The sequence below is a fragment of the Myodes glareolus genome, chromosome 1 (genome assembly GCF_982192425.1).
Source record: "Myodes glareolus chromosome 1, mMyoGla1.1, whole genome shotgun sequence".
NCBI lineage: Eukaryota > Metazoa > Chordata > Mammalia > Rodentia > Cricetidae > Myodes > Myodes glareolus.
Window position 1 is genome coordinate 27,488,231 of NC_142026.1, and position 144,179 is coordinate 27,632,409.

The window sequence follows — 144,179 nt, forward strand, 5'->3', positions numbered from 1 at the left end:
GACAACAACATCCTAGGTTCAACAGGAAGTAATCACAGAAGAGAATACATAGTCCCTTGACACCTGTTGGAACTTTAGACAAAAAGAGAATTTCTTATTATAGGGTACCTGAGATATACTTTTCCCCATTCCAATTTCCTTCTAGATAAGAAATTCTGTCAGCCATCACAGGGCTGTTGGCCCTTCTGCTTCTGCTGATTACTATTGGCTTTTGCATCATTGAAGTCTTAAATAAATGATATTTCCTGTCTGGGTACCCCTAAGCTGATGATACTAAAATCCCAGTATCAGATCCTGAAGAGGGATGCTAGAAAGAAATCCCACACTAGCTCAGAATTGAGTATAATAGAAGGTTATTTTTTTAGTGATAGACTCACAGATTACAGTCCTCTGCTTGAGCAGGGAATCCAGCAGCCAAAAGAGAAAGGGAGCACATACTTTACATCAGCATTTATAGTATACAAGTTACCAAGTGGACAGGTAACTAAAAGACTACTGAATGAAGGATTTTCCTACAGCACCTCCCCTTTTGTTTAAATAAGAGAGTTCTAAGCCTAATACAAAACTATATACAATAAGAACAAATATCAAGTATAAAAATTAGAATTACAACTAGCATAAACAATATTAAGCAAGAAACATGATAAATGTTTCAATAATTATCCTATCCTAAGGAATATAAGTCTTTATTATAAATAATTTGGTCAAGTCATGAGAAGAAAGTAATTATGACTATTTAGTCTTCAACCCTATTAAAGGCCTGAGAGGAAAAATAATATTACTTTAGTAAACAGGAAGTGCAATCAAACAACTTCCAAAATGTACAACAAATGACAGAGACAACTGGCTACCTGGACAATCACCCAAAGTCTCATTTGCAACATTGGACCAACCAACTTTGGTTAAGGCCTAGAGTAACTTACAGACCATTTTCAGAGGCAGGAAATTTTTCAAAACTGTCTTACTCTGTCTGGGAAGGATTTGACAGTCTGGTGTGGGATAATTGTCTGTATTCTGTCAATCATGTTTTAAATAAACGCTGATTGGCCAGGCGGGAGGTGTAGGAGGAAAAACCAGACAGGAAGTGGAAATGATGCAAGGAGAGCAGGAGAATTCTGGGAAGGAAGAAGTTGATCCTTCCCACTCCTGCCCAGATCACCGAAGCATCAGGATGTGAGCTGTCCCACTGAAAAAGGTACTGAGCCACATGGCTAACATAGATCAGAAAAATGGGTTAATCAAGATGTGAGAGTTAGCCAGTAAAAAGCCTGACATAACGGGCCAATCAGCTTTATAACTTAAAGAGATCTGTGTGTGATTTTTCTCTGGGACTAAATAGCTGGGGGGCCGGACGGGACAGAAAACCTCCAACAAGCAGGCCCTTCATGTTACAACAGTCTTTTATCTTCTATCCTACTTGTCATGTCCAAACATGCATTTTGTCAGTGGTCGATGCATGGGCAGTTCCTTGCCCAAAGGCCAGTTTTGCCAAGAAGAAAAGAAGCTCCAAGTGGAGTGTCTTCAGTGCCTAGCATTCTCTCAGGAAACAGATCAGTGCTGCCAGGAGAAATTGTGTCACATGTCAACAGAACCCTGAGTTATTTAAATGCCATATTCTACAGCTCTTTGAAGTGGTTGAAGATTACCTATCTATGCAAATACAATTTCTATGTATCTAAAGAACTTGATTAGTCTAACTATAAGTATGACAAATATTGATGACTATTGACCTATAATTCATAATACCTATATAACTTAAAGACTAAGACTTCACATTAGAATATTAAATAATCTTTAAACAACTGTGCAACAAATGAGGACAATGACCTCAAATGTAAACAATGTATAAGTACCTTGATCAGAGGTAGAAATGTATTTTTCAATATGATAAATATATCCTAAAATTGTATCAATATACAAAATGTCTTAAGCAGAGATAGAAGCATGCATGCATACGATATGACAAAATAACTTTGCCTAGGTATACAAGCATTGTGGACTAAAATTGGAACATATTCAATATAATTTAAGTTTGTATCAATATACAAGAATCTATACCAATGAAAATTGCCTATAAATAATAGTTCACAAGTATTCAATTTATTACTCACTATTATTATTACTGTGATTAAGCTCACACTAATCTATTATCCCATTCAGTTTCCCTTTTTTTCCAAAAGCCTACATAATTTCCCCCAACCCCTAACCCTATACCAATTATAATCAACCCCTAATTAATGTCCCTAACCCTGAGGACAAACTTTGTTGGGAGAGGGGGCATTGTCTTCTAGAATTACTTGGAGCTGTCATGGGGGGTGATGCTCTTTCTCCATAGAAAGATCCTGTGAAAGAAAAATGATGGTTGAGTTTTAAGATTACTGTCTGGTATAATTGCAAATAGTCTCTGAGTATTCGGTAGGGTTACTCTGAGGTTCCTATTTAGAACTCTGGCCAGAAAGTTGTAAAAAGGTGCACCATTTCAGCTAACCAAGTTGGAACCATCTTGAACACCTGGTACTCAAAACAGGTCTTATACTAGTGCTATCAGCATCATGACATTATGTCAAGCATGTCTGCTTCAGTGGTTAAATTCTCTGCGACTATTCAAATCATGTCACCTTCTAATGTTTGGTTTAAATGAACTATTAGATCAGGTATTATCCCAACACCTCATCTTAGACTGAAAATGTCTCCTAACAATATTTGAAAGTCATTTAGAGTCACAATTTGTCTCTCCTAATTTGTACCTTTGTGTTCTAATTTTCTGTAAACATATTTTACAACCTAGGTAACTGTCAGAATCTCCTCTCTATATTTTCTCAGAGGCAATTTATAATCCTTATTTTGACAAAACTTTCTTTACTTCTTCAAACATTCTTCCTAAAGTATCTACATTTGAATCAGATAGTAAAATGTCATTCATGTAATGGTAAATTATAAGATTTAGAAAATTTTTTACATTTTATTTCCAATGGCTGGCTTACAAAGTATTGGCATAGGTTGGGGCTATTGAGTATTCCCTGTGGGAGGATGGTCCACTGGTACCTCCTAGTAGGCTGAGAATTATTATAAGTAAGAACTGTGAAGGCAAATTTTTCTCTGTCTTTTTCTGGCAAGTATATAGTGAAGAAACAATCTTTTAAATCAATAACCATAAGAGGCCATCCTTTTGGTAATAGAGAAGTAAGAGGAATTCCAGATTGTAGAGGGCCCATAGGTTGAATAATCTTGTTGACAGCGCTTAGATCTGTCACCATTCTCCATTTACCAGATTTCTTTTTAACAACAATACAAGAGAATTCTAAGGGCTAGTTGATTCTTCAATGTGGTGAGCATCTAGTTGTTCCTGTACAGCTATTCTAAAGCCTGCAGTTTGTCTTCTGTTAAAGGCAACTGTTTAATCCGTATTGGTTTCTCAGTTAATCATTTTAAAGGTAGGGCCATTGGTACCTCTAAAGGTTTGCTAGTTGCTTTGTATTCTTGTACAGCCTGAAAGGCTGGTGACCTTTGTGTATAGTACCTTATACTATTCTTCCAAGAAGTATGAGTTTCTGGGACTGCAGGAACGTTGTTCTTGGTATTCCATTGCTGCAGCAGGGCATGACCCCATAAATTCACTGCAATATTAGCCACAAACGGCCTTAGCCTTCCTCTCTATCCTTCTGGCCCTATGTATTCAACCCACACATGCTTTTTTCCATAGGTTCCAATTTCTAGGACTTGAACATCTGCCTCTTGAAGAGGTCAATTTGGATGCCAAAATTCTGTAGTAATGATACTCACATCTGCACCATTGTCTATCAAATCCACAATTACAACACCATTTATATGCACTCTTAGTTTTGGTCTTTGATAATTTATAGAAGTCTGCCAGAATATACATTTCCTATTTCTTATTGGAATTTTTGATTTATCCTCCATGTTTATTTCACCATCCAGAACAGTATGGTTTTTTACAGAAAACTCTGGACTTTTTTAATTTTCCTGGTGAGACTTGTCCTCCACAGTGACTGGGAATGACAGGACCACTTTTGACTTGGGAGCCTGTGAGAGGCCCCCCCAGGGAGTTTCCCAATGGTATCGGATTACCTGTCTGCCATTTGTTGATCTGCATTTATTGGTCCAATGTGTCAGCCTTTGCCATACCTTCTATGTAATCCAGAAAGTTAATTCCATTTATTTTTGCCATTCTGAGAGGAGACATTATTTCTAGGAATTCCTTGTCTTAAATTCCTTCTCAGATGTTCTATTGTACCACAATTAAAATATTTGGCATTTTGACCTCTCCTCAGGTTGCAAGGAGGGAGGCTTGTTTGTTCCTGGCCCGCCTGGCTATCTTATACACGAAATAACCACACAAAAATTGTATTAATCAAATCACTGCTTGGCCTATTAGCTCTAGTTTCTTATTGGCTAACTTATATTAATTTAACCCATCTCATTTAATTTGTATTTTATCACATGGCAGTGACTTACTGGATAAAATTCCCAGCGTCTGTCTCTGGTGGATGCATGGTGTCTCTCTGACTCTGCTTTCTTTCTTCCAGAATTCAGTTCTGTCTTCTCTGCCTACCTAAGTTCTGTCCTATCAGGCCAAGGCAGTTTTTCTATTCATTAATCAATACAAGCAACACACAAAGATGACTCCCACATCATCCTCATACCTTTGCAAATTACTTTTCCTACACAAGAATCAGTATTATAGTCAAATATCTCAGTGTTCATTGTATGCAGGATTCATTCATCCATTGGTGCTGATCTAACCTTTAAAGGCCCAAGTACCTTTTTGCATTCTACATTGGCATTTTCAAAATCCAGAGGTTCTATAAGTACTCATTTAGCATTTGGAACTGTTACTCCTCTTTGCACAACCTTAGTTAATCTTTGTAAAAAGTCACTAAAGGGTTCTCTCTAGCCCTGTTTAACCCTGGTATATAATTCAATTTGTTCTCTTAGTTCTTGAATCCTGTCCCATGAATTTACAGTTGCTTTGTGGCATAGGGACAAGATTTGTTCATCAGTTCATCATAAAGAACTTGAGCCTGTGGGTCAGCATAGTGCCCTCACCTAGAATTTAATCTTGGGAAGTCTCAAGTTCTTTTGCTTTTCCCTGTTGTTCTAAAATTTTTGTCTCTTCTCTTAAATAACATTTCCACAGTAATTGTGGCCCAACATTCAGGACTGCTAAAACTAACTGAAGCTAGTTATGCAAGGTAGCCTTCTTGCTAGAAGCCCATGTCTTTACCATCTCCCTAACAAATACTGAATGCAAGCTGTAAGTTACCATTGCTTGTTTAATTTCTTTCAGATCAATCATTCCCATAGGTATCCATCTACCTTCTTTGCATCCTTTTGGGCGTTTAGAACTTGATGCTTTTTCAGAGTAGATTACAGGGTAGGAATCTATCCTGGGTAAGTCATCTCTGATGGGTACTTGCCATGTTAAATCCTGTACTGGTACTTTCTTTCCCTGCTCATCAGCTCCAATCATTTCCTCAATCATTTCAAATCTTTTTATTACTGTCTTTTGTAAGCCTGAATCTCCTGGCTTGTCTATATTTCTAGTGATTTCATTGAGGCACTTAATCTTTGGTCCTCATCTGCACACGTGATTCCAAGGTCTGAAGTTTTTTCTTTAAAGATAACATCTCATCCTTGGACATTATTTGAATAGTATGCAGATTGCCTTCCTGGAGAGATACTCTATCTACTAAACTATTATAACTTTTTAACCATTTTTGATTGTCAAATTCTGTTGGGAGGTGAGTTATTCTGTCATGACTATGCTTCAATTGCCATGCCGTGCATCCAGACACAATCCATTGAAACTTCTGAACACTTGGTTTGGAACACTTGTTTGATGAATATTCAGTTAAATATTTGAATACAAGCTCTTGCCAGAAGGTCAAATCATGATCATTTATCTTGGAATGTTTCTGAATACATTCAATTCCCTCTGTTAATTCTATATATTTAGTGCTTGGACCTCTCTTTTGCTTCCAGCTCTCCCGTTCTGGCTGCTAGACTCTCTGTTTCCTGTTTGTGATGAGAGGACTGTTGTTTGGGATGGTGATCTGTAAGTTTTTCCCCTCAAATAAATAACCTTTTATTATCCATAATTTTTAACTGGTGTGGGATTGTTTGGTGGCTTCAAAATTCAACAGTATTAATTCTTTCAGATGATTTCTCAGTGCCCTTTGACATGGATTGAATTTTGCCTGTAAAATTAATGTTATCCTTCTAAATAGCATTAATTATTTCAGGTAACTTTTGATTTTCAATGGTATTAATCCTGTCAGCTAGCGGTTCATTATTAGTCTGTATAGACTGTATCATTTCTAAAAATGCCTCATTTTTGGTTCTGTTATAAAAATCATTTCTATAAGGATATAATATGAAGAGAAAACTGAGTCCAATATTCAACAAATAAATTTACCACAATAACCATATAAGCCTTGCAAAATACAATCCATAGTATCAGCAAAATGTTATTAAAATTTTGCATGGTAATGTTGTTTGTTATCTGTGTTATTCGATTCAGTAAATTGTTTTAGGTGTAATAATCTTTATTGTCCAGCAGGTGTCACGATTTCAGAATCATGACCAGTGTGGTGGCACAAACAGTCCTGCAGCGCATTGCTTTTCTGCCTTAGTGCTGGTTACATACTGACAACTATACTTTGCTTGGCAAATTGAAAGCAACTAAATCAATTCCAATGGACCAAGGAGTCCAGAACTCATGAGCAGGGAGCACAAATCAGAAGCTGCACAATTCGCTGCGTCAGAGGGAACACGGCAGTAGGGGGGAAATGTGTGCTAGCTTGGGAAATTTTCAACTCACAGTGCACTTCATTGTGGTGAGGGTTTTACAAAAAGCTGTTTAGTAGGTAAAAGCAAGCCAGGTGGATGAGGGTGGGCGAACGTCTGTGTCATTCACCGTTTGGTTTTAGGCTGGTCCACCCAGTAGGTGTAGAGTTGGGGTCCACATAGGGTGCCAGATGAAGAGGGGCACTAAAAAGAAAGCCCACACTAGCTCAGAGTTGAGTATAATAAAGGGTTATTTATTTAGGGGTAGACTCACTGATCACAGTCCTCTGCTCGAACTCCTGTTCGAGCAGAAATCCAGAAGGAGTGTAGGCTTTACTCCGGCATTTATGGTATAAGAGGCCATCCCCAAGTGGGCGGGTAACTTAAAGGCTACTGACTGAAGGATTTTCCTACAGCAAGACCCTGAACTAAACCCACGACACACAAACTTGCAGATGGCAACTACTGAACAAGGGGAGGTTCACTTTGCTGTTAGTAAAGGGAATTGGTCTCTATTTAGGCCAACCTCTGCACAACTATTCCTATCTTCATAATCTTACTCAGAATCCAATGGCAGCTGGATTCCTGATCTCACCAGATGACACCTGGTGGCAATGTGCCTCTGGTTTGACTCCCAGTGTCAATACTCAGGTTTTAAATCAGACTAAAGATTTCTGCGTCCTGGTCCAGTCAGAATAGTTAACTACCCTGATGATAAAATCTTTCGCCAATTAAAAACATGACTGGAAGAGAAAAAAAATGAGAAGTTATTACAACTGTCTTGTACCCACCCTCCTAGGGAGCCACATAGCTGGGGCCATAGGTACCAGAACTTCAGCTTTGGTATTAGAAGAAACAAAATTACAGGACCTTGAGAATGGTAATAGATACAGATGTTGCTGCCCTAGAAAAATCTATTGCACATTTGGAAGAATCACTCTCCTCTCTAGCTGAAGTACTTCTCCAAAACAGAAGGAGCCTTGACCTAATGTTCCTTCAACAAGTGGGCCTATGCAGGTCCTTAGGAGACCAATGCTGTTTCTATGTTAACAATTCTGGAGTTATTAAGGATCCCATGGTACTACTTAGAAGTGACTGCAAGACAGACAATGAGAAAGACAACAAAATAAAGGATGTTATGAATCACCATTTAGCGGTTTACCATGGTTAACTACCCTCCTACCAACCCTAGCCGGGCCCTTAATCCTCTTACTGTTGGCTCTAACCGGTGGACAATGTATAATAAAGACTTGGTCAGGTTTATCAAAGAATGTATCTCCATAGTCTCACTGATGGTTTTAAAATAACAATACAAGTCTGTGAGCAAACATCTTCAGGATTTGAGATGATGCAGTACTCAAGGGGAGAATGAGAAGGTCATGGAAATAACCTGACAAACTCCTATTAAATCAGTTTAGAACTAGATCTCAGTTCCTGCCTCTTGAAACTGAACAAACAGTTTCTGAGCAAGCCATGAACAAAGGGCAATCAATCACCAATGCCCCCGACAACAAGGACAAGGAGATAGACCATACCAGGCTTGACCCAGCCCCTACAGTATCTCAAGGCAATAACCACATAAGGACAGAGCCTGGGATTTGTCTAGATTTCCCCAAAAATGGAAAAATAAAGCCCTAGCCAGCCCCTGCTAGTTCTTACCAATTAACAAAGTACTAATACGATTGTCATGCACATAAGCCAATCCCAGACAGGATGACCTAACTGCTTCGAGAATTCCTTTAGCTGTGTATAAAAGGAGCCTGTGAGCTACTCTTGAGATCATCAAATATTTTTTGTGTCAGATGTGTGGCCCCAGACATGCTGGAACTCTTACTCTAGAGATAATCAATGCTCTTGCTGATTGCTTACATGGATGGTGGGGTTTTTTGTGGGACTTCTCTAAGGACCCTAACAATGACTGTAACCTGAATCCCCTGGAAAGTGAAGACTACTTAGTCAGTGTCTCAAACAAGGACCAGACGGATGCTATCACTCCGTCTCCTTCAGCAAAGAAGAGGAATTCTCAGGCTTTGTGCAACATCTACATCAATTCTGTAAAGATGGCCTGTACTGACTCCAGTTCAAAGTCTAGAGCCAGCTGTGACTTTTCCACAGGCGTGTTCCCTACTTTACTGAAACTGACTCATTCCTGTGAGTGTGCAAGCACAAGAGTGTGTGGTTCTGAGCTGTGTCTCACCTCCTAAAGGCTTGCTTCACATCTGCTGCTGCTGGGTAGAGGCACTTGTGTCCCGAGTGGGTAAAGCAGCTCAGAGTGCTTTGTCTGGTCTCCAGAACCAGGCTGGATGTGGGAATAACCAGGATTCCTATGCTGTGTTCAGTGAGGAATAAGGAAACCTTGGTTTCTTGTTCCTGAAGAAGCACTTGAGACTAGTCTGTTACTTGGGTAGTGATTTTGGATGCTATGTGAAAACCCAAACAGTCTGAGACCTCTGCAGAAGGAAGAACTCAGACTGGATTGGGTAGAGAGGTCAGAACTTGTGAGTCGGCTGACCAAGAATCAACCTCCTGCTTCCTATTGCCTGATTTTGAGAGCAGTCACAGTCTTGTTAGGGACAATCTGAACTTCGGTAGGAGACTTTCTAGTGTGTAGAATCTGGAAAAACAAAAAACATAAAACAAGCAAACAAGCAAAACCCAGAACAAACAGAATCTCATGAGAATGAAAAAGAAGTTTCAGAAAGAGAAAGTCAAGGGCATGGCTGGTATCCATGTGTAGAACTCCATCTGAACTGTTGTCACTACAGCTTCGCATGGAAGCTACCATGGGTACCCAAGGTCCTTCATTCAGCATGGCTCCACACTTCATGGGGAGGATTCATGGACGAAGGAGCCAAAAACTATCAATAAAATGTCTCCATTCTCTTTGCGTTTCTATTCTCTTTGGAGAGAGCTGTGTGGACTCAAGGGGAAAAAAGACGGTAAAGATCATTCAAAGGGAGGCAGGAGTGTACTGAAGTAGGGATTCAGAGTACTTTCTGATGGTCTCACATGAAACACTTCTTTCATCTAATTATTCTCTTCAAATGTCACCAAATCTATTGTTGGAACTGTTTAATACTCTGAAGTGTTTTAAATTATGATCCAGTGAGAACTATGTGCTTAGAGGAGACTCCAGGTCACCCCCATAAGACTTCAGGGTGAGGGACAAAATGACTTGACTTCTAGTGTGATAGGGCCTCCCTGGCGCTCGCAAGCTGAATGTAGCTCTCTGGGAAGGAAGATGGGATTTTCCAGGAGGTGTGGAAGAGCCAGTTTCACTGCAACTCCCTGAAAATTTGAACCAAGAGTTTCTGTATAGGCAAAAAGCTCATTTATGCTCATGGATTGTCAAATATTAAGATTATGCAATAACTCAGAACGTCTATCAAGAGTCCGAAGTGTTTCCACAGCTCGTGAAAAGGATTTTTGGTTCCCATCAATGGCAGTAGAATCCAGGTCTAAGGAGACTTCTACTTGTAACAACCACTAGGGGGTGGTGTAGAGCTTGCTGGAGACCATCTGTCCAGAAAGTGGCTACTGCCCTCTGATAGTGATGATGGCTCAGTGGTTAGGGTAGTGATGATGGCTCAGTGGTTAGGACAATGATGATGGCTCAGCGGTTAGGACAGTGATGATGGTTCAGCGGTTAGGACAGTGATGATGGTTCAGCGGTTAGGACAGTGATGATGAATCACTTGGTAGGAACACTGTGTGATATTCCAGGACCGGGGTTCAATACCCAGTACTCACATGGCAGCTCACAGCTGACTGTAACTCCAGTTCCAGTGGATCTGACACTTTCATATAGACATAAGTACTGGCAAAACACCAATGCACAGAAATGAAAAAGGTAAATAAAATAATAATGAAGAAAAGAAAGGGGAGGAGCAAGTTCACCAGCTCTTTCCTTGCTGTGTGCTATGCACATGGCCAGCCTCTGTGGCACGGGATGTAAAGGAAAGGCAGCTGTGATGTCAATGGGATGCAGACTCTCTGAGTCTCCCATCTGTACCCAGGACACAGGGAATCTCTGTCCTTGTCCTCTTGATGACACAGAAGCTAAACTGAAGGTCTATGAGAGATGATGCAGACTAGAGGTAGGGACTCCCCGGACATGAGGCCCTGGTCCAGCATCCCACCTCCTCCTGAGCATTATCAGAACCCTAGGTTTCTTCATGTGTTTCTCATGGATGGTCCTCAGGTATTCAGAAGATGGCAGATGGATCTCCTGTGTGCCCCTGTCCTTGACTTTCTCCTTCACTGCCTTCGGATCTCTTTCCGTTCACACTTCTCGTTAGAAATATTCATGTTTCCTCCTCTATCTCCCCAGCATCTCACACAGTTCAAAGCTTGTGACATCCAAAGTTTCACATTCCTTATGTTACTCCAGAAGATTCTAGGCAGAAGTCTGGCTGTTCAGTGAATTCACTCAGTCTCAACACAGTCTCTAAGAGCTCAGATGTTCCTACCCAGTGTCCACTGGGTCCTGAGACTAATTGCATAATGATGATGGAATTGCCCAGGACTTCCTTTTGGGGAATATTATTTTAGAGTGTGTGACTTTTGTTTATGTTGCATTTGTTTAACTCTGTGAAGTTGTGTTACTGCGCCTGTCTAAAGCACCTGATTGTGCTAATAAAGAGTTGAACGGCCCATAGCAAGACAGGAGCAAGGATAGGAAGGGCTGGTAGACAGAGGGTATAAATAGGAGGAGAAAGGAGAGGAAAGAAAGGGGAAAGAGATGGAGAGGTGGACAGCAGGGACTAGACACCCAGCCACTGAGCCAGCCACGGAGTAAGAAGGGAAGCAAGATATGCAGAAGAGAAGAGGAAAATCCCAGAGACTAAAGGTAGATTAGATAAATTAAGGAAAAACTGAGAAGCAACAAACCAAGTCAAGGACAAGCATTTGTAACTAAGAATAAGCCTCCATGTGTGATTTATTTGGGATCTGACTGGCAAACCGCCCAAAAGAGCCAAAAGAGTAAAGGAGCATCACAGTACAGTTTCCATCCCTGAGTTCTAGGCTGGGATGACAACTCCTCAGTCAGTGCTCTGACCCAGAGTATCTATAAAGCTGGGGAGTTTCCCCCCTACAGCCCCACTTCCCCTGAGGTCTGAGGGAAAGCTTCTCTTGGTCGGGATCAGCTCTGGATTTTGCTGCTAGCCTGAGAGAGAACCTGAAAGTGTTTGGCCCTCCTCCCCCATCTCTCTCCCACCCAAGCCACTTCAGTCAGGGACAAGACAAAAAAAGGAGGGGTTATACAGCCAACCCTGGTTAAACTGCTCCCTAGACACAGAGGTGACTGAGGATTGTTTGAATTTGAAGGGAGTTTTGTTGTTGTTGCTTTTGGGTTGCTGTTTTTTCGTTTGTTTGTTTGTTTGTTTTATCTTTGTATAAATAAGGCACTCCTGGAAACTGGCTCTGCATGTCCCTAGTGTGCCCCTTTGTAATCTTCTAGTTCCCTCTTTCTGCTCCCCACTGCTTCCACATTTCAGGAAAGAAGGAAGGGACAGTATGGCAGAGCACATTTGAGAGTAGAGAATTACTTTCGCTTCTCTTTTCCCCATTTGGGCGGAGCCCTCTCTGCTGAGTTAGAGTTCAGGCTGACTTCCTGCTCTCGGCTGTGGGCCACAACTCAGGGTCTAGAAGCCTGTGAGGAGACCAAGGATCAGAGCTCAGCCTTCTATGACCCTGGCAGGAGTTGGGAGACAAAAGGTGGCAGCTTCAGCAACAGGTGGGTCTTTCTCCCTCTGTAACTTTGCCCTCTGTCAGCTTGGGTGATTTCATGTCTTGATTAAGTGGCTGCAGCTTCAGTCAGTCCAAAGCCCTGGACATGAAGAAGTTCTGCACTGTAGTTAGAGAGGAGAGACAAGAAAGAGGTAGGGAGAGGGAGACACGGAGACAGTCAGAGAGTGACAGAAACACACACACACACACAGAGAGAGAGAGAGAGAGAGAGAGAGAGAGAGAGAGAGAGAGAGAGAGAGAGAGAATCAGAGACTGACAGACAGAAAGACAGAGAGAACCCTCTGAGCTTTTAAAACTGAGTAAGATATCTGCTGACAAGGTCAGCTTGCCAGAATGTACAGTCATAACATTCTTGTGTGCAACACTGTCAGCTGTCAGAAGGAGACTCTGGTCACAGCTGTAAGGGACTCCTGGCGGCCTCTGTGACACGGTTCTGTTGTTATCTCAGGAACTCTGAGTGTTCTCAGTCCCTCTGCCTCTCCCTGCTTTCACTAAGTCACCTCAGGGAAGAAATTCAAATAGCAGAGTCTCAGGGTCAGCAGCTGGCTCCCCTCTGTCCTGGTCTCCTACCTGTCTGGAAGGGTGTGTCACCTAGGAATCTGTCCCAGACTCACTCCTGGTCTGAGCTCTCATTGTCAGATTTTAATCCAAGAAGAAAAAGAAAATAGGCCCATGCTAGTGACGGCCATGGCAAGCTGCACGTTTTTCTTTTCACTTCAGCGTCCTGTCCTAGGAGGTGATTCCTCTGACAAGGACATGGCCGACCTCTGTCTGCTCCACAGTGGTGATCAGATGTGCTCCTCAGAGACAGGGCCAGTCAGGGTGTTTACTCCTGCACAGGAAGTGACACATTTCCTGGACTGCCGTTGAACCTAGGGCCTCGACTGTGCCTGACTATATGTCTCTACCTAGTTTAAAGATTTTAGAACTGAGGTTTTGCTATGACACTCAGGCGGGCTTTAAACTCATTCAACAACCCAGTCTGACCTTGAACTTGTGATCCTGTCTCATGTTTGGGTCTTTTCAGTGACTGGGGTTTCAGGGCAGCACCACCAGGCCTGTTTCATAATAAGATGTGGTTTATAAGCTTTCAAGCCTTGTGGAAATACAGAAAAGATACAACCACTTTAACTGTCCTCCATACACACACCCCACAGTTCCTAGTCTTGGGTTCCGCCTTCATATACATATCAGACAGCTTCTTTTTGCCCTTTTATAATGCCGTCTAGGCTGTTGGATCTTGAGAGGGGTCTTAGGTTGTCATTAGGTTGTCAACAAGATTGTGTAAGCTCTTCTGTAGGCTACACTTGTTAACTTCCTGCCCATCTTCTCCCCCATTTATATCAGTTTTGAGGTGCTTTGAGGACAATTACCTAGTGTCTTCTGGTCATCCTTCCAGGTGGGGTCCTCCTGTGTCTTCCAGACTGCTGTCCTTTCTTTATTATCCGCTTGCTGTGGTTTACAGCCCATCTCACTGATGGTTGGACCTGGGCTGCTCACACCACGTTTGGCTTTTCACAAGATATTATTCAGGATTTAAACACGTTCTTCTAATGTCCGTGCCACTTATGCCAGATTTTTCTCAACAATGAGAGGAAATAGAGGTTGCTTGAATCTGCCCTCAGTACAGTTCTGGTGGCCATCGATTGTCCGGAGTCCATTTTCACAGTTTATGGCCTAAGTTCTGGAAGCAACCTGTGAAGGTTTTTTTCTTCTCACTAAGATTTTTTTCTTACATCTTTATTGTAATCTGCCTTTATTTTTATTGTTTTTTTTATCCTATTTAAATTTTCCTGGGATTGTAAGTTGATGTCATTTATTCATTTGGGAAATCCCCGGTCACTATTTCTCCATAGATTACTTTCTTATTCCCTCCATTTCTGTATCTGTCCTCCCTTCCCCTTTCCTCCCTCTTTCTTTTATCCCATCATCTTAGAGTATTGGGATTCTTTTCTTTTGAAAAAAGATTTATTATTTATACTTTATGTGTATGAGTGTTTTACCTGCATGTATGTAAGTGTACCACACGTGTGCTTGCTGTCCACTGATGGCATAAAATGGTGTTAGATCCCTTAAAACTTTAGTTATGAATGACTGTGACCCACCACATGGATTCTGGGGATTGAACTCAGATCCTCTGAGAGAGTAGTAAGTACTCTTAACCACTGAGCTATAACTCCATTCCAGAGAGGAACAGGTTTCATTCTGACATTTTCATGCAAGCATACCAGTGTTTCTCTCTCTAGGGCTAAAGGGATGAGGCAGGTTCCATGTCCAGACTATCTCTGATGCTCCTTCCTGAATTATTTTCATTTATAATGTCTTTATTATATATTAGCTGGATGTTTTCTATTATTCTGTCTTCTGAATCGTCCCTTCACCAATAGTGTGTTATTTTGTTTTTCTAGTCTTCTCTTAAAACCTTCCATCAGTTTGAGAAATCAGAGAGCTAGAGAGATGGCTTTGTAACATGATGGCTGGGCTTATTGGTGTTTCTGTCCTGCCATGTTCCCACAGTCAGCAAGTCCAAAACAAAATCATACAGAGGTCTCCATAAGATTATAGATTGATTTCCCCATTGGCTCAGTCTTCTTATTAGCTCTTGTAACTTATATTAACCCATTATTCTGATCTATGTTAGTCATATGGCTTGGTACATTTCTCAGCAGGGCAGGTCACATTCTGCTTTTTTGTTGATCTGGGAAGGACTGGGGAGGAATGGGTTTCCTCCTTCCCAGTATTCTCCTGTTCTCATCACCCCGCCTCTACATCCTGTCTGGTTGACCTGCCTATACTTCCTGCCTGACCAATCAGCATTTATTTAAAACATGATTGACAGAATACAGACAATTATCCTGGACCACTTCCCCTTCTTTTAAAGAAAGAAAGAAAGAAAGAAAGAAAGAAAGAAAGAAAGAAAGAAAGAAAGAAAGAAAGAAAGGAAGGAAGAAAGAAAGAAAGAAAGAAAAGGAAAATATCCATGGTCAATTTTTGGTGAATGTGGGTGTAGTATTCCAGGCTACTTCTGGCTGGTTGGGGGCGCTGATAATCTTATGGGGACCTAAAAAAATTTAGAATTATGATCAAGTCCTGACTGGAGTGTCCTGTGAGTCTTGATCATCTCAGGCAGCAGTCTTGAATCTGTTCTGAATGTAGAACTCAGACATCCAGGCCATCTGTTCCTACTGGAGATTTCTCAGGTCATCTTCCTTTAAGAAACCTGATTTTTCTTAACTCAGAATGAATCCACAGTCCCTCATTTCCTGTGGAAACAAAAGCAAAATCTCTTCTCCAAAGTAACATACCTTTTGACTTCAATATGCAGTCAAGGTGGTTTCAAAATACCTATCTTGGATTAATTTAGCAACATTTATAAGCAAATATCTTTTAGTAGCTGTTGCTCCTTCTTCAGCATTCAAACAATTCAAAAAGAGCATAATAGCATACAGTATCCAGATTCTCTGTGTGCTTTCCATCTTTATGCAGCTTTATTTTAAACTCTATTTCTTTTTGAGACAGGGTTTCTATGTATCTTTGTCCTGGAACTCACTCTGTAGACCAGGCTGTGCTTGAACTCACAGAGATATGCCTGTCTCTGCCTCCTCAGCACTGGGATTAAAGGTGTGCGCTACAATACCTTGAACTCACAAAGATCTGTCTGCCTCTGCCTCCCAGACTTTGGGATTAAAGGTGTGTGCTACCACACCTTGAAGTCACAGAGGTCAATCTACCTCTGCCTCCCAAGTGTTGAGATTAAAGGTGTGTACCACCACACCCAACTACTCTCTTTCTTTCTTTTTTACCTTAAGAACTTTAACCTTTAGCCTGCATATATTTTTAACTCACTATAATCCATTTAGAGGTTTTCTTTGTCTTTGAATCTCTCTTTACTGTATATCTCTCTTTTTCTGACTACATGAGTCTTTAATTTGCTAAGCAGTATGGAGAGGATTAAAGCCATAGCTTTGACCGCTAAATCCAGCCCATTTCTTAGCTTTCTGAGATTTAAGCCTCATGGCTGAGGTACCGGCTGTAGCCACTTTTATTACCACAACTCTATGACATTTCAAGGTCACTACCAGCAAGCAAGCTACAGCAGTGTGCTTACAAACCACATTCAAATGCTTCGTAGTTGGACCGACTGCCTGAAAGAGTCAGAGTTTACCCTGGCAGGATGGCCCAGAAAGCCGGCATTTTAAAATGGCACAGCTTTTTCCCTGCTATCACTGAAAACCAAAAGGCATGTGGTCAACTTTTACCAACACCATTTAAGTGTTTCTTGGCAGAACCTCTTAAAAAAGAGCTGCAAGGTTTTATAGCTAAAGCTGAGTCATGAAGTCTCTCTTAAATGAGAGCGCTTGCTTGCCTCTAGCAAGCAGAGCAGACCCGAGAAATTGCTGCTACCAAGAAAACATGCTTTACTCTGTTCTTTCCTAAGCTTTCTCAGGCTTTCTGTGGATACAGTTATCCACGTGTGTGCCATTCTGTAACATGAGGGCCTGCTTGTTGGGGTTTCTGTCCTGCCCTATTCCCACAGCTGGCAAGTCCCAAAGAAAATCACACAAAGGTCTTCATAGATTATAAACTGATTGGCCCATTAGTTCAGGCTTCTTATTAGCTTTTGTAACTTATATTAACCCATTATTCTGATCTATGTTAGCCATATGATGGCTTGGCACCTTTCTCAGAGGGCCAGCTCACATCCAGCTTCTTCCTTGATCTGGGCAGGACTGGAGAGGAATGGGCTTCCTCCTTCCCAGCATTCTCCTGTTCTCATTGCCCCACCTCTTCTTCATGTCTGGTTGACTCGCCTATACTTCCTACCTGGCCAATCAGCATTTATTTAAAACATTATTGACAGAAAACAGACACTTATCCCACACTATGGCTCAATAGTTAAGGGCATTGGCTTCTCTTTCAGAGGACTTGGCATGCATTTCAAATTTTTTTGAAATGCTCTTCCCAGCCCTCTAGTTTTGCTTTGGGATTTTTCATGATAAGGTTTCCTTGTGTAGTCTTGGCTGTTCTCAAACTTGCTCTGTAGACCATGTTGGACTTGAACTCACAGAGATTTGCCTGCCTCTCTATCAAATGCTGGGATTAAAAATGTGAGCCACCACCAACTAGCTTACTCTCTTCTCTTGGGATGCTTTTTATATTTTTTTAAAAAAATGTAGTATTATTGTTGTTACAGTTTTTATTATACTTAGTGAGTGTGTGTGCATGTTGGGTGATTGAGTGTGTGTGTGTGTGTGTGTGTGTGTGTGTGTGTGTGTGTGTGTACACCCATGATGCAAGAGTGGGCATGATGGCTGTGTGTGTGTATGTGTGCATGATGCATGTGTTTGTGGTGTGTGTGTGTATATGTCTGTGTGTGCATGTTAGAGCACATGGAGGTCAGAGGGCAACTTTATGGATCCTCTGGGTGCCTTTACTTTCTGAGACAGCTCTCTGACATGCTTTTTCCCAATGCTTGTTAAATTATGTGTATTTACTTTGGAAGCATAAAGTCTTAGTTAAAATTATTATAATAAAATAACAAAAAAAACCACTTTTGTTATCCTCTGGAAGTCATCTACACAAATGAACATCTTACAATACTCTAGGAATACATAACATGATGTGAATTGCCTGAATTAAAAGAGGTGGTTCCTGCCTGGGTTCTTAGCACTTGAGGGGTTAACAGGAGAATTTCTGTCAGTCTGAAGCAATACTGGTCTCTAGAGTAAATACCAGGCCACTATGGGCTACATAGTGAGTCAGTGTAGGCAGAACTTTCCTCTCCAGACTACCTGTTCCCAAATAACCGCAGTCACATCCAAAGTATCTGACTACGATACTTAATATAAATGACAAATACTTAGAGCTGATAGCTCAGGCTGATTGCTACCTGACTCTTACTTACATTAACTCATATTTCTTATCAATGTTTTGCCACATGGCTTGTGACTTTTTACTCATTTTTGACACATCCTGCTTCCTTGGCTGCTGGCTAGCACCTGCTCTGACTCTGCCCTTCTTTCCATCATTCTCCTATTTTGGCTGTCCCATCTATAATCCATGCTTGCCTACTGGCCAATCAGGTTTTATTAAACCAGTCTGAGTGACAAATCTTCAGTATGCAAAAGGATTCTTTCACAAGATTTCTCCCTTTTTGTACAACTAAAAAAGGTTCTAATTTTAATATAGTAAAATTATATATAACAAAAGCACTTACTAAGTAAGAATTACAATTCAACAAAGACTCCAGAAAGATGAAATGTTTGGACAGGGACATCATTTGGACATTGTCCAAATTTGGACAGGGACATCAGGCTGTCTGGACTGTCACCCAAAATTCCTCTGTACAATTATAGCATCCAAATCTGACCTACAGGCCTAGCATGTCTGGGAGACTTTCCTGTGACACAGGGAGTTCTAAAAGACTGTCCTATGTTGTCTTAGCAAAGTTCAGCAGTCACCCTTTTTTGTCCTATTGGTCCAGTTTGGACAGTAACTGTAAGAAATTGAGGCAAGGGTAGTTTCTGTCCACATGGCTAGCCTTTGTCATAAAGAAAGAAAACTCACATAGAGTTTTTCAATGCCCATCATCTTCTTTGAAGAAGATTGGTGCTGCCAGGAGTAGACATGTTTCACTGTCATGAAAAATCTTTGGCTATTGAACATATTAAATGCCATATTTTGTAGGTCTTTGTAGTGTCTGAAGACAATCTATCTAAATATATCTACTTATGACCTTAAAAACATATCTAACATGAGTATAAATTTGATTATTATTGATGACTATTAATTTGTATTTTTAATTATACATTATATTTAAATAAATCACATAAGCACAATACCCCAAACAAGAGTAGAAACATACATACTGTGCAACAAAATGAACTTTAAATTTGTATCAAAATACAAAAATCCATATAAATGTAAAATAGTTAAGACTAGTAGTTGTTGTGAAAGTAGATTCAATAATCTATACTTCTATCCTATGCTTTCTATATACCCCTTTCTCTTTTCAGAAAGAGATCCATGAATCTAATCTCTTTTATCCAACTTTTTTCTGACCATTGCCAATAGCAACTTGTAACCAACCCCCCTTAAATAATAATAAATATTCATAACCAAATAACCCATTTATTTGGACCATGAGCATATCTAGATTACTTCCTGTTGCTTTGGGGCATTGGTAAACTTTGGGGGAACTGAGAAAATTTAGAATAATTGTTAAGTCTTGACTATAGTATTCTGTGAGGCTGGATTGTCACAGTCAGCAGCCTGGAAGCTGTTCCAGATGCTGAACCATCATTTTTATTGATATTTAGTTTCCTTGCTCTGAAAATATTTAAACTTTTAAAGGTAACATACATATCTGTATTGATATAAGTATAGATTGTACACTGTACACAAGTCAGTTAAAGACATTTTTGCTATGTGTTTTAGCAGGTAAAATATATATCACATATCTTGTAGTTCATTTAGGTTTATTTTTTGTTTGTTTGTAGCCAGGATCTTCAGTGAGTCGTCCTTGATCAAATCTGATTATTTTTATCCCAGAATGAATCTACAGCCTCTCATTTTCTGTGGAAATAAAAGCATAACTTCTCCCCCAAAGTAACAAGTCTTTTGACTTGAATTTTGAAGTCAAGATATTTATAAAGTATATAGGTTGGTTGAATCTAGCAGTTATTATAATCTAATGTCTCTTAACAGCCAAAAAATTCAAAGACACCATATCAACATACAGGATCCAGACTGTGTATTTCCCATGTATTTACACGGCTAATTATATTTTTATTACTCTATTCCTTTTTAAAAAACCTTTTCTACCCTTTTCTTTTCTCTCCCAATCCTACATATATTTTTTAACATACTGTAACCCATTCAGAGGTTTTTATTTTCTGTCTGAATCTGTCTCTGCAGGCAATGGCTGGGAGAGTCTCTATACTGTGGACTGTATATGAGACTGCAGTGTTGGGAATAATGAGTCCTGGCCTTCAGCTGCTCTTCCCTCCTAGAACCTTCTAATTAAAGTTACTAGAAACTGTGCCTAGTTTAGAGGATCAGAGGATGGGATTATCACCTGTTGGCCATTGACTGCAGTGTATTTAAGCCTACATGGTGTTAATAAAGGGGGCTTTCTGAACCAGCATTGGCAGGTCCGTGTGTCGGTCTGTCTCTGCGTATGTCGGTTGGTCTCTGCGTGTGTATTCTCAACCTCCAGCCCCTTGCCCGAAGCTCGAGAAGTGGGTTCTAGGGCACAGAGCGCAGACACAGGGGCGCGGTGCGCGGCACTGCAGAACCTGTCTTATGACTTCGCTCATAGCAGTTGGCAGCTGGGTCCATCTCACAGGCAGCTGTTGGGAGAAGTGACTGGCAGGAGACTGTGAGACTGGCTCTATTTAGAACCCTTTTTTACGCTTTTTTTGGGTCTTATGTGGATCTATGCCCCGCAGTAGGTGCCATTCATTGGCTTAGTTTTCCTGTTCCTGAGCCGCTCTCAATCACCCAGAGGCTTAATGTTAATTACAAATGTTTAGCCAGTACCTCGGGCTTCTTACTACCTAACTCTTGGGTTTAAATTACCCCATGTTTCTTATCTATTGTTTGCTACCTGACTCATGACTTGCTACTCATTGTCTACACATCCTGCTTCCTTGGCAGCTGACTGGCATGTCCTTGGACTCTACCCTTATTCTTCCCCTTATTTTTCGAGTTTGGTGATTCCAACTATAATTCCTGCCTGGCTACCAGCCAATCAACTTTTTATTAAACTAATCTGAGCAACAAATATTGACAGTATACAAAAGGACATTCTCTCTCTCTCTCTCTCTCTCTCTCTCTCTCTCTCTCTCTCTCTCTCGCACCCATACTATTCTTTTTAAAGAAAAATTCTTTTAATTTCTTTTCCAGGTGTATCATTATGAATGATGATTTTTGTACCCTATAACTTTACCGAATCTATTAATTAGTACTAGTATGTGTGTATAATCTTTGGGACTTTGTACATATAAAGTAATGTTACTTTCAGTTTTACTTATTCTATGTTCCTCCTTCCCTTTCTTCCTTCTCTTCTTCCTTTCAGTACAGTATAAAGAGAGACTGCTGAGAGTGAACATCCTTTCCTTGTCCCTTTCCTTGTCCCTGACCACAAGGGTAAATGCTCTAAGCTTTTTTGCTTTTGAAAATAACATTATGGCTTCCCCATATATGATACTTATTATACTGAAGTACAGTTCTTCTAGGCTGAATTTTGAAAGATTTATTTCTATCATGAATGCATGCTGAGTTTGCCCAATACCTTTTGGCATCTGCTGGCGGTACATGGTTTATGTTTGCCTTGTATTAATGCGATGCATCCCATTTACCCTTTTGCAAATGTTGAAGCATTCTTGCTTTGCAACATCCTGTTAAGATGAGAGGAAATGCCTGACATTTGTGGAAGGATTTCTGCATTGGTTTCCTGTTCATGGGTTTTATAAACAAGGCTAAGAGGCTCCTTCCTCACAAGCACCAGAACTTTCCTCTGAAGTTAGGAAAGTATCAGTTTGGTTAAACACTGTGTCTGTGACACAGGCTGGCTTCTTCTGAGCCTGGACCTACCACTGTTTATGATTCTTGGTCTGTCCCAGTTAGAAGCTATGCTCTGGAGTTAGGCAGATGGCCAGTTTGACGGTTGGCCTAGGTGAGGCCATAGATTAGGCTCTGACCAGATGGTGTGCCTTGCTATTGGACTGTTTGGATGGGTAGAGCCAAGGTTATGCTTTGCTGTGAGGCAGAGCCAGCATATTGTTCTGGGGAGTGAGCTGTCTCTATCCAGACTGTAACACTGGCTTGAAAGAGCTGGTCAGTGTGGTCCCAGAATAGATGGAGGCACAGCCTGGTTTTGCACATCACAGCAGCAGACTGAGTTCTCCCATAGGATGTCACTGATATGGAGGCACAGCTCCATCCCCAGCATGCCATCCCTGCCCCCTTCTTTGTTTCTCCATGGTCTGCTGCTGAGTCATCAGTGTTCTTCATTGAGCAGAACAGATGGAGCCCTTCCATGGGCACCTGAGAGTTCTGGGGAGCTCTTATGTTCTAATTTGGTTCTGTTTCCCCACTATAAAGAAACTTTAGATCCAGGGCCACTACCTTGGTAAGGCCTGTTCCAGCCTGAGCAAGGGGCAGCGCAGTCAAAGTGAGACTGCTTCTCTTGTCCTTCTGATGTGAGTTTTGCAGCCCATGGGTAAGGTTTAGCCTCCTCCTCCAGTTCCTGGGAGGAGGGGGATGATAGTTACTGCTTGATTGTTCTGTGCTAAGAGTTAAATTCTTGGACATCCTGACATCAGCAAGATATCTTTTTAACCTAAGTGTTGTCTGTCACCTCGTGACATTCCTGTTCAGACTGTGGGAACATCCAATCATATAGTGTTAGTTAGGGTTTCTATTGAAGTGATAAATCACCATGACCAAAAACAACTTGGGGAGGAAATGGTTCTTTTGGCTACACATTCACATCACAGTCCATCAATAAAGGAAGTTAAGGCAGGAACCTGGAGGCAGGAATCTGAGCAGAAACTATGAAGTAACACTGCTGACTAGTTGGATCAGTTTGCTTGCTTATATACCAGAGGACCAGCTGTCCAGGGGTGACAATGCCCACAGTGAACTGGGCCCTCCCACGTCAATCACCATTCAAGAACATGCCCCACACACATGCCTACAGGCAGTTCAGAAGGAGGCATTCTTTTTCAACTGAGATTCCTTTTTTTCAGATAACTAGCTTGTGCCAAGTTGACAAAAAATAAATAAATAAATAAATAAATAAACAAAATTTTAAAACCCAAACCAGCTAGAATACAATGTGTGTTTGTTCTTCACAATATCTGCCTTTTCCCATGCTCCAGAGGGGAGAAAATGCAACCTGTCACCTTTAACGATCTTCTCATCTTTTTGGATATCCACTTTCACATTTTTGACAGTTTATTGAGTATAATTTACTTGCAATATGATTTACTATTTTAATGTACGTTCCAATGACTTCCACAGAGCCATGCAGCAAACAGCACAATTCAAGTTTGGACCTTAGGCCTTCCCCATCCCCTGAAGACCCCTCACAGCTGGGGACAGTCCATTCTTGGTCCCCTTAATCCACGCAACCACACATGCATCTGTCCCTATAGAGAATTTCTGGGCATTTTATAGATATGGAATTATCCCTTAAATGGCCTTCTGTGTTTGGCTTCCTTTATTAAGAAAAAATATTTTTGAGATCCATTCACGCACAGAATTTATTAGCATTTTGCTCCTCTTGGCTTGTTCAGGTTTATTTTTCCACCCTCCAATGAACGCACATTTTAATTCTTCCTGACTTTTGCCTTCAATAATGCTACTAGAAATATTTGCATATAAACTGGTGAGAATATTCCTTTTCACATGTATGAGAGAACATAGTGGTGGAATTTTTTAATCATAATTTACATTATGTTTCACTTTATTTTTCTATGTGTGTGAATGTGCAGTATACACGCATGTATGTAAAAACATTCACATGTGTGAGGGCTTATGTGTGCAGATGCACATGTATGAATGTGCACATGTGTGTAGAAGTCAGACGTTGATGCTGGGAGTCTTTGTCCATCTCTCTCCATCTTACATAACTAGGCAGGTTCTCTCTCACTTGAACCCAGAATGTGGAAATTTATTGCAGTTAACTCATTTTATTTATTGGGGTTAACTCAAGACCACCTATCTAATGTCTGTTAGTTCTTTATAGTCTTTCTTTCATTTCCGCAAGCACGTAGTCCAAAAGTCCTGATAACCATTTCCCCATGATATTTCCCTCCAGGATGTTCACAGGACACAAGGACACAGAATCTATATTCCTGCTCTTCAGAATGCTTAAATTGGACATTTCAAGTGCAATAAAAGATTTATTTCCTTTTCTAGAGGTCCTCCGTGACTACAATGTCATCAGCAATAAACAGTATGAAGTAAGTGAAGTTTCTTACATCCTGACCCAGAAAAAAAAAACTCCAAATTAAGTTACACTTTGATATCTTGAACCAAACTAGATGACTGGCAGTTTAATTTAAGATTGGACTTTAATAAAAAATAAAAAAAAAGATGGAGTTAATTTTTAAACAAAGTTTTTACCTCTCTGCTTGTGTGTGTGTGTGTGTGTGTGTGTGTGTGTGTGTGTGTGTGTGTGTATTCACATAGGTACTGGTGCCCACAGAGTCCGGAAAAGAGTTCCAAATTTCTGGAACTGTAACAGGAGATACAGGCAGTTGTGAGACACCTGATATGGGTGCTGGGAATCACCCTGGGTCCTCTGCAAGAACAGCACATGCTCTTAAACCACAAGCCAGCTCTTCAACCCTGTACCCAATTTTTGACAAAGAATTATTGACAAAGTTTTCGTAGCACTTTGTACAGATATTAGTTACAATAATAAATTCATGAGTTGTGCATCAGAATTCTTAACTCAGGTTTAAAATCTGTCTTTCCGGGAACTAACATGTATCATGTAAAATTTCTGCAAGTGTTCTCTCCATTTATCAAGGGGAGGAGAAGCAGAGGCCTCAGGAGATGGTCCTGCTTCTATCTGAGGGGAAGGTGTTCCGTGTTCCTTTCTGGAATCAGGGTGAGTATTGTTGAAGACAAGCCAGAGCAGAACAGGTGTTCTCCATTGATGTGCAATGTCTTATGCATTTCACACCATGTAAATTACGCAGTTAAAACTAAACAGAACTAACAAAATAAACGAAAACTCCAAGTGATTCTGATTTACTATTGAATTATTTTAATGAACTGCCTTAAGGGGTATTTCAGTGAGCACATGTTATATTAGTAGACATCTATTTTAAAACCCTACCTCGAAGAACATAATACCTACAGAGTCTCTTTTGGAGCAATTTTTTGAACCTATTCATTTTTATTTTATGTATACAACTGTTTTCTCTATATGTGTGCCTATGCACCACCAGTATTCCTGGTGCCTTTGGATGGCATAACAGGGCTCCAGATCCCCAGACATTGGAGTTACATGTGTTTGTGAACAACATGAGCGTGCTGGGAATAGAACCCAGGACCTCTGCAGGAGCAGCAAATACACTCAACCACTGAATCATCTCTCCAGCTCCTTTAATTTTTTTTTTGCTTTATGAATATTTGGCCCTCCAGGAGAGTTCACGGTCAGAGGGAATGGACACCTAGTTTCCTACAGGAAGAAAGGTGGTGTCAGACTAACAAAATAGCATTGGTCACCTGCCATGATAGCTAGCCAATTTTTGTTGTTTTTTAAGAATGAATCTCTTATTTTTATTTGTGTACAAGTATTTTGCTTGTATATATGTGTGCACACCATTTGTGTGCCACAAAAGAGCACCAAATCCCTTGGTTTTGAGTTACAGATGTTTGTGAGGTATTGTGTGGACACTGGGAACCGAACTAGGGTTCTCTGCAAGAGCAGCAAGTACTCTCTAAATGAACCATATCTTTAGTCTCTCCATTCTAAATGCATTTATTACTTATTTACCTGTAAGTATGTGTATGTTTATATTGTGTGTACATGTGTGTATGAGCCTGCTTCTCTGTACGTGTAGAAGTCAGGACAGTCTGTGGCTAGTTGGCTCTCCTCATTCACCATCTGAATCCCACTGACTGAACTCAGACCATCAGGATTGGTGACAAGTACTTATAATCCATTGAGCCATCTCACCAGTCCCATTGTTAACCCTTAGCCCTAGTGTTCCTTTGTTACAGAGAGTGGCCCTTCTTATATGTCATAGAAATGATGGTTGGAGCTCAAAGTCACTAGCTAGTATTTTCAAAAAGAAAATATGTACTTGTTTCATGAAGTAGTCATGCAAATATAAAACTTTTCACTAGAAAATATGTCTGTTGCAGATTGAGGTACACTAACTATAACTGTTTCTTAGGGTTCTTCTGTGACCTGAAAGTCTGCATTTAAATTTTCTCCATTAAATATCTTTTAAGGATTTTCAAGAATCCTTTGGAAACCTGATCCCTGTACGAAAAGTGGTCTACAGAGTCTTGGAAGAACTGGAAAAGAAACATGACCTGAAGGCTCTGAGGCTTTTGTTCTGTAAGCAAAATATGGAGGCATACCCTGATTTGGAACACATTTTTAAAAGATTTAAAAATGGTAATTGGACTTAGTATCACCCTTGGAGATCACAGTCCTTATTTCCCCTCAATAACCATGTATTAAACATCTACCATGTGTCATATACAGTGTAGCACAATCTGAGCTAGAGCAGTTTAAAAACTAACATGTTAATGTATCATCACAAAACATACATCTAATGACTACAGTTGACACGCTCCCGAGGTCTGCTAGACTGGGTAGTTAGGTTAAGACAATGAGAGCCCCATGAGCATCAGGCTATGTAGAAGGCAGCAGAAAGAACTCAGTCCCAGGAGGGTAGCACTGCGGTGTCTCTTCAGTGGAGCCCTTATAATATTATACACAAGAGTCCATCAGGTTCACTACCACCCACCTTGAGTGACAGCTCAGCTGTGGGTTGCAGGATCCATCTTAGCTTAGCACCACATGCTCATAGAAATCAACAATGTGTGAGCCAGTTCTTCAACCCCATTGTGACCATCTTTAAAGCCTGCCCATCATCCAGCTTCCCTTTGGTATGTGCCAGATCCTCGACCTTCCATCCAGGAAAGCCCCTCTTTCTTCTTACAATTGTGACAGCCTGGAAGTTATGTTTAGATTCTATTTTTTTTGTTTTGTTTTGACGTCTACCTCCCCTGCCCTGTGAACACTGGAATAGGAACACAGCACAAATGTGTCTTCTACTGTTTTAGTCTTGACCTTGAGTGCCTCCTTTCTGTGTGGGAAGCATAAAGTCTCCCCTGTGGGAGTCTTCTCTGTCCCAGGAAATGCTGGTTTGAACTTTCTCATGTTGGACACATTGAATATGGAATGATGGCAAGACTGGAAATTCCTAAATGTGTAATGCAGAAATGTTGCCCCTTGTCCCTGCTAAAGATCTCTAATCGCTTCCTCTTCTTCTTCCCTCTTCCTCCCATTTCAGTCTTACCACAGAACGAATCATGGTCCGAAGAATTTGATAGAAGGGACCCAAACTCACAGCTCAGTGTTGAACAAGGTAACTATACCTGAAGAGAGGTTCTTATTGCCACAGAGACCGTCAAGTAAAGGTGATCCTTAGCAGAATGTGACTTGGGGAAAAACAGAAAGCAGTGAGGGGAGTGGCTATGAGCCTGGTGTTAGCTTTCCTGCACTGGGACAAATTACTCAGGAGAAGCTGGGCACTCAAATTCTGAGGCAGAAGGATTGTGAGTTTGAGAGCAGCCAATTATACGTAGTAAAACTCTCTCAAAAACAAAACAGATACCTGAGAAGTCAATTAATTTCAGTTCATGATGTTAGGAACTTCAGCCCAGATGGTTTGACCTCATTTGTTATGGGGCATGACACCCCCATAGGAAGGGATTGGGGGAAGCAAGGCTGTTTACTTCATGGTGACCTGGAAGCAAGGAAGGAGTGGATATGCCTGTGTCCTTCAAGGATACACCTCCAGTGATCTAAATTCCTTCAGCTCAGCTCTACCTATTAAAGGTAAAATCAACACCCACTAGTGCCATTCTGAGGGGAAAACCTCTAGAACATGAGTCGTGAAAGGAGAATGCACTTGAGATCCAAGCTGACCAGCCTCTAGTAGGATGGAGGATACTGGCAGAGCAACCATGGCAGCAGACGGTCAGCCTGATACCCATGATGGTGGACCTGAGCCCAGTGTCAGCAGCCAGATTGAGAATATGACTACTCAGACACAATTGTGACTTTGAGAAGCCTCTGAAGGAGGTGACCAGTATGGAACTGTGAAAGGTGTGGTTCGTGGTGGCATCAAAGAGGAAATGTTCTGTAAGAGAGATGTTCCTGATTTGTCCTGCCCTTACATGCACTGGTCTCTGACACCAGATGCATGGTGTTTGGGGCTTTTCCACACCAACCAACTCTTCAGACACCAGACACCATTTAATTAAATTCAGATAAAGCATTCAGTGCCTCCCTACTTCAGAGGCTGTTTACAAATTCTGGGGTGTGGCCTGTGCTTCTGCTCAACTCAGCACAGATCAGAGGTTGCCATGACCCCTCAGGCTACAGAACTGTTAGCATAGCTAATGAACCTCAGGGAAATGTTAACTTATAATTTATTAGAAAAGTCATAGCTCAAAAATAGTCAGCTAGGGTGAGGGGAGTTGGGGAGATGACTCAGGTGTCAAAGTGCATACAAGCACAGGGCTTGAGTTTGATCCCTTAAACTCGTGTAAAAAAGAAACAGCTCAAGACACAGGGGCAGGAGCTGTAATCCTAGCACCAGGGAGGCAGAGACAGGCAACTCCCTTGAGATCACTCCCCAGAAAAGTTGATAAGGTTAAGTCTAGTGAGAGACTCCATCTCTACAAAAAGAGGTCCATGCCACCTGAGGAATGACACCCGAGGTCGTCCTCTGCTCTCCACACACATATGCACATGAACAATGACCACATGGGAGAGGGACACCCCAAGGAATAATGGGGAGAGAACACAACACTCACTTGTCATCCCTGGGCACACCACCTTTCCAGCACTATGGAGTTTGTCAACCCAAAATCTCTCTGAACAGAGTCTCTTAGGATCTTTAACAAAAGTTCCATCATACAGGCATGGTGAATAAAGTCAGTAGCCATGTGATCAAGTTAACTTCTAGGTCTCACCTTGGAGGTCAGGGTTCCCATGCTGTCGTCATGTTATGTTCCCCTAGCAGACAATCCTCCATCCTAAGGGCTTTCCAAACTTTACCTCTTTAATGTGCACTGTGATGATACTGAGGAAGGCTGGCTATGTTCAAGGGTAGACTGACTCTCTTTTCACCTTAATCACTTGGGAACTCATCTAGGATTTGAACAGGAACAGAAGATGAAGACCAAAACTACCATTTCTTAGTATGTCACAGTCTCACACTTGATATTAGAATAGATGGATTCAAACAGGAGAAATGTTGTTTGAGATCAACAATATTGCAGAAGAAAGACAGACAGAGGAATACACACAGCAAGAAAGTGGTAGAGGTGTGGGGAGATTACCAGATTCATTGAGACAGAGAAAGGAAGAGGTAAAGAAATGAATGAGAGCAGAAAGAATAACGGACAATGGCAGAAGGATCCATGTTGCTAATTTCTTGCTTTGGTTAGCATCAAACACATGTTTCCCTCCACCTCAGCTGGCATAAAGTATTGGTTTCAGATGCCCAGTTTATAGGTGAGGAAGCTAGTCTTGAGAGAGACTGTGTGTGGAGTGTTCACAGGGTCAAATGAAAAGCGAGAATCCAGGCACTTGGGAGGCAGAGTCTGTTCTTGATCATGTACTGCTAATATGATAGAAAACATGGAACAGAAGTAGGAGAAATAGAGAAAATACAGGAAGGAGTAGCAGGAATGGGAAGGAATGGAGACAGGCTGTTCCTGAGTCCTCATGAGAAGACCAGCAGGGACAAGCCATCAGATATATGTGGGAGACTGCTAGAAACTCAGGTAAGGTCACTGGGCTGGGAAGCTCTGGGGACACGTGCAGGCATGCTATAAACATGGATATGAAGGCATGTCACCATCAGGTGCTAGGATGACCCAGGCAGTGCATTCTCAGTCAGAGATGACCCTTACAACCTATGATTATGACCCGTGTCTGACCTCAAGAATCATGGTGAGCTTGTCAGCTCCAGATGGGCTCTGGATTGCTGCTTCAACTACTGAAACAAATATCTGATTTTTGTTCCTTAGGACCTGGTGACAGCTGCTCTCAAGAAAGCCTGACCTGGTCACCCTCAGGTCCCTCCTCATCTGAAGGTCTGTTCTCATTGACTCTGTTAACATTGCTGTCTCCTCCCATGTGAACTCGTTTGCTTTCTGTTGCTGTGATGAAACCCCATGACCTAAAGTAATGTGGGTAGGAAAAGGTTTAGTTTAGCTATATTTATAGTCCACCATGAGGGGACATCAGGATAGGAACTTGAGGCAGGGACTGAGCAAAGGTCATGGAGGAACGCTGCTTACTGGCTTTCTCCCATGGCTTGTTCAGCTTGCGTTCTTGTATCTGAGGACCACCCATACAGAGGGTGACACCTTCCAGTACTGTTATGTCAATTATCAGTCAAGAAAATGTCCCTGCAGATTTGTCTACAGGCCAATCCAGTGGGGAAATTTGTCTCAATTTTGAGTTCCTCTTCCTACATGATCCTATCTTGTTTTCGCTGACAAAACAAAATCAGCCCACACAGCTCACACATGGGGTGTTCTTTCCTCATGTTTCTGATGTCCACGACATTTTCTGCATCTGTAGCTTTTCCAAGTTCAGGGTTTGAATATCAGAGTGTGGGTCCTCAGGGTTGACTAGGAAAGCTTCGTCTCCTATATATCTTGCCCATATTCCTGAATTCACAGCTGCCTGCCTGTGGCTCTCTTGACTGACTAGACATGGCCTACATGCTCTGATCCTCTGTTCCATGGGAGTTAGAGAGCGATGATGAACATGAACATTGGGGAAAAAATTAATTTTCCCCTTTGGGTTCAGCTCATATGATCATGACACAACTGGGCCTCCCAAATGATCCCTCCACTTGTTACCAGGGTAACAACAGCTTGAGTGCCCCTCTCCAGGGAAGATAGACCACTAGGGAGGAAAGCTTTGATGTATTGATGTAATGATTGTTTGATTGATTGATTGATTGATTGATTTGATTTGATTTTCCAAGAGAGGGTTTCTCCCTGTAGCCCTTGGCTGTCCTGGAATTTGTTCTGTAGACAAGGCTGGCTTTGAACTCAGTTCCACCTACCTCTACCTCCTGATTGCTGGGATTAAAGGTCTGCAGTACCATGACCTGGCTCCCTTTGATATTTTAATTAAACCATTGTCCTCCCTTAATATAACAGATATTTAAACTATTGCTTATTTAGAATATTTTAAATTCAAGGCATTGATTATAATATTATAATATCATGCTTATAAACAGAACTTATAATTAAATTACAATTATAAACAACTATCACTATAATAATGAATATGAGTAAAAATATTATATCCTTTTCTAATATATTAACACATATATTCTTGTGATTATCTTCTGAATGACTTTAAAATGATAATGTATTATTACGTTTTCAAAAGGTAAAAAGTTCATTTCATGGGTTCTAATCTTTTACCCAACTAAGTGTTAAGATTCAATTATGTGTTAAGGTCCTGGCAGATTAGGAATATCTGGGTTCAAATTCTGCCTCTGTGATCCCAGACAGGTTATCTATCCTCTCTGGGCCCTGGTGTCATCTCCTATAAAAGGGATGTGACAGTGGTCCATGCTCCAGATGGATGTCAAATGATGTCATGAAGAGCGTCAATACTTGTGTTTGGTGCTTCATCTCTGTTGGACGCATTTTTTGTTTTGTTTTGTTTTGTTTTTGACCGATTCAGTCATCAGTGTCAGTTGTACCTGCTTCCAGAATCTAAGCTTCTCACACTGCATAAATGGGATTTCTTCTCTAAGGATATCTAACATGGATACTCACTATGAAATCCATTATTCCTCAGACTGTAGAAGTAACAATGGAAGAAATACCATCCTCATCCAGGGAAACCAAACTAAGAATCATCAATTCTCCATCCCCCAGATTCAGAATGGTATGTATGCAATAGTATTTATTTCTTTATTCCATGACTCATCTTTGCAAACACGTCTCTGGCACTTTGAAGGGTTACTGTGTGGATTTTAAGTGGGATATGTCATTTAAAAAGAGATTTCTTAAAATTAACACTTTATTTTAAAATGCTTTCAAAGATTTGCTTATTTTTGTTTTGTCTCTGTGGGTGTTATATATATATATATATATATATATATATATATATATATATATATATATATATAATCTGCCATGTGTGTCCCTGGTGCCCTCAGAGGCAGCCAGAAGTAGGTGTCAGATCCCCTGAAACTGGAGTTACAAACAGTTGTAAGCCATCATGTGGGTTCTGATAACCATACCCAGGTCCTTCACATGAGCAGCAAGTGCCCTTGACCACTGTGACATCCCTCCAGCCACCAAACTTTCCACCACACACACACACACACACACACACACACACACACAAACTCAGCAAAAAAAATCTTTCCACGGTTACCTCTGAAATAATTGTTATATATCGTAAAATCTTTCATTTAAAATGTTTAACATTTGAGACTGTAGCAATATATGAGTCTGTATTGTTTATTGTTCTTCTGAAGGTGCACAGTGTGGGAATAAGAAGCAATGAGAGGGTGGGATTGTGGTTAGGGATGAGTAGAGGGACCAGATGCAGGGGGAGGAGGGATGCAAGACAAACAGGTGAATTCTTGGTGAGTCTGTGTGGTCTGGAGCAACCCTCCCTGGTAAAGGCATCCTGATGATGCCAGTGACAGGGATGAATGAAGACACAGAATTATCAACCCACCACCCAGACGGACCACAGGGTGAACAATTAGACACCAATGTATGTGTCCAATAGTCTGACCCAGCAGAGACACTGGCTGTGACGGACACCAATGTGGCTAGGACTGTACTCACGCCCATGGCTGTAAAAAGCATGGGGTCTAACCACTATGGATTGTGACATAAAGTGTGCACACAGGTCCACATTGCATGTAAAGGCTTCTATAATTAACTTTTCGATTATTTTCTCTAATTTAACTTTGTGGAGAAATAATTAAATGAAAACCATGAAACTGCATTGCATATTGTATTATTCATTCACATACCCTTGAGGTTGGTGGAGTAGAGTGGGCAGGACAGACAGAATTCACCATGGGCAAGGGAGGTTTTCTGTAAGGGAAGAGAGGATATTAGTCCTGAATTTGTTTGCTCTGGGACTCTTTCCCTATCCAGACCATGCTTGCCCCTGACCCTTACCTCTGGCCTCAGGTTCCTGCTTTCTTTCTTGACAAGTTCCCTTTCTAGCCAGCTTCCTGCAGAATTTCTGACAAGAGAGACATTTGCAAAAGCGTTTAGAGAACAGAGACAGCAAAGCCCAGGCTTCCTCCATCCCTATCTTGGCTCTGTTTGGCAGCAGATGCAGCAGCACCACCCTCCATGGCTCCACATCCCTCCTGCAGCCCAACCCTGCTCCAGATTCTGAGTACCTAATCACCCTGTCATTACCTGCTAGGCTCCTTCAGTCCCTCTACCTGATTCTCAATCCTCTCTGTCTCTCTGTCTCTCAGTCTTCAAGGCTTAGAGAGACCTCTCTTTTCCTATTGGATCCTGATGTAATGGGCAAATAAAATAGTTACAAAACAAAATCTGTTTCAGTTGTGAGTTTACATGAAAATGGACTCTCAGAAGACCTCTATGAAATAGTAGACACGAAAGAAGATACCACCGGTGGCGACATTGATGGACTGCAAAAGCCCCAAGCAACCTTACTAAAAGGCCCAGGTTCTGAGCCAGCGGGTAAGATGGACTGATATGGGCTTGAAGGGCCAAGCGCTGGGAGGGAGCAGAAGAAGGTGCTGGTATCTGATACAAGAAGAAAACTTCTTAGGCATGAAAAGGCAAAGAGAAAACTTGATGCACTGTCGAGACCTGGAGGGGGTTGTTGGAAAAAGAAACCCTAAAGGGAAAGAGTTGGAAAAGTTAAACAAGAGTCAGAGAGGTCGGCTAGGGAGTCAAGAAGCACAAATACCATCCAGGGTGGGGTGGCCACATGTGCAGATGGGGCTAGAAGTAGGGACGAGAGATGAGATCAGGGTGAGGGATGAAGGTGGAAACTGGGAAAGACAAGGCTCTATGGGATCTCACCTGTGGCCTTTCCATCTTCAGAGTCCTGTGAACTAGAAGTCCAACTGAGTGACAGAGATACAGGCCTGGAGCCTCGCATCCCATTGCCCAGCAGCAACAAAAGTAACTATTGTTTACCTTCCTGGCTTCGTTTGTCAATGGTCTATATGTTTGTTAGAGCTTTGTTTTGTTTAAAAAATCTTAACCGTTTTCGAAATTGACTATTGAAGAAAGTGTTGGGTTTTGGGGTTGGGAGTGTAGATCAGTGCTGGAATGCTCGTCTAGCATGTGTAAGGTCCTTGGTCCAATCCCAGTACCATATACACACACATACATAAAATACACACACATGCAACCCATGCACCCACACACAAGCACTTCATCTCAGAGGCAGCATGCTGTTTTACATATGCACTGTGAAGTGGCTGCATCAAGGTATGTCTATTACCTCATATACATTTTCATGGGAGGAATATTTAAAATGTATGACCTCAGCAATTTCTTGAGAACTCAATATATTGTTAGTCTTATCATGTTGTATAATGGACACCTTGAACTTATTCTTCCTGACTGAAATTTTATGTCCACTATGGCCTCAGCCCCCCTCCTCACTCCCACTTTACGCCCTCTGCGTCGGACCCTTTTCCGTGTCATCTAATGTGAAATCCTGTAGCTTTCGCTTTTCTGGGCCTGGCTTGCTTCATGCTGTGCTCTTGCTCATCCATGTTGTCTCCGCTGATGCGGTCTCCTTCATTTTAAGACTGTCTGGGAGTCCCTCCCATTCTCTCCAGATGCTGGCAGCTGTTTACACTGACTCCATATGTGGACCTTGTCCAGCTGTAACAGGTGTGGGTGTCTCATTAACAGACTGATTTTAATTCCACCGAGTTCTGTATGTAGTAGAGAGGACTGTCTAATCACATGATGGGTCTATTTTCAGTTGTTTTTGAGGAAACTCCGTACTGTTTTATCCTAATGGCTGTAGGCACATACACCCCACTCACACATACAGGGTCTCCATTTCTCCACGACAACATCAACACTTCCTCTCGCTTGTCTTTTTGGTGATGGCCATTCTAACCGGTGTGAGGTGACATCTCATTGGAGTTTTTTGTTCCCTGACCATGGTGCTGGGCACCCTTGTGGTCCCGTGGTTATCCATAGTCCTATTAAATAGAAACATTGAGGTTGGGCATCCTTTTGTAAAGAAAGGGAAAGTTTTTAAACTATGGAATATGGATGTTCACGGAGTTCCTGCATATGGTGTTTAGTTATAATTGCAATATAAATTTTGACTTTTAGTTTAGCAAGACATCTTATCTGGGCCCTTTTTCTTAAACATGTGATTTTAATTATGAGTTTAATCTCATTTGTTGTGACTTTTCTTAAGTCAAACTGGATACCTTCTGTCTTCTACCTGGACATTTACAACTTTCTATACATTTGGAAAACTTTCTGTTATATCTGTTATATCTTTAAAGTTCTTCTTTCCCTATTCCTTTACAAAGGAAATAGGCCTAGATTTTGAGGTAAGCCGGCTATATGGCAAGGCAGGCTTGGAGACTCATGTCACAGGTACTGACTTGGACCTCATAGGGGCCTGCTTAGTATTAAGTTCACTGAGGCAGCACCAGCATTGAGGTCCAAAGTCAAACTTGGTTCTTGGTTTTTCTTTGCTGCCCTTAGCTGGAAGGTATCTCTCTCCATGCTGTATTGCTTGGGGTAAGAGATTGTTTAAAGTTGCCCTCTGCCAACCTCAATGTATCTTTTCTTATTTTCTTGCCTCGTCTAGGTGCTGGGGGTCACCACTCACTTGGCATTAGGAACGTATTTTCATGCATACAGATAGATGTTCAGTCTGATGAGGGGGAGGGCTGGGTTGGGGGATAATTACTGGATCGCTTTCAAACTAGTTTTCTCCATTTTTACATTTATTCTCTGCTTTTCTAGAATAGTAAACATTTTTTTTCTGTTTCCTTTCACGCTTTCCACCCCAACCCTTCCAAAGACCCAAAGGAGGTCTCCATGTGCAGATTGTTTAGGCATCTTCTGTTCAATAATGTAGCAGATGCCCCCCCCGGCCTCCCCCCTGCTAGTGCCTTAGAAGCCTTAGCTCTAAGGCTTCTCTCACCTTATTTGGCATTGATTTAATTACAACTTTCACAACGTTTATTATAGAATTCCTGGCCCTTAAGCATGGGCACCCGTCTTCCCTCAGCCCAGATCAGCTGTGGTCTGTGTGCAGAGCCAGCAGTTCATTTGGATATAAAATTCTCACGAGGCAGCCTTTCCAGTGTTGAAATAACCAGTCTAGCTAAGGTTAAAACAATTATATTTTTATTTATTATAAGGGGAAAACTCATAAAACAGGAAACGAGAAATCCAAGCATAGCAGTGCACCTTGGAAAAGGGCACAGGAAGAGCACACCTGGAAGGTGCACATGTCCCCCACCCCAACCCCCATCCCAGAAAACCATGCCTTAACTGGGATCCACCTCTTAAAGATAATTGAACAAGGTTTTCCCCACCATCTCCCCCTTTCGTCTAAATAAAAGCCATCCAAACCCAATACAAAACTATATATAATAGGAAAGATATCAAGTATAAAATTACAAACAACATAAACAATATTAAGCAAAGAATACATGACAAATGTTTTAATAAACATTCTATTTCAAGGATTCTAAATCTTGCATCGGAAATAACCTTGGCTAAATCATAAGAGGAAGGTAACTACGAGTATCTAATTTTCAACTCTATCAAAGGCCTGAGAAGGGAGATAATATTTCTCGAGTAGGCAGGAAGTGCAATCAAACAGCTTCCAAAGCGAGCAGAATATGATGAAGACAATTAGCCACCTGAGCAATCACCCAAAGTTTCATTTGCAATGTTGAAGCAACCAACTTTGGATAAGGCTTAGTGTAACTGACAGACCATTTTTAGAGGCAGGAAATTTTTTAGAGCCTTCTTATCCTGTCTTGGCAAGATTTGACGGTCTTTTTCTTGTTTTTGTTTCCTGTTTATCCATTTTGGGATACCATGCACTTTGTTAGTGGCTGAGGCATTGGCAGTTTCTTGACCAAAGGCCAATTGTGCCAAGAAGAAAACAAACTCCTAGTGGAGTGTCTTTGGTGCTCAACATTTTCTCGAGAATAGATTAGTGCTGTCAGGAGCAATCATGTCTCATGTCAACAGAATCCTAAGCTATTTAAATGCCATATTCTACAGCTCTTTGAAGTGGTTGAAGATTACCTACGTAGGCAGAATACAGTCTCTGTGTATTTAAAGAACCTAATTAATCTGACTGTATGTATCACAAACATAAACAACTATTGACCTATAATATTTAATACCTGTATAATTTAAAAACTAAGACTTCATGTCAGAATATTAAGTAATCTACAAACAAATGTGCAGCAAATGAGGACAATGACCTCAAAATGTAAACAATGTATAAGTATCTTGCTTAAAGGTAAGAATAATATATAGTGCAATACGAAACTATATCTTAAAAGTATCAATATACAAAATATCCTAAACAGAGGTAGAAACTGTGTATATACAATCTGACAAAATAACTTTGCATAGGTGTACAAATATTATAAACAGAAATAACAAATATAATTTGAACTTGTATCAATATACAAAAAACTATACCAATGCAAATTATCCATAAATAATAGCTCACAATTATTAATAGTGGGTAATTCACTCTATTACCCACTATTATTATCCCTTTTTTTAAAAAACATAGTTTCCACCCCAACCCTCTACCTGATACAAGTAATAATCAGCAACCCCTAAACAGTGTTTTCAACCCTGAGGAAAAACTTTTTTGGGAGAGGGGGCGTCGTTTTTTAGAATTACTTTTCACTGTTATGGGGGTGGTATTTTCTTTATGGGACCCTACAAAAGTAAAGTGATGGCTAAGTTTTCAGATTATTGTGTAGGATAGTCGTAAATGATTTTTTAGCAGTCGATAGAGTTTTTGTTGTTGTTGTTGTTGTTGTTGTTGTTGTTGTTTAAGTTCTGGAGTTGTGACCAGAACAACATGAGAAAGTGCACCATTTTAACAGCTGGTACCCAACCAACCTCTTCAGAAACTGCATATACAAACTACCACACAAGAAAAACACTCACCTAAATAACACAAAAATAAAATAGGGGCAAACCAGTTCATGTGGCTTTTAGAGCCCAGTGCCTTCTGTAGCCCTCAGCACTCCGCACTGTCAGAGTGACAATGAAGGTTGGCACCCACACTCCTGTCCCCATCACTGGTCTCTTACCCTAGCACCACATCCCACCACACCTACTCTCTGTAGGCTCCTGCCTTTGCTATGCCCTGTCTCTGTGGCTTCTGCTGGTTCTGGAAACCGTGCAATTTGGGGAAACAGTTGGATGTAATCTCTGAAGTTTGAAAACACATATCCCAGAGTTCAACAATGACATTCCTCAGCAGAGGAGAGGAGAAATGCGTGTTAATCAGAAGACACAGGAAAGGCTGGGTGTAATACGTGCACTCAGGAGGAGAAAGAGGAATAGCAGATCAGGAGTTCTAGGTCATCCTTGGCTAAGTAGTTTGAGGCAAGCCTTGGCTACAATGCAACCCTGTCTGAAAGCAAATGACTCAAAATCCAAAAGAAGAATGAATGCTCCAAGCAGTGTTTATCTTAAAAAGCCAAATAATTAAAACAGAACAAATCAGCATATTTCTTTTTTTCTTTTTTCTGTTTTTTTGAGACAGGGTTTCTCTGTGTAGTCATGGCTGTCCTGGAACTCTCTCTATAGGCTAGGCTGACCTTGAACTCAGAGAACAACCTGCCTTTGCCTCCCAAGCGCTGGAATTAAATTTTTGTGCCATTACTTCCCATATTAGTCAGTATATTTCTATAACAACAAAAATAATAATACAAAAGACTGTCACAAACATATTAATACACATGTATTACTTATATATACACACATATATTCATATATAAATCTGGGAGTATTTGACTTCTTTGGGAAAAAATGATAACATGGTTATGATTTATTTTATGCTGGTTACATAAGTAGTAAAATAAACAAGATCTTGAAACTGGAGATGATAGTTGGCTTTAGGAATGACATTTGGGCCAGGCGGTGATGGCAGATCTCTGTGAGTTCAAGGCCAGCCTGGTCTACAAGAGCTAGTTCCAGGATGGGCTCCAAAGCTACAGAGAAACCCTGTCTCAAAAAAAAAAAATGATGTTCAGTACAGTGGAATGTGTGACCCAGAGGCCTCTGGGGTGTTGGTCATCTGCTTTTTTTAATCTAAGTGATAGTTTCTCTTTGCAACAATTTAAACACCACTTTTATATATGAATGTTAATCTGCAGTTAAAATTTTAATTTTTTTCTTTATTTTTTTTGAAAGAGGGTCTTGCTATGTAGCCCAGGTTGCCCTTGAACTTAACATTCCTCCTGTCTTAACATTCAAAATGCCACGTTGGCAGGTGTGTATGGTCTTGCCTGCTTAATTTTTATTATTACAATATCAAAACCAACTACCTCTCCAAGGATTCATTGGGTAGAAGGAAAGGGAAGAACAGAGTGGGAGGGAGATCTCGGGGAAAGGGTTACTCACGGTATTCAAAATGATCTTCTAGAGAGTTAAATGAAAATTCTATGTGTGTATATGTGCGTGTTTCTGTGCATACATGTGTGCTGCTCTGCATGTGCATGTGTGCATGTGTGTGCTGAGGCCAGAGGTCAACCTCTGGTTGTGTTGTACTTTGCAGTTATCATTCACTTTTTATTTTTCGCCTGGACCTTGCTGACTTGTCTAGACTGCCTGTCTGGCCAGTGATATCTGAGACCCACCTGTCTCTATATCCAGAGTGCTGGGATTGCAAATGGTGTCAGCTTAGGTGTTGCTTTTATGTGAATCCTGGAAATCAAGCTCAAGTCCTCATGCTTACACAGCATTTACAGTCTGAACTGACTCCTCAGTCCCTGAAAATAACTTCTTCATTGTAATTTGGACCAGGAGCAGAGCTTCCCAGCCATGGGATCCACACTAGCCCCTGTTCTGTGCCTACGGAAAATATAAAGCAAGAAAATTCTTCATTTTTTTTGGATGATGAACATCAGACTCATGCAAGGACCGACCACAATCAGGCCTCTGGGGTAATAGGTAAGGAGGACTGACAGAATTGCTACAGCTTCCCAGGCAAGAGGCTTAGACAAGTCATCAGGGACCTTTGGGGGCAGTGCAGGTAGCCAGGTGGAGGCAGAAAGGGAAAGAGGCCCACCAACGCCAACCTTCACCTTAGCAGAAGGAGGTGGGGAAAATTAAAGGCAGAAACGAGAAATGGAGGCTAATAAATGCTGAGGCCAGGCTTTCATTTCTAAATTAAGAGCAGGCAGGTGTATGTGGTGGGGGGAGGGTCGGTAGGAGTTAAGAAGACAGAAAAAAATATCAGGGAACCAAAACATGTGTGAGAAGAGGTGGGCGGGGAAGCCTACCAAGGACCAAGAGGTCCATCGCTGGGCGCAGATGAAGAACAGGATGATGAACGGAGCCAAGAAGAAAGCTAAGGGGCAAAATAGGAGTGAAAAAGAGGTAGGTGAGGGTGTGGGGAAGTGAGGACCAGAATGAGGGTACAGACAAGATGCTTGTCAGTTGCTAAGAGGGACCACCTCTATGACAGCTTGGTCAGTTGTTGGTTCAGCCTTGAACTAATAGCCTTGCAAGGAACAGTGTACAGCATTGAGTTGACTGCTTGAGTCTTGCTAATCAATGTTCAGACTCTGGTGTTCCCTGCTGTGTGTGCCTGCTGTCACCCCTAAGATGATGTGGAGTATTTGATCACACTGGGTGAAGATGTGTCTCTCTTTTACTTCACCTGCCTAAGGCACCTTTTGATTGGTTTAATAAGATCTAAATGGTCAATAGCTATGCAGGAGAGGATAAGGGCACTTCAGATGGGCACTCAGGGAAGAATCTGAGAGGTGGGGATTTGCCAGCCAGATACAACGAAAGTAAAATGTACTGTACTAGGGAGAGGCAATGAGCCATGTGGTAGAGCATAGATTTATATAAACAGGTTAGTTTAAGTTTTAAGAGCTAGTTGGGAACAAGCCTAAGCTAAGGCCAAGCTTGTACAATTAATAAGAAGTCTCTGTGTCATTATTTGGGAGCTGGAGGACCAAAGAAAGTTCAACTACACTAAGATGCTTAAGGGGACTTTTCTTTCTTTCCTTCGCGCAGACCTTACCAGCGATGATTCTGATGATGGACCCAGATGCTCAGAGGAATCCACCTCAGTCACCTGGCAGTCAAGTAAGGAAGTCCAGGGAGCAAGCTAGGCTGTGGGCATCTGATTTCAAACTATCGATTTTTAATGGGTTTTGCTCTGAGTCTGTTCTGTGGGATCCCTGAGACCCGTTCTGTGCATTGAATTTTACTTCTTGATTCTTTTGGCAAATGCAGGAAAATCATTGCATACAGTTTTGGGGATTAAGCTTTGTCGATCAATGGATCTTATTAGTAGATATATTCATTCATTGTTAACATGACAGAAACAGGGGTGTGTGCGTGGGGGGAGAGAGAGAGAGAGAGAGAGAGAGAGAGAGAGAGAGAGAGAGAGAGAGAGAGAGAAGACAATCTCAGGTGCTCATCCTATCCTCATCTTCCACTTTGTTTGAGACCTAACATCCTGTTCATTGACATGTATGCCAGGCTGGCTGGACCACAGTCTTCAACAGATGCTGTTTCGGCCTCCTGTCCTACTGTATGAACCCTAGGATTACAGTTTTCACTCAAGTAAAGAGGGCGAAGTTTATCATGGGAGGAGAGGTCACTTCATTTCACATGATCATCAAGGGTCTTAAGACCTTACAGACTGGCTTTGTCACCCACCATTCCCAAGACTCCACAGCAAACAGAAATGGAAGCAGATGGTGCACAAATAACCTCAGAAAGGGCATGAGGTCTAAGAAATGATCACAGAAGAGAATGGCCACCAGGGCAAAGTTGGTCCCAGCCCCAGCGTTGGGGACAGTTTCTGGAGCAAGTCTGACCAACAGCTCAGATAAAGGCAAGGTTGGCCTGCTGACAGCATTATCTCTATGCCTCCCAAATAAACTGCAGGTCTGTCCTACCTTCTCACACGGGCTGCAGGATTACCCAATTCTACCTGTCCTCTCCCTCACAGGCTGGCAGGACTGTCCCTCCCCATCTATCCTTCAATTTTGCAGGATTCAGCTTTCCCACACACTCATACAGGATGCTGTTTGCATGTGTGTCTTCCTCTGATATGTGTAGATACCAGGAGTTGATGTTAAATATCATCGTCTATCTCTCTGCCTCATTTTAAGACAAAGGTATCACTTTGAACCTGGAGCTCACTGATACAGTGAGGGGAGCTGATGAGTGGGCTTCAGGGATCTTCCTGTCTCTATCTCCTCAGCTCTGGGATCATAGACCCTCACTGCTGCACCCAGGTTTTTACACAGTACTGGGGATCTGAACTCAGATCCTTATGCTTAGTGGCAAACAGACCAGAACTGTTGAGGACTTTTCCTTCTTCCTGCAGGAAGATACAGTAGCTCCTCTTCTGAACTGAGTACTGGGGAGGAAACTCAGAAATACCTAAGATGTGGATCAGGTGTAGAAGATCAGGACGCCCAGCCTTGGCCCTCGGGATGTCAGCAATCTGATGACTGAAGGCCACTGTGACTAGACACATGTCATTCTCAGAGTTATGGCTGCTGTGTGTCCAGCTATCGTGGGAGCTCCTTCTAATTTTAGAAAGTGTAGGAAGCAGGAAGTGACCATGAACTCATGTTTAACTGGCTGAATCCTATCAACTAAATTTACATGCTTATATATTGCTAATGTGGGAGAAATAAATAGCAAAGTAATGGTATTTTTTACACCCACTGATATACTTACTGTGGTGATTTGAATAGGAATGGCCCCCATATGTTCATATATTTGAATGTTTGGTTATTGCCTACTTGACATGGATTAGGAGGTGTGGCCTTGTTGGAGGAAGTATGTCACTGGGGGTGAACTTTGGTGTTTCACATGCTCAAGCAAGGCTCAGGATCTCTTTCTGTTGCCTGTTGATCTAAATGAGGAACTCTCAGCTAATTCTCCAGTACCCTATCTTCCTGCATGCTGCCATTAGTCCATGATGATAATAGACTAAACCTCTGAAACTGTAAGCCAGCTCCAATTAAATGTTTTTCATTGTAAAAGTTGCCATGGTCATAGTGTCTCTTCACAGCAATAGAACATTGACTGAGAGACCTAGTAACACAAAGATCCTATATTCCTAGGGTCATTTCTAATGGTGAAAGACTCAAAATACAACTAACCTAGCATTGTAATTATAGACACAAATAAAAATCTCTGACCAACCTTTGTCAAATTTAGTTTTAATAGATGTCCTTTACCACCTAGTTAGGTTATATTATGTTATCTCCATATATATTGAACAAGATCATAACAGCCTTGAAATTAAGGCCAGCTAACTCTTGCTAGTCCTGTTACTAGAGGAAAGTAATGTATAAATTGTAAGAGTTTTACAAAAGGGAATACTGAGATCTAGCAACCCATGTGCTTCACCATCAGTGACTATTGTGTAGAATAGGAGGAAGAAAGCTGTGTTTCCATGATCAGAATCCAAAGAGGTAGTCAGGACCACAGACCATTCAGATGAATGTATCAGAGCCTTACATAACTAAGAAAGCATATTTAATAACATTTAAAATATATATATATATATTTTATATATATATAGTATATATATAAATATATATAAAGGGATAGGGAGATGTCTCAGTGGATTAAAGAGCTTGCTGCTCAACTGTGAGGACCGGTGTTCAGATTATCACCAACAGAAAACCCAGGTGGGTGTGGCAGTTCACCTGTAACCCCACTGTAAGGGAGGCAGGGATGGGATTCCCTGGACAAGATAGCCAGCCTGACTAGTCAAATCATGGAAGCTCCTGGGTTCATTGAGAGACCCTACCTCAATAAATAATGTGGAATGTAGTACAATAATAAAAACCCAAAGTCAGACATTGGGGTTCAACCAAAAAACCAGAAAAGCAAAGCAACCAAGCCTCTAGAGAAGCCTTACCTCTACCAAGGCTGGGTGACCATAGACTAAGCCAACTAAACAAACTAAGCCTCTCTCTCCTCCCATTTTATATTCTCTCTAGTGTTGGAATTAAAAGCATATGACTCCCTAGTACTGAGATTAAAGGTGTGAGGCACCGCCACCTGGATTTGTTTCTGTATTGATCTTGTGTAGCCCAGGGTGACCTTGATCTCATAGATATCAATCTGCCTCAGTCTCCCAAGCACTGGGATTAAAGGTGTGTGCCACCACTGCCTGACCTCAAGTGGTTTAGCTTTGCCCTTCTGATCTTTAGGCAAGCTCTATTTATTAAAACATAAATAAAATATCACTGTAGTGAAGAATGGTGAGACACACCAGTGTCAGCTTCTGGCCTCCTTGTGCATGAACACATACATGTACAACGCACACACACACACACACACACACACACACACACACACACACACTGCTAGGAACAAATTTCAGTTGATAAAATGCCCAAAACCTTTTTTTATTAAAAAAAGAAAAGTATGCCACATACTTGTAATCCCAGCTCAGAAGAAGAGGAGGAGACAGGAGGATCCCTGGTACTCACTGGCCAATCAGGCTCGCCTACACAGCAAGTCCAAGGCAAGGGAAAGAGCCTGTTCCAAACGGAGGATTGTGACTGCAGAGTGGCACCAAGGTTGTCCCCTGGCCTCAACATGCAATCGCATGTATATCCCCTGCACACATGCACCTGCACATATGGACGTGCACTCACACAGATCTGTATTATATATATTATATAAAATACTGTAACATACGAATATAGTATGCTTGTATTTGTGTGGAGAGGGGGAGGATAACTAACCATTACAATGAACACTACAAATGATCACCTCAATAACCATGGTGGTCACTGTGGTTGTCATTATGGTGCTCAGTTGTATTGTTCACTATAGTGATCAGTCATAGTGGTCACTGTGGTGACCATCGATATGGTCAGTTAGGTGCTCACTGTGAGGGTCACTAATAGTGGTCTCTGTGCTGGTCAGCTGCAGTGTTCACTGTGATAGTTGGTCATACTCATTACTGTCATTGTCACTGATGTGGTCAGTTGTGGTTTTCACTGTAATGATCAGCCACAGTGGTCACGGTGATGGTCACTTGTAGTTTTCACTGAGACTCAGCCATAGTGGTTACTATGGTGGTCAGTTATTGCCGTCACTGTGGTGTGCAGTTGTAGTCATGCCTGTGAGTGGTGAGTTCAGCCATAGTGGTCATTCTGTGAATTAATGAATGGATGAATGAATGAATGGAGTCAAAAGAGAGAAGACCACCTAAAAGAAGGAAGAGAGACAACTATTTTTATACTGAATGTCTAGGAATGATTGACAGAGAAATAAAGGAGCAAATCAGATCATCACTGACAAAAAGCAGCACAGGAGAGGAGAGACTTGAGAAAGCCAGGCTGGTACCTATGCAGAGACAGAGCAGCAGGCAGGAAGTGCAGCAGAATAAGGTATGGCCTGAAACACTGGACCTCTGTTGGCTGGGAGTGTAGACACTGGGAACCTGTATGTTTTTTCTCAGCTCATTTGATGACAAACATCTTGCAGGACCATGTTCAGGACATTCCTTGGCCACACCTCCACACTTAGTCTATCTTTTTCATCATAGCTAGTGATTCCAAGCTTCATAAATGAATACAGGGAGAGACTTAGAAGGGATGCAGCCTATCAGTTCTGATGGAGAAGTTAGCTATGGTGCCTTGATCTTTGTTTTCCTGTGATGTGGTAGTGAGAGTGGGAGGCTTTTCCTCTATTTTCTTACGTCTCCCCTAAACATGTACGCACAAAATTCTCACAGAGATACCTGCACAGACTGTCTTTAACTTTGAGGAAGCCAAAAAAGACTCAGCTGAGCTCCTTGATGGAGTCAGGGACTACTTGGTGGGTGATGTAAGGAGAAAGAATAGGAAGGGTGTGCCTCTCGGTTACACTGGACACACGGAGATAAAGTCTGAGACTGACAGATTCTGTGTACAGCACAGACTTAGCACAGGGAACTAAGTGGCAGCGGTGATTGTGTGTTCAGTGTCAGAAGAGCTGGCATTTGGTTACCATGACAGTGCACTGTGAGGAGAAACAACATACATGATGGAGGCGGAGATAAAGTGATTGCAGGGTGATGACCCTGGCCATTGTGGGTGGTGCCATTCCTGGGATGGTGGTCCTGAGTTCATTAGGAAACCAGGCTAAGCAATCCATGAGAAGCAGGGTAGTAAACAGCGCTCCTCCACGGCTTCTGCATATCCGTTCTCCTGCTCTGGGTTTCCTGTTTTTCTTTCTGTCTTGACTTCCTGCCATGATGAACAGTGATGTAGAAGTGTAAGCCAAATAACCTGTATGTCTCCAAGTTCATTTTGGTTATGACGTTTCATCGCAGCAATAGTAACCCTAACAAGACAGAGATGGAAGTAGAAACAAAGTCACCTTGGCAATAAAAGATCCAGAATGATGAGCCTCGAGAAGCAGACAGAACAAGATACGCACAGGAAATGATAAAGAACAGCATGAGAAATGTGGGCCACACAAGCTAGAGAGCAAGCTGTGAGACGGGTGGGGTGGGGTGGTGTCCACAGCAAAGAGGAGAGGAAAGAAGTAATGAGGGGGCAAGAGGGAAGTGACACCAAGGCATCTGGGGACAAAGGTGTGGCTGGCAGTTGCCCCAGAGTTTCAGAGTAAAGATCTATGGTACCATAGTAGCTCCTATGACTCACCCAGATGCCAATAAGCATCACCCGGGCATTTCATCCACCCCTGGGGCTTAAGTCACCAGCCACAACCTAGCTGTCTTTAAATACAAGGTACATTTTCTGAACTCATTGCCTGGGCATTCTGGCCAAGGCACTGACTTCTTTCCTTGAATGGTTCTCGTGAACTTGCAACTACAAATTCAGCACTTCCAAAGTCAAGCACGTCATCTGGGCCCAGCATTGTTTTTTTTTATCACTATTATTAATTACATCTGTAAGTCAGAGATTCTCACAATCATCTAGGAGTGGCAGATATCCAGTGAGGACAACAAAAGAGAAATGTGACATAGACATGTAGAGAACCACTAATGTTGGGGTAAGATCTTTGGAGGGGGCAAGAACCAGAAGCAGAACTAGAAATGACATGTGTGTGTGGCACGTGTTTCCCAAAGGGTGTGCTGAGAGCCTAGGAAGCAAGAATGGAAAGTTGCAAGCATCTAAAATGGCCAACAAGTCTGCCCTGGGGTCTTAGAATGGAGATGGCTTAGAAATAACAGACACTGTGGCAAGTGACCGTAGTTCAAGGTGAACATCAGACTGGTTCATCCACAGAAAGTGAAATGACAATCACCCAGCTGCAGGGTATTATGAACCCAAAATCGATGCCCACTCCCTGCTTCACTTGGCTATGAGCAGGTCATATCAAGAACCAGATCCAGTGATTCAGTTCCCGAGACCAAGGTTAACAGCTGAGAATGATGGCACCCACCTTGATCCCATTGATGGGGAAGCAGGCACATCAAGTCCCTGGGGCTGCTCACCAGATAGTCCATGCAGTTGCAGGCTCTAAGTTCAGCTAAGACCTTGACACAGAAAATAAATGTTAAAAGCATTGGAGGAAGGCACCAGATACAGGCCTCAGGTCTCTACACGCACACATAAGAGCATGTACACAGTCTCTCTGTCTCTCTCTGTCTCTCTGTCTGTCTCTGTCTCTGTCTCTCTCTGTCTCTCTGTCTCTCTCTCTCTCTCTCTCTCTCTCTCTCTCACACACACACACACACACACACACACACACACACACACACACACACACACCAGGCTTTCCAAGCATGATGCAGACTGCAGTAATGCTTGTGACTTTTATCAGAGTTTACAGTTCTCTGACCACTGCCTTTGCTTTGTAGATACCACATATGCTGAGAACAAGTCTACATCAGGAAAGGATGGTCAAAAAATAAGTAAACACAAATGGAATTTTCTTAACTTTACATAACAAATGAATTTATTTTATGCTAAATGATAGTACTTGCTATACCTTTAGTAAGACAAAATGAATGTCTTCTAAAATGACAATTTAATTTTTTCAAAGTATCATGTTTTTACAATTTTTATTTTGCTTGTAAATTTTTCTTACAGACTGGTCTTTACTTTCAAGAACATATCAATGTGTATATTAACATAGCTTGGAATGACATTATTTTCATAAATTTAATAATCTATAATTTCAATTCCTTACTTTGTAGGGTAAAAGATCATATCTAGTCAGCAAACACATTTGATGTCTTTGCATACTCTTTGTTTTAATATAATAATGCTGACTGAAAACCTTTTGCTACTGTGCATTTACACCACAACAGGTTCCTTTATGACCTTTTCATGCATGTAGGTAAAGCATGTTGGTCGTGATCACCCTAAGTTGAGCCGCCTTAAGAAACCCTGTGTGAGGACACTATCAGTATTCGCTGCTCTCATTTCAGTGGAGCGGAAAACTCACTCGCCAGTGCTCACAGGTTGCCCTTCTCCCTGGAACCCGGTGCTTCTGCACGGCACCTCTCTTTCTCCCATTGCTGCACGGTGATGGGGTCCCCTCCACTGGCACGTGGTGTTAAGTCTTGAGCACAGATATCACTGGGATTTTTGTCCCAGTTCTTGGTTTTCTGGTGAGTTTGTTAACAGAATTATTTGTCTTCTAGAAGTCTGAACTTTTATTCCTTAAATCTATTGTTAGCCCATGCCCCCCACATTGGGTCCTAGGTTTCATATTATAGCTGTAGCCATTTCCACCAGAAGATTAAAAAAAAAAATGTTCCATGTTTGATCTTAGAGTATTTGTAAAGAACCTGACCTTATTTTAAAAAAAAAAATTCTCAAGACCAGGTTTCTCTGTATAAAAGTCCTAGCTGGCCTGGAACTCACTTTGTTGACCAGGCTGGCCTCAAAAACTCAGAGAATCTCTTGCCTCTGCCTTCCAAGTGCTGGGATTAGAGGTGTGTTCCTACGGTGTCTGGTGGGACCTGATCATGTTTAATGTTTATATCTTTAGTTCCCATGGAATTTGCCTCTTTGTATAAATGTGAAATAAGAATCTGGAAACCAGCCTGGCATGTGGTACATGCCTTTAATCCCAGTACTCAGGTGGCAGAAGTAAGTGGATCTATATGAGTTCAAGGCCAGCCTGGTCTCCAGATTGATGTCCAGGACAGCAGGAATAGAGAGAGAAACCCTGTCTCAAAAAGCAAAACAACACAAAGAATCTGAAAACCATTCCCTAAGCTATTTTGCAGTAGCTGGAGATGTTGCCTTAGCCCCCCACTCCTTCCGCCTTTGATGCCTGACAGAGACAGAAAAGAAAGAGTTCAGAGCCTGATGACCTGATGACCTGCTGGGGGCAGATTTTAAAATGAATTCAATACTCTTTCCCCCTGCCCACTTAGTCCATTGGAATCTCTAATGAGAGCTGCATTCATCTTACAGATTTGTTTGAGAAGAATAGAGACTTACCCATTTACTAATGTTTTACCTAGTGTTGGTCTATAATGAACTTTCTTTGTAAGATCTATACATTAAAAAGAATACGTTGAATAGCTGTGTTTCTATTAATATTTTTCCAGTAACCTGATAACTGGGATGAATTCACATCAGAGAATTTGCATAGGAAATATGAAATCATTTTATTACCTGCCTGCATGAGAGAGAATTACACTGCCGCAGATGTAATTAGAATCTTACAAGTGTTTATTTATATGGGTTAGAGACCTGAGTGTAGCTTAATATATCATGGCCAAAAATTATCAAGAAAGATCTAATCTTCCAGAATTATGGGTCTCTCTGAAAATTAGCTTCATGAGGAGTAACATTAATTTCTAATTGTAAAACCCTTTCAAACAACTCTTTCAGTAACAAAATCATATTGGTGGACAGAACTAATTGATACATTTATGAGTAGATGAGACCCCATACTTTACCAGAGAGTAAAACCTAAGCCCTCACTGAGTCTGCTTGAACATTTCATCAGATCAGATCTCTACAGTAGATTTATGGAGCAGGGTGCTCTCTCCTTCAACATTCATAGGGGACTTTCCCTTCGACTCTTTCTGTAATTTACTTTGCTGTAGGAAGACTTGTATTTTAAAAATTTAATCTATAGAATTACATTACATAGACTTACAAGAAAACTCAATTTCATTGACAGAAATAGAAAAGGGCCTGTAAAGGATATTACCTAAAAGTAATGAAATGGGAGATTATAGAAAGATAGTTAGGTATGTGGGTAGATAGATACATAGGTAGGTCAGTAGGTGGATAGATAGAAAGATGGATGGACGGACGGACGGACAGACAGACAGACAGACAGACAGATGATAGATAGATAGATAGATAGATAGATAGATAGATAGATAGATAGATAGATAGACGGAAGGAAAGACAGACAGACAGATAGATGATTGATAGATATAGATGGAGAGATAGATAATAAATAAGTTGATATTTCTATGACAGCCTTTAATCTATGCTGTATAAGCCCAAGATTCCTCACCTTTTTTATATCTGAAGCTAATTAGAAAGCATGAACAATTCTCTCAATAGTTAAGTGAGAATCTTTTTATTGATTTTATTGAACACTACATTTTTCTCTGATCCCCTATTTCTCTCCCCTCCCCTTCAACCCTCTCCCATGGTCCCCATGATCCTAATTTACTCAGGAAATCTTTTCTTTTTCTACTTTCCATATAGATTAGATCCATGTATGTCTCTCTTAGGGTCCTCATTGTTGTCTAGGTTCTCTGGGATTGTAATTTGTGGGCTGGTTTTCTTTGCTTTATATTTAAAAACCACTTATGAGTGAGTACATATGATAATTGTCTTTCTGGGTCTAGGTTACCTCACTCAATATGATGTTTTCTAGATCCATCCATTTACCTACAAATTTCAAGATGTCATTATTTTTTTCTTCTGTATAAATGTACCACATTTTCCTTATCCATTCTTAGGTCGAGTGGCATTTAGGTTGTTTCCAGGTTCTGGATATGACAAACAATGCTGCTATGAACATAGTTTAGTGTTAAGTGAGAATTCCTATGTTGTTTCTTTGTTCCCTTTCAGACAAGCCTGCTCATGTAGCCAGGGCTGGCTTCGAACTTGTGATCCTCCTTTCACGTGTATCTTCACCTACTCGATCACAGTTCCAAGGAGTAGATCTCATCTTTGTGTGGCCTGTGTGTATTGCCCTTATGGGTTTGCTTTTCAGACTGCTTTAAGAAACCGTGGGCTAATCTGAGACTGCGGGGATTGTTTTACACAAAGAGAAATGATGAAGTTCATAAAGATGAGGACTGGTGAATGGGCATAGAAAGAAGGTTTCTAATTCCTGCAGAAAAAAAATGATTTTAATGATGGTAGGAGTGATAATAATCCTATAAGCAGAATTAATGCTTATCTGCATAAGAGTTATATTTTCTAAAACATGTCAGACTGGGTATGATTGTGCATACACACTGTCAGGGTTTCAGTTCTGTGAAGACACCATGACCACAGCAATTCTTATAAAGGAAAACATTTATGTGTGGCTTACATTTCAGAGATTAAGTCCATTATGATCATGGTGGGACAAGGTGCCATGCAGGCAGAGTGCTGGAGAAGGAGCTGAGATACAATAAGTGATCTGAAGTAGGTGTAACTTGCACATAGGAGACCTCAAAGTACTCAAGCCTTTGGAGATATTTAAAATCCAAACCATACAGCCTCACATCGATGCCTTGCGCTCAGCAAGTACTAAAGTGTTAATTCTCATTATTATTATTTTCACAGTGTCCCTTGGGATACAAACAAAACTGCCTGAAGTTATTTTCTGTGTTAATGTGCGAGTAAATTAAGTGAATCAGGGTCAAGGCCATGAAAATGGCATCAGGGTAAACCCAGGCGTCTTAGTTTGGGTGACTGTGGCTGAGATGACTCACTAAGGCCAAAGCAACTTGGAGAGGAAAGGTTTATTACATTCACACTTCCAGATCACTGCTCATCAAAAGCAGTGAGGGCAGGAACTCAGGCAGGGCAGGAACCTGGAGGTAGGAGCTGAAGCAGAGGCCATGGAGGGCACTGCTTACTGGCTTGTTCATTATAACTTGATTTGTCTGCTTTCTTATAGAACCCAGGGTCACCAGCCCAGGGATGTCACACCCATAATGGGCTGGACCCTCCCCATCAATGACTAATTAAGAAAATGTCCTGCAGGCTTGTGTGTGGCCTAATCTTATGGAGGCATTTCCTCAACTGAGGCGCTCTCCTCTATGATGATTCTAGCTTTTGTCAACTTGACATAATGCCAGAACAGCAGGTTAAATAACAAAGACTTGGTAATTACAAACCTATGGGCTATATATTTCTTACTATGTAATAGATTTTTTACAAGTTACATGGGAAGTCTGAAAAGCACTACTACATATATTGCAACCTTTTAGAAGTATCTGGTTTTGTTTTTGTTTTCTATTTTCTCAGGGAAAAAGACAGACAAAATTGGAAAATGCGTAATTCGGAACTTCAAAATGCCAATGGATACAAGCTGGAAAAAAGGTTAAAAACAAAACATTTTCAATACTAAATTTTTATTCTTTTTATTATTACATACTTCCAATAACAAATCTGCTTCTCTGGCTGCTTATTGTAGCCATGGTAACTATTGAGAATTATATCCAATTTAGTCAGTTCCCAAAGTATGTTGGGGAAAGGGACAAAAGATGACAGCCCCACTGACAAGTGACTTGATGCATCTGTGGTTAGACAAGGTCACTATAGCCTCTGCTGAACTTTTGATGGCATAATTAGCTATAAAGCAAAACAGAAGGAGCACCTGTGAGTGACAAATTACTGAATCATTGTTCTAAAATAAGTGTTCATTCTCTCTCCCTCCCTCCGTCCTCCCCTGCTCCTTTTCTCCCTCCTTCCTGCAGCTCCCTTGATATTCTTTACTTTCCCCCTCCTCCTCCATGCAACCTGCTATCTCACTGTATGTCTATATGTGCATATGCATGTATGGCATATGGCCATAAATTTTCCACTTAGTTCAGCAGAAGCAGTGTCCAAGGTTGACAGTGACTGACTTGCTTTGTAATTAGGACATAAAATGTCCTTCTAGAAGATCAACAGCCTAGTGCTGTCACCGTGGACAGTGTATCTCTCAGATACACCTATCAAGTTCCCTTCTCCAGAGTTCCTTCCAGGCTACACAAATCATGCTTCTTCATAAATTCCCTTGCCGATTCTCAGCCCAGCATCCAGAAACCACTGACCCCCTCTACACATAAACATCATCTGTACACATCCCGTGAATGAGTCTGATAGGCTCGCCTTTCATGCCTAATCCAGAGACAGGATTCATGTGTTGATCATGCAAACCTTTGGTTTGACTTAAGGGAAATGTCTGACAACTATGTTCAGGAAAATATACTCTCTCTCCTGGGCTACATACTGAGCCTCACCCAAGCATAGGGTATAGAGTGAGACCCTATCTCTGCAAATAAATAAACAGTAACATTAAAAAGGGGAAAGAAAAAGAAAAGGAGCCCCTCTCAGGAGGCCTGGAGTAGGGAAGGTTGACACTGGCAGGATCACACCCCTTTCCCCTTCTGTGCTCTGTGCAGCATGCTTATACAAGAGTCCTGACCCAGGATTTGGGGTCCTGGTACACTGTTCACAGTCATTCCGACACCTGATGATACTTTGAGAAAGCCCAAGACTCATACCCTGACAACCGCTCTCTATTAGGATGATTAGCATTATCAATAAAATAGTTTAAAATAGCATGTGGTAGTTGTGGCTTCATTATTATGTTAAAAGGTCTATTACATTTTTATTAATATTAGGTGGCCATTAAGACTAGAAGAGCTGGGCTAACAGCTGGCTCAGCAGTTATGAGTTCTCTGTTCTACCAGAGGACCTGGGTTCAAGTCTCAGCACCCAAATGGTAACTCTCCCGCCAGGGTATCTGACACCCTCACACAGACATACATGCAGGCAAAATACCAATGCACAGAAAATAAAAATAAATAACTCATTTTAAAAAGTGAATACTTAAAGTTTAAACAAAATGTCTAGAAGAGACAAGAATAATTAAGTCCGACTTCTCCAGGGCATTTTACCTCCCATCTGCACTGTACCAGCAGGAATCCAGAGCCAGACCACCAGCTCTTTAACACATGTGATCTGGGAGAGAGTAAAGCACATGTTTGTTTCTTTGGCTTCAGTTTGTTTTGATAGAAATGGAAGACTAGATCACAAGTCCAAGAAGGTCTAAACAAAGAGGAACTGAGAGCAGAACCCACACAGCTCAGCCGGGACAGTTATGGAACACCCAGAGGCTACAGTCAAGGCTGGGCTCAAGTTCAGTCACTTTACATGAGTGGAAAGGGCAGAGAGAGCACAGGTGGCTTCCTATGTGGCCATGGGGAGGAAAGAAAGGAGCGGAGAGTTTACCCTGGGCATATCTAGGACTTCAGCATCATGAATGACAGTGTCTCACACTGAGTACCACCCCCCAGTGCGGGTAACCTGTCATCCCCACCCATCACACAGCTATCACCAAACTTGGTCCAATCACATTCTTGGACATTGCTCAATTAAGAGCAATTTGTACTAGGGGAGAAACAGGAGGTGGTGAGAATACTTCACCTATGTCCCTGACATGTCCATTTCTTCTTGTTTTACCTGCTTCTTGAAGCCTGGCTAAAAACCAAGGTGATTCTTCCTTTATGCAAGGCTAGGAAGCTCTTGTTCCTTGACTCTCCATGGTATCTCAGTTAGCTCACTAAGGGCAATGTGAGGCATAACACTCCAGCTCTTGAGATGTTGCTCATCAATACATGCCTCCTGGGCTGGGCCAGTGGCTCACACCTGTAGATCTCAGGACTGAGGAGACAGTGACAGAGGCAGGAGGATTGCAGGTTTGAAGCCAACCTGGGCTACATAGTGAAACCTTGTAGCAATCAATCAATAGATGTTTCATGGGGCCATTTATATCTCAATAGGGTTGGTGGTTTTGTTGTTGTTATTGCTGCTGCTGGGTTGGGTTTGTGTGTGTGTGTGTGTGTGTGTGTGTGTGTGTGTGTGTGTGTGGTTTTTTGAGACAAGGTTTCTTTGTATATTTGGAGCCTGTCCTAGAACTAGTTCATGTAGACCAAGCTGGGCTCAAACTCAGAGATCCACCTGCCTCTGCCTCCAGAGTGTAGGAGTTTTTTTTAAGGTTCTGGGTAACTATTATGACCAAGACCCAGAAAAGGAAGTATTAGTTATCTCAAGAATTCCTTACATCTCACTAAGGCAAGATTCCTTTGCAACCCAGTGTAGACATGCGCTGCTCAAAGGAAGAAGTACTTACGACTGTATATATGGAGGAGGCTTTATTTCAGGGTCTGCACTTCCTAAAGAGTATCCTTCTGATGCCAGCTGTGGGCACAGAATGAGAAGGAACAAACAGACTTCTAAAGTCCCCAACTTTACCATTCAAATTGATTTGGCCATTGTTGTCTTAATCATGCTTATGAAGTGTGACTTGTTCTTTTTGTGTGTGTGTGTGTCACATCTAGTCAACACATAAACCCTGATGATTGCCACCTTTATAATTAAATCTAGATCAGAAGTCAGCAAGCTGCAGCCAAGAGGAAAAATCTGACTTGTCAGTTATTTATTAATAAAGTTTTATTAGAAAATGCCCTTTTATTTACATGTAGTCTGTGGATGCTTCCTCACATGAATGAAAAGCTAAGGAATCACAAAGCAAATCAGGGACCATAAGACCTTGGATGTATACTGTCCAGGCCTTAACAGGAAATGCTCCTGACTTCTGGTCTGGATTTTATCTTTATTTTTCAGAAAGTACTAAACAGGATTCAGGAAAGTTAGCTTTAAACAGTGTTTCTGTAAAGTGTTGTTTGCAATGTGATGTTATCAATAAAAGACTTGTGTGATGTTTTCTCAGCTTACACGGGGAGATGTATCAACAGTTCTTCACAAAGAGGCAGAAAAAGAGGTAAAGAAAAATGTGATTTATCAACTTTTAATGAATAGTAATCTTTAAAAATGTTTTTGAGGCAGGATCTCACTCACTATGCAGTCCTGGCTGGCCTGCATGTAAATCAGTCTTATCTTGAACTCATAAAGATCCACCTGCCTCTGCGTTCTCAGTGCTGGGATTAAAGGCATATGCTACCAAGTCTATATTATATTATAGTGGGTCTCATAGACAATTTCCATGCAAGTAAATAAATATTCTTTGAGCAAATTCCACCAGGACCCATGGCCCTCCACTCCCTTTTCCTGTTGGTCCCCCTTTGTCTCCCAGACAAATTTGTTCCTACATTCTTATCATCTGTACATATAGTTTTGTGTCTCTGTGCAAATACTTAAGAGCCACAGATGAGAGCAAACACGCCTGTCTTCCTGAGCCTCACTAAGTGTGCTTACCATAATCATCTCCAGTTGAATCCATTTTCCTACAAACAGCAATAATTTTGATTTTCTTTTCCTGGCTGAGAGAAATTCCACTGTGTACATAAATCAGTTTCTTTACCTATTCCTCTGCTGGTGGGCACCTAGGGTGGGGTCCACAGCTTATCAGAAGTGTCACAACAAACGTTGATGAAGTAATTAAGCTCTTACTGCGTACTCTGCTGCGCGGTGAGTGACAAGCTGGCTTTTTTGATTGGCTGTTGAAATCAGTACCAAGTCATAAGATCATCATCACCGTTGGTCAGTGTCAACAGAACCAGACAGAATGCTGGTAACTCCCATTCCTCCGACGAGTTAGTTGATTTGGGAGGGACCCAGGGCTTCATGTGTCTTCATGTACTGAACATTCTTGAGGTAAGAGATAAAGTATGTGACCCACATGATATTTAGCATAACTTTTCCTTTCCCATGTAGAAAGCCATGGAAACACACAGACCTTGATGATAATACGAGACCTGTGCTCTAATTCCTCAGCTCCTGTGTGCCTTTGGCCTGTCATTTGCCCTTTTCTAACTCAAATTATTTATCTGTAGGAAGAGACATAGTAGGGGCTGGAGAGATGGCTCAGCATTTAAGGGCACTGACTGCTCTTCCAGAGGACCTGGGTTTAATTCCTAGCACCCACATGGCAGTTCATTACTGCCTATAACCCCAATATCTGACACCCTCGTGCAGACATACATGTAGGTAAAATGCCAATGCACATTTTAAAAAAGAAAATGTGGCATCCAGTTTCAGGTGAGTCAAGCTGAGTTCCCTGCCAGGGCCTATGTTGTTTTGAGAGACTGCTCTGAAGCAACTGTGGGATGCTCCTCCCACCCCATCCTAGCCCCACAGTGTCTTTGATGGAACCTTTAGTTGGCTGGAAAGGCAGAAGCCACTAATACAGAAGTTTATTTTAAGGCCTTCAATATGTGGCTCAATGAAATTGGATCCCACACAAATGCGACATACACACAGACTGCCAGACACAGGCATCCCCAGCAGGCACCCAGGCATGTGCAGGGACCCAGACAGGCAGGCTGGGTGGAGGTAGGCACACAAGCCTGCAGATAGACACATACAGGCAGGAAGCTGGTAAAGGTGTCCTCAAGGCCATGTTTATACAGAACCACACAAAAGTGTCACTCTAGAACTGATTATCTAAAACATGGCGTCACTATTTACTCTGGGGTCTCCAGATACTTGGTGTCAGTTAACTCAATGTGCTAACTCATTGTCATCCCCCCTTCCCACCATATACAGTGTCAGCCATGTTTGAGCTGACATATCAGGTACCCATATCAACACCATGTTGTTTAAATATAAACACCCTCATGGCTTTCTGTGTCTAAACAAACACCCTTGGAGTGGTATACAGGGCTCCTCTAGAATTGCAGAATCTTCTAGAGAAACTGCCTGAAACCTCAGGCAAGCTCAGGAAAGGAGAAAGACAGCAAATCAGATTAAAGGAGAATGATGACATCACCTTCCATCCCCCTCAACCGGAGATGCCTCCAACAGCAGAACAAAATTATTCCCATCTGCAGAACCCCAAAGCCATTGCATAATGAGAACGATCTATTCAAAATATTCGTAGGAAAGTTACTGTGCAGTGGCTGCTGTGACCAACAAGTCTGAGAGCTGGGATTCTAATACACAAGGCTTCAGCCACTATGCAGGGGTTCAGAGGTTGGGAGCAGAGCAGCTGGTTATCTGTAAGAACCTAATCGTTCATAAAAGAAGCACCTTCAAGTGTAACTAATTCCTGGGGATTGGTTGCAGAAAGAAGATATCAAAGTGGGTAGAGGGAAGGGCGTGCACAGATCTATAATAAAGCAAATTATGTCCCTGCAGGTCCAAGAATTTCCAAACAATACAATGTGGATTTTAGCCGTCCTGAGCTTCCAGTGACCTGTGGTACTGCTAAGGGGACTCTGTATGTGGAGAATTTTAAGAAAGGTGAGTTTCAGATCTTCTGTGCTCTTCACCTGTACAACGGCACCATGTATCGGGTGGGCATCTGTGTCGGGGGTGTCTCATTCCAAAGTCAGTTTGCGGGACTCAGGATATCGGCAATGTCACATCCGTTGCTGAAGTGAGGGTTTGGGCCCAAGTTACCAATGAGAAGAGGGTATGAGAGGAAAAGTCCAGAGGAGCCAGAAGCTCTTGACATTGCTCTCCTAGTGGGGTCACGCAGAGTGTAATCAACTACCCCAGCAATGAAATTGTGAAAGGCTTTCTTCCAAGGGGTTGCCTATGCCCAGGACCAGGGCTTCTAACAGCATAGAATTATTCAGGTACATATCTGCATAGCGCACACAAAATCCAGATACCCACAAGTAAAGTGGGTCTCATTTGTGAAATAAACTGTTTGTAAATGGTTTCCGACATTTCAAGAGTTACTCTGTGTTTCTGAAAGTGACAGAAGCTCTCCCCAAAATCACATTTGCAGACTTCAGCTGAAGTCCGACTATGCCAGGCATCATTTCTTCAGAGTCTCAGGCCTGCTGTCTTCTTTCTTTTCTGCAACAAAACCAAGAGAAGAACAGCAATGAGGACATTTTTGAATTTTTTTCTTTTTCTCTTTCTTGTGCTATTGGGTTTAAACCCAGGGCCTGTGCCTGTGAGGCAAACACGCTCTCACTGAATTGCACCCTAAGCTGCAGTGTTGCAAGTTTAAATATCATACGTCCCTGGCCTATCAGGCTACCTCCCCTCCCCTCTGTGAAAAGGGGTGAAAAGATGTCTGTTTAGCATCTCATGCTAGAGTAAGCCCTAACACACCTGGGTGGGAAATGCGTGTGTCTGAGAAAGTCAGCATCAACCTTTGTGGGTCCCTTAGCTGTGACCTCTGTCAGACTTTAAGCTAAGTAAGAAAATCCAGAGGACTTGGATTGGAATTTGGATACACTCTAACCTCAGCTCTCTTGGAGTATTAGTCCAGTGTTCTTTGCTCTACTGAAATATCCAGTCAGGCTTCTCTATTTAACTTACAGGTTTAGAGGCTAAAAGGCCAAGATCAGGCAGCCTCACATACGGGCCTTTGGAGAGGGACTGAGGGCAGGTGGCATCATGGCAGGGGTATGACGTGTAGGAGGAAGAGACATACCATAAGGCACGAAGCCAGAAAGTGATTGGGGTCCCATGAGAAATATGAGAAATGACCAACTGTCATGACCTGGAAGTGTAATGTTATAGAAGAAGCTGTGGTGACAGCTTCCTTGTGGCTGGATTCACAAGAGCCCAGCAGGGAATTTTCTGCCCTCACTCACCTTTCTAAAATGCAAGTTGGCCCTACACTGGGTCATAGTAAAACGAGGATAAATAACCCCATTTTAGAGCCATTCCTTTTTTTAATCTTTTATTATTACAGTAGAATGCACACTGGCTGCTCTTCCAGAGGACCCAGGTTCTAATTGCCAGCAACCACACTTGGCTCACAACCATCGAGAACTACAGTTTCCAGAGATCCAGTGCCCTTTTCTGGCTTCTGTAGGCAGTAAGCACAGATGTTGTATGCAGACATACTTTAAGACAAAACACCAATACACAAAAATAGATGAATTACTTGTATGCCAGGCAGTGATGGCACTCACCTTTAATCCCAGCACTCAGGAGGCAGAGACAGTCTGGTCTACATAGCCAGTTACAGGACAACCAGGGCTCCAGGGCTGTCTCAGGAAAGAAAAAAAAAGCTTTTTGGGAAAAGCATAAAGGATAACATCAGTGGTCATCATTCTCTGTCCTTGCCTAGCAGGATGGGTGTGTGGCCCCTGATGACTGAGAAGGAAATGCACACCCTCCTGAGACTAAACCTCAGCCCCAGATCCAGGATGATGATGGTCCAAGGGCAGGTGTTTTTGTAGCTGACTGTTCAGTTTGTCGTGGTCTCACAGGCATCTATGAGAAGAGTATACAGACTGAGCCTGGACGTTGGTTGACTCCCAAGGAGTTTGAAATCAAAGGAGATCGTCAAAACTCCAAGAACTGGAGGCTAAGCATACGCTGCCATGGATGGACCCTGGGAGAGTTGATAAAGGTATTCTGGGGGCAGATAGCTTCCATGGTTCCAGGGTAAGACGGTGGATTAAAAGCTTCTATGTGACAGGCAGCTTCAATTATTCTGGGGTGAGACAAGAGATTAGAAGCTCTCTCCATGTGACTAATAACAGGATTTTGCTGTTGTATTTCACTGACACCAGATGGTAGCAGAATGTCTGTTTACGAAATACCGTTACGATTCTTCTAAGCCATGGTCCACGGCATGGGTTGTTCCCAGTATGCCACTCAAGTGTTACCTTGACTGGCTTGCATTACAGCTTCATCATTTAAATGCATTAATTTGCATCCTTTGGATGGTAGGAGAAAAAGGCTGTGACCTTTACCATTAACTATCTGCATAAATTTTGGTAGCATGAATATAATTTAAGTTAAATTTGAATGTAATTTAAACGTGGGGTGCCAGTGTGAAAATAATACATGATTATGTATCTGAAGAGAATGCACCCATGTGGATGCCTGCTTTACAGTTACAGAATGTTCCAGCAGTTCTTCTTCCAGGTCGTTGTCTCACACTTGTTCTTGAACAACTGAGTATTGTGGGTCAGAACTGTAATCCCAGCAGTTGGGAGACTGAGGCAGGGAGATTGCTCCGAGCTCAAGGATGACGTAGACATTGTAGTAAATGCCAGAACAGGTTACAGATTGAAACCAACCTCAACTCTATCTACCCAAAAATAAGAGTAAATAAAGGAAAAGTAATTTGAAATTGCATTTTGAAATAAGTTTTTTGCTCTTCATTTATATCAAGCTCCTGAATTGGGAGAATCAAGAGGTTCCCTTAGTAGTAGAATCTGTTTCTTTTGACGTACAGTACACGGATCTTTCTATCACATCTCAGGTGGCCTTTCCCTGTGTCATCCTCACAATAAAACAAAAAAGTTTGCTCATCAAATATAGACTGAGCTGCATCCAAAGCCATGGGTAGTACAGGTGTGAGCCCCTGACCAGGGCAAGGCTGCACCTTTATACCCTACCTGCAGTTACTACTGTGGGGGAGAGGAGTCTGCAGGAAATGATGCTGCAGGTAAGGGGTGGGATGGGTATTTCTGGGTTTAGGACTAAAAGCCGTGTCATGAAACATCTTCCCTGATCTGGGTCACAGAGGACAGTTCTGACAAAGTGTAGGGGTGGGGCTTTCTGCATGGGGAAAGAAGGACATTAGAAACCAGCCTTCAATGTGTCTGGAAGTTGTGGGTGATCAAGCACCACCTCTTGTCAGAGCTCACTGTGAAAATCATCAGGCCAGAAAAAGGGGTTTAAATGTGTCCTTGACTCAGTGTGAGGGCACATGGGGAGTAATTTCCATGGCAACTTGTATTTAACAATGGTACATCCAGACAAAATAACTAGAAAGCAGTTAGAAATAAAAAATAGAAGCAAAGACTTACCCCATCATTAACATCTCTGTCTTTCAGAATGGAGCTCTACCAAACCCACGAGGGAAAAAGAAAAAGGTAATTATTCCGAGATCTCCTTCCATGATGTCTGAGGCCATCATCTACAAATTGTTAGTAGTGATCTCTGTCACATTACAGTTGTTAAATACACTGATTATGGTAAAAATGGATTTTACAATATGGTATTGTTGTGATTAATATTTTAAAAATATTATACATTATAAAAGGCCAGTGCTCCATTTAACATTAAAACATTTGAGATTGAGGTGGGAACAATTCTTAGAAACAATAAAACAATGGACTGGCAATATGACCCAGGAACTATTTGCTGCCAAACCTGAAGACCTGAGTTCAATTCCCAGTAACCATATGATGGAAAGAGAAAATAGGCTCCCTAAGTATGTCCTTTGCTCTCTACCTCATTGTCACATGAGTGTCTATACACTTACATATATGAATACAATTTTTAAAGACCTAAATCCTGGAAAGATGCCTCAGTGGTTAAGAGAACTAGCTGCTCTTCCGAAAGACCCAAGTTTATTCCCAGCATTCACACGGTAGCTTATATCCATCTGTAACCCCAGTCCCAGGACTTCTTCTGACCTCTGAAGGTACTATATTTAGGCCCAACCACACTTCTTTTGTTCCTCTGCTGGAGACAAGGCATTGAGCTCTCATCTCTGGAGTCTGGATAGCTCATTGGATGACTGAGGCAGATGCTGAAGCTTCTGGTCCATGGACCACGGCTTGGAAACAGAGATCTCACCTGATGACTGTGCATTAGAACCCCTCAGAATGTTTAAGTATCCAGTGCTTGGCTCCAGGTCAGATTCAGTGAATTGAAATTCGTGTTACTTGGATCCTAGATATGTGTTTTGGGTTTTTCCCTCAGTGTTAAGGATCAAACCTGAGGCCCCTTTCATGTGAGGTTGAACATTCTACCATTGGACTATACTCTCAAGCCTGAAAATTTTTTAATTCCGTGAATGATTTTAGTCTATAACATGTTGATGATTGCTGCTAAATAAAAGAACAAATTTCTTGTTTAAAAAAAGGGAGGTTGACTGGTGTAGGAGGTCCTTCTGTTTATGTATTGCTTTCATTGGTTACAGGGAGCGGGGCCCTTGGTTCGTCCCGGCCACCTGGCTAGCTTACACCTGAAACAACCACACAGAAACTATATTGATTAAATCACTGCCTGGTCCATTATCTCTAGCCTCTTATTGACTAACTCTCACATCTTGATTTAATCCATTTCTAATAATCTGTATATCACCATGAGATCATGGCTTACCAGGAAAGATTTAGCATGTCTGACCTGGTGGCTCCATGGCGGTTCTCTGACTCTGCTTTCTTCCTCCCAGAATTCAGTTCTGTCTTCTCTGCCTACCTAAGTTTTGCCCTATCAGGCCAAGCAGTTTCTTTATTGATTAACCAATGAAAGCAATACATAAACAGAAGGACCTCCTATAGTTGGAGAAAGGCTCAGTGGTTAAGAGCACTAGCTCTTTCCAAAGACCAGATTTCAAAACCTAGCATCCACTTGGTGGCTTGCAACCATCAGTAATTCTAATTCCAGCAAATCTGACACCTTCTGTCTTCTGTGGGCTCCAAGCTCACAAGTAAGATGTAGACATATATGAATGCAAAATATCCATACACATAAAATTAAAGTAAAAACAAAAAATCAAAGGGACAAGGGCATGGCTAAGTGGTGAAGTGTTTACCTAGTGGTAGAGTGCCTGTCTATCACGCTTCAGGTCCCCTGTATTCAAACTCCAGCACCATGGAGGTAGCACCACTTAAAGAGGGCTGAATGTGTATGGGGATGTGCCTTAATAGTGCAATGATTGTCTAGGTTTTGGTTCTACACCCACATTAAAAAAGATAAACATCAGGGTCCATCCAGGCTTCTAGACAATGGAACACTATGTAGATTTGCTTGTATACTACTCTTTCTCAGGGCGCACTTGCAGTGTTTTTAATAAATGACTCAGAAATCTTGACCCAGCAACGTGATAATAGTGTTCAGCAAACATAGCCTCACCTGCTATTATAAAAAGCAAAGACTATTGCAAGATTCCCTGCCCCGGGGCCCTATTGGAATAGATGCCTCCAAACATGTCCCTCAGCAGCCATTCAAGGTACCTATAAAAGAGATCCCATGGACCAGATTTGTGTTTGCAGCGTAGAATATGAACGTTGTGTGTTCTTATGTCATAGTAAATGTCTGGGTGAAGAGAGAAATCAAAAATTACAATTTTATTCACTTCAGCTCTGACTTGTTAGATATTTTCCTTTACTGGCGATGTCATGGGTAAGGAATTCTGCACCCCAATAGCATCAGGCCCTATACAAGCATGAGGTGAGACTTAAAACTTAGGGTGAGCATGATCTGTGTAGGACTGGGTGTCTGAGACAGGGAGGGGCAGGGATGAGTCAGGGTTCACATGATGGGAGGTGAGAGGCTCGTTGTAACAGGGGAACAGGGACAGTGTTACAGACAATAAAGACCTCCCTAGAGAAGCAGAGAGTAAATGCTGGAGGCTCAAAACAAGACCAAAATGCAGACCTGAAAGATTAGAGAAAGAGTAGTCATGGGAGGAACTGTGAATATTGTGCAAATGAAATGAGTTGAGGGTACAGGACAGACCCCCCAAGGAGCCCCACATTCTAATAGTAGAACCAGCTCTACAACTCTAGGTGATTCTCCTGAATACATTCATTTAATGTTAGAAATGTCACCTTGAAAACTGATTCAATAGAATCAGAACCCAAGATAGTTCTATCTACATGAGCCCCCTCTCAAAAAAAGATAATGAAATTAATTGATTAAATAACCCATATTAAGACATTATATTTTGGAGTTAGGCTGCCCTAAATAATAAATATGTTAGGTTATCTTTAATTCAACTTTTTATTACTATTGGTTTTTTCCCTTTTTTAATTATTTTTATTGAGCTCTACATTTTTCTCTGCTCCCCTCCTACTTCTCCCCTCCCCTTCAACCCTCCCCCAAGGTCCCCATGCTCCCAATTTACTCAAGAGATCTTGTCTTTTTCTACTTCCCATGTAGATTAGATCCATGTATGTCTCTCTTTGGGTCCTCATTGTCGTCTGGGTTCTCTGGGATTGTGATTTGTGGGCTGGTTTTCTTTGCTTTATGTTTGAAAAACACCTATGAGTGAGTACATGTGATAATTATCTTTCTGTATCTAGGTTACCTCATTCAAAATGATGTTTTCTAGCTCCATCCATTTGCCTGCAAAATTCAAAATGTCATTATTTTTTTCTGCTGTGTAGTACTCCACATTGTGTAAATGTACCACATTTTTCTTATCCATTCTTTGGTTGAAGGGCATTTAGGTGGTTATTGCAATAGTGTTTCTATTATTTTCATGTCAGAATTGCTGTTTTCACAATGTAAATTTTTCTAGTCTGACAAATCCCAGCAATTCTTTGAACTTCATTTCATATCAGAATGCCATTTTCTAACAACTCTGTTCAATACTAGTCCCTAATATTTTGAGGAGAGGGCCTGGTGAGATAGAGAGTTAAGAGCACTGATTGCTCTCCCAGAGGTCTCAGGTTTGGTTCCAAGCACCCAATGGCAGCTGACAACCACCTACAAATCCAAGGCCAGGGGATAAGATTCCAATTTGTGGCCTCTGCCACAAATTCACATATGCCACATATGTCAACTGCATATGTGTGGTACATGTATATACATTCAGGAATACATACTTAAAGCAAATATTTGAAGTCTACTTTAAAGTAAAGAAATTTCTGGGCCACCCTGGTTTAGGCAAAGGCCACATGTTCTAACATTCTGTGGTCACACTGCTCTTGATGATTTCTGCAACATTTCTTCTTGTAGCTGGAAAATTCAAGACATTGTACAAATTCAAGACATTGTACGGTGTGCGGTGGACGACGGAAATTGTGCCCTTGTGTTAGTTGTAGAAAATTCTATCATAAAAATTGCCACATCCCACCTGTGGAAGACAAGAGGTTAGTAAGACAGCCCTGCCTCTACCAACCCCACGGCCCTTCCTCCTCAGGACACACTTCCTCCCTACACACACACACACACACACACACACACACACACACACACTGCTGGTTTGTTGTCTCTAGTTGGAGATGTCTTGATACAATGAGAACAACTCTTAGTCTCAAGATCCAAATGTATCCAGAGCTGTTTCTCAGCACTCATAGCAGAAGATTAAAGGAAATAATTAATGGAAAGTGATTACTTGAAAGAAGTGTCCCTCCATGTCACCTATGTGCTCCACTGGGGTGATAGCACCATAGAGCGGTTGTTGGTTTTAACCATGCATTCATCTCCCACACTACAGAATTACAAAGTTGATAAAGCTGGGCTTTCAAGCCTTCAGAAATCCACCAAGCATTCCATCAGACTAGTTGATCCTGGGTTGCAGAGCACTGCATGAGAACTGGAAATTCTGTGTGTCAGCACCCTACTCCCACTAAAGCACCCCTTTGTTTTAACTGTATCTCTGGGCAGAGATAGAATGTGAGATTCCAAGAGGTTGAAACGGGATTGGATGGGTTCTGTGAATGGTGTGGATAAAACTACTGTGACCCAGGGACTGATGTCTCCTGGAAAACCTCTAAGAGAACATTGCCGTCTGGTGGCAGGAGGAGTCATAGCACCACCCAGGGCATCATCTCAGAGGATTATTGGGAACCACTTCTTCTAGCTAGTTAGACATGATATCAAGGCACAGAAGGAATCAGTTCTTTCACTCTACCCACATGCAGCTCCCCACCGGGAGCATTTGGTAATGGGCATCTTGAAAACACACTGAATGGACAAGGAGAGGCCAGTACTGCTAAGATTTGTCATTAAAATGAATGAAACTTGGGATGTCTCAGTCAAGGTTTTTATTGCTGTGATAAAACACCACAACCAAAAGTAACTTGGGAAGGAGAGACTTTATTTTATCTAACAATTTGTCACCCACCTTTCAAAGAAGTCAGGGCAGGAACCGGGAGGCAAGACTTGATACAGGAGCCATGGAGAAGTTCTGCTTCCTGGCTTATTTCCCATGGCTTCCTTCAGCCCGTTTTCTTATAGCACCCAGAACCACCTGCCCAGGATTCACACAACCCACAGTGTAGGCAGAGTTTATCATCATGACTGCAATCAGCTTTGTTCTACCAGCTACTTCTCAAATAACCACTCTGGGGCTTATTGTTAATTGCAAATGTTCACCAATAGCTCAGGCTTATTACTAACTCTTACAATTTAAATTAGCCTATTCATATTAATCTACATTCATGTGGTATAACCTCTCTTTCATTTTATATCTCCTGTTTCCTCTCTCTGTGTGGCCTGTGACTCCTCTCACTCTGCCCTTCTTTTTCCCAGTGTTCTTATTCTGATTCTCCTGCCTAACATTCTCCTGTCCAGCTATTGGCCAATTACCTCCTTTATAAAGCCTATCACCAAGATACATATTTACACAATATAAAGGAATATTCCTCATCACAGTGAGTTGGATCTTCCATATCAATCATCAACCCAAAAAATGCACCATAGGCTTTCCCACAGGCCAATCTAGTTAGGGCATTTTCCCCAATGAAAGTTTCTTCTTCCATGGACTCAAGTTGACATAAAATTAGCCAGCATGTAGGGTAAAATGGAAAATATTTGACACCATCAGTATATTTCCTTCCCAAGAAATTTCCATAAGACAGGTTCTAGCTGCAGACCAGGCAATGTCAGAAGAAAGGACACCTGTAGCTTTTAATGTGCTTACTCAACAAGGCTGAGAAGCAAGGGTTGTTTTCTGGTTTTCGGACTATAACTGTCATCTATTTGGCTCATCAAGATTCAAGACTCCTGTGCTTAAGGCACTAACTTCACTGCAATGACCAAACATGGCTTATTGTCAAGCTTTCAAAACTCAGAAGGAAACTCCAAGTCTTGAGGTCAATAGGAATCCATTACTTCCTTGTGTACCAACTCATTCACGACACTCACTATTGATAGCAGGGGTTATATTTGCCTATCAAACCTACATGGAGAGCCAGTCCAGTGTCCTCCAAGAGTGAAGTTGACTGCTAGGTGGAAACCACTGCCACTCTTGAACAGAGGTCTTTATCAGCCACAGGAATGGGAACTGGTCCACAGACTCTGCCCTTGCTCACTCTATCTCTGATCTCTCAGTAGCCCATGGACCTGTGTCTTCTGCAAGATAAAGGATCAGGCAAGGTGCCAAGAAAATCAAGCATTTCATAAGGAATCTGAGGTCCTGAAGAGGATGATGTTGCCTGAGGAGCAGCTGGTGAGTCAGTGTTAAGTTGAAGGTCTCTCTTTTTGGTTGGTTGGTTGGTTGGTTGGTTGGTAGACCAACACGGTCACACAGAGGGTAAGGAACAGAACCCCAAAGTAAATTGTGCTGTGCTGTAATCATGTGACCCAGTGTGAAATTCATACTCCAGGGAGTAGCTACCTTTCGTATTTGTCTCAAAGAGGTCAAAGGTCTGAGAGTAATTTGTTGAATCTTGGAATTTAAGCAGGCCTTTTCTCCCTAAATTGCCTTCCACTTAGATTGCCTTTCATCTTTTGCAGAAATGTGAGCTGCTTCTCTTGACTGTCTATCGCCATTCAAAAAGTGCCTTTTTTAAACTCAAACCAAAGCAAGTAAGTAAGGGCAGCAAAACTGAAGTCTTGTGAATGATTTTATTCTGATACAAGTTGTCTTTCTCTTGCCTTCTTGATGGGTGTCTTTGTGCAGAAGGCCATGCATAGCAAACTACCATAGACTGGGGCAGTATGCACAATATAAATTTGCTTCTTATGGTTCTGGACACTGAAGGTCTGAGGCCAAGGTGTAGATAAAGTCTGGCTTCTGGTAAGGATCTTCTACTTCTTTGTTTGAGACAAGGTCTCACTCTATATCTCTGTCTGACCTGGAATTGACTCTGTAGACCAAGCAGGCCTTGAACTCATAGAGATTTCATTTGCCTCTGCCTCCTAAACGATAGAGTAAAATGTGTGTGCCATGACAACTGGCTAAAAGTCTTCTAGGAGGCAGGCAACTCACTTCTGACTGTTCCCTCAAAGAGTGAAAAGAGACTGAATTTCCCAAAATCTTAACAAGGGCACTAGCCCAACTCCCAGAGGCTGCTCATTCATAACCTAATTTCAAAGCCTTTACTTCTTACATCCAGTGTGCCAGGGTTAGGATTTCACCCTATGAGTTAGAGGGATGGAGATGCAAGCATTCAGAATCCACAACCATGGGAATGTGTGGTAGGCTGACTAAGGACTATGCTGACAGCAATCCCTCCCCCTCCCCTTCTGTGCTTTCCACAACAGAGGAAAGAAGAGTTTCCAGCCCTCCAGAAACACATGTGGTTAGACAAAGTCAAGAAAAGGCTGAATGATAAGGCATACCACTCGGTACAACATTTTGTTGCAGACATGCGCCTCATCTTTCAGAACCACAGCATATTTTATAAAGTAAGATCCTCTGCTTTGCTTTCTTTTTTCTCTGAAGTGAGTCACTTTTCCTCGTGTCAGGTAGATGCTACAATTCCCCTCATCATGGGGCAAGCCCATACAAGTCAAAGTTGAGGGAGCATTCAAAAAGTCCCATGATGCAGGTGGGGAAAGCAGCAGTGGCGCCTGTCCTGAAAGGCTGATATACCCAGTGACACTTTGTTGGAGAACATTGACTTTCACAGTCGCAGCGGGTATTAACTGAATAGCTTTTTGATTAGGGGTGCGACCTGGTGTTTAGTTCTTCTCAGGGCTGGGATTTTGCCTGGTTTGAACCTCTCCAGGACTTAAGCATTCCCATTCCGTCATAGTCTCTGTGAGTTCGTGTGGGTATGAGCTCTCCAGTGTCTGGAAGATGCTGTTTCTTGGACTCATCCACCACCTCGGGGTCTTACAGGCTTTGTGCCACCTCTTCCACTTAGATCCCTGAGCCTTGAGGAGAGGGGTTTGATAACAACAGCCCATTTGGAGCTGAGTGCTACAGAGTCAGACTCTGGACATTGTCCAGTTGGGGACCTCTGTATTTATTCTCGTCTACTCCAAGAAAAGCTGCTCTGAGGAGTGCCGAGGGATGCTCTGACCTTCTCTCTGATGGGCACAAATACTCATAGTACTCTAATCATCATCATCATCATCATCATTATTATTATTGTTTTTATTATTATTATTATTATTAACAATAAATCTTTTCAAAATTGCCACAGAATTAGAAAATCCCCCGAGTCATTGAATGAGGTGACCTAAGGTTGGGGCATGTCTTTAAAAACACTTCCTCAAAGATCTGAGGGGAGACCAGAAGGAAATCTAAGCCAGCTTTAGTGAAAAGAAAGTACAGCCAGAGTCTAGAACACCAGACAGAGGTCAAGGTCTGTTGACCAAGAGGTGGGGAAGGAGGTACAAGGAAGTTGTCCCATTGAGTCTTTGTCCACTGAGGCATGAAGTGGGCATGAAAACTTCATCTTGTCCAGAGTGACATGAGTTTGGGGTGTAGAAACTATACTCCACTGTCTCTCATCAACCTAGAAAGAGCCATTAATGTCACTCCATTACTTTTTACTTTAACTCTATAGCCATTCAAAGAAGGCTCTTTGTGCCCAAAATTTAAGATGAGTTTATGAGAAAAGATACAGGTAGTTGAATTCATTGTCATTGACTTTACCTCCTACCATTTGTTAGTGCTAGGCCCAAAATGAATAAGTAACATTCTGTCACTTTACCTTTTGTGGCTAGTTTGAGACCCTAATATTGCTTTTTAGTTTATTTTTAACTAAGCGTGACAAGTAGCTTACTGAAAGGATACATTAAGAAGGGTCTTGCTACGTAGACCGGAACAGTCTTAAACTCACAGAGATCTACCTGCCTTCACTTCTCTAGGATGAGACGGAAGGGTGTGCCACCACTGCCCTGCTAGCATTTCAGTTTTAAGTTATTACATTAAGATTCTGCCTCTTATTCAAATTCCATAACTCCTTATCTAGCCTAATAAATTTCCAGGAAATTAAAAGCGCAGGGAAAGGAAGACTCTGCTCATTTCTGCTGTTGTAGCTCACCTAGATCAACATGGTAGAGTGGAAAATCTCATACCATGAAAACTTTGTTTCTTGTAAAATATTTGAAATATATTGCATAAAATTGCCTCAGGTTATCTGTGAAATATTTATATAAACTGGATGAATTTTTGAATTTTTTACTTTAATCCCATTCCTGTGATATATATATATATATATATATATATATATATATATAGAGAGAGAGAGAGAGAGAGAGAGAGAGAGAGAGAGAGAAATATCCCAGCATCTGAAACCCAAATTATAGCTGATCTCAGTCATCTAGAGCAAGGAATATTCAGCCTGCAATACTGATTTTATTTCTGTCTTTCCAAGAAAAGGCATAACCAAAGTATCGAGAAATATAACCTCTTTCTTAAAAAAAAATGGTTACACTTCTATTTATTTTACTTTGGGGGAGACAGTGCCTCAGGGTAAGCCATAGAGTGGTGCGTGTGGCGGTCAGGGAACAACTTACTTGCTGGAGTCTGTTCTCTTCCACCACATGGGTCCCAGGATTGAACTCAGATTGCTTAGCAACAGGTGCCTTTACCCACTGAGCCATCTCACAGGCCCGATAACCTCTTCTTAACTGGGTTAGACCTCCCCACTTGGAATAGTCTGAGCAAGATTCTGGGTTATCCAGAGGACTGGTTGGCCAAGCTTAGCAAGCTATGGAGATCACTGATTTCCTGCTTCCTTTTCAGAATTGCAGGTTGAGCAACCTTGGAGTCAAAGTAGGAAGTCTATTTGAGGAGACTTTCAAAAGAGCTTTTTCAATCCAAGGTACAGGCAAATAACATCAAACGTGTAAGCACACCGGTGGTTTTGTTCTCATAGTCCTTTGTATTCCGTCCATCACCCATCCCTCCAGCCATCAACTGCACAGAGCTCAGAGAGCCCACCCTCCCCTCTGCCCTTCTGTGTAAATGCCCTGCCACACTTCTGCTTCTGACTTTCTGTATTGCCCTTCCTGTTCAATTACCTTCCTAAATAAAACTTAACATTTGCAATGTACATCACAATGGTGAACGGTCAGGTGCTGAGGGAGCCCACTGAGAAGGTGACTCGGGGAGCAAGATTGTACCCCTCCCCAATTTTAAACCCAAGTATGCTGCCCCAAATGTCTCCAAAGCATCTTTTCTAAGGATGACCTGACCCTTTGAACCAGTGACTGAGTGGAGATACCAACAAAACAGACCAAATGTGAGAGCCCTGTCCTTGGGAAGAACTGGAAGGAGAGCCATGACAAACAGATATTACAGTTGTTTATCCTGTGGTGTAAAAAGGGAAGGAGAAGCCGGAGAGAAATCTCAACTGTGAACTGTGGCTGACTGCTCGACGTCCACAGACAGTTTCTGCTGACTGCCGTGAGCAGCCAATTTGATGATGTTGTCTCTCTGTTGCTGTTCATTCTTCAACCTGGAAGCCTCACCAAATACTAACTCTGGTCTGCCCTGGACTCCACTGGAAACGCCAGACCCCACCCCCACCACCTCTGCAGTTACCCCCTGGATATTCCAAGTACATGATGAGCAATGTTCTGTTGTTCTGTCTACTCTTTTCCTTTGGCTTGTAACATACTTAATAAACTCATCCAAAGCTGAAAGCATGGCGATCATTGTTGTGTCTCAGGACTGAGCAGAACATGACGGGGTGGTCAACAGTCTCCACACGATGCTATTTCTATGTGAAAGTCATGACTCTCATTAAAAGTGAAAGAGAGTAGGACCAGACAATGGATGGAGTGACGATTCCCGCCACAGGCACCTGGCCTCTGCTCGGGATGGTAGAACAAAGGAACAAATGTCATCTATGTCTAAAACTGCGGTTCACAGGGGGAGCATGTCAGGAATGGAGCACTCCAGGTACTTTCTACTTTCTCCTCTGCTTTTTCTTTACAAAGAGCGCTCACTGCCCAGTCACTGATAGCTGGGCAGACTCGTGATGAATGTAAAACTTTCCCAAACTCCCATATCCTGTGAGACCACAGGGAAAAGAAGATAAAAATCCAAGTGGTGAGGAGCTTTGTCTGAGTTTGTAACAACAGTAAATGCTTGGTAGCTGAACAGTGTATGTACAAACAGGAGACCTCAGTTTGGTGCATTGTACAAGGTTTGTAATTTAGATTCAATTCCTGTATTGAAGGTTCTATAGCAACATTCATAATAACTAGCTTAAAAAACAAAATTGTGTGTCTAATCGAGATGGCTGCTTGTGTTTTTTCCAACTTCATTAGGCTTTTAAATCACTTCCAAAACTGAGTCTTAGCAAAATTAGAACTTAGTTAAAAACTGCTTTGTGATGGCTACGGCTAGTTTTACGTGAACTTGGCACGAACCAGAGCTATTTGGAAAGAGAAAACAGCAGCAGAGCAAGTGCCCGCACGAGAATGGCCCGCAGGGCATATTTTTGACTGATGAACAATGTGGGAATCTTAGCTTATTACGGGCGCTATCCCTGGGTGCTATAAGAAAGCAGACTGAGCAAGTCATGGAAGCAAATCAGTAAGCAACCCTCCTCCCTGGATCTCTTATCAGTTCCAGCTTCCAAGTTCCCGCCTTGAGTTCCTGCCCTGATTTCCTTGAATGACAGAACTCTAAACTATAACCTGAAATAATCCTTTTCCTCTCCAAGTCGATTTTGCTCATGGTGTTTATCACAGCAATAGAAACCCTAACCAAGACATGTTTTCTTTTTGTGAGTTTTTCTTTGCTTGTTTGTCTAAACTTTCTTTAAATGTTATACACGATTTAGCATCATGAAACTAGTAAGACTGTCCTTCTGTGAAGATAAAGGGCTCAGAAGGAAAACCAGTTTTTAACCCTTACACTCCAAAGCCAGCCCAGTACCTCCTAGACAGGGAATCCTGCTAAGCCATCTGGCCTCTTGATCAGACAGGCTCTGGAGTCTCTAGCAATTGGATTCTGGTCCATGGACATTCCACAGGGAGGAGAATCAACGGAGACAGACATGTTCCCTGTGCTTCCAAAGGAAGACACACGGTCAGCAGGGCGCTGACCCTTCCCTGCAAACTACAGGGCGGATAGAGGAAAGCTACGGTAACCAATGGGTCACTCCTAAACCCCCGAGAGAACCACACACAGAGTCTCAACAGACTTTACAAACAGAAGGGTTTATCTTTGGCCACCTACATGGTCTTAGACACCCAAAAGGAAAGTATAATCAAAACAACTGCCAATCAGATAGTCAGATTTTAGCCAGTTTTAAAAGGAACTCGGCTAAATGTCATAAAGTTGCTAACTGGATTCACCTGATCAAAATTAAACCTTATTCTCCAGGAAGCTTCTAAAATAAAAGACAAGGGAGAGTAGAACAATAAACAGACTGGGGACATATACTTTGTCTTCAAAAGCGACCCCGAACCTCAGGTAAAATCTGTATGTGGTGGTGGCGCACACCTTTAATCCCAGTGCTCAGGAGGCAGAGGCAGACAGATCTCTCTGAGTTAAAGACCAGCCTGCTCTTCAGAGTGGGTTTCAGGGCAGCCAGGGATATTTAGAAAGACCTCGTCTCAAAACAAAACAAACCTAGGCCCATTAGGCAAATTTTTCCTTGAACATTCCTTGGCTCTATTGATGATGGCTAAGCAGGTTTGCTTCGTAATTCCTCAAATTATTCCTGAGACATCATATCCTACACTGTTGCTCTCTGTTCTTTTGCTTGGAAGCCTCACCTGAAGAAATCCTGCCTGTCCTAGACTCTGTGTGGAACTCCAAACGACTTTCTCAATGGGGCTTCTGTGGTCTACGTCTGCTGGCTATTTGAGCATTCAATAAGATGATGTTTTACTATCTATCTATTATTTTACTTTGGCTTGCTATACAGTTAATAAACTCACTCATTCAAAACTATCTTATTAAGTTCTCTTATTCAGTATATTAGTATTAGTCAAGGTTCTCTAGAGGAACAGAACTTACAGAATGGATATTTATAGTTGCAGATAAATACATATGTGTATACATGTATATATATATGCCTTACACACACGTGTGTGTGTGTGTGTGTGTGTGTGTGTGTGTGTGTATCTGAGGCTCTGAAACAACCCAAGCAGACACAAGAAGTCACACAAAGCAAGGTTTTAATACTGGGGAGCATGGCAGAAGTGCAGTCAGGTACAACAGTAGAGACTTGGGAGCTGACTGCATCCCCAAACGTTCATGTCAGCAAGTGTTTAAGCACAAAAACCACAATCATTTCTGCCAGGTTGCCGTTATATTTTCCCACCAATCAGGCTTCAGAGGTTAGGGACTTTCCTAGGAGCCTTGTTCTTTGGTGCACTTACCTTGTTCTCATTGGCTGGTTCACTCAAGTGTGGCAGGGCAGCTTGCCCACCATTCATGCCTCAGCTTGTCAACCGGGGTGTCAGTTACCCAGGCAGGTCTTGGGAACCTAAACTTTGTTTCTGAGTAAAAACCCTTTATTCTTTACTACTTGCTATTGCTTTTTCAATTCTTTGAATGACATGCCTGGAAACACCTGATCCAGACAGAGACTCCCAGCAATATCGCTTTGAGGCCCAGGCTGTCCTTCTGCCTCATCCTCACAGTATTCACAAACACAGCCAGTTAATGAACACTCAGGACATTCCTAGAACTCTATGCAAAGAAATGGGGATAAAGGCCAAATACATATTTTATTATGCTTCAGATAGACATGGTTATGTGAAAGGGAAGAATCAAAATAAAACTTGTAAGTACCCCGTTTTCTTTTGACTATACCATCAAAATATCAACAAAGTCAGAGACTATTGTCTAACCTCTCTGCTGTGGGGTACCCACAAGAGAAGACTGCTTGGACATGTATTTAACCCAGCGAAGATCTTTATTAGCCAACCAGTGACTACACTAGGTGTTTCAGATCTCAGTGTGGCTCCAAAGTTTGTAAGTACAAAATCCATGTTATGGGTTGAGTGTTTCCGTTAACAAGAACCATTAGCCAGAAGCAGAGCTACAGAAGCCAAAAAGCAAAGTTGGACATTTAGAGACTTTCCCAGAACTATGGACTTTGAGGGATTCGTTCTTCATTTTCATTTTGGCAGGAAGTACTGTCCATATGCTGAGTTTTACAGCTGGAGTAGTACTTCCATCATGGAGTCAGTTGTGCTAAGGTCTGGGGAGGCTTACTAAGGTCTGGAACCACATCTTCACAAGGGTCATAAAAAGTTAGGTGTAGAGAATGGACGGCTGGGCTCTTCGATGTCCCCCAAGAATGGAGAGTCGGGAAACAGGAGGTGTGATCTCCTAAGGGAACCTCTGCATTCTGGATCCCAGGGTACATGGTCCTCAGCCTCCTCATCCACCTGCTGCCTGCGTCTCGGTGTCAAGGTGAAGAGTTCCAGGAGTTCACTCTCATCTTCCTCATCGCTGCTGATCACTGCACAGCAATATGAAACCCCTTAGCGCTCTCGGTGAATGACCTCAAAGCTGATTCTACTGGAACCCCAGAATGCAAACACAGGGATGACCCAGACGCTTGGGTAATATTTAGGTAGCAATGCCCCTGCCATAGTTGGTCCCTCGACTGTGTTCTACTCAATGCTGACTTTGAGGTGGCTTTGGTTATCCCAAAGCCTTACGGTCACATCTCCATCTCCTAAGGCTCTTACCCGACTTCCTGCTGTCTCTACCTATTTCTCTGTCCCTGCTGGCTCCTCCCTCTGCCTTCTCTCATTCTGTGGATCCCCAGTGCTTTCTGCCTCTGCCCAATCCCTCACCACCCACACACCCCTGGCTTCCTTGTCTAACATTTCCTTGTGACTCTTTCCTCCTAGTTAAAGGAATGCCAAAGTCAATGGCTCCCTGTATCTATCTGGGGCTCTCAGGGCCACCGAGCTGGACTCTGATTACAGCTCGGTGTGATCTTAGAAGGGTCACCCATCAGCACAGGCATCTTAAGTTATCCTTACCAATGACGTCATCCTCTTGGTTCTGCCTTGTCCCTAGCTTCTGTAAGCTTTCTTGTTTCACAAAACAAGGTTGCATCCAATTTTCACGTGTACGTAGGTTTGTCCCTGAAAAAGAAAAGAATGTTATTTGAAGAATTCTCATCCACTCCCTTGAAAAAGCTTCATGGAATCCTGTTCTCTCTCCTCTGACATTTGACTAAGGAGCACAAGGATAGCACTAAACTTTTACAGCCTTAGCTGAGAGTAGTTGACTCACACCTATTAACAGGGCACTTGGGAAGTGGAGACAGGAGGGTCAATCATGAGTTCAAGGTCAACATGACTACATATAATAAAACCTGGTCTCAAAAAGAGAGAAGGAGGGAGGGAGAGAAGAAGAAAGGAAGAAAGGAAGGAACCTTCACACTTATTTTTTCTACCTCACCCTACAACACACCTTCCTTTCTTCAGACCTCAAGTTTTTTCTCGCAGCCCTGATACCATCTTTTTGTTTTCTCTTTTCCCTCTCCCTGGTACTGTCATCTACCAACTAATAACTATTAGTTATTAGTTATTATTTATTAGTCAGCTAAAGTTTGTATTCCTCACATAATCAAGTCATTTTAACTCTATTAAGACCTGAAGTTCTCCTGCCTGGTATGGTAATACATGCCTTTTAATCCCAACACTCATGAGGCAGAAGCAGGTAGATCACTGAGTTCAAAGCCAGCCTGGTCTACAGAGTGAGTTCCAGGAGAGCCAGGACTACACAGAGAAACCCTGTCTTGAAAAACAGAACAAAAAAAGACCTGAAATTCTCAACTTAATTCTTTTTACTGTCCCATCCTCAGGTTCTATATCCAAAGATTCAACCAGCCATGGATCAGAAACACTTAGAAAAACATATTTCATCTGTACTAAGCAAGAACACATTTACTTCTTGTTGTTATTCCCTAAACAGTGGAACAAGGCAACTATTCCTATTATATTTGTATTACATATGGTGAGCAATCTAGAAATGACTGAAAGTAAATAAGAGGATGTGTGTAGGTTACACTAAAGATTTGAACATCTGTGAGTTTCGGTACCCATGAAGAGAATCTATTTCTCCAGAGATACTGAGAGACAACTGCTGCATAAATGTAAACCCTACAACTGTTTTTGCTGTTTTCAAAATTTGTGGTGTGTGTGTGTGTGTGTGTGTGTGTGTGTGTGTGTGTGTGTGTGTACTTGCACGCACAAGCAGATGTGGAGGTCAAGAACAACCTTCAGGAGTCAGTTCTCAATTTTCATCATGTGGACTCCAGGGATTGAACTTGGGTCATCAGGCTTGATAGCAAGTGCCTTTTCCTGCTGTGCCATCTTGCTGGCCCTGAAGTTTTCCACATAAACACACCAGCAATATCACAGTACCAAAACACAGGTCCAACATTCAGGGTCCAGAAATAGTGCTATTATATGACAGATCTTATATTACATTCGGGGCAGGTCATATTCACAGAGCGGGGCAACTGATGGGGCCTGGATGCTGAGGGAAAGGCCTCAAAAGGACTCCTGAGATTCCTGCTTGAAGAACTGGACATGTATCCACCTTAGCAAAGAGGGATCTACGGCAAAGAAGGAGAAGGAGTTGAAGAGGGGAAGGTTTGTGAAGAAGAGGCTGCGCTCGGTTTGGTGCACTACATTTGAGATCCCTCAGCTGAGAAGGCAGGCCTGTGCTCACCCCAGGAGGCTATAGGAAAATCCACCTCAAGTCAGAAGTGAGGCTGGCCACCCCCACAGGGCCATTCCAGGAACTGGTTGCGGAGGTTGTCTTGGCAACTGAACAAGCTGTCTAAGCCGAGGGGTTGTGGCTGCGGCTGCTCAAGTGACTACGGCAGCTGGCCACTCAGATTGGGCTGAAGCGGGCATCTAGAGTGGCAGGCTGAAGTGGCAGAATCCGAGGGCAGAAGTTAATGGTTGCCATTGCAATAAGGGTTTCCCCAGCAGCCACAGAGGCTGGAGCAGATGCAGCTGGCAGGATGGCAGCCCTGCCAGGTGCAAGGGGCCCAGCAGTGGTGATGCCTGGCCCTGAATCCTACCCCCAGACTGTGGCTGTTTAGGCTCACTGCAGGGTGGTGCTGGCTGCTGTCAATCAAAGGCCTGGGTGTTAGGGCTCCAGCTTCCCTATCCCAAGTAGTCTGAGCAGCATACATAAAAACAGCCTGTATTCAACAGAAGTAATCAGGAAACACACACACACCCTTTGGGGAAAGGCCAGCCCTTCCTGCTCTATCACAGAGTCCTGCCCCTCCCTTCTTCCTCCCAGAAGCCTTCTACTGTGATCTTTCTCACTTACAAGTCTGAGCGTCACATACATGTTCATGCTTCAGTAGTAACTTTAACCACCCAGGATAAAGATAACCAACGTATCCGTGTCTACAAAGCTGGGGAAGCAAGGCTGGACTCACCTCTGGAATTCACTGCTTGATGGTTCACCTATGTTTTCTATCCTCATCCTCTACTTGGGTCCCCTTTGTCCTTTACCTCCAGGGAGGAAGAAAGTGGCAAGCAGACAACAGCAAGCAAGAGGCTGCAAGAAGCCAGGCTTAAGGAGACACTCTCTCTAAAGTGATACAAGCAAGTCGCTCTTTAATAGTAGATAATGGGCTTCTAGAATCTCCCAGGCCTCGACTACTTTGCCTCCCTCATATCTTAGGATGCAGCTAGAAGCTGGCTCGAGCGAGTGAAAGAGGCAGGGGTGAGTGCAGAGAAAGCAAGTATCTCCTCCCTTCACATCATGACCTAACGCACAAGTCGTCTATAATGTGAGATTGGGGCTGGTAAGATGGCCCAGGGGGTAAAGCACATGCTGCTGCCAGAGCCTGATGAGTTGAGTCAAATCCCTGGAGCCCACTGTTGCCCCCTGACCTCTGTGGACATGCTATACAACACATGTACCCACACGTACATCATCCACATGGACAATAATAAAAATATTGAATTAAATTTTTAAAAGTGTCAATCCGATCCTTTGTCTTGTCTTTCATGTGGATGTAGGAAGGGGGTCTTATCTATCCTTTCCTCCTTTTGGAGTTGGGGAGCATTAGGCTTACTGGGAACTTCAGAGACAGAAAAAGAGAGAGGGGTCCCAGAAGCCATGGCTAGGAAAATGTGATCATTCTGAGCTTGGGTGTTGGGAGCTACAGTGAGCTGCAGCTCAGGAGAAAATACCGCCCTCTGAGGAGCCCGGCTCACCGCCAGTAAGCCCTGCTCATCTCCCTCTCTTGCCACTCTTTCTGTCTCCCCAACTTCCATCCACAGGCACTGCAGCTTCTCCCACAAGGAGGTACTGGTGTATTGATTTCTAGGGTCACCCCCATTTCTGTCCCTCCTTACCCTCCAGAGGAACTTCCCAAGTCCAGTGGACTTCGCCGCTGTCTCTCTTCCTCCTTCACTATTGTCTCCCAGACTCTATTTCTGTGATTGTCCTCACCAGGTAAAGTATCAGATATGATATTTACCTACATCATGGTCTCCTTGCTGTGGACATCAGACAATTCTGCTGTGGCTGGAGCTTTGTTTTTAAAGATCATGTAGAATAGCAAAGACACCTCCGCTGCTCTTGGATATGTGGCTGACAGCCACCACCCATCAGATACCTGACTGTCCCAGCCTCACCTGCTTGCGTACATTCATAGTTGGTCCGATGAGACTCATGCGGATGAAGAATCGAGTGGACCGTATCTGCGTGCTTTGACTTCACATTCCACGTAGACTCTGTAGACTCTGACAATCTTATTCCATTTCCAGATCGGATGGCCCCTAGACAACAATGTACTTTTATAAACATGACATTGTGACATAATGGATAAGAACCTGAGATTTGGGACTAGAGAGATGACCCAGGGGGTTAGGAGCACCGGCTGCTCTTCCAGAGGACCTGGGTTCAGTTCTGAGCACCCACATAGGAGCTAACAACCACCCATAACTCCAGTCACAGAGATTTGAAGTTACCTTCTAGATTCAAGGGCTCTACATCCACATGATGCACAAGCATAAACATAAGCAAAGCACTTACACATACAAAAAATGAATAAATAAATAAAATAACTGGCAGTTTTTAATTAAGTGCATTAATCAATTAAATAGACAGGTTCAGAAACCCTCCTAAGCAAGGCAGGGGACAAAGACCCTGGCATTTAAACTCTGAACTTGAAGAGATAACAGCTGCAAACACTGAGCACTCTGGACAGTCAGTAATACAAGCAGATGGCCCAAAGCATGTGACAGAATGGGATGAGACCACAAAAGGCACAGAGAGTCAACAAGAACAGACCATCAGATGAGGCGGGATCTGAGGGTGTCCAGGTCAGACTTCCTTGAGAGCAGCTGTCCCCAGCTCCTATTGAGCAAAAATTAGATGTTTATTTCGGGAGTGAAGTAAGAGTTCTCTTTTGTCTTCAAGATGCAAGAGCTGAAGGACCCCTTGAAACAGCAGTCCAGAGCCCATCTGGCCATGACAAGTTCCCCCTGATTCTTGAAGTCAGACTAGCACCTGGTGGGGGACCCATCTTCATATGGCTAGAGGGTGCCCCAATGCACACTCCCACACTCCCGCTGGCCTTTTTGTGAGTATTCAGTGCCATCCCCAACCACTTCAGCTCTTGCCTCTTTAGTTCCAGTATCTTTCTCTCTACAAGTGTTCCCTGCTTTTGTTGCCAGTTTCTGCCTTTTTCAGTAATTGTCTGGGCAGCCACACAGGGTTAAGAAAGGAGGCTCTGGGGTTTGAATACCTTATTCATGAAAACTACATATGTGGTCTCTCCCAAATTTAGTGTCCTTGCTACAAACGGTGCACCCAAGTGCCATCAATCTTGGGTAGCAACTCGAATGTTGAATTCACAGCAGTCAAAAATAAACACTCAACCCAAGTGAGCTGTCAGCAACCGGTACCTTTTATTTTCATGTCTTTTGTCCTTTCTGTTCTGCCTCTCATTCCCACTTCCTTCTTCCTGTTCCAGATACTCTCCAAGTATTCATGCACTGTTCTTGTATTTCTGCTATGTCTACGCAATGTCTATATGTCTATATTTTCCTACTCTTGAACAATAGTCACAGATTCACATTTATAGATCATCTTTGCTGTCACCAAATGTCTCTTTTTGGATGGTGTTCATTGTAGACCCACAGTCGTGAGCCCCTCGCAGCTTTCCACAAAGAACTCTTAACATAAAACCCACACTCAGATGCCCAGCCAGATACCCAGCAACATCAGAAACACTCGCCATCCCTGAGCAGAATGTGTCTCAACCCCATCCTAATGAGGTCCCAGTCAGGTCATTTGTAACTTAACACAAAGTTGCACTGGGGTTGGAAGATGACTCCGAGGTTAAAAATCACGTGCTGTTTTTGCAGAGAGCCCAGGTTCAGTTCCCAGCTCCCCCGTGATGGCTCACAACTGTCTGTAATCCCAGTAGCAAGGGATCCGACCCTTTCGTCTGACCTCTGTGGGCACCAGGCATGCACACCATGCATGGACGTGTGAGCAGAAACAGTCATATACATGAAATAAAATAAATAATTCCTTTTGAGGGGAGCAGCGTACAGTTTCAAGACAAGAGTTTCTTTGTATAGCCCTGGCTTCCTTTGTAGACCAGGCTGACCCTGAACTCACAGAGGTCCATCTGTCTCGGCCTCCTGCGTGCTAGGATCAAAGTCATGCGCCACCACCGCCCAGCTTCTATTTTTTAGCAGCCCTCCTCCACCTTTTCTAGTCCTTCAGAGTTTTCTGCAGAGCACTACCCATCCCCCACTCTCCCTCCCCACCCCACCACCCCAGGGGCTCAGTTTCAAGTCTCCTCTTCTTCTTAGCTAACCAAAATCTCACCCAGCTCTAAGTACCTTGCTCGCAGCGTGGATGCATGGTGGCAAGCTTCTGGTCTTGCTTACTTCTCCGGGACAAGTATTTGTCCTCTAGCTCTGAGCAGAGGGAGGAAAGCATTAGTCCCTGGGGGTGAGTGACAAATCCCCTCCCCCCAGCCACTTGGACAGTGGGGTTGAGTGGGAACAATCACACGGATGAAACATCTGTGAGTTATTGTATGGCGGCGGGAACTTCCAACCCTTGGGTCACTCTGGATATCAATGGCTTATGTCTAGATATCATTTGTCCCTTCCGACAAGGCAACCAAGAGGAGAAAGCAAAACTAAACCACAGAAATCATATAGACTGGTGGTTCTCAACCTGTGGGTTGCAATCCCTTTGCAGAGATCACCTAGGACCATCGGAAGCCACAGATATTTATTATTACTATTCATAGTAATAACAGAATTACAGTCATGAAGTAGTAATGTAATAAGTTTATGGTTGGGGATCACAGCAGCATGAGGAAGTATATTAGAGAGTTGTGGCATTAGAAGGTGGAAAACCACCGCTGTAGACAATAAACCTCTTGAGGTTTGGGGTTTTTTTTTTTTTTAAGATTGATTTTGTTTTAAAGTTATATGTTTGTCTGTGTATCTTCTTGTCACTGTGTGCCTGCAGAGGCCAAAAGAGGGTATTGGATCCCCTGAAGCTGGAGTTACAGGTGGTCATGAGCTACCCAGTGCAGGTACTGGGAACCAAACGTGGGTCCTCTGAAAGAATAGCAGATACTCTTAATTGCTGAGTCATCTCTCTAGTTCCTCTCTCAGGTTCTAAGGATAATGGCACAAGGGAAAAATCATCGAAAGCGATTGGCTGCTTAATTAAGCGTAGTGAAAGCTTACCTCAGTTCAGTGGAAGAAGTGTTCTTGTGGGCTATACAGACCTCAGGAAAGAACAGGGGTTCCCTCTAGAGTGAGGTGAATAAGGTCATAGAAATACCCATATAGATATATAGAAGTTTTAAATCCCAAGGGCTTCAAAGATGAGCTAGCAAAGAGGAGAGTCTGAACTTCCTTGGGAAAAGAAAGATGAGCAGAGAGTGAAGGAATCCCCAAAGGGCAGTCCAGGCCCAAGCACTGAGAAAGGGCTCTGAGACTAAGTCAGAAGTGAAGACAGCTGCCCTGAAGGAAACTCCAAGATTTCATGAGAAGACCCAGGGAGGCTGCTCACAAGATGACACAGAACACACTGCCCAGTTTAAATGATGGAACACAGAAAGCAATTTAGCTATACTGATTAAACAAATGAAAATAGAGTTGTTGTATCTAAGTGGTACATTTATGACAATCCCTCACCCTAAGGCTTGGGGAATACTGAAGAAGAGGGGGCAAAAAGAATGTAAGAGTTGAAGGAAGGAGAGGAGTGTTGTGAACTGCTGTCTTCTGGACATAACATAACTGCCGAAATCATGAACACATAGCAGCTGTGAATACCTGTACAAGATCTACATAAGAACAAGCCAACCAACACTTCGGCACCGATGGAAGGACTCATGAGGCTCCATCCGCAGCTGAGTTGCTTATTAGCAGCTCATGGTTTCTGGGACAGAGTCATTTTTCTTTGAGGGTGTGGCTACTGATAGGCTGTTCATATTCCAGTGGATGCTCCACACCTATGCATATATGGGTGGCACTAATTAGACTCAGTAGATTATGAATAGGAGAAGGAATAAAAAGATGAAAGCAATGATGATGAAGAAGAACATGAAAGCATAGGGGGATATGCAGGGAGAGTTGTGGGGTATTCTATGTGGTCTGAGTCAATATGATCTAGATACAATGTATACATGTATGAGTATTGTAGTCTTAGAGAACCAGCTCCCAGGCTGCACACGGGGCTTGTAAGGAATCCACAACATCGTGAAGCTACGATATTTTATCTGAGGGATTTTTAGGGATTAGGGGGAAACTCATATGCATTTTGAAGGTTACTTTTACTATTTTCTCATGTTGACTCTCTCTTTCTTTATTCTACATAGCTATATATACCCAACAGAAATTCTTCAGGCAATATAAAAGTTACATTTGAAGGTTACATTTCATTTGATAAGAAACAGAGTCATCCTGACAATTCATGTGCAATAGATCTTAGATTCCTGATTGGTGGGATATAATCTCACAGCTGCAGCTTCAAAGAACCAGTCATTGTTATCTATTTAGAGAGACACCTTTATAAAACTAAACTACTGAAGAGTCTAAGAAAATAAGGAAATTGTGTATTACAGCCTACATTTCTGAGTGTAGTAAACATTTTAAACTAACATTTTATGATTAACCGAAATGCTGGGCTTTCTCAGACTCTGTCATAAATGCTTTGGTTGGAATCTCCTAACATATGTCCACTTGGCACTTTCCAAGGCACAGTGACATTAAAAGTGTTTTACATCTTGAAATATATTTTTCTGTCTTCTGTGTCACTTCTAGTTATCTAAAAACATTTGTAGCCCTCATTAGAGGCTACAGAGTCAAGTTATCTTCTGTAGCCTTGAGTAGTCAGAAGGTATTTTTACAAACTGAGGTCAGGAGTGGGTGCAAGGACTAAATCATTTGTCAGTTGGCAATAATTGGACTTTTGTATTTATGACCCATCCAGATAGCTCCATACGCCCTTGTGAACTAAAATAGGGAATGTTTATCTAAAAATCCATTAGCAAGGCTACTGGTCTAATCTAAAGTTACTTTGAAAGCATGAAATCAGCTAATGGTATGAAAACTACCTTAGAGCTGGGGGATGCAACTATTTTCCTGTGTCAGTCTGAGTTATGATATAAAACACATCCTAAGTGTCTTACAGCTGTTGTGGAACAATAAGCCTAGTTTTGAAGAATATCCTAGTATTATTTCTATTCATCAAAATTATACACAGTTAAGGAGAAATCATCTTCCTGACAATCCACAACTATAAATGTGCCCAGTAGAAGGAATAGATTCATGAGATGAACACATTGCAATATAGGCAGTGGTAGAGACTCCCCACAGCAAATATATAGTAGTAGCAAGCATGCAGGGACACAACAGAAGCAAAATACATTCTGGGGTGTATATTCCTTCTCATAAGCCTTGTTTGAATAAGACATATCCATCAGGGAGATGAACTTCTATTGCCATCTGCTGCACCTCTGATATGGCATTGCTACCAGTACACGAGATTGTCAAAGAATAAGCAAAAAAAAAAAAAATAAGATAGAATTTCACCACAAAAGGAAAGTAAGAGAAAAAATTACCAGTTTCCAAGTTTTTATGAATTTCTCTTAAACCAGGATAAGCTTTCAGGTTCGTTCTGCTGAACAGAGTGCATAGAAATGACCAGCCAAATAACTTCTCCAAGTTATCCAGAATTTTGTACACCACTTTCTCTACAGGAACCGAGTTCTTACAGGCTTCATAAGAATCCTGTTAAAAAGTTCAACAGAGAGAGTGTCAAAGCATAGTTTTATCTGATGTAAGTAGACATCATAATGAAATACTGTCCTGGGGACCTATGGATTCTGGTTTCTCCAGGAAATCCCATGCTGGCAGCCATGTGACTAGTCCAGAGAAGATTTATTTTTCATAACTTGAGCTCTCTACTACATCTACATATGGCTTCTATTTCATCATAAAGTTAATATATATTAACTTTACTCTTAGCAAAATAAAGATTTAAAAAATAACTGGGGAGTTCTGACCAATATTATCAATCCATTTTTTCCACCAATTCCTGTCTCTCAGCTTTTCTAAAACTCATTAATTGACAAGCCTTAGATTACAATAATAGTATTGTTCTAGTTCTTTCATTATCTGAATCCTGCTTTATTGTAAGTCATTAATCACTATCCATCAGCGGTCCTGAACAATTTCTTATTTCTTTCATTTCTTTCTTTTGTGTGTAGGTGGCAGGTGGAGATAGAGAGGGGTGCTAGATGTAGCTGTAGCCATCAGAGCACAGCAGGTGCTAGGCATTCCATCTACAGCCCCTGCCCTGTTACAGTTCAGCCACTGTCAAATCATTCACCCACTCCCACAACTGCCTCCCTGAGTTAGGGAGCAGAAACTTCTTGCTACCTTCTACATGATAGGACCATTAACAAAAGGGTCTTCCCACGTAAGAGCATACAAGGCTTTTTAGCCATCTAGAGAAGCCTTGCATTCAGGATGCCAAACACCGGTTAATATGGGGCGGGGTTCCCTGGAGTGATGCATACAAGTCACTTACAGCATAGATTTTGTCGGTGATGAAGGAGCGGTCCTTGAGGCTTTCTAGGAAAGGAAACAGCTTGGGGATTGCATGAGCTATCTCTGTTTTATTTTCCTTGAAGTAATCGAAAAATATCTCATCAAAATTTTTCTTTTTCTGGATCACTGCAAGCATGCTAAGATGGGGAGGAAAGAAGACAGTGAGAAAATAAACACAAGGATTTCACAGCACATTTCCCATCCAGGCCCAAATGACTTCTGATGTACGGTTCTGAAAAGTAAACTGCCAGACCCACATAAACACTGCCAGTGAACAAAGAAAAAAAAAACTTGCCAATTTGCTACAAAAGAACAGAAAACTCTTGAAACTCAAATTTAAAAAGATGTACAAAAATGAAAAGTTACAAGTTGTATCTTTTGAGGATACAGAACCACCAACAAAGAGTGAAGCCAATCCAGAAACATTCACAAGGAAAACCTTTTCCAGAAATACAAGAATTATTCAACACTTAACAGTCAAGGACTATGGGGCTGGAGAGATGGTTCGGTTAAAAGCACCGTCTACTTTCCAGATGGCCCAGGTTCAAATCCCAGCACCCGCATGACATCTTACAATCATCTCCAGCTCTGGGGGATTCAACACCATCACACAGTCATACATACAGGCAAAACACTAATCCACATAAAATAAAAATTAAAAAAGTCATTTAGAAAGGAAGGAAGAAAGAAAGAAAAAGAGGAAGAGAGAGGGAGGGATAGAGAGAGTTGAGGATTAATTGTCACACTGACAGAAATGGCGAAAAACATGTTAACTTCAAAAGATTCAAAAAATACAGTTGATAAAATTAAACATTTGTTCATAATTTTAACTCTTGGAAAACTAAGAATTAGAAAGTAAATGAATTAATTTAATGAAGTATGTAGGCAGGCCTACAAACAAATCCTGTGACAAGCATTATACAAGCCATTAAATATTTTCCCACTCAAGATGAGCACAAGGTAAGTGTATCTACTGACACCATTTCCACTGGACATGTATCGGGAAGTCTAGCCAAAACAATGAGTGAGAAAAGGAAATTTTAAAAAATAAGCCTTAAATGAAATAACTTGCTGGGTGGTGTAGGTGCACTCCCATAATCTCAGCACTCAGGAGGCAGAGGCAAGCAGATCTCTGCGAGTTTGAGGCCAGTTCTGGGACACCCAGTGCTACAAAGAGAAGCCCTGTCTCAAAAGAAGAAGGAGGAAGAGGAGAAGAAGGAAAAAAGGAGAAAGTAGAGAGAAGGAAGAAGGAAAAAAAGAGAGGGAAGAAAGGAAGGAAGGAAGGAGAAAGAAAGGAAGAAAGAAGGAAGGAAGGAGAAAGAAAGGAAGAAAGAAGGAAGGAAGGTAGGAAGGAAGGAAGAAAGGAAGGAAGGAAGGAGAAAGGAAGGAAGAAGGAAGGAAGGAAGGAGAAAGAAAGGAAGAAGGAAGGAAGGAAGGAGAAAGGAAGGAAGAAGGAAGGAAGAAAGGAGAAAGGAAGGAAGAAGGAAGGAAGGAAGGAAGGAAAGAAGGAAGGAAGACCTACCCTTATTTTTGAGTGATTGTATACTTAGAAAAGCTAAAAGAATTTGTAAGCAAACTGTTAGACTTAATTAGCAAATTCAGCACAGTATCTGGAGTCAACGTCAATATGCTAAAATCCTCTGCATTTCTAAGTACTAGCAAATAACAAGGTGAAATAAGAACAGAAAAGCCATTTCCAGCAGTATCAAAAAGTCATCGCCTACACAGATAAATCTATCAAAAAGTGAGTGATAAGATGAAATGAAAATCACAAGTCAGGCAGGGTGGTACACACATGTAATCCTTGCATTGAGAGGCTGAGGCACAGGACCAGAAGTTCAAAGCCAGCATGGGCTATACGACAAAACCCTGTTTTGATTTGTTTTGTCTTGTTTTGTTTTTAAGACTTTTTAAGTTTTATGAATGGATTGTGAAACTATGGCAGATGTGCACAATGGAATGTCTCACTGAGCTTGTAAAGAAAGGTGGAACTATGGGATTTGCGGGGAAGTGGATGGAAATGGAAGATACTATATTAAGTGAGGTAACTCGGGCTAGAAAAGACAAATAATGTATGTTCTCCTTCAGACTGGATCCTGGTATCTAATGTTTACACATGGGCATTTATGCAGGAGAGACTGTGTGCTGAGCAAAGTGTGGAAACCAGAAGAGAGGGGGAAAAGATTACAATGTGTTGGGTGTCTTTGTGTGTAGTAGAACAATGTGAATTAAAAATGAAAGGCGGATTGTGGGATGGAAAAGTATAAACGGGAGGTGGAGCAGGGAAATGGAGAGAGGGAAAGGGTGGGGGGAAAGCCAACTAAAACTATGTGTGGAAGAACAGGTAAGCCAATAATTGCTAAACTAACAAAAAATTAAATTAAAAAGAAAGTTTGAGCAGAGCACCCTGTGTGGGTGGAAACGGTACTCCCAGAGGCCTCAGGTTATTAAGCAAAAATCTCAATGCCAATGGGCTATCTTTTTATGACTCATTAATCAGGGAGGCCTGAGACCTACAAAACAATGCAGGCAGTTGCCAATCCCATTGTTTGCCCACCAGAACGAGATGATAAGATCTTACTGAGAACACTAAGAGCTTGGGTTACAGGTTATAGAGAAGCCAAACTGGACATGGGCCAGAAGCTTCCTTCCTGTTGGCTAACCTTCACAGTTCAGGAAGATGTTATGCAGGTTATTGAGGGAGAACTGTCATCAGTGGTTAGCGGCAAACCCTGTATGCAACAATACTGACCAGTCAGACTAGATGAGCCCACTGTTTTGAAAGTAGAAAGTCTGTTATGAGAGTGCCCTAGTTCATTTTCCATTGCCATGATAAATGTCATGACCAAAACCAATTAGAGAAGAAAAGGGGTTATTTTAGTTTACACATCAGGTCACAATACATCATTGAGAAAAGTCAGGGTAAGAATTCAATCAGGGCAAGAGCTCCAGCAAGGCAGAAACCTGAAACAGAAACTATGGAAGAACGCTGCTTATCGGCTGGCTCTCTTTGTCTATTGCTCGGTCAGCATTCTTTTTTTTTTTCTTTCTTTCTTGCTTTTTTCCTGAGACTGGGTTTCCCTGTGTATCTCTGACTATCTTGAAACTCACTCTACAGACCAGGCTGGCCTCGAACTCACAGAGATCTGCCTGCCTCTGCTTTCCTGACTGCTGAGATTAAAGGTATACCCCACCACCACTAAGTATTCTTATAAAACTCAGGCCCACATGTTTAGGGGTTGCACTGCCCACTATGGGCTGGGTCCTTCTACATCAATTAGCAACCAATAAAATGACCTGTAGGTGAAGACTGCTCTTTCATTTCTCAACTGCTCAGACCCAAATAATCACACAAAAACTAAATTAATTACAACACTGCTTGGCCGATAGCTTAGGCATCCTATAAACTAACTCTTACATCTTAAATTAACCCATTTCTATCAATCTGTGTATCGCCACAAGGCTGTGGCCTACTGGTATGGTTACAATGTGTCCTTCTCCTTCAGTACCTACATGGTATCATCTCCTTGACTCTGCTTATGTTCTCTCCATATCTCTGTATATCTATATCTCTCTATATCTCTTGAATTTCCCGTCTGACTTTGCTCTGCTAAACCGTTGGCTAAAACAGCTTTATTCAATAACCAATAAAAGCAACACATATGCAGAAGGGCATCCCACATCATCTCCCCTTTTCTGTATAATTAAAAAGGAAGGTTTTAACTTTAACATAGTAAAATTACATATAACAAAATAGGTATCAAGCAAGAATTACACTTGCAATATTTCTTTCTGGGTCTAAAGTTTCATATCTTATCTATTAGCATAACTAAGAAAAACTATAGCTATCTGTCTTCAACACCATCAAAGACCCCAGGAGGATATAATAATACCCAAGTAAAAAGAAAGTGCATTGTAAGCAACTTCCAAAGTTTTGGAAATGACAGAGACATTTTGCTACCTGGACAGTCACCCAAAGTTTTTTCTGTAATGTTGGGGCATCCATCTTGAGTCTACAGGCCCATAGTATACAGCAGACTTTTTCATAAAGCAGGAAATTTGAAGATCTGTTCTGCCTTGTAATGACAAAGTTCATCAGTTGCTTTCTTCTGTGCCCTGCAGAATGTCTAACAGTTTCTTTTGTGAAGTAAAATCCTGAAGGACCATCCCATCTTTTGGAAAGTTCAACAGTCAATTTTCTGTGGGTTCTGCATGTCCAGTTCATATAGCATACCATCAAGCAGTTCAGGCATGAGCAGTTTCTTGCCCAAATGGCTAGCCTTGTCACACTGAAGGCAAATTATACAGTAAGTTTCTTCAATGCCTGTCAACCTCTCTGGTGCTGCCAGAAACAGACAGGTTTCATTGTTGAGAAAAGTCTAAGTTCTTAAAACATTTTAAATGCCATGTTCTGTAGGTCTTTGAAAGGGCTGAAGAATATCTACCCATCTGAAATATATCTCTGAACATCTAGAAAACCTAACATGACTACAATTTGACTATTATAGATGACTATTAATCTGCATTTCTTAACTCTACATTACATTTTTAAATGGACTGCACAAACGCAATACCTTAAACTAGAGCAGAAATACATATACACAGTATAACAAAATTAACCTTAAGTATGTATCAATAGACCACAAACCATACCAATGCAAAGTATTCATCTCTATATCATATCCTCCTTATTTTTGTATTTTTTTTAGAAATTGACTGTGACCATTAATCACTTATACTCAACCTTTCTAAAGTAAAAATAAATATTTATAAAAGTCATTTTGGGAATTTGGATACAATTTCCTCCAAACTGCTTTCTGCTGTTTGTTGGGCGAAGTATTTTTAGGGATCATGGAGACCTTTCAGAGGGTCTTATTTCATCAAACTACATTAGCCTGGAAGAAATCCACAAGTTCCCGTCCTCTATGGAACAAAAGCAAAACCTCTTTTCCAAAGAACAATATCCTTAGACTCAAATTTTGAAGTCAAAATGTCTTTTAAATATCTATGTTGGTTTAGCTTAGCAACCCCCAGAACAAATGTCTCTCTGCAGTCAAAAAATTCAAAGAAAATACAATAATATGCATAATTCAGATTCTGTGTATTTTCCATTTTTATGTGACTTATTTATTTTTTACTCCTTTAATCTATGACTAGGTGTATTCTTTTATATTACTTTTACTGTCTCTTTAAAGATTTTGTTTTATTTTTTAAAACATTTACTTCTTTTTATAACTATCTATACTCTTTTTTTCTCTCTCTCCCAAGCCTATGTACACTCATCTAACACTGTGACCCACTTAGAGGTTTTATGTTTTGTTTTATTTTGCTTTGTTTTGTCTGAATCTGTCTTTATTGCATATCCTGTAATCATTTTCTGACCAGAAGCATTTTGTTTTGGTTTCGGTTTTGTTTTTTTTTTTTTTTTTTTAGAACTTGAAGTCTTTAGTGTCCTACTTTCAGCCATGGATACCAAAACAAGGAAATAAAATACTTAGACATACTTAACAGACACCCACAGAACATGTTGCCCAATAAACCTAGAATACACTTCCTTCTCAACTATACATGGAACATTCCTCAGGGTTGATGATAGGTAAGACCACAAGACAGTGTGCTTTTTTTTTTTAAGTTTAAGTGTGCGTGGCTAGAACCAACTCTGCGGCCCTGCCTATTTACTCCACCCAGTCCAACATGGCCACTGTGAGCCGTGTTCACCGCCCCAGCTCCTGGGACACAGCAGGTCTATGTCACCATTAAGCAATTTGTCACATGCTGCTCACAGAGGCCATTTAAGTGCTCAGTAACAGGACCAGCATGAACCAGGAAGTCAGCTCTTAACGGAGCCACACAGTTTTTGATGCTAATGCTGAGTCAGGAAGCCTTCTCTTAAAGGAATCATGCCTCTGCTTGTCTCTGGTAAACAAAGTCCACCCAAGGAAATACTGCTATCAAGAAGCCATGTTTAACTCTGTTCTTTTGTGTTTATAATTCCTTCTCAATCTCTCTCTGATTGTATGTGGATATGGTTGTCCCACGTTGGTATACCATTTGTAGGCAGAAACTGTTCTTTTGTTTCCCAACCGCTCAGACCTGAATAATCACACAGAAACTATATTAATTACAACACTGCTCGACTGATAGCTTAGGCATTAACTATTAACTAACTCTTACATCTTAAATTAACTCACTTTTATCAATCTATGTGTCTCCACGAGGCTGTGACCTACTGGCATGGTTCTGGTGTGTCCTTCTCCTTTGACAGCTACATGGCATCTCCTTGATTCCTTAATCTATTTTCACTTTATAAGACCCCAAAGACCCACAAACCAATAGGATTGAGGTAATCCCCCAGTTAAAGTACCATCCGATAACTCTGAACTCAGTTAAAATGACAGTGGAAGCTAACCAGCAGAAACAGTAACTAATCAGTTTTGGATTGGACTTGATGTCCTCTCCATCGGTGGGAATTTACATCTGGTACTGTGGACGCAGCCCAAAGCCCATAGTGGGTGTGGTAGTTTGAATGTAATTGGCCCCCATAAGCGCATAGGGAGTGGCACTATTAGGAAGTGTGGCCTTGCTGGAGAAAGTGTCTCACCGTGAGGGTGGGGTTTGAGGTTTCCTTTGCTGGAGCTACACTCAGTGTGACACAGTTGCTTCCTGCTGCCGGAGGATGACGATGTAGAGCTCTCAGTTCCTTCTCCAGCACCATGTCTGCCTGAACCCTGCCATGTCTCGCCATGATGATAGTGAACTAAATCTCTGACCTGTAAGCTAGAGCCCAATTAAATGTTTTCCTTTATAAGAGTTGCCATGGTCATGGTGTCTCTTCATAGCAAAAGAAACCCTCAGATAGTGAGCTAATGAGATGGTTCAATGGGTAAAGGCATAGCAACCTGAGTGTGATCCCTGGAACCCACATGGTAGAAGAGAAGTGACCCCCACATTCACACCTCAGCCTATGTGTGTCCCCATCACAATAAATTAAAAAAAACTTTTTGTTTTGTTTTTTGTTTGTTTTGTTTGACAGGGTTTCTCTGTGTAGCTCTAGCTGTCATAGAATTTGCTCTGTAGACCAGGCTGGCTTAGAACTTAGAGACTCACCTACCTCTGCTTCCTGAGTACTGGGATTAAAGATGTGTGCTACCATGACCAGATTTTTTTTTAAGGTTCTTTAAAGCTTGTGGTTGTTGAGGTCATCAGCCCTGGTGGAGAAGCTATGGCTATTGCTGGATAAATGCAAATGATGTGTTTGTCAAGTGAACTTCTAAATAACTGGTTTTGCCCACAGAATAGTGCTTCTGTACGTTTTGGCTGGAGAAACTTCCTTTGACAATGGTCAGTGTGACTGCAGAGACTCGTCATTGCTCTGTATACTGAGAACAAGCGACTGTTGGATACCATGAATGTGACATCTACAGCACCCCTCCAATTCTCACAGAACATCTCGGGGGAAAAAAGGCAGAAAAAAATACGAGGTAGAAGAGTGAGGAGGTGGAATACTGGCACGGTTATACTCTTAAATTCACAGCAGCTATGATTGCCTACACAAGATCTCCACAAGAAATCTCCATAAGATGAGGTCTTCAATATCCTGTCACAGAAGGGGGAGAATTCACGATGGCCTGCCCTTCCTGAGGATAAATCCATCATTAGTGTTTGAACTGGGGAGACATTTTCTTCACTAGTGTAGCCACTGATAAGGTGCATGTGCTCCTGTAAGCAACCCTAAAAACTGACTGGGTCACAAAAAGACATGAAAACAGAAAGAAACTAGTTGGGAGGACAAAAGGGATGAGTGGGAGATGAGATATCATGAAATGCCTGAAATCCTCTAGTATGTATTTAAAATGAAAAGAGGGCTGAGGAGATGGCTCAGTTGATAAAAAACGTACCATACAGACATGAAAACCTGACTCTAATTCTCAAAACCCACACGTGGGGATGGAGAGATGGCCCAGAGGTGAGAGCTTGCCGAGGAGTTGTGGTCAGCTCACAGCCATCTGTAACTCTAGTTCACAGGGATCTGACACCTTTTCTGGACTTCAAAAGCACAAGATACATATATGGTGTATGTACATACATGTAGACAAAACATAAAACAAAAAAATATTTTTAAAAGATATGAGTTTTTAAATGAAAAAGTTACAGCACAGAAAAAGAAAAAGAAGAAAAGATTGGCACTGGCATTAAAAAAGAAAAACTACAGCTAGGCGATGGTGACACACACTTTTAATTCCAGCACTCGGGAAGCAGAGGCAGGCTGATCTCTGTGAGTTTGGGGTGAACCGGGGCTACAAAGCAAGTTCCATGACAGCTAGGGCTGTTGCACAGAGAAACCCTGCCTCGGAAGAAAGAAAGAAAGAAAGAAAGAAAGAAAGAAAGAAAGAAAGAAAGAAAGAAAGAAAGAAAGAAAGAAAGAAAGAAAGAAAGAGGGAGGGAGGGAGGGAGGGAGGGAGGGAGGGAGGGAGGGAGGGGAGAGAGACAGAGAGAAAGGAAAGAGGGAGGGAGGGAGGGAGGGAGAGAGGGAGAGAAATAAGACACATACACAAACAGTAGTGTTCACCTGTAATCCCAGCACTAGGGAGGCAAAAACAGGAAGCCCCGGGACTTGCTGGACCACCAGTTGAGCCAAATCAACAAGCTCCAGATGCAACGAAACCCAGTCTCAAAAACTAAGGTGGAGAATGATTGAGGAATACACCTAATAGTGACTTCTTATGTGCACATATGAATACATGAATGCACTGTGCACATACGTGCACAGACACACAAGACAGACACTGTTAAGAGGGAGAAAAGAAAGCTAGGCATTTGAGCTCTTGTGTATCATCCAAAAACAATGGTTTTCCCAGTCAGAAACTCTCCCAACATCCAGGTATGGTAAATAGGGAAGCACACAGTGCCAACCCAGGGTCTGTCTGACCCAGGGAGCCAGTAGGAAAGAGCAAAAACATGCTCCTCTCTGGCCCTGAGTAAGTTTGAGCAGATTAAGTCAGGCTCATCAGGTATGGAGAAAGGTAGGGAGGCTCCATGGAGGAGCTTCAAGGTGTGGAAACATAATGACCCAGAGAGAATGGCTGTGGATTATAGAGGGCTAATTAAGCTAGGACCTCCTATCCATGCTTTGCACCCAACATTGATCTCTGAAGAAAGCAACTGATATAAATGGATGAAACCCTTCCACGTTGTATTAGATCTCACTTACGTTCAACTTTAGTATCTTCTTAATTGTAAATCTCTGGCATCACGTGACACTTGCCTAGAACAAATGACAGCAGACTCTGAGACTGTGTCACCAAGGTTATCTTTGTTATGGGATGGTGGCTCAGGGTGTCGCCTTGTCCTACTCATCCTCTGGTAGAGGTTTTGTTATATAGATGATGTAATGCTAACCTCTGAGTGTTCTGAAGATGTAGCAAGCCATTAGAGAGGCATATGGATGCATCTAAGGGAACAAGGATGAGATATCTGTCTGCAAAAGGTGTAAGACCCAGGGACAGCTGTAAAATTCTTACAGTATTATGGTCTGGTAAGATGTATACGACACCTGACAGTGTTATTGACAAAAATCCTATAACAGACTGTGCTGATGAATATAAAGAAACTACAGACATTCTAGGGACTCTTGGGATACAGCAGATTTGCATATCCCATCTTGCCCAAGCTGCCCATCCTCTGTATAACTCAATAAAGAAGAGTAAGTGTAATATAGGATCAGGACAGAAAGGCTCAAGAGACTTTGGAGCTGGCCAAGATCCTTGTAGGACAGGGTAAAAAAGCTGTGTGTCCCATTATCCCAGTGTTCCTTCCTGTTGGAAGTCACCAGGAATTCAGAAGGCTACAGCTGGGGCCAATGGCAAAAGCAGTCTGAGCAAATGGTTCCAATAATGTTTTGGTCTCAGTTATGGGAAGGAGCAGGAACTAACTACACAGCACCAGAACAGCAACTGTGAGAGGTACATGAAGCATTACAACTGGAGGAACCTGTAGGGCAAAAGGTCTGAGTCCATGTCTGGGTGAAAAAAACTTAGCAAAATCTACAAATCCCTGAGCATGAAAACCCACCAACCCCTGAGCATAAAAATCCACCAATCCCTGAGCATAAAAACCCACCAATCCCTGAGCATGAAAACCCACCAATCCCTGAGCATGAAAATTCACCAATCACTGGATTTTCCTTGAAATCTCACCATTCCCCACCCTGGGACTCTCCATCGTGGAAAACACCTCTCCCGAAGTATACACACACACATACACACACACACATACACATAATCCTGTTGCCTGCCAGGTTCCTTGCTGCTTCCCACCCAAGCTAAGGCAGGCACTCACTCTCTTGTGTCTCTCCCAATAATTCCCATATGTGAGGTTTGTTGCATTGTGTACTTTGTGGTATTCCTTGACTCTCAACTGCCAAGATGCCTTTTTCCTTTCAGAACTGCAACACTTGCAGAGAAACCTTCCCCTTAAGAGCTGTGTAGCCCTCAGAAGCCCTTTCCTCAGAGCTATAACAAAGAATCTGTAACTGGTTCCATGCCAATGACTGTGAAGAACAGTTTCTCCAATAAAGGGCTGGATTAAATGTCAAACTTCCTTCTGGTGTGGTGCAGAATCAAACTCTGCCAAGGTGACAAGTACTCTTACAACAACAGTAAAACGTAGTGTCTACAAGCTCCAGGACCAAAGCCATTCAGGCTGCCCTAGGACCAGTGTCCTTTAAAGCCATTGAACATCCCCCAGTGATTGGAACAATAGCTAAATAGTTAAAATACAAAAGGTACCCTATATGGGTGGGAAAAGAATGAACATCCTTTTTTTTTTTTTTTGGTTTTTAGAGACAGGGTTTCTCTGTAGCTTTGGAACCTCTCCTAGAACTAGCTCTTGTAGACCAGGCTGGCCTCAAACTCTCAAAGATCCACCTGCCTCTGCCTCCTGAGTGCTGGAATTAATGGCGTGCACCACAATTGCCCAGCCAAGAATGACCATCCTAATGCCAGGGATGGGCTAAATCCCTGTGAGTTGTTAGCCAGGGAAGCCTCTGAGGTCCCCCAAATCATATAGGCTACTGCTATATACTGTTGGCTATATACCAGTACTAAACGGTAAGCCCCTGTTGTTGAAGACACCACGTGTGCATACTTTCACAATAAGGCATGAGAAATTAAGATGTGACTAAACTGGAAACTCCCACCTGGCTGGCTGGTTTTCATAATGCCAGAGGGGCCATGAAGGCTGCTAGTGGAGACCTGTCACCAACACTTCTGCTTGTTGAAATACTGGCTTTCCAGCAAGGTGTGTCTGACTGTGCAATAGTGGCTCAGTTTTCATGGAGAAGCCCATCAGCCTCCCAGCTGGATTTAAGGCCCACTCCACAAAAGGGGGTTCATGTCTGGTACTGGAAGCCAAGGCAAAAACTTGCAGCTGAGGAAGTCATAGGCCCCAATGGGGAAACAATTACTATGGCTTTTCTTGATGGATGTAATAGACAACCAACAGCCTTCTGCTGTAGGATAGCCCCTCTGTAAGCTGTAAATATGTTTTCTTTCATCATTGATTAATAAAGAAGCTGATTTGGTCAATAGCCAGGCAGGAAATCCAAGCAGAGACACAAGGAGTAAGAAAGCGGAGTCAGAGAGATGTCAGCCACTGCCAGGAAAATAAGATATGAGGTAACAAGCCATGAGTCTCATGGTAAAATACAGAATAACAGAAATGGGTTAATTTAAGTTGTAAGAGCTAGTTAATTAATAATAAGCCTGAGCTAATGGGCCAAACAGTTTGTAATTAATATTCAGTCCCTGAGTGGGTATTTTAAAAGCAGATGCAGGATTAGCAACCTCCAGCTACAGCCTTCTAAATAGATCACTGTTGTCAGCTTGAATTCATAACTACGGATGAAGCTCCAGAGAGCAAGCGAGTGTCACTGTGGCATGGTGGCCTGTTGCTTAGCCACAGATAGACATCTATGGTCACCCCTCCAATGCTCAGGAATCATAGAAAGAGAGGGGGTGGAAAGAATGTAATAGAAGAGCTAAGGGAGGGGTGGAATGCTGTGTAACAGTTTCCTTGGAGATTGAAACATTCCATCCTGCAGGGAAACTCCTTAAACAAGAAGGTAAACAACTCAAAATAACTTCAGAAAATCCCTGAAACTCATCAGATTCGCTCAGCCCCTCCCTGCTAGAGTCCTCAATAAAAAACTGAGAGTCCTGCTCAGAGGAAGTGAAACTGAGCTGTAAAGAAGACTCTCTGAATATAAAGGTAGAAAAGGACATCGCTGCGACCAGAACAGCTTCTTGGAAGAAGCAGAAACCAGTTGAGCTGCCTGGAAAAGGTTTAGACCAACTGATGCCCCAGAAAAGGATAGTCTCCAACATGCTGAACGGCCTGCAGGTCCCCAGCTTTGTGAGCTGCTGGCTTTGTTGGGGTATGGTTTGGTGATACAGTTGTCTTTGAGTCATTTCTGCTCCTGCACCCTTACCCTTCACTCGTGTTTCTGTAAGTGACCCCAATAAAACTCACTGACTCACCAACTTGGACTTTGGTGGTATCCATACACTTTGATCTGTCATGGATTCTGTGATGGTGAATATTATGTTTAGAGGATAAATTTACAGTGCTAGGCTTGTGAAAGCAAAATTGTTTTTAGCTTGTATAAGCCATGAGGAAGTTGCTCCTACCTTGAATGTACTCCGTCAGCTGGCAGGGAATGGAAGACTTCCTGGGGTAATTGAGCTATTCTTTTTGTTTGGTTTCGTTTTGTCTTTGGAGACAGGGTTTCTTGGTATAGCCCTGACTTTCCTGGAACTCACTGTGTAGAGCAGATTGGCCTTGAGCTCAGATATCCGGCCCGAGTGCTGGGATTAAAGGCCTGTGCCACCACCACCTGACTTGCTGAAAAATATTTCACTGCCTCAGCTATTCCTACAAGGTAATGGGTCACAAGATTAAACAGGCTAACTGCTAAATTCCAATTCTGTATGAAATACTTGCTTGAATGACTGAAATATTTCCTGGGGTGTCTGTTACAAAATCAAGCCTTGCCCAGACCCAGACAGGATATGAGTTGATTTGACTCCCCAAAATTATAACTTTAGGGGTTTTACCTTTATGATCCTGGGACTAATAATAACCAGGGCCTTATTCTGATTCAATTCAGGCCAGTTTCTTTCTTTCTTTTTCTTTTTTAATTTTATGAGAAAGAGTTTCTCTGTGTAACAGCCCTAGCTGTGCTAGAACTCACTCTGTAGACCAGGCTGGCCTCCAACTCAGAGATCTGCCTGTCTCTGCCTTCCAAGTGTTGGAATTAAAAGCATCCATGACCACCACCTGGCTCTAGCCAGTTTCTTTTTTTGTTTGTTTGGTTTTTGGTTTTTGGTTTTGGTTTTTGGTTTTTGGTTTTGGTTTTTGGTTTTTTGGTTTTTCTTTTGCGGTTCCACATCCACTTTATTTCACAGATTACACAAATCCCCTCTCGTTTACGAGGTTTAAATGTCTAGAACAAAAGCCAAGTGTTGTTCTTTCACTGAGCTACACCTATCCCTTTAGAGATGATGAGCTCCAGACCAAATTTTAAATAGAAGATGAAAGAAGAATACAGCACATTCCCCGTGGACTAGATGATTCTCTCAACAAATGGTTCGGGTTTCTTCCGGCTCACCCATCACTGGTCCCTTGTCTTCCCTTTCTCTACTTTATTCTCAGCGTAATTCCACGGCCTGTCACCCTGACCTTAGGCCTTACCAGCTTACTCCTGAGTTACTACAACAGCGTCCTCGGAATTCTACTTCATTCTGTCACTCCTTTCTCCTGAGAAAGCCTTCACCACGCCCCTGTAAAATCTTTCACTGGCTGTCACAAAATAAAACTTCATCTGCTGACTTAAAAATCATACATTGTGAGCTGCCTCTGTCGAACTTAATTGGCCTGATTCCCAACATTCAGCCTCTTTTCCAAAGAGTCACTGGCCAGTTTCTTAATTAGAAAAAAGAAACCTGGCAGGTTCAAGACAGAGACCTCTGTGGGAGCAAACTGACTGAAGCCAGTGACCTCTGTGTGAGTAGGACTTCTACGGCCGTAGGCCCGCACCAACCACCTCTGCAGGACCAGACCTGAGGCAGCAACTTCCATGGGAACAGGCCCAACACAGCAACCTCCATGGGAGCAAGCCTAAGCAAGCTACCTCTGTGGGATAAGGCCCAAGTAACCTCTAAGATCGCAAAGCAACCTCCATGAGTGCTGAGCAACCTCTGAGAATGCCAAGTGGCCACCAGGGTGACTGGAACCCTGGCCCCGACTCCACCATGAGAAGCAACCATCTGAGTCTTGGATTCACTGGCACCTGGAAGAGTGATCACCAGAGACAAGGCCCAAACTACACCAATCAGGGGAAAGCTGGGTAGACAAGGTAAGAACACACTCAACACCACAAAGCACAACAGGACATCAACGAAAACTAGTGGTGCAACAACAGCAAAACGTGAACACCCAATACAGACGAAGCAGAAGAAAATGGTCTAAAAAATAACTTTAGGAGAATGTTTGAGGCCCTTAAAAAGGAAATGAAAAATTCTCTCAAAGAAATGGAGGAAAAGACAAACAAAAAAAAATTGGAAGAAATCAACAGATCCCTTAAAGAAAACCAAGAAAAAACAATCAAACAGGTGAAACGATTAAAGACTTGAAAACCAAAATAGAGACAATAAAGAAAACACAAACAGAAGGAAATCAGAAAACAGAAAATATGGGAAAATGATGAGGAGCCACAAATGCAAGCAAAAACAGCAGAATACAAGAGACGGAAAAGAGAATCTCAAGCATTGAAGATACGATAGAGGAAATAGACTCATCAGTTAAAGAAAATGATAAATCTAATAAAAGCTTAACACAAAATATCCAGGAAATATGGAACACCATGAAAAGACCAAACCTAAGAATAATAAGGATAAAAGAAGGAGAAGAAATTCAACTCAAAAACACAGAAAATGTATTCATATAAGAAAATCATAGAAGAAAGCTTTCCCAACCTAAAGAAAGAAATGAATATGAAGATACATGAAACTTACAGAACACTAAATAGACTGAACATAAAAAAGGTCCTCTCACCACATAATAATCAAAAAACCAAAACACTAAACATATAGAAAAAAGAATATTAAGAGCAAAAGAAAAAGGGAAGGGAGCATATAAAGGCAGACCTATCAGAATTACACATGACTTTTCAATGAAAACAATTAAATCCAGAAGGTCTTGGTAAAGCTTTACACAGACATTAAGAGACCACGAATGCCAGCCCAGACTACTACACCCAGAAATATCTTGAATCACCATAGATGGAGAAAACAATATATTCCATGACAGAACCAGATTTAATCAATACTTAGCCACAAACCCAGTCATACATAAAGTACTAGAAGGAAAACTCCAACCCAAGGAAGTTAGCTGCATCCACAAAACACAGACAATAGATGGTCACACAGCAGCAAATCCCAAAGAAGAGGGAAACACACACAATAACACCACTGACAATGAGAACTAAAATAACAGGAACAAGCAATCGCTGGTCATTAATATTCCTTAATATAAATGGATTCAACTCACCTATAAGAAGACACAGGCTAAAAGATTGGAAGTGAAAAGAGAATCCATCCTTCTGCTACATACAAGAAACATACCTCACCCTCAAAGACAGACTTTGCCTCAGAGTGAAGGGTTGAGAAAAAAATTTTTCAATCAAATGGACCTAACGAAAAAATTTGGTGTAGCAGCCTAATATCTAATAAAATAGACTTCAAATTAAAATCAATCAAAAGAGACAAAGAAGGACATTTCATATTTGTCACAGGAAAAATCCATCAAGAGAAAACCTCAATATTGAATACCAAATACAAGGGCACACTCATATGTAAAAGAAACACTACTAAAGATTAAATCACACATTACACCCCACACACTAATAGTGGGAGACTTCAACACCCTACTCTCACCACTGGAGAGGTCTGTCAGACAAAAAAATGAACAGAGAAATAAGGGAACTAACAGATGTTATGACTCAAATGGACTTAACAGACATCTATAGAATATTCCATCCAAACATAAAGGAATATATCTTCTTCTCAGGACCTCAAGGAATCCTCTCTAAAATTGACCACATACTAGGTAACACAGATACAAAAGAAAATTGGAATAACTCCATGTATCTTACTGGATCACTGTGGCTTAAAACTAGAATTCAACAACAATACTAATTTCAGAAAGCCCATAAACACAAGGAAATTAAACAGAGCTCACCTGAATCACCAATGGTTCAAGGAAGAAATAAACGAAGAAATTAAAGACTTCCTAAAATTCAATGAAAATGACCACACAACATACCCAATTTATGGGACACAATGAATGCAGTGTTAAGAGGAAAGTTCATAGCACTAAATGCCTACATAAAGAAACTGGAAAAATCCCACACTAGTGAGTTAACAGAACATTTGAAAACTCTAGAACAATAAGAAGCAAACTTACCCAGGAGGACTAGATGGCAGGAAATAATCAAATTGAGAGCTGAAATCAACAAAATAGAAACAAAGAAAACAACACAAAGAATCAATGAGAATGAGTTGGTTCTTCAACAAAGTCAACAAAATAAACAACCTTTATCCAATCTAAGAAAAAGGCAGAGAGAGAATATCCAAATTAACAAAATCAGAAACAAAAGTGGAGACATAACAACAGACACAAAGGAAATCCAGAAAATAATCAAGTCATACTTCAAAAACCTGTACTCCACTGAATTGGAAAACTTAAAGGAAATGGACAATTTTCTGGATAAATATCACTTACCAAAATTAAATCAAGACCAGATAAGCAAATTAGATAAACCTATAGCTGCTAAAGAAATAGAAACAAGCATCAAAATATCCCAGCCTAAAAAAAAAAAAAAAACAGGACCAGATGGTTTCAACTCTGAATTCTATAAGATTTTCAAAGAAGAACTAATACCAATACTCCTCAAAATTGTTCCACACAATAGAAACAGAAACAACATTGCCAAACCCGTTTTACGAGACTACAATTACCCTGATACTCAAACCATACTAAGACATTACTAAGAAAGAGAATTACAGACCAATCTCACTAATGAACATTGATGCAAAAATTCTCAATAAAATACTGGCAAACCAAATCCAAGACACATAAGAAAAATCATCCACCATGACCAAGTAGGCTTCATTCCAGAGATGCAGGAATGGTTCGACATATGAAAATCTATCAATGTAATCCATCATATAAACAAACTGAAAAAAAAGAAAGCCATCTCATTAGAATCTGAAAAGCCTTCAACAAAAATACAACATCCCTTCATGATAATTCATGATAAGGGTCTTGAAGAGGGCAGGGATACCTAAACATAATTAAGACAATATACAGCAAGCCAACAGCCAACATCAAACTAAATGGAGAGAAACTCAAAGCGATCCCACTAAAATCAGGAACAAGACAAGGTTGTATATTCTCTCCATATCTATTCAATATAGTTCTTGAGGTTCTAGCTAGAGCAATAAGGCACCAAAAGGAAATCAAGGGGATACAAACCGGAAAAGTAGTCAAACTCACACTATTTGCTGATGATATGATAGTTTGCATAAGCAACCCCAAAAATTCTACCAAGGAACTTCTACAATTCATAAACACCTTCATTAATGTAGCAGGCTACAAGATTAACACAAGAAAAACAGTATCCCTACTGTATACAGATGCTAAATGGGTTGAGAAAGAAATCAGAGAAACATCACCCTTCACAATAATCACAAATAACATAAAATATCCTGGAGTAACTCTACTCAAACAAGTGGAAGACCTGTATGACAAATCTTTGAAAGAAAAAAATTGAAGAAGACACCAGAATATAGAAAAATCTCCAATGCGCTTGGGTAGGTAGAGTTAACATAGTAAAAATGGCAATTTTACCAATAGCAATCTATAGATTCAATGCAATGGCCATCAAAATCCCAGTAAAATTCTTCACAGACCTTGAAAGAACAATACTCAACTTCATATGGAAAAGCAAAAAACCCAGGGTAGTCGAAACAATCCTGTAAAATAAAGGAACTTCTACAGGCATCACAATTCCTGACTTCAAACTCTACTACAGAGCTATAGTACACAGCCTGGTATTGGCATAAAAACAGACAGGAGGACCAATAGAACTGAATCAAAGACCTGGATATCAATCCACACACTTACAAACACCTGATTTTTGACAAAGAAGCAAAAAATAGGATAGAAAAAGAAAGTACATGCAACAAATGGTGCTGGCATAACTGAATATCAACATGTAGAAGAATGAAAATAGATCCATATCTATCACCATGCACAAAGCTCAAACCCAAATGGACCAAAGACCTCAATATAAAACCAACCACACTAACGACACAGAAAAGAAAGTGAGAAGTACACTTTAACTCATTGGCACAGGAGACCACTTACTAAATATAACCCCAGTAGCACAGACACTGAGAGCAACAATTAATAAATGGGACCTTCTGAAACTGAGAAGCTTCTGTAAAGCAACGGACATGGCTAATAAGACAAAATAACAGCCTACAGAATGGGAAAAAAATCTTCACCAACCCCACATCAGACAGAGAACTCAAGACATTGGACACCAAAAGATCACAGAATCCAATAAAAAAAAATGGGGTACAGACCTAAACAGAGAACTCTCAACAGAGGAATCTAAAATGGCTGAAAGACACTTAAGGAAATGTTCAATATCCTTAGCCATCAGAAAAATGCAAATAAAAACAACTCTGAGATTCTATCTTATACCTGTCAGAATGACCAAGATCAAAAACACTGATGACAACTTATGCTGGAGAGGTTGTGGGGTAAAGGGAGCACTTCTGCATTGCTAGTGGGAGTGCAAACTGGTACAGCCACTTTGGAAATAAGTATGGCGATTTCCCAGAAAATTAGGAAACAACCTATCTCAAGACCCAGCAATACTACTTTGGAGTATATACCCCAAGGATGCTCAATCATACCACAAGGGCATGTGCTCAACTATGTTCATAGCAGCATTATATGTCATAGCCAGAACCTGGAAACAACCTAAATGTTGTTTCGAAGAATGTATAATGAAGATGTGGTACATTTACACAATAGAGTACTATACAGCAGTAAAAAGTAATGACATCTTAAAATTTGCAGGCAAAAAAAATGCAGGCAAATGGATGGATCTAGAAAACATCATATTGAGTGAGGTAACCCTGATCCAGAAAGACAAATATAATATGTACTCACTCATAAGTGTCTTTTAGATATAAAGCAAAGAAAAACCAGCCTACAATTCACAACCCCAGAAAACCCAGACAACAAAGAGAACCCTAAGAGAGATAAACATGGATCTAATCTACATGGGAAGTAGAAAAAGACAAGATCTCCTGAGCAAATTGGGAGCATGAGGACCATGGGAGAAGATAGGAGGGGAGGGGGAAAGAAGGGAGGGGAGCAGAGAAAAATATATAGCTCAATAACATCAATAAATAGAAGAACTCTTATTTACTAAAACGAAAACTTGAGTCAAACTGGTGAATCTCTGAATGGCTGCTGACCCGGGACAGATTCCCTAACTGATGTACGTGTTGTATGTCCCCAGGAAATGTTTTGTCACACAAAAGCCCCACTTCAGGATCAAGAATTACAAATAATGGCTGCTGAGAGAGGTTGACTCAATCTTCTCCAGGGACTAGCCTCCTGGTAGGTCATCTGATCACAAGTGGTCAGTGCTAAACACATAGACACGGGAGCAACCCTGAGTGGACTCAGCAGGCTGTGTGTGTGTGTGTGTACATACATATACATACCTACATACATGTGAAGGGCTCTATAGACTGGAGCATGGCAAACAAGGTTCTGGCAGGCCTTGCCCTTCCCCCTTCCCACCTTCTTACTAACCCATAGACTACATTCCTAAAGCTAGCCACCAAGATCTATTCCCTTACTTGACTACTCCTTCTGAGGCTGACCACCTAGGTCTAGCTATTAAAGTATTAAACTCCAGTAATCAAAAGCTTCCTTTCGGCTACCCTAATTTACATGCCCAATCAAAACAAATCAATCTATCCTAGCACAGGGTTTTCTCTTTTCCCTTTATAAACCATTTACCTATGGACCACAACCATCTCCTCTCCATCCAGAGGCAGTCCTTAGTCCCTCCGGGGCAGATATTCCTCCCCATCTCCCTTACCCCTTTCTCCCCTCTCCTTTGTCTCTTATTCCTTGCCCTTTGTCCCTCTGGGGCAAATCTCCTTTGTACTGAAAGCTTGGTCTTCTTGTGTCCTGTTCCGGTTTTGGTCCTTTTAAGGTAGGTAGGTAGGTAGATAGATAGATAGATAGATAGATAGATAGATAGATAGATAGATGATACAGGTGATAGATATATTCAGATATATGTGTAACAATAATAATGAAAGAGGAAGAGGCCAATACTCTGCAAAGAAGTAAGAGGAACAGGAGAGAGGGAAGAATAGAAATGATGTAAATACTTACATAAGAAACTCAATAACACTAAAAAAAATTACATTTAGTCATAACCCCTCTGCTGTAAATGTACCTATGTCTGCAAATGTTTCTCTGGGCTTTGGCTCCATCTCTCCAATCCATCTATTAGTCCCTATGCCAGAACTCCACTGCCTTAATAACTGTAGGTTTGAAGTAAGTTTCAAACATTGGAGGCAGGGGAGGATGAGTTGTCCATCTTTATTCTTTTCCAGGATTATTCTGCCCCATCAGGGACCCCTATGGTACCATAAGACTCTGAGGGTCAGGGCTCCCATTTGTGTAGTGGAAATAAAAACGATTAGAAGTTAAAAGGTAGAGTGTCCTCCATCCCCACCCCGCCTGGTGGGGGGTGGGAGGGGGTGTTGGAATTTCTATAGAGGTTGTGTTGAATCTGTAATCATTTTAGGTAGTGTCGACAGAGAGGGCATAGCTGGAGAAACGCCAAAAGAGGCCCAGTCAGAGCAAAGACCTGGCAGACATCAGATAAAAATCAGAAAAGCCCAACTTTCTATTCTGCGGGGTTATAGGGCTTACAAAGAAGCAGCGCCCCCAAAATAATATTGGGTGTTGGCAAAGCAAGATTTCCGGGGTCCCTGCCCTCCTCCCTCGATTAGGCCACGACTGGGCGTGGGGGTGAGGTGAGAAGCCAGAAGTTGAGTTCACTTGAAGCTTAACAGTTTAACAGAAAATGAAACAAGAAATTAAATTTGGGCAAAGAAGAAGCGCCCTTAGCTCTTCCCCTAAAAGAAAGAATTACTGGAGTCCTTTCCTGAACCCCAAAGGACAGCCGCTGTTGAGAGTGACACCTTGAGTGCCCCCCCACACCCCGCCGGGCAGCGCTGCCGCCGCAGGGGGAGGAGTAAGGCAGGGCACTAACTGGAAATCAGCAGCAGTCCCCTGGGGAGCAGATCCTCCCCTCGGGTACTACGCCCTCCCTCCCTGGTGGCGCTGACCTCAGGCGGGGTAGCTCATTAGGAAAGACCTGGTTGGCAAATGGCTTCTGCCCTGACCCATGCAGGGTGCAGGACATGACGGCCCAGAATGTACCACTTCGGAATCCTTTAAGATGAACAACGAGAAACAGATCTTTCGAGAGAATTCCCTTCCACCAATGCTTCCCTGGGAGTTTCATCAGGGAAGAATGATAGACTTATCCTAAGAGAGGAAGCTCACCCTCAGAGGAACTCTATCTCAGACCATCATCCCTTCTATCCGGCCGTTTGCTCATTTTCCCCCAAAGCACCTCGCAGGCCGTCTAACAGCCCCTCCCCTCTTCTCCAATAGGTACCAAGGCCAGCACCCTATCCTCACATTAACCTGTCGGCTGTCTATTTCATAGACTCAGTTAAGGAGTCCTCAGGGAGTCAAAGCCTCACTTCTCCTGCGCTGTTCCGTGCTCTCCCTCCATCCTTTGTCGTCCCAGCAGCCTCCCAGCTCCTCCCCAGTTAGCCACCTTGAGTCTCGGGAATCCTCAGGGAACGCGGCAGCCTTCCTCCTGGCGGGAGTCAGAAAACAGAACTTAGAGAGAAAGCTAGGACCTCCGGCTGGGTGGGGTTTAGTAGGAGAGCGAGGGAAAACGTTTGTGAAATTTGCATTTGACCGAAGGCTTCTTTCCCTGAAGAACTCGGGTACCCCTGTCCCTTTCACGCGTTTCTGCAAGTCTATACTGCCCTCTCGTGGCATTACTTTGTTACTGCAAGTCTCCTATCACACTTTTAGCTTTCTGATTTTCGGAGCTTTGGTGATAACTGCTTTACATATGAGATATCTTGAAGAAGGGACACGTAGCAGTTATTTTTTTGTTGCTGTGATTAAATACCACGAGCAAGGCAACTTATTAAAGAGTTTATTGGGGCTTTTATCTATTGTGACAAAGATTAATAGCAATCAGAGGCAGTCATGATACCAGAACAACAGAGTTCGTATCTCTAACTGCAAGGTTCGTATCTCTAACTGCAAGCAGGAAACAGAAAGAAGGGACTGGAAATGGTGTGTGGCTTTGAAACCTCAAAATCTACCTTCAGGGGTGTACTTCCTCCTCAAGGTAGGCCACATCTGGTGCCCCACCTCCCCCCCTCCCCCCCCGGCTGCCAATGACACCTCTAAACTGGAAACCACATACTCAAAGATCTGAGCCCTGTAGGAAGATATAGGAGCATTTTTATTCAAATCACCACACCCAGAAATGTCAGAGTGCAGGGAGATACCCTAAAATATCCCCCCCCCCCGGAAATGATCCCTCATTTGGCCATCTGCCCCATCCAGGGAGTGCTAAAATAAAATAATGGGCCAAAAAAAAAGTCTTTCATAAGCTTAACCTGCCCTCTCTTGACCCCTTCAGTCCTGCAGAGACCAAAAAGAAACAAAAGAGAAGACACTGAGCAAGAAGAAGTCCACATCCTTTGTGGCCCATGCGGTTATTAAAAGGAGTCCCTTCTTATCACTAAATGAATCTGGGAGAGCCGGGATGTTGCCAGGGATTTTAGCCGGGTCCAGCGATGTTATGGTGACCTGTAGGTGGCACCCCTGCACAGAAGGGCTGAGCTGTGCTTTGCCTGCAACTCTACCTGTAGGGTTCTAGCTGGCCAGACAGATGCGGAACCCTGAGGCAAGCCAAGCTGTGTGCTGGAGTTTTCAGGTCACCAGAAGCATGCTTCAACCCGCGAGGAGCAGGAAGTTCCCAGGTGAGCACCATAGTTCCTTGGTTCCCAGCACCCACAGGATGGCTCATGAGCATCTATAACTCCAATTGGGGGTGGGGTGGGGGGGATAAAGGGGTGGGGAGGTGAGGGGGATTTTCTGATGACCTCTTCTGGCTTCTCTGGGCAGTGCACACACATGGTGCCCATGCATACATGCAGGCCAAACACTTAGAAAATAAAAATAAATAAATCTTATTGAAGTTATTTTGTGTATTTGCGGTATGAGTGTAGGTGTGCATGCGCCATGACACCCTGGTGTGTGGAGCTCATAGAACACCTTTCAGGGGTCAGTTCTCACCTTCCGCTTAGCTGAAGCCGTCTCTTGTTTCTGCACGCACCAAGTGCTGGAGGCTAACTGGCCCTTGAGATTCTACAAGCTAGTTAGCCTTGAGCTTCTGGTTGATTGCCCTGTCTCTGTTTCCCATCTTGCATAGGAATGCTGGGATTACAGACGCAGGTCTCTGCACCAGCTTTGTATGTGTGTTCTGGGAGCCAAACTCAGGTTACCAGGCAAATGCTTCTATCGACTGAGCCAGGTCCCTGGCTGCTTCCCAAACTTTTGCAGTCAAATTCATATATTGATGTCTGCTTCTTGAGGAGCTCAGAACCAAGACACCAGGGAGTGGAGCGGTGCCTTAGCAAGAAGGAGCACTTGTGGCTCTGGCAAAGGGCCTGGATCAGTTCCCAGCACCCACATGGTGGCTCAGTAACTCCAAATCCAGAGACCACACCCCCTTTCAGCCTCCAGGAACATGAAGCACACCAACATGCACACAAGAGTATTAGACACATACATATAGGCAAACACTAATACATTCCAAAGAAAAATGAATAAATCTTTAAAAAAAAATCCAAGGCACCCAGAAAAGGCAGAATGGTTGCAAAGCTTTGAGTCAGAGGCAGTGCTGGGCTAAGCAGGGAGATCTTGCTGCTTGTCCAGGTACTACTAAATCAATCGCTGGATTCTGGTTTTATTCATAACTGAGTTTCCTGCCTGACATCTGGGGGCGGGAGGCAGTGGGGGTTTCACCACATCTTGAAACAGAAGAAAGATTTTCATCACATATCTCTTCTGGCTTCCTGCCTCCGAAATGCTCCATTTCCTCCCACGACGTGCCCAGGAACCTGAGTTGTATATGAGAGCAGAGCTCACATAGTGCAATGGTCATGAAGTTGGGGCTGGTGACTGGCCTAATTTCCAACAGCCCAGCCATTTTATTCGTTTTAATTAAAGTGTAGCTCTCCAGGCTGGTGAGATTGCTCAGTGGGTAAAGATGCTTGCTACACAAGCATAGAGAACTGGATTCAATTCCCAGAACTTACATAAAGGGGGAAGGAGAGAACCATCTCCACAAGGCTGTCCTCCAATGGCCATATAGGTAACCCCACATCAAAAACACATATACAGGGCTGGAGAGATGGCTCAGTGGTTAAGAGCATTGCCTGCTCTTCCAAAGGTCCTGAGTTCAATTCCCGGCAACCACATGGTGGCTCACAACCATCTGTAATGAGGTCTGGTTCCCTCTTCTGGCCTGCAGGAATACACATAGGCAGAATATTGTATACATAATAAATAACTAAATAAATAAAAACACATATACATAGTAATAAATGATAAATATTTTAAAATGAAGTATAGCCTGAGGTTAGATCTCCGTCATTTGCCTTTATAGTTCTGGTACCATTTTATAATGATATGGAAGTGGGATTTAATGAAAACATTGTAACATAGCTTTAAGTAGGAAAGAGAAGTACTCAGAAGAAAGAAACACACCCAAGAGCATGGGTGTGGGTGTCTTAAAGACAAGTCGTCTGTTGGGAGGTTTTAATATTTTCATTGTGTGGTATAATTGATTAACTTTAATTTAAAAATCATAAGGTATACAATCAAACAACTACCACTACAATCAAGACAGACAGATTAGAAAGGAAGGAAGGAAGGAAGGAAGGAAGGAAGGAAGGAAGGAAGAAAGAAAGAAAGAAAGAAAGAAAGAAAGAAAGAAAGAAGATAGATGGATGGACAGACAGATACTAGTTGTTTTTTGTTTTGTTTTGTTTTTGTTTATTTGTTTTTGAGACAGGGTCTCTCTGTATAGTCCTGCTGTCCTAGAACTCTCTCTGTAGACCAGGCTGGTCTTGGGCTTGGAGATCTAGCCTGCCTCTGCCTCTGCCTCCCAAGTGCTAGGATTAAAAGTGTGCCCTACCACCACCCAGTAAGATTTGATTCTTTTTTTTTAAGTGTGCATTGGTGTTTTGCCTGCATGTGTGTTTATATGAGGGTGTTGGGTACCCTGGAACTGGAATTAGACAGTTGTGAGATGCCATGTGGGTGTTGGGAATTGAGCCTGGGTCCTCTGGAAGAATAGTCAGTGCTCTTAATTGCTAAGCCATCTCTCCAGCCCCAAGATTTGATTCTTATTAAGTATAGGTAAAGTTGCTCAAAACATGACCCCTTGGCATGTTGAGAACTTTCAGCTGAAGGAAACTGAGAAAACCCTAGAAGCATCATCTCTTATCGACTCCAGCCTTCCTCTTCTGAAACATGGCTGTAGATAAAGCCTCCTCCGTGTGTCCCTGAAAATGTAAGTCATGATACCCTCGTGTGACAGGTGGCCTGTCTCATACCTGGAAGTCAAAAGGAATCTGCACAAACAGGCCCTGCTAAACCCACCCACCTCCGGTGTCTCATCATTGGTTACACTTCCTCTCTGTCCGTTCATGCTTGCACACAGCTGTCCATCCATCATGTCTAAGGATAAAGGTCCAGATTTCCCCCACATCTGTGCATCTTCATTTCCGAAGGCTCCAGCTTCACCTAAAATGTTAGCTAATAAATAGTGTACACTTTTCCTTTAGTAAGCTGGCCTTAGCTGTGGGAAGATTGGTAGTGAACCTTGCCATGGGCAAAGAAAAGAAATCTTTGGGGCCAGGGCAAGATAGTCCAGGGGGTGAAGGTACACAAGCCTGACCTGACCCCCAAGAGTTGGGTAAAGGTGGAGGAGCAAACCAGCTCCACAAAGTTGTCCTCTGACTGCCCACACATGCCATGGCAAGGGTATTTCCTGCCACACACAGTGCACAGGCTCAATAATAGTTAATAATAATAATAACTTCTAGATAAATCTTTTCTTCCTTACAATGCCACACTGTTTTGACTTTAGTATTTAAGTCTAGTACCTAGGGGCTGCCTAACTACTTCTAGAAATGCCTCCTGTGTTCATAGAACATGTAAGTAAACTACTCTATGTTCAAGACATTACTGAAGTAATGTCTGGATGATGAAAAACTGGATAGGAGAGGATCAGATTCCAAATTTCACCAGAGAGCTCATTAAATAAGTGATTGCTCATAGACACAATGGAACGTCTTACAACTGAGAAAACCCAATGAGGCTCTGATACTAAAAGAAATTTAGTATATGTCAAAGGGCAATTGCCAAATGGTATCTATAGTAACATAATGTTACCAAATTTGAAGCCACAGCCTGTACTCCAAGTGCATCCAACCATCCTTGAGGATTCAATCAAACAGCCAAGTTAATATTGAAGAGCAGAAGAGGAGGGTTTATTCCAGGTGGCCGCATTGGGAGGAGGGACAGAGAGCTCCCATGATGCTCCTTCAAGTCCATCTTTAGGGTCCTGAAGTTAGATTAGAATGTAGAGAGCTAGGGATATATGGACAGCTAAGCAGTCCCCATCAGGGTGTCCTGTCCACCACTGAACCGTCATTGTCTGCACTTCACTCTCATCCTGAAAGGTGTTCGGACAAGCTCTAAGTCTTTCCTGGGAGCCAAGTTCCCTGTTCTGACTGCTGTTTTGACTTCCCCCAGCATGAAATTCATGAGGGGGGGGATCACCATTTCCTGAGGTCAATTTTTTTAATAATCTGATAGATGGAGAAGCTCTAGCCTGTCTTTTAGAATATCCTCATTTCTGCCAGGTCAGTTACAGTAGTGGAGATAGTGATGATGAAAGTATTTGTGATCAGAGGTAAAAATCAGAGAAATATACACCAAACTATTAATAACAGTCAAGTGCTCTGTGGGGGGGGGGGGATTATGGTGCACTTCCAATTCCCAAAAATTTACTTCTATAATATAATTTTATTATAATTTTTAGTATCTAAAATATAGAATAATGGTCTTTTTAGGGAAAGGTCTTGAAAGCCGGGGACAGTGCAACAGATGTGTGCCTTGCAGACAGATGTCTTGCATTTATAAGGGTGTTTAAGAATTCAGACTCATCTCCTTGTTCACTGATCCAGAGCCCAGCAGACTGGATGTTTGACATGGGAAAATTCTCAAGGACAAAGGAGTTTATTCAAGCAGAACTGACAGCCATGAGTTGTCTCATAATCAGCAAAGCCTTGCCTTCCTGTCTGTGCTGGGGGTAGGGGAATCAAGGGGAGCCAGTGAGGGGCCAGGAAAAGACCCTCTTCCTTTCTAGGTTGTGTCTGTGCCCGTGGCCTTGGCTTGTTGGGTGCAGCAGTGGCTGAGACAGAGGGCAACTGGAAGAATCACTAGAAGGAAGCCTGTGTGAATCAAAAGACCTCAAACCTGGGACATAGTTAACTGGGGGAATGCAGAAGGAGAAGTGAGTCTTGGAGAGTGACCAGGAACTTTGCCTTGGAGATCAGCATAAAACCTACCTTCCAGACAGGAGTGGTGATGCATGTTGGGTGTCCCAGCACTCAGGGAATAGAAGAAAGAATTTGAGGTTAGCCTGGTCTACATAGCAAGATTCTGCCTCAAAAACAAAGGAAGAGAAAGAAGGGCCTTTGCTAGAACCGTATGTTATCTTAACTGCTGGACCTGATGTTAGTGGTGAAAATCAAACTCAGGTCCTCTGTGAGAGCAGTGTGGGTTTTGTTTGTTTGGTTGTTTGGCCTTTTGTTGTTGTTTTTCACTGTTGTTGTTGGAAACAGGGCTCACTAGGTAGCTCTGGCTGTCCTGGCACTCACTATGTAGACTAGGCTGGTCTTGAACTCACAGAGATCCACCTGCCTCGCCTCCTGAGTGCTGGGATGAGAGGGTGCACTATCTTGCTCCACTGTCGAATGTACTTTTAACTTCTGAGTCATCACTCGAGCCCTGTGATGTTTTTAAACTTAGAGTCATCTAAGAAAAGAGCCTAAGGAAGGAATTGCCAAGATCGAATTGGCCTTCGGGCGTGTCTACTGGGCATCGCCTTGATTGTAAATAGACGTAGAAAGTCCCAGATCCTTGTGGGTGGTACTATTCCCTAAGCTGGAGGTCCTAACAACATACTACAGAAGAGAGCTAGATAAGAGGAAAGTAAGGAGACAGGCGTCTGTTTTCCCTCTGCTCTTGACTGTAGATATCATGTTTTACCATCCTGCCTTTATGTCTCTACAATAATGGACGGTAACCTGGAATTGTAAGCCAAATAAATCTTTTCTTCCCTAAATTGCTTGTATGTTTGTTGGCTTGTTTATTTGAGACAGGGTTTCACTACATAGCCCTAGCTGGCCTGGAACTCTCTCTGTAAACCAGGCTAGCCTCAGACTCACGGAAATCCTCCTGCCTCTGCCTCCTGAGTGCCAGGATTAAAGACTTGCAGCACCGTGTCCAGACTAGTTTTTTTTTTTGTCTTATTGTTGTTGCTGTTGTTTTGTCTATTAAGTTGTTCCAGGTTGAAATATCTTGTCACAGCAACAGACGTGAACCTGTAACAGGTCACACCCTGTGGGTGGAAGTCATAGGACTTCTTTGGGTGTATGTCCTTTGGTGGCTGGCTGTAAAAGGCTCAGCTGGTGAGTACCTGTAGATATGGCTCTCTGGCACTCGGATTATGTCAAACGGAAGGCGAGTGCGAACGTACCTGCTGCAGTGGAGCTTCCTTCCTCATTGGCTGGAGGAAAACTCATAAAAGAGACTGAAGGTCAATGTGTCACCTCGAACAGACTTAGGCACAGCCCATCACCTATTCTTCTGGGCCACCACCTGAAACTTTATCTGCTTAGCAAGACAACCTTTGTGCACTATGCAATTCCACCTCTGATTCTCCCATAACCTATTACCACCTCCTCCAAAACCTTAAATCCCCATTTCTTTCTGGAAAACAGAATACTATATGCATGCCAACCCTCTGTCCCTTTAGCCTTCTATTTTATATGACTAGAGTGCACATGCATAAAATTGAAATCTTGTCTACAGTTGCTTTATTCCAGAGACCTAAACTATCAGATGTACAAAGAGTCGGAAAGCTTAAAAGACCCCCTGAACATGGTAGAATCCCCTTCCTTTCTATGACTGTATAGTACCCCGTTGATACGCCACGTTTTTACTTAGCCATTCACTTGTTGATGGACACAGATTGCATCCAGGTTTTATCTCTCATGAAGAGTCTTGCTGGGAGTGTAAGAATATAAACATCACTTCAAACCTTTACTGGCAATTTTGAGAGCACATACCCTGAAGTCACTCTGGGCTTTCCTTGAATAGGCCAGATCGCCTCTAAAACACAATGTGTCACAGCGATCCCAGGCTTGCAAGCTGTCGACTACTTATCCAAGTAGGTTCTTGTCTAATCTTTAGCTCATTTGAGTCACAGCCCACAGGGAAGCAGGGCAATTGCCACATGTATTGACAGGACACTGAGGAATGCTCTCACTGTGAACAGGTCTTCTATCTTCTACCCCTTAAGATCTCTCTGTCTCTCTCTGTTTCTGTCTCTCTGTCTCTCTCTGTCTCACACATACACATATTCACACACACAAACACACACACACACACACACACACACACACACACTGGTGTATGTAAGGGACCTATATCATTCATTTCTTAGTATCGTCTCAGGTAGGCCTTCTATTTGACCCTATGTTGTATCAGGGCTTGCTTTTGTGTTAGAGCCTATGGCTGTGGAAGGAGACAAGATGTTTGCCTGTCCGTCTACTCATCACACAGGATTGTCCACCAGCTTCCTCCTTCCAGCCAGCTGGGTGGGCCCGGCTCTAGATTCTAAGAATAACCTTCAATCTCATTAAATTCCATCAGAAGAATTACTTACGCTTTTTGCCAGGAATGTTGATCTGCATCCCCACCCCTGGAGGAGTTTAATAACTATATTAAACACAAAATGTTTTGTCTCAAACCAGTTTGGGCACAAGTTTTCTTTTAGAGATGATTGACATATATCAAAGTTACTCACAGCACTTGCTTAAAGAAACCAGGGTGTCACAGAGGGCAGAGGGTTGGCCCCTCCATTCTCCGCCTTTGTCCAGGTGACCTCACAAATTGCTTTGCTACGGTCACACCAAGATCAAAATCCCCTGGGAAACTGAGACTCCCCCACCCAGGGTCCCGAAGGACAAGGAACTTGGAAGAAGTACAAATGAGGAAAGAGGGAACCTTGGCCTCCAGTTCATGTGCTGCTGACCTTTAATGGCTATTTCCAAAGAGCAAGAATTTTTAATGTTCTCAACACAAACATTACGACTGAGGTAATGAATATGCTGATTACTCACATGTGAAAATGCACGCTGAAAATGAGTGTTGAAATATATCAACAGTCCCCACATTGTTTCCATTAATAATAATAATTTGCAAGGGTGAAAGGAGTTCGCCAAGACAGACCCCTTTCCACCACAACGGCAAGATAAATGTCCATATCCTAGGCCAGCCTCCCACATGACAGACAGTTCTGCTCTCCCCTAGACCGACTCCCAAGTTCCAGCCCCAACTCTAAGAGCCATTCTTTCCCGTTTTAATAGCAGATGATCCTTGAACCCTATCCTCTTCCTCATCTGCATATTTAAATCCTTCTCAGTGACTTAGGCTTAGCCCACCCTGAGGAAGGAAGTAGGAGTTTTGTGGCCTTAGTGTCTATCTACCACCTCCTCCTCTAGGGCTCTGCTTTCTCAAACCCAGGTCTAGGGATTTGGAATGGTACGAACTCTTTGATGGGAATGAAGCCACCAAGCCCAGAAGTTGTATGGGCACACACATATAAACATGCACACACACACACACACACACACACACACACACACACATCATCATCATCATCATCATCATCATAACAATAATTAATAAAAGACAGAACTTCACTATGAAGCCCCGAATGACCTAGAACTCATTATATAGGCTAGGTTGCCCTCAGACTCACAGAGATCTGCCTGCTTTTGTCTCCCAAGGGCTGAGATTCAAGGTGTACACCATCACCTCTGGCTACAATGGATATTTTCATTTAAAATGTGAGAAACCAGGAGGAAGATCGTGGCATAGGCATTGCAAGTGAAATTCAGGAGCTGGGAATGTGGTTCAGTTGATAAGCACCACCTGAACTGGATGTGGTCACACACACACACACACACACACACACACACGTCATCCTGACTCTTGAGAAAAGGAGACAGGAAGACTAGAGATTCAGAGTCATCCTGAGCTATCTAGTGAGTCTGAGGCCAGTTGGGCTGCACGAAGAGGTCTGAGCTTTCAGGGACGCTTCCATGGGCCTGCCCACAGTTCTAAGAGAAAGATAGCAGGAAATGTAGCATGTTTGCCTCCCTGCAGAGCTAGCGTCTTCTGGAAGGTAACTAAAAGCCGCTGTCGTGGAAGCGACTAGATCTGCTTTTCTAAGAGTCTGGCGTCGCTGTGGAGAAAGGCTTGGAAGGGAGCCAGCTGTTTAACAGGCAAGGCAGTAATCAGTGGGAGGGGCTTAAAAAGATGAGGGCCCAGAAAGGTAGGGAAGACCCGAAGAGTCCAAAGGGACCAGCAGCCAGGTGGATTCTGTGTGGGCGGGAAGTCACGAAGGGGTGAGCTGACGATTAGTAACTCGGCAGGTGATCACCCTACCTGGAGATGAGTAGCAGGCTCTGACGCGCAGATGGCCATTTGAACCCCACCCTTACCTTCCCTGGGTCGTTGCTGGGACCGAGTTTCCGCATTTGTGTTTGGACCAGTCTCCCGAGTGCCCCAGGGCTACCCGGAAGTAGCTGAAAGGGCACCAGGACCTCCATCCGGGACAGCGAAGTGCTGAGGTCCCTTCCAGAGTTTCTCCCGGTGTCCCAAGGATGCCTGCCATCCCTGCCACTCTACTAGATCTTCAGGTTGGCCCTGGAGTCTATAGTTCCTCCTATAGAAATGGCCGGATGAAAGAGCAGGCCCATAACTTAGTCCTCTAGAGAGGGGAAGAAACTGAAGACAGTCAGGCAAGGAGTAGGGGCTGCCACCCCCTACCTCAGGGGTTCCTGGCGCTGGAGAGAGGCAAGGAAGATGGAGCCCACTATGGTCCAGCCCTGCACATGGTCAGGGAAGAGCAGGAAAAGCACCTAGCGTGGCTCCAAATGAAGCTGGCTTCTGCAGTAATAACACAGCTGTTGTTGACTATGGCTTGCCCTGGCCAGGCCTGCTGCCAGCATTTTTGAGCATCTCATTTTATGCTCACAAAAGAAGCCAAGCGCATCCCCCTAATCACTATTAGCTGCTGCCTTTTTGTACTGTGGATCTACCAATTACTGCATGCCCACCCTATGACCTCTTTAGCCTCAGGCTATGGCCCTCTGAGCACTCAAGGCCTAAGTTTCAGGACTAGCCCATGGCCCTTTCTCCAGACACCCCCATTCTGAGCTCTGAAGTGTGTGGGCCTTTCTGCCCTGATCCTCGGTAGGGTCCTCATAGTCAAGTTATCATATGGTCACATGACCCACAAAAGAGCCTTTATGGGAGCGCCTCACTCCTCTAGCCCCCAGCTTCCCCCTGGTGTCCCATGCCCATCACAGGCTTCTGGACCCCTACATCTGCAAAGCCCTCCTCATGCTCAATCAAACAGAAGTGTCTTGTCCTCCTGTTCCTAGACCACCCATTTGCCCTGTGTCTTCCCATCTCTGCCACTGCCTCACATCCCAATCAGGAGTGTGGAGGGCTCCTGCCCAGGCCCTGCTGCCCCCCAACATTTCCTGCTGTCCTGTTTTCCGCAGCACCCTCTTCTGCTCCAGGCCTGGGGAGGTCAGGTCAGACTCCGGCATCCTGCCGCTCCAGCTCTGAGCGATCTGGGAGGCGCCTGAGTCTCCAAGTCCACATTGCCTCCTCCTCAAGGACAGTAACACGTTCTCAGAAGGCACGCCACAGCTTCTACTGTATGGAACTGTAGAATCACCCAGAAAATGAGAAGCGGGACATTGAGGAGTCTGCTGAGTGAAGCTGGATACTTAGGCAGTGTGTACGCTACAGGAGGCTAGGGAAATAGGGGATCCAATAGTGAAGACAGCTTTACTAATGCCTCTTTTAAAAGATCCAAGAAACCAGGCCCAAAGTAAAGCTTGTTGTCAGGAGGGAAGAACCCCAGCAGGACAGAGAGAGAGACAGCCCCACCACTGTGGCTGTCCTCCTTCAGACACTGCCAAGTCCATTCCTGTGGCCATAGCTCCAGAGGCTCCAAATGTGCAGTCAGCTGCCTTTGCTGAGCTATTTGTGGGTACCTAGATCTGGGGCCCTGTAACCTTTTCCATTCTGGGCAAGCAGGCACGGCCTGGTGCCACCCCACTGTATCTCCAGGTCTCCCATCAAAGTTAGATGCCAGAGACAATTATCCTAACGCCATGTCAGTCTTACTGTCCGTCGGTCTGTTGCCCGGTGACCAGAAGCAGAAGGCAGTCCCCTAAACAGACCGTGCTTCTGGTCCCCATTCTCCACTTCGTTTCCATTCTAGCCCCACCTCGGCCAGCAAGTTCACCTCTAGATACCCAGTGTTCCTCCGGCCTGGGAAGAGAGAAAAAGACCAGCCGTTGCCCCTACCCCCATCCTCACCCCCTCCTGCTGCCCCACCCCCTATCCCCCCTCACTCCCTCACCCACACCACCGCTGCTACCCATGTGTGATTTCAATAAAGGAGGTAGATTCCAGAGCTTGTATGGCCCCTGCAACTCTGGGGGGGGGGGGGGGGCGGGGAGTAAGGAAACAGGGATTGAGAGCAGGAGATGGACAGTCACTTGCTTCAAGACTGTCCTTGTCCCTACAATTCCAGCCCCAAAGAAATTCTCTTTGCTTGTTCTGGTGTACACTGACCAGGGCATTTCGCAACCTGCTGTTGACCGAGGCAGAGGGTTGGAGCCCCTGGCCATCTCCTCTCTCTACGTCTCCTGGAAAATGGCTGAGCATCACAGACCTGGAAGGGCCGAAATCCAAACTTGAATTCTCAGGCTGAGGTCATGGGTGGGGGAGGAGGAGCAGGCAGGATTACAGACCACGTGGGTGGTTTAGATCTTTGTCACACTGGCGGGCAGTTTCCGTCCTCTTACGCCCAAGCTTCCTTCTTCGTTCTCAGCCTGGCACAGGGCTGAGGGGACCGTGTAGCCAACTGTAACCTCTGACAGCAGCAGGGAGGGTGCAAGCAGTGTTGGTTCATGTTTAAAAAGAACAAAAACCGGGCAGCACAGACAGAGCCGCCATCTCAACCCTCAACCTCATGTGGGCTCTCAAAGCCTGATGACGTGACTGACCAAGCCCCATAGCTGAAGGTTCACACAAGGAATTACAGAACATACTAAGGCAGGAACCCTCAGGAAGAACTCAAGGGCCTGACTTGACTGGGCACCGTAGCTGAAGAACACAGGAATCCTCACATAGGCTTCTAGCCCTTCTGCCTCCCCACAGGTCTGCAAGTCTGTGCCTGAGAACTACAGCTCCAAGGCTCTCACATACCCTTCCTACCTCAGTGTCTGAAATTAGAGACTGGTGCTCTAGGTTAACACCAGGTCGAACATCAGACCACAGACCCCCACATAGACACAGGCACACTGTGGCCCTTGGGGGCGCAGAGGGGTCTAGCCTTGGCCTATTGGGGCCAGGTGGAAAGAGACAGATATGGGACAGGCCTGACCTTCCAAGGCTGCAGATAAAGAAGGGACCGTCCTGCAGCGCCCTTCCCCAGCCCCATGGGGCCTTGCTCTCTAAGCACTTGCCTTCCCCCTGGCCTCTCAGCACCGCTTTCCAGAGCTCCACTTCTGCATCTGAGACATGAGCACATAGCTCTGAGGGTTGTGGTTAAGACCAGATGTGACAAGCTCGGCAAAGCCCTTTCATGCTAGACACAGACATAGACGTGACTACCAGAGCAGCGGTAACTCAGGACAGCAGGCCGGCCTTGTCTACAGAAATGCCTCCCCACCCCCACCCCCCCGCACCGGTGGTGGAGACTGCACATCTGAGATCAAGTACTCAAATGTGGCAGGGCATTTCTCTCTCGCCAGGCCTCTGGTAGGTGTGCAGAGGACTGCCTTCTCCCTGACTCTTCACATGGTTTTCCCTCCATCTGTCTCTGCCCTACACCTCCTTCTTATGCAGATTAGGTCTGCCTGAGTGAGCTCACTGAGCCTCCTTCAAGATAGACCACAGACAGCCATACTGTAGACACTGGCAGCAGGGGATTCAGCCAGAGGGCTTTTTGTTTTAAGATTTATTTTTTATTTTCATTTTGTGAGTGTGTGCGTGTGTGTGTGTGAGTGTGTGTGTACCACATGCATGTGGGTACTCAAGAAGGACAGAGAGCAACAGATCCCCTACGACCAGAGTTACACTCAGTTGTAAACTGCCTGATGTGGGTACTGGGAACGGAACCTGGACCCTCACAAGTTAGCAAGTGCTATGTTATCTCTAAGTGCTAAGTCACCTGCTAAGTTCTCTCTCCAGACCTTGACTGGGATTTATATATATATATATATATATATATATATATATATATATATATATATATATATACATACATATATATAATTTATAGAAATTTATAAATTCCTGTTTATTCTTTGACACTCTCATACACATCTATAACGTATTTTGATCATCCCCACCCTCCCATCTCTCCTATCAACTCCCACCCCCTTTGAACCACTCCTTCCTGAGGAGACCTCTTTCTGCTTCCGTGTTTGCTTGTCCCGCCTCTCCTGCCTCCTCAAGCACACCCTGGCCGAGGTGTGGATTACCATTCTCCTGAATCATCCCCAAGGGCACCCTGCATGCTCTCCCTCCTTTGCCCTCAGCTCGGTTGCCTCACAGCAGCAGAGAACCAGCGCCTCCCTAGTTGAAGATGTTTCCTCGGGTATTTCCGTGTCTTCGTGGTAGCTCAGGGAGTGACACACTGTGAATGTCCAACCATAGAACATCTCTAGCCATTTGGAAACATATTGAATGTTTTCCTGCTGCAGAACCTTTGCACTTACCCAACCGTCTTCTGCCCAAGAAAGAGAACCGGGATGATTCTCACCCTCCAGACCTTGCCTGGCATTGATCAGAGGTTTTCTTGGCCTCCCTGTGCTAATAAAAATGGCTCCCGGTCCTGCCTCTCCCCTGACCACTCCCCTGCCTACTTTCCTTTTTCTGTGACATTAGGCTCCGGAAGTATTCAGAATGTGTGAGAAGGACCAGATCTGTTTTGCACTCTGCTATGCACTCAACATTCATTTCATCTGCATGTGCTACATAAGCGATTGAATGAAAGAACAAAAGAGACAAGAGAACCCAGTGGGCTGCTGGAATGGGCGGTGGGACCAACCTACTCATTGAACCCTCTGTAGAAAGCGACATGGCTCATTCCTCAAACTTGTCTTCTAAAACTGCCCTGAAGAGGAGGGATGCTGTAGGATAATGGTCTTGTACACTGTAAAGATTTGTCACTCATATTGTTTAATAAAACTCTAATTGGCCAATAGCCAGACAGGAAGTCTAGGCAGGGCAACCAGACTAGGAGAATTCTGGAAAGAGGAAAGGCAGAGTCAGACACCATTCAGATGCAGTGGAAGCAAGAAGAGAATGCCTTACTGAGAAAAGGTACCAAGCCACGTGGCTAAACATAGACAAGAATTAGGGATTAATTTAAGTTGTAAGAGCTAGTTAATCATAAGCCTGAGCTAATAGGCCAAACAGTTTGTAATTAATATAAGCTTCTCTGTGCTTCTTTGGAAGTGAATGACTGTGGGACCAGGCAGGACAAGAACTTCTGTCTACAGAGAGAGATAACAGAAGCAGAAACTCCCAGCTGACACAGAGGCTAAGAATGAGGTTGGTGGGGGGTGGAGAGATGGCTCAGTGGTTAAGAGCATTGCCTGCTCTTCCAAAGATCCTGAGTTCAATTCCCAGCAACCACATGGTGGCTCACAACCATCTGTAATGAGGTCTGGTGCCCTCTTCTGGCCTGCAGACATGCATACAGACAGAATGTTGTATACATAATAATAAAATAAATAAATATTTAAAAAAAAAAAAAGAATGAGGTTGGTGGTGCTGAGAGGCAACATGCACCGAGAAGCTTCACTTGCAACCAGGTTGGTGGTCTTGGTGACAGCAGCCACTCCTGGGACAGAGAACACAGCTCCGTTGGTTAGATAGTAATGTGCTATCCTATCATGAATACATTCTTGGGTTCAGCCCCCAGCACCATAACCACACTTGATTCCAGCACTTAGGAGGTAGTGGCAGAAGGATTCAAGGTCATTCTTGGCTGTGAGAATACATATGTTGTTATTATTATTGTTTTAAAGCCACCCCTGTGTCCCAGTTGGCTTCCTCAGCCTCTTCGGGCTAAGAGAACAAATACCATTTATTTATCCTTATTGTTCTTAAGCCCTTGCATTCGGAGGTTGGCCTTGGGTTCCTTCTTCCCACCCCCAACACTGGGCTCTTCTTGTCCTTACATCAGAGTCCAAAATGTGTACGTACCTGGAATTCCTGGAAGGCCTTAGATGCTGCAGTCAAGGTTTCCCTGGCTTCTTTACCATCCAAGATACTGTACGTGGTTCTCCATGTCCTTGACAGTGTAGGGATGGCTGCCAAACCCAGGCTACACTTCACAGTCCTCTACTAGGGTTTCTGGTCACCCCTTTAGCACTGTGAGCCATTGCTGCTTGGGGACACTACCTCCTCTAAGTAGGGGCCCTGCTCTCCAGGTCACTTCCCTCCTAACTTCCCAAAACTACAAGGAGTGATCCCCTTCATCATCTGACCTGAAGGAATTGACTGCATATGTTGTGTGACCAAAGAAATCATGCTATTCAAATCCAGTTTTGTAAACAAATGTGACTATTGTGGTTATTTCCAGATTTATTTATTTATTTATTTATTTATTTATTTATTTATTTATTTTTGAGCAATTTGTGGTACTCCTTGGGGTGTAGAAACATTGTTCTGGTCTCTGCCATCACCTCCACATAACTTTCTCCCTTGGTGTGCGTCTTTCTTTTCCACAGATTGACCTCGTCTTTGGTTGGTTGGTTGGTTGGTTGGTTGGTTGGTTGGTTGGTTGGTTTGGTTTGGTTTGAGACAGGGTATTTCTATGTAGTCCTGGCAGTCCTGGAATTCACTTTGCAGAGCAGGCTGGCCTCAAACTCACAGAGATCAGCCTGCTTCTTCCTCCCTATGCCCAGCTCTGACTTAATAAACCTATTTCCATGGGTCACATGCTCAGGCCCAGAAATTAGGCCGTTAACATGAGAATTTGAAGAGGGAAGAACTCAGCCTTCATAGAACTAGTACAATCTGGAAAGAAAGAGAGAGACTGGCTACAGGGACAGCCCCCAAATGTCACTGTGGCTCTACAGGACTTCCTTACTTTCTGATGTTTCAAGAGAAGTCAGAAGTTCTGACTTTCTGTGGAACTGACTCAACAAGTTAAAAAAAAAATCTTTCCGTTGTCCCCACCCATCCGCCCACTGAAATGTGCCTACTATAAGTGGCCAACTTGTTAGCCATTGAAGATTATCCCCCAAAAAAGCCATTTTGGGCTTGACTCTGTTTCCAAAACCAGGCTGGACAACATATAGGATTGTGGTGGAAGTGGGGTGAAGACTGATGGGAAAGGAAGCCCGAGCCAGCATTTCTAGGAACTGCTGCTAAGTATACAGCATGCACCAGGGCAGGGAAGGGATAGGAGTGCTGAGAGAGGCAGACTGGCTTCTCACAAGGCCCTGCTTCCCTCACACCTTCCTAGGAGGACTTCCTGGGTCCCGCTGCCCAGGCTCAGCTGTGCTTCCACAAACTTCCAGCCCTGCTGCAGATGAGGAGTCTAGTGACCAGTGGGGCCACTTACTGTTCCTACTGCTGCCACAAAACGCACAACTAAAGCAACTTAAAGAAGGAAGCTTGGGGGCTAGAGGGACGGCTCACCATTGAAGAACACTTGCTACCCTTGTAGGAGACCCAGGTTTGATTCCCAGGACTCACATGGGGGCTAATGCCCTCCTCTGGCCTCTGATGGCATGTATATGTGCACATGTGGCACACGTACATACATGCAGGCAGTTACTCATACACATAACATAAATATAAATAAATTTGTAAAAAAAAAATTTAAAAAGAAAAAAAGGTTTCTTTCAGCCCACAATTTTAAAAGAGCGGGGAAGGCATGATGGTGGGAGCAGGAGGCACCTGGTCACATTGCATTTGTGGTCAGGAATCAGAACCATGGATACTGGCGCTCAAAGGGCTTTTCCCTTTCCCACGTGTGTTTCAGTCCAAGGACTGCAGCCTCCACATTCAAGGCCAGGTCTTCCCTCTTCGTCAGACCTCTAGGAATGCCCTCACAGCCATGCCTCTCGGTGGCCCCAGTCAAGCTGACAATGAGGGTGAACAACGACACGGTATTTGTAAATTATATTGGTGGTCGTGATCCAGAAAAACAAACAAACAAACAAACAAAAAAAAAACACCTGAAACCCCCAAGGAGGATGAGAAGACGTTGAGGTGGGGGAAGGGACCTCAGAAGAGCATTTATCTTGGTCTGTTTCTGCCACGGTCACAGAACACTTGAGCCCGGGTCAACTTGTACTCATGATCACCAGGCTGGGCATCTCAAGAGAGTGTCCCTGGCAGCACCTTCCTGGCTTCTGGCAAAGGCTTGGTGTTTCTTCAACTCATGGTAGAATGTAAAAGGGCAAGTGGGCACATGGGCGAGGCCACACACCAAGGACACTATCGCTTTATGCCAAGTCACTCTCATGGTAGCTAAGCTACTTGAGAGAACTCCTTCCAAGGCCCTAATCCCCCCTGATGACCCAATCAGCTCTTAAAGGTCCCGCTTTTGGGACCAAGCCTGAACATAAGGTTTTCCAGGTATCCAACTCACAGAGCCAGGCCATGTCTGTCTGACATGGCGACAGATGCTCCATGCCCCATTACCCATCCTCACGGCTGCCAGCACCACCAGACAGGGGCACCCCTTTCCCACCCACTCACATGAGGAGCACAACCGCTCTTCACCCACTCAGACCTACTTCTCTGTCCTCTAAGGCCTTTGAGAGCTAAGTAACCTGTCAGGCTCGGTGGTGGCACCGCATGGCAGTTTTGGTGCTGGGGTCAAGCAGAGGGGGTGTCAGGCAGAGTTGGGAAGGGTCTGGCCCAGGGTAAAGTGGGTAAAGGCAGGCTTTGTGGTCCTCCCTTTCCATTGTCCCTGAAAGCTGCTCATAGACCTAGGCAGCTGAGCTTGCCCACCATGGCATCTGATCATCAGGTACCACAAATCTGAAAGGGGAAAGAGGAAGTGGAAGACTAGCGTCAGGAAGGAGAGGGGAAGGGCAGACACTCTTCTTCCTTCTTGCCGGTCACTGCAGGACTGAGGATCCTCCCCATCCCCCAGATGGAAGCCCATATCCCTGCCGGGAGCTGCATGCCCTACCAGCCAGTCTTGGATAGTCTGCTTTGCCTGGGCAAAACATACCATGCCTGCATGAACTTGCTGTTTCTGAAACCAGAGAAAGCAAAAGGAGTGAGGGGGGAGTCCCACCCAGGCTGGGCCAGCTGGTTGGGCTAATTATAAATTTCCCCCAGTCCAGACAAAACCCATTAAGCTCCTCTATCCCAGAAAATGTGTGCGTGTGGATCAGTGAGTACCTTCGTCCACAGTGTCCTCCGCCTCAAGCCCTCAAAGTATTCCTCTCTGTCTAATTTCAGTCCCCCTGTCACCTTCCTCTCCGTCCTAGCTGCCACCTCACAGTGAAGCCCTGTGTCCCCAGCCCTGGCACACTGCTAGGACCAAAATAAGCACCTAGTGAGGCTGGGCGGAATGAATGAATGACCACTTTAATACACCGTGCCCTGAAATACTAGCGGAGGGCAAGGCTAAAGTTAGCAAATACTGTAAGGGTGAAGGAGCCCAGGCTTTAAATCACCCTAGAACTCCATCGGGAAGGCAGCTCACTGGACTGCCAGTCTCTTAGTGAGTCCTGTCTCAGACCCCCAGTCTGCAGAGGGGACCCTGTCCTCTCACCCCCAGCAGCCCCAGGCCTCCGAATCAGCCTTACAAGTTCTAACTCAAGTAGTCTTGATGTTCATGCCTTGTTTCCCCTAAAGGACCCACACCTAGGACTCTTTTCTCGTTCTTGTTTTTTGTTTTTCGAGATAGGGTTTCTCTGTGTATAGAACTCTTTTTTTTTAATTGAATTTTTTCTTTTCTTTATTTTCCTTTTATCAAAAACAGATTCTTTTCTTATGTAATAGATCATGATTAAGATATTCCCTCCCTCTACTTCTCCCAGTTCCTTCCCCCATCCTTTATGTCTCTCATTAGAAAAGAACAGTCTTATAAGAGATACTATTAAAATATTGTAATATAAAACAAAAAAAAAAACACTTGACTTGGGCAGGACAAGCCAACAGAAGAAAAAGTGTTCTAGAGCAGGCACAAGAATCGGAGACCCACTTGTTCGCACACTCAACTATCACACTAAAAACCCTAAGCAGGAAGCCATAGCATCTACCCAGAGGACCTGGTGCAGACCTATGCAGACACGTCCGTGCTGCTTCCGTCTCTGTGAGTTCAGAGGAGCAATTTTTTTAAGAGGGCTGCCAGTGGCTCTGTCAGGGGAGCAGTAGGTGGCACTGGATTCAGGAAGTGGGCCCGCCAGAACGCAAGGTACCGATGGGTGAATAGCAGCAGATAGGCAAGGCCCCAAGGGCTTCGGCTCCAGAATGTCTCTTGCTACTGCTGTGCCTTTACACGTTTGCCGCTGCTGTTTTTCTCTGGTATCTGGCATGGTGTGGATGGGTGTGGAGGGATCCCCACTGTAATGTGATTTAACGGAAATATCCTGTATTACTGGGCATTTTTACCTATGTATTATTATGAAGATGATTTCCTCTTAAGCTGTAGTGTTTAAAGTGTTGCTCCCACCCTGATAAAGCAAGGACTACAGGGGATAGAAAATAAGAACAGGCAAGTGTTATGCAGCGAGGACTTGTGAGTTTCTATTGAGGAGCCACATAGACTATGATTTAGGTTAATGATTAGGAAAGCAATCAAGTTCCAAGAGTTAGTTCAAGTTCTTTCTGATACTGGGAAACATGTTCACGGGTTTTAGTGTGCATCATAGCTAAATAAAGCAATTGACTTCATGTAACTAGAAAATCCTCCATCCTCCTTCAGAGGCTGCCCCTCTGTTTCCATAGCAGCAAGCACAGGGTTAAATAGGACCTCAGATAATCTAAAGAATGAAATCAGGCCAGATGAGTCCCAGCACTCAGTAGGCAAAGGTAGGCAGATCTCTGTGAGTCTGAGGCCAGCCTGGTCTTCAAAGAGAGTTCCAGGACAGTTAAGGCTACACAAAAACACCCTGTCTCAAAATATTGAGAGAGAAAGAGAGAGAGAGAGAGAGAGAGAGAGAAAGAGAGAGAGAGAGAGAGAGAGAGAGAGAGAGAATGAAACAAAACCAGAGGCAGAGAGGGGGACCCCAAGGCAAAGAATAGAAAGTGGGGCCTTTAGGAGGTGCTGCAGTGTTGAAAAGCAAAAAAGTGTGAAGAGCCACAAAAGCATACCGTGATAAGAACCTCCTGGGTCCAGGCAAAAGAGGGGGTACCCCAAGCTAAAGTCATAAAAGATCAACCAGAGTCAAGTGAAGTAGCACAGGCCTACGAGCCAGCAACTTGGGAAGTAGAGACAGGAAGGTCAGAGGCTTAAGGTCATTCTCAATACACAGCAAGTTGAAACCAACCAGCCTGGATTATGGGACCCTATCTTCATGATAATAAAGCACTGTGACGGTGACAGGGCTCTATTCTTCATTTTTCTTCCCCATTCAGTCAGATTCCCTGCCTTCTTATTTACCAGTTTCCAAACAGAAGAAAAAGTAGAAACTAAGGAACCTCAGATCTTCACGAGCCCCCCATCTTTGTTCAGTCACCATCTGTGTTGGCTGCCTTCTCCCTCAAGCTGTAGTTGAGGATTTCGAGAGAGAGAAGTGGACACTGGGGTACGTCATCCCCAAATATTTCAGCTGCCTCTCTTGAGAAGTGTGTCCTCCTACATAACCACAAGCCACAGATTCAGTCATGGATATTTGAATTTAAAAAAAAAAAAGAAAACCTTCTAAGTAGTATTTCTTCTAAATAAAGAAGCTTTGCATGACTAGAAAAATAAAGGAGGGTCAGGGATTAGAGCTAACCCAGACGAATCCAAATCCAGATCTTCTCTGAAAAATTTCTAAATTGGGTTCTTGTCAGGGGAAAACAAGTGAGCCTTCAGCTCTGCCTAGCAGCTCCCCAGAAAGCTTCTAGAATGACACATATTAAACAACAAGGCTCCCAGGCACATATGTGTGCTTCCCACAATGGTACCTTGTGTTACGAGAGCTTTTCCATACGTGGAGAGAGTCTCACATAGTAGGTGCTTACTAAATCCAAGTATAAACCTAGCCTCTGTGGCAGCAGAAGGTCCCAAAGCCCATACTCTCCAGGCCTGCTCAAAGCTAGCTCATCCTGAATAAACTCAAACTTGGTCTCTAAAAGATGTCCTTACTTACCCACAAGGCATGTCCACTAATCCCATCAAGACCCTGACTCTACAACCAGGTGGTGGTGGTGCATGCCTTTAAGCCCAGAGCCCAGAAGGTTCTGTAGTGAGAAACCCTACACAGAGAAGGTACAGAGTGAGTTCTGTAGACCAGAGAAACCCTACACAGAGAAAACCTGTCTCAAAACAAACAAACAAACAAACAAAAACCACAGAACCCCTAATCTAACTGTTCTGAGACGACTTCCCTGGCCAATCCTCTCGTCTTCCCTTCTTGTATTCATCCCTAGTTCGTTTGTGCCTAGTCGTTAGTCCTTTTCTTGTTACAGAAACAAGATATCAGAGGCTGAGTGTTGTATAAACAAAAGAAGTTTGTCCTGCATTAGAGTCTGAGAGCTTGCTCTGATGAGTATCTTCTGGCGACATCATGGCACTGCAGGTGGTGTCAGGGTGGGAGTGCATGCTGGGGCAGAGAGCAGTGGCAAGGCAGAAAGCAGGAGGGCCTGAGGGGCTAGACTTGCCCCTTCTGTGACAACCCCCTCATCTCCTGAGAATAACATCAATCCACACAAGAGTGACCTAAACACGCCCCTCCTGGTTTCCACCTTCTGCATCATGTCCAAACCCGGGACAACAAGGCCAGCCCATATGCAAACCACATCAGCAATGTCATGGCTCAGTCCCAGCTTTGTCCACTGTTTTCTCTGTGGGTTCCTCCTCTCTCCCCAGGCTGTGAGCTGAGTTCTCCTCCTTGGAGCATACAGGCAGAATCTGCCGGTTGGTTCCAGGCCTCTAAAGGTCAGAATTATCCCAGAAGTCTGATACTGAGCTTTCAAACGTGATTTAATCTTCATGAAACCTCACAATGCAGCCAGGTGGTGGTGGCGCATGCCTTTAATCTCAGTCTTTGGGAGGCAGAGATAGGTGGATCTCTGTGAGTTTGAGGCCAGCCTGGTCTACAAGTGCTAATTCCAGGACAGGCTTCAAAACTACAGAGAAACCCTGTCTTGAAAAACAAAAACAAACAAACAAAAAAGAAACCTCACAATGTGTACATGTATGAGCCCTAGTTTACAGATGGGGGTACTGGGACTCCTAGAGATGACCGAAAGTCATATAACTTGAAAGCAGCAGGTGTAATGGTCCGTCAGGCAGATCTTCCTTCTGCTTCCAGTCTGAGCTCCTTTTTTTTTCCATCTCTCTCCCAAAGAGGCAGCTGCTGCTTTGACTCCTCTCCTCTTCTCTCCTCCCCCCACCTGGTTCTCTCTCTCTCTCTCTCTCTCTCTCTCTCTCTCTCTCTCTCTCTCCTCTTCCCTCTTTTCCCCTTTCCCTTCCATAACCCACTAAATAAATATTAACCTCATTTCTCGTGGTGTGCCTATCTGTCTCGGTCTTTCACCCGCCACACGGCTCCCTGTCTGGGACTGGCTGCCTTTGTGGTCCACTGTGGTCTTGGGACCCACTGCCCACTGCCACCACTTGGGGACCTACAGCGTTTCTGCCGCTGTGCTCTTTGGGAAACCTCAGCATTTTACTTTTACCATTACAGCAGGGACGTTCAGCAGTTCCCAGTTGTGTCCCCTTTAGAGGGATGGAGATGGGATGCAGGGAAAAAAGGGCCTGTGCAGGTTACTAAGCAAATTAGAGCTTGTGGAGGTCAGGGAGACTGTGGTGTAGGGCTGAGTGCACAGAGCCAGTTGTGGTGGTACTAAACTCATCCCCCACCCCCCAGACAGTCCCTCAGAGCAGAGGACCAGATTTTCTCTTCCAGCCTTCTCCTCGGATTTCACATTAACAGGTGCCCCATAAGCACTCAGGGACCCAGGCAGGTAGAAAGAAAGATAATTTATGTCTCCTTCATCTTCCCCGCTGTGCAGACGTCCAGATGGCCGAGCTGGGGAATGCTGCAGCCCAACCGTTGGCATCCTGTTGACCTTTCCATGGCCAACTGAGAGCAACTGTGAGGAAGGAGTCTCACTCTCAGCTGCTCAGGTTGTGTCCCGAGACCCTGGCATTGTCTCCAGGAGAATATTTTTTTCCACAGCAGATGACCAGGGGAAGATACTTTACATTCTTCCATAATACGATAGACAGCTGTGCGGGGTCCAGAGGGAGCCCAGCAATGGCGTGTGTGGAGTTGCTGGGACTTCAGAAAGAAGGGCTGACTTTAATGACGCGTTCGTGATACAGAGAATAGAGAGAAGAAAACTAAGGGAGCTAGGCTCTTCTCAAACTGTCAGAGGTAAGTTTTTGGTTTCTTTCAAAAACTTTGTGTGTGTGTGTGTGTGTGTGTGTGTGTTGTGTGTGTGTTGTGTGTGTGTTGTGTGTGTTGTGTGTTGTGTGTGTGTTGTGTGTGTGTGTTGTGTGGTGTGTGTGTGTTGCGTGGTGTGTGTGTGTGTGTGTGTGTTGCGTGGTGTGTGTGTATGTGTGTGTGTGTGTTGCGTGGTGTGTGTGTATGTGTGTGTGTGTGTGTGTGTGTGTGTGTGTGTGTGTGTGAAGGACGATGATGAGTAGGATAATTTACTTGTTTGGAGACAAGTTGTCATGTAGCCCAAGCTGGTTCTTAACTCGCTATGTAGCCAAGGTTGATCTTGACCTCCTTATCTTCCTGCCTCCACCTGAGTGTGCTAGGGTTACAGGCAGGCACTAGGTGCCTGCAGTGCTGGGGTTCAAACTCCGGGTCTTAAAAGTACAAGGCATGCACTCTATCAACCGAGCAACATCCCCAGCCCTATGGGTTTAAAAAAAATATTAATGACATCTTGAAGCTCTGCCATGAGCCTCTGTTCCCTTTACTTGGGACACTTTTAGGGTGTGTTTAAAAAGCTGAATTAAGGGGGGAGGAGGAGAGGGAGTGGGGAGAATGGGAGGGTATGGGGAGGAGGGGAGGAAGTGGAAATTTTTATAAACAAATAAATTAATTAATAAAAAAAGCTGAATTAAGAAACAAAAATTAGAGGGATATAGCAGCACAGGCCTTTAGCTCCGGTAGAGAGGCAGGAACAGGTGGAGCTCTGTGAGATCTAGGCCAGCCTGCTCTACACAGTGAGTTCAAGGACAACCAAATAAACAAATAAGAAACAGGCAAATGAAAAATTCAGCTTCTGTACAAGACAAAGTCTTAGGGAGGAAAGGGTTCACTTCACTCACAGTCCCACATAATCATCAAAAGCAGTGGGGGAAGGAACTCAAGCTGGGCAGGAACCTGGAGGCAGGAGCTGATCCATGGAGGAATGCTACTTACTGACTTGCTCCTAATGGCTTGCTCAGCCTGCTTTTTTATAGAACCCAGGACCACCAGCCCAGGGCGAGGCCCTTCCCTTATCAATTATTAATTAAGAAAATTCCTGCCAGGCAGTGGTAATGCACACTTTTAATCCCAGCACTCAGGAGGCAAAGACAGGCAGATCTCTATGAGTTCGAGGCCAGCCTAGTCTACACAGGGAGTTCCAGCACAGGCACCAAAGTTACAGAGAAATCCTGTCTCGAAAAACAAAAACAAAGAAAAGGAAAAGAAAAGAAAAGAAAGAAGGAAGGAAGGAAGGAAGGAAGGAAGGAAGGAAGGAAGGAAGGGAAAATAAGTGAAAAGAAAATTCCCTAGATCTTAAGGAGATATTTTCTCAGTTGAGGCTCCTTCCCTTTGGATAACTCCAGCTTATGTCAAGTGGACATAAAATCAATAAGCACAGGCCTCTGAAGGGAAATTACACCCCACACCCACACCTTGCCCCCGCCACCTCCCACCCTACTACCCGCCACCATAGGAACTCTGAGGACAGGCCCTCCAGCTTGGGTGGAGGTCCAACACTAGGGCTTAGACTCAGGGCTAGTTTGTGGGCAGATGCAGTTCTCTGGGAATGGCCTTCAGAGGCCACAGCAGCTGAGGGGGAGGGGTGTAAACTGAGCTCTCACACCTCAACAGGCCAAGGTGGGGTGTCTGGGCTGGCTGTGCAAAAAGCAGAACAGCCAGCCATCATCCCAGCAGAGAACAAGTGGCCCTTCTTCTACTCAGACCCCCTTCCTAGCAGCACCTCCCAGCAGCAGGGGCCAGAGAGAGGAAACACAGAGGAGGAGTGAGTTCGACCGAAGTCGCCATCCACTCACTGGCCTGTCAAGCCTTTGGACCATGTCCCACCTTCTGGGGCGCTTCTCACCAACCAGGTCCTAGCCCTGACAGTCCCTAGGCTGACCCCATTTCTAACCATCTCTCCTGTTACAGAACAAGTCCCCAAATGCCATCTAGACTCTATGGTCCAGTATGATAAACTACCAAGTGGCTTAGCTTTCCAATTTAAAATTATCAGCACCATAAGCCACCATTTCCTTCCCAGTCCCTCACTAGGACCTCATCGCAGCCTCCCCTGTCCTAGTCCCTGTCAATTCCAGATCCATCCGCATCCCCAAACCTCCAGCACCAGCAGGTTGGTCCTGTCTTGCAAGCACTCACCTACATTGCCTTCTCTCCTCTTGATCTCCTAACCAATGCTTAGTTTCTCAGCTCGGGCGTCCTAGCTTCAGAAAAACTGTCTCTGAATCTCTAGTGAGGACTAACCTCCTGTATCCTGTGCTGATCTTGATCCTGGTGTTTCATTCATCTATTCAATCAATCAATCAAGACTCAGTGTCTGCTAGGTACCAAGACTGCAGCAGTGAGAAGAGACAAAACAACATCCCTGACCTCAGGAAGTTCCCATCCTAGACCACATAGGAGGGAAAGTGATAATAATGAATGGGAAGTTAGCCTCAAGTTCGTTGAAGACAAAGGAGACAGCAAAATGGATGGGGAATGGGGTGTCTCATAGCTAGAGGTGCCATATGACAATGTGTTCTGGGTGTTTCTCTTTGGGCCTCCTGACCAGTCCAGGTTCCCTGCTGTAGGTCCCCATCACCAGAAGTGGAATGTGTGTGAACACTTGTTCCCCACAAGAGCCCAGGGATTCCTTAGGTGTTCGCACCATCCCTCCCGAGAGTTCCCTACTAAGCTCCCAGAAGTGAGGGTTCAACAGATCAAATCAAGATTTCAACAGATTTTCTGGACTGTCCAACTGGCACCCACCAGTGCAGGCCTTCTTCAAGGTACGTCTGAGGGACAAGTCAACGACATGCATACAGCTCTGAGCTCGAAGAAGACTCCTGGAGACATATAAACAATGGACACAGAGTCCCAATATTCAACACGTATAAGGATGGAAATGCAACGTTAAATGACCGGTGGCTGGAAGACATCCCTGCCTGGGTAGCTGTATAGGCATGGGCCACTATATCTGCAAGCCTTCTCTCTTCTACTTATTATTTAATCTATTCAGAGAGATATCTCTAAGGGGGGTCAGCTTTAATGAATGCTACTTTCAGAGATGTTCTTTTCAGATCTCTCCTCCTCTTTCTTTGAGACAGCGTCACATATCCCAGGTTGGCCTTGAACTTCCTATGCAACTGAGAAAGGCCTTGAACTTCTGATCTTCCTGCTCCACTTCCCAAGTTTATGCTGTGTTGAGGATTGAACTCCGGAAAATGCTCTACCAACTAAGGTATAGCTCCAGGCCCCATTTTCATATTCTTGTTTGTTTGTTTTTGTTGTTGTTGGGATTGTTTTGTTTTTGAGACAGGGCTTTGGGTAGCACAGACTGCCTCAAGCCTGTTCGTAGCTGAAGATGATTTTAGATTTCATGTCCCCTTGCCTCTATCTCTCGGGTACTGGTAGTGTGGCAGCCTTTTCATCATATTCCTCTGTGTGTGTGTGTGTGTGTGTGTGTGTGTGTGTGTGTGTGTGTGTTAAGGACTTCAGGTGTCATTCTCCTGTAGGTGCCATCCACCTTGTTTTCTGAGACAGATCTGTCACAATCTTAGGTCCTTGGCTCCAGGGTCTTTAGCTGGGCTGAATTCAAGGTATCAGCTGGGGCCTGGGTCTCACCTAAAGGCTTGACTGGGGAGGGCCCACTTCCGGACTCCCAGGCTGACAGGCAGAGCTGCTTGCCCTGAGGTCTCTGTTCCCTATTACATGAATCTCTACCTTTCACGTCATAATAAATGAATAAAAAGAGCCATGAGGGCATGCAAAAGAGATGACAGCCAGCCTTTCATCATCAGTCTTAGTCTGTGTTCTTATGCTCTGACAAGAAGGTCTGAGGAAATGTAAAATACTCCCCGCTCTGAACAAAGACCTTAAGCCACCATTCCTTATATAGATACAACCCCCAGTTGACTTGGAGCCCAAATTACAAAAGAGAGAGCTCAGTCCAGTGCAGCAAGCACAGTACCAGCTTTGGCACAGGTGTTGGGAGGATTATAACTAGGTATTCTTGGGAGCAAGCACAGTACCAGCTTTGGTACATGGTGTTGGGAGGATTATAACCAGGCATTCTTGCCCAGTGTGTATCTGTTCGACAAAGATTTTTTAAAAAAAAAATTACCTAACATGTGTATAGAATTTATCTAAGTGTGGGGAATGCGCAGTGAGGGTTTAATGTACTTGAGAAACAGTTGTTTCTCACCTGCTCTGTCCTAGGAGCACTTAAGGGCTCTCAGACTTGTTCACCCAGACAAAACCGGGGTTGGAGATTGTCCTGGATAGTTTTATGTCAACTTGGCACAAGCTAGAGTTGTCTGAAGGTGTGGAGGGAGGAGCCTCAATTGAGAAAAGTGTCTGCTAAGATCTAGATGTAGGACATTTTCTTAATTAGTGATCGATGGGGGAAGGCCCAGCCCATGGTGGGTGGGGCCATCCCTGAGCTGGTCCTGGGTTCTATAAGAAAGCAGGCTGAGCAAGCCTTGAGACACAGATTCCTGCCCTGTTAGAGTTCCTGTCCTGACTTCTTTTGATGATGAACAGCTGTGGAAGTGTAAGCCAAATAAACCCTTTCCTCCCCAAGTTGACTTGGTCACGGTGTTGCATCGCAGCAATAGCAACCCTAACTATGACAGATGTAAATGGGATTGAAGATGTAGATTTATGGTAGAGTGCTTGCTGAGCATGTCCAAGGCCCTGGGTTCATTCTCTACAATAGACAGATAGACAGACAGACAGACTGAGGAAGAAAGAGAGAGTGCACATGTAACTCACACCTATAACATCAGCACTTGAAAACTTGAGAGTCTGATAGAGAAGAGTTGTCCTGAGTTCAAGGCCATCTTGCTACCTCATAAGTTCCAGGACAGTATGTAACTTTTAAAAAAAAATTAAATGTGCCAAAATAAATAGCACTAACAAATCACATGAACAAATTATTCAGTACTTTGTAAAGTGACACATTATGTATCCCACTTAGATCTCAAAAGACAGACAACAGCAGTATCATGATAACTGGGGAGTTGAAAAATCAGGACATAGCTTTCAGCCCAGGCCCCAGAGGCTACAGTGAGTCAGAGGCAGGTGAAGGGGTCCTGGCTTTGAGTATTCCCTCGAGTCTCGCAGGGTTCTTAGGAAAACGCACAGCGCTGGGCCTGGATCTCAGGGGTTCTGACAAAAATACTTCTGGGAACCTGAACTCTTAGAAAGCACCAGCTGATGCTGCAGCAGGCCCCCAGACTCAATTTGGGATGCACCATGAGCCCTTCTACCAGCCCAGAGAACTTTGTCCAGGCTTCTGAACCTCTTGCCTGAGACCTACAGACTGAATACAACCTGACCAACAGTCATTTATTCCGATGAAGCTTTTGTTTTTTTAAAGCAGAGGACAGAGAAGGACAGGATGCCAACATGGAGGAAGAGAACCCAAGTCATATTATAATGATGACCAGCTCTGTTTGGTTCAAGCACATGTGTTAAATGTACTAGTTAGAAAACTTCTGGTTGTAAACAGAAAACTATGCTACAACTGGCTAGACAGGAGAGAGGCATCATGTCACCAAGTATCATATCAGCCAAGTGTGCTGGCTGGGAAAATAGACTAACAAGACACGAGCCCGGAGACAGAAAACAGAGAGTGAGAACTTGGTGAGATAGAGACTCCTAGAAGACACACAGGAAGAAACAGAAGAAAACACTAAAGGTTAATATTAATTTCTCGCCTTGTTGGAACTTTGATTGGCAAGGATAGGTCAAAAATGCTAGTTCCAAGCCTGGGGAAGTGCAAAGTCTGAAGGAGGCTCATGGATGCCTCTGCCAAAAGCGAAATAGAACATCTAGAAGAAGCATCGTTAGTCCCAGAGGGTTGGAGATAAGAAAGAATTGTTAAATCATGAATTCTCATCATTGTAGAATTGGAAGGCAACTGTCCAAGTCCCTTTCTTTAGGTTTTAATTTGGAAACCTGGAGGCTATTGATTAGTGCAAAACTAAAAGAGAAAAGAAATACTATCCGTTAAGATTTAGACTACAGCCGAGTGAGGATGGTGCACACCTTTAATCCCAGTACTCGGAAGGTAGAGGCAGGTGGGTCTCTGTGAATTAGAGACCAACCCAGTCTACAGAGCAAGTTCTAGGACAAACTCCAAAGCTACAGAGAAACCCTGTCTTGAAAGAAATAAAACAAAACAAAAATTTTGACTATAAGGTCAGGCATGGTAGCGCACACCTTTAATCCCCATATCCACAGGCAGAGGCAGGCAGATCTTTGTGAATCTGAGGCCAGCATGTTCTACATAGTAAGTTCTAGGACAATCAGGGCTATGCACAGAGACCCTGTCTCAAACAAACAAGCAATCAAAACATAAAAAAAATTAGACTGGCTCAACCTTGGTGGTATTTTTGCAGACTTTTTGTCTTATTAATCTTTGGTTTACTTTAATTTCTGTGGTGTATGTGTGTGTGCACATGTGTGAGTGTGTTTCCTGTCTTACTGCTGTTATTTTGTTTTTGTTTTAAAGAGATACACAAAAAGAACAAAGTTGGATGGGTAGGGTGGAGAGGATCTGGGAGGAACTGGGTGGGAAACATGATCAAAATACATTGTACAAGAAAGTTTTTTCAAAGCATATAGAAGATAGATAGATAGATAGATAGATAGATAGATAGATAGATAGATAGATAGGTAGGTAGGTAGGTAGGTAGGTAGGTAGATAGATAGATAGATAGATAGATAGATAGATAGATAGATAGATAGATAGATAGATAGATAGATAGATGAATGCTGGATGGATGGATGGATGGATAGATTTAGGCTACCTGAAAGGAAAGCCTGGCTTCATCCTGAAGCTTAAGATCTCCCAACCAACCACTCTTACAAGTCCTTTTTTCTGGGAAGGGAAACATCAATGAATTACTTTTAGATAGAATTTTCAATTATGTGTGTTGCAAGCTTTTTTGGACCACCATCCCTCAAATCATGACACAGAAATTTATTACTAGTTTTTAAAGCTTGACCTTAGCTTAGGCTAGTTTCTAACTAGCTCTTTTTACTTAAATTAAGCCATTTCTATTCATCTATGTGCTGTCGTATGGCTCATGGCTTTTACCTCTCCTCCTGCATCTTGTTTCCACTGCGTCTGGCTGGCAACTCTTTCTTTCTTCTTCCCCAAGACCGCTCTGTCCCCAGAAGTTCAGTCTAACTCCTTCCTGCCTAACTATTGACCGCTCAGCTCTTTATTAAACCAATCACAGTGATACATCTTCACAGTGTAAAGGAGTATTCCACAACATGTTACCCTTATGACAGGATAAATCAAATGCGAAATTCCTTGGTTTTGTATACTGTTCCACATACGATTCTGTGAATTAGTGTGCCTAATTCTGCTAAGCATTCAAAGCTAAATGAAAGTCTTACAGTCAGAATGTAAGTCATAGTACAAAAATGCAGAACTGATATTTTTATCATAAAATAACTTTGCAAAAACTGGGCACAGTGGTAAATGAAGGTAATAATAGCCTTTGGGAGGTGGAGGCAGGAGGATCAGGAATTCAAAGTCATCCTTAGCTACAAACCAAGTTCAAGATCAGCTTGAGCTGCATAAGACCCCATTTCAAAGAACAAAACAAATGAAAGCTTTGCAAATGCTCATAGGTTTATAAATATCTATGATGTAATTTGTCCTTTAATTCAATCAAGATTCCTGTAGAGAAGAATTTTGTTGAAGCAATTGGTAATGGAACTTAATTTGAAATGCTGAGTTCAAAACTAAGCTCTTTTAGCGTAATATTAATTGGAAACATTCCACGCTATTAAGGTTAATTTGCTTGGTAATTTTAACCAGGGCACACAATGCTTATTGGTGAATTCTTTGGGGTTTTATGGGTTTCGTTTTTAAGCGTTTTAGCTATTCATAATCTAGCTTTGCACTCTGGGGTGATTTGTGGCGTAATCATCATAAAATAAGCCTGGGCCAATGCACACCAGTGACCAACTCAGATATGAAAACAGGCTATAACTTTAATGAAGACGTTATATTGTTAATACTTTATACCTCACCAAAGTGATTTTTACCTCTTTTAATCTGCAGCTCGTTTATTGAATAGTCACTCTGTCTCTAGGCTGGCTTCAGAAATGGCTGGGGATTTATTGTAAATGATCCCATGGATGGTGTAAAACATGCAGTGGAGGCAGGATGGGTACGGCTGGAGGCTCTGGGCTTTGCAGAACTTATGCTGACACTGACCGAACATGTGATTCCCCAACCTGAGTGAAATCAAACTTCATTTTCAAGGGTTTGTTCTGGGCCACCTCCGGCATACTTTATGTACTTGCGTTCTGTAGCATACTGCCCCCTCAGACACTGTGACAATACAAATTATATCTTCTGCATCGAGCCTAAAATAGCTAGACATTGCTCTTCCTTCTTATGCCCTGCTGGCAAGGAGAGGCTAATACCATGCCCATTCGCCGCATCCTCACTGCACCAGTCCAGGCATGAGTCATTGCATGCTGTCTGCCCAGACCATGCCTGGACGAGAGAGAGCCTGCCTGCACCTCCAGGTAGGTCTGAACTATCTTTTCTGGAAGCAGCGGGGCTAAATCACAGTGGCTGGCAGCTTCCCTGGGCTTTCTTCCACTGTAGCTTAATCATGAGATGGCCGGACTCCAAGCCACAGCTGCTGCTCGAGCGTCATGGCATGACATCTCCATCCCATTCCCTGCAGGGTCCTGATCCCTGGGCTGCCTCCTTCTAGAAGGGGAGCCACCATACACGCTGGCAGAGGCCACTGATCACCAGGTGTGCCTGCACTGGGGCTTATCCGACCTGGAAGACCTGATTCAATGTCTCTCGTGATTTTTTTTTTTTCCTCAGTGGGGAATAAAGTGAGTGGAAGATACAGACTCATGGAGTTTTACCTCCGTTTCCTTTCCTGACTAGCCTAGCAAACACTGGCATAGCATAGGCTGGAGAACTTTCTGTCTACATGCTGTGGGCTTCATCTTGCTGGACCTCTCTCATACACCATGCTCTCTGTCATGCACATTCGTTCACCTGTGTGGCTCCCCCAGGACACGCCCTCACCAAAGGGGCAAACTACTTACTTGTACCACCAGGGTTCTCTACTGGAACAGAACTAATAGAATCATGATATACCATTGTATGACGCTGATTGCTCTTTTTTAACGATTGCTGCCTTTTAAGCTCTGACTAGCCTTGTCAGCAACTGCAAGTCTGTGGCTCCCAGCAGCGGCTACGCAGCAAGAGCCACAGCCCGAGGAAATTCTGTTCCCTCAGGCACCGACTCTTTCAAAGCTACTAAGAGAAGTCATCTAAATCTCTGTCCCGCTAAAAAACTCAAGATTTAAAGGTCGAAGTAGAATCCTGTTCTTCAGAGAGACTGAGTAACAAGCAGCTCACCTAGCTCACCTCCTCGTGTCTCCCAAGAAGGACATCCCACATTAGTATGCTATAAAAGTGTGTGTGTGTGTGTGTGTGTGTGCGCGCGCGCGCGCGCGTGTGTCTGTATCTGTGTATGTGTCTGTAGTGTACATGAACAGAGGGCAGAGGTTGATGGTGGGTGTCTCTATCCTAATTTTTTGAGACAGGGTATCTCACCAGATCTGGAGCTCACCAATTGTGTTAAATTGGGCAGTCAGAAAGATCCTAGCATCCTGCTGTTTCTGCTTCCCAGCACTAAAATTGCAAGCATGCACCATGGTGCCCAACTTAAAAGAAGGTTTCTGAGATCGGCTTACGCAATAGGCAGTAGGAAGGCAACAGTAACTGTCTGCACCCTGGAGTGAGAGAGAACCCAGTAGCTTCTCAGTCTATAAGGCTGGATGCCTCAGCAGCCCGAACCCTGCCTGATGCTCCCTGAAGAGTAGCTGGCAATGAATCCACAGAGTTAGGCTGAAGAAGCCGGCTCTTACGCCAGCCAAAGAGAGCAGCAGCAGCAACAGCAGCAGGAAGGATAAGCGCATGCGCTCCAGAAAGCTGTAAAGACTGGCGAATGCGGGCTGCTTTTTCCTCGGGTGTCTCCAGCAGAGCCATTCCGTGGAAGGTGCTTCCTACTTTGCTGATCTCCCCTTCAGACAATCCTCCTTGGTGGTACCCCTTCAGACATGCCCAGGGATATGTGTTCTGGTGATTCTAAATTCCTTCCAGTTGACATCAAGACCAACCACTGTACCACCTAAACAGGTGTGTTACCTTTCCACTGCTGTGACAAAATGCTTGAGAATAATCAATGTAAAAAGAGGAAAGATTTTTGGGGGGCTCTGATCTCAATGACCTAAGTTTCTCCCACTAGGTCCCCTTTCTAAAGGTTCTACCACCTTTAAATAG

The 144,179-nt window shown here is 43.1% G+C and overlaps 2 protein-coding genes across 10 annotated transcripts; one reads left to right on the top strand and one right to left on the bottom strand.

The window, feature by feature from the left end:
* Positions 1-12,386: 12,386 nt before the first annotated feature.
* LOC125396887 (nuclear autoantigen Sp-100-like) lies at positions 12,387-73,127 on the top strand. 9 transcript variants are annotated; one of them, XM_087905021.1, is made up of 21 exons: positions 12,387-12,544; positions 24,386-24,530; positions 25,103-25,183; positions 26,539-26,707; positions 27,612-27,686; positions 30,364-30,429; positions 32,165-32,254; positions 33,913-34,053; positions 34,423-34,503; positions 40,387-40,533; positions 41,611-41,682; positions 52,992-53,066; positions 56,467-56,517; positions 58,833-58,937; positions 60,875-61,017; positions 62,456-62,494; positions 66,315-66,448; positions 68,634-68,751; positions 69,039-69,110; positions 69,789-69,932; positions 72,226-73,127. In XM_087905021.1, exons 2-21 carry the CDS (start codon positions 24,387-24,389, stop codon positions 72,316-72,318), a joined length of 2,040 nt encoding a protein of 679 aa, XP_087761147.1. In that variant the 5' UTR covers positions 12,387-12,544; position 24,386; the 3' UTR covers positions 72,319-73,127. The 9 variants fall into 9 exon arrangements, with proteins under 9 accessions (XP_087761147.1, XP_087761148.1, XP_087761150.1 ...); XM_087905022.1 differs by having other exon boundaries at positions 68,637-68,751; XM_087905024.1 differs by having other exon boundaries at positions 26,539-26,647.
* A 3,217-nt stretch (positions 73,128-76,344) lies between these two features.
* Positions 76,345-109,613, bottom strand: LOC125396867 (nuclear autoantigen Sp-100-like). The gene is given in 10 exon segments (XM_085697359.2): positions 76,345-76,814; positions 76,816-76,915; positions 77,448-77,552; positions 81,087-81,230; positions 81,745-81,810; positions 83,310-83,387; positions 86,558-86,726; positions 87,529-87,685; positions 104,070-104,108; positions 109,564-109,613. Coding segments are annotated over 8 exon segments (1,005 nt in total). The 5' UTR covers position 87,685; positions 104,070-104,108; positions 109,564-109,613; the 3' UTR covers positions 76,345-76,627.
* Positions 109,614-144,179: the final 34,566 nt, after the last annotated feature.

Coding starts and splice junctions, on each gene's coding strand:
- LOC125396887 (XM_087905021.1), top strand. CDS start 24,387: ATGTTCACAGGACACAAGGACACAGAATCTATATTCCTGCTCTTCAGA. Junction 30,430..32,164: donor AGGTCCCTCCTCATCTGAAG/GTCTGTTCTCAT, acceptor ATTATTCCTCAG/ACTGTAGAAGTAACAATGGA. Junction 58,938..60,874: donor TGTGGAGAATTTTAAGAAAG/GTGAGTTTCAGA, acceptor GTGGTCTCACAG/GCATCTATGAGAAGAGTATA.